Raw genomic sequence first — 132,646 nt, forward strand, 5'->3', positions numbered from 1 at the left:
TTGGCTCTTATGTGGATGATTTGAATACAAGTTTTTGCATGAATATGTGTTTTCAGTTCACTTGGGTACATACTTAGGAGTAAAATGCTAGATCATATGGTAACTATGTTTTGAGGGTTGCCAGACTCTTCTAAAGTGGCTGTACCATTTTACATTTCCATCAGCAGTGTATGATGGTTCCAATTTCTCCGCATACTTGACAACAATTTTTATATGTCTTTTTAAGTATAGTCATCCTAGTGGATTTGGTTTGCATTTCCCTGAGAGCTAAATTGATTGACTGAGAGAGAGTGTGTGTGAGAGAGACAGAGAGAGACAGAGAGAGAGAGAGTATGTAAGGGCATTTGAACACCAGCTGGTTACATTCATTCAGTTATTTCACTTTTCTTCTTTTTTTCTTAGTCAGATATAGCATTGTGGGGCACTCAGTTACTTCAATAAACATTCATTTGTAAATATTTATAATTGCAATCAGCAAGACAAAGATCTCTGCTCTTAAGGAGGTCACACAGTATAGTGGACATTTGTCCTTTGTAGGGGTTGCTGTCCAGCATATGAAGCCCTGTATTTGGGAGAGAGGGCTTAGGAATCTTGGTGGGAAGTAGGTCCCCCTTGCAGTCAGAACACAGGCACATGACCTTGGCTCACCCAATCCAAAGATCCATCCCTTGGACTGGGAGCCAGCGACCCAAAGCAGTGGAAAATCTCTGATTGAGACAGCTAGGAAAATGTGCCTTTCAGTTCTCCCAGCATGGGGAATGTAAATGACCTTGGCCCTAGCTGCTAGGTTCTAAATTCACCCCAATATTTGCAGCTTTTCTTTGAGGCCACATTGCTTCCAGCCAATGACTGAGCACAGCAGTGATACTAAGTCAGATCCATTTCTGGAAGACAGAACTATTCCAATAGGCAGCTTTGGCTACAGGACTCCCGTCAGCTAGGGCAAATTTTATTAGAACTGCTCTTCAGGCCAAGAGTCTTCCTTCCCAACCTTCTTCTTGCCTTCTCTTATCCATAAAGGTCAGATTTACATTGCAGTCTGACAGCTTTTCCAGCCTCTTCCAGTTCTTGCCCTTTCTGTCATGGGCATTTCCCCCAATCAATCTCTTGCATATCTAATTCCATCTTAGTATCTGCTCCTTGGAGAATCTGAGCTAACACTGATGGCAGTTAGAGTGGTGGTGGTAGGCACTCACTAGTGCTAGGGAGGTGATCTGGTAATGGCCCAAGATTCATGATCTTTCCTGTTGCTTTCTGTTCTTAGCTTGTCCATTGAGTCATCATGTAGTCTAGGGAGAGTCCCTTTCTCCTCTTGGTGGTAGTAGCAGTGGCAGCTGTGATGTTGGCTATATAGGCCTGAGTCTAGTTCTCCAGTCCAGCTGGTGATTTTGTGAGCTATTCAATATGCTTTCAATATATATGTTTTCTGCCTAAATTAGCCAGTCAATTTCTGTTGCTCACAACTGAAAACCCTCTGGATTATACAGGAAAGTGACAAAAACATTCAATCACAATACAGCATGATAAAGGTTGTGTATTAGTTCATTCTCACACTGCTATAAAGAAATACCCATGGCCAGGCATGGTGGCTCACACCTGTAATCCCAGCACTTTGGGAGGCTGAGGTGGGCGGATCACTTGAGGCCAGGAGTATGAGACTAGCCTGGCCAAAATGGTGAAACCCCATCTCTACTAAAAATACAAAAATTAGCCAGGCATGGTGGCACGCACCTGTGGTCCCAGCTACTTGGGAGGCTGAGGCAGGAGAATCAGTTGAACCCAGGAGGCAGAGGCTGCAGTGAACCGAGATCACGCCACTGCACTCCAGCCTGGGCAACAGTGTGAGACTCTGTCTCAAAAAAAAAAAAAAAAAAGAAAGAAAAAAAAAAAAGAAAAAGAAAAAGAAGGAAGGAAGGAAGGAAGGAAGGCCCAAGACGGAGTGATTTATAAAGGAAAGAGGTTTAATCGACTCACAGTTCCACATGGCTGGGGAGGCCTCAGGAAACTTACAGTCATGGCAGAAGGGGAAGCAGGCACCTTCATCATGAGGCAGCAGGAAAGAGTGAGTGCAGGAATGAGGAAGTGCCACACTTTAAAACCATCAGCTCTCATGAGAACTCACGATCACAAGAACAGCATGGGGAACTCACTATCACAAGAACACCCCCATGAACACCCCCATGATCCAATCCTCTCTCACCTGGTTCCCCCACCCCCTCCCAACACGTGGAAATTACAATTCAAGATAAGATTTGGGTGGAGACAAAGAGCCAAACCATGTCAGGTTGTAACAGAAGCACAGGGTCTGTGGGAGCACATGGGGCACCTAACACAGCCTTTTCCTTTTTTTTTTTTGAGACAGGGCCTCACTCTCTTGCCCAGAATGGAGTGCAGTGGCGAGATCTCTGCTCACCGCAGCCTCTGCCTTCCAGGGTCAAGCGATTCTCTGCCTCAGCCTCCTGAGCAGCTGGGATTACGGGCACGTGTCACCGTGTCCAGCTAATTTTCGTATTTTTAGTAGAGACGGGGTTTCACCATGTTGGCCAGGCTGGTCTCGAACTCCTGACCTCAAATGATCCACCAGCCTTGGCCTCCCAAAGTTCTGGGATTACAGGCATAAGCCACCGCGCCCAGCCACCTAACATAGTATTTACATCTCCCCAAATGACATTAACTGTACACAACCTGGAGTTGCTAGTCACCTCTTATCACTAATTTTATAAGCTGCTTCAAATTGAAAGACTCATCACCATCTCCCCAGTTTACCATTTCTTAGGCAGTAGTTTGCATAGTTCAATTCATATAAGAATCACTGGAGGGCAGAGAAGGGCTACTTGCAGACTCCAGGGTGCCAACTTTTGAACAATGCAGGTGGTCAGAGAACTGACTATACTTCGAGAAAAACTGTCCTAGGGATAGCTCTACAGTCTATTCCTAGTACAGTTTCATCCATCATCCTAGTGTTGATTTCAAAAAGGTTTGTAGCAGTTTACACCTCTGTGGCATGGGCCAGAGTTAAGCTTAACTTCAGAGTCATTCGCACACAAGGATCTGTCTGTGACACCAAGGCTCTTGATTTCCTTGGGCTGCAAACAAAGAATATTACTTCCCTAATATAATTCAGTAATAATGAAACTATGTGCACACATTTTCATATTCTTCCTTATTGGGTACATTAAGCACTTGTTGGACCTTAAGGTGCTCAATCTTATGGTCAAGAAGAGGAGATACTCCAGCAGTGCCAAGAGGAGAAAAGGATTCTCCCTAGACTACATCATGATGACTCAATGGACGAGTTAAGAGTAGAAAGCAATGGGAAAGATCATGAATCTGGGCCATTACCACATCACCTCCCTAGCAATCCTGCCTCACTGATTTGCCTTTACTACTAAAGAAAGGATCCCGAAACCATAAAGGACTTTGGTTTTAATTTTAAAAGAAAAAAGTAGTTATTATTAGAGCAGTTATTAGTAGTGTCTAGAGCAGCAGAGAAAGTAGGGAAAGTCAGGCTGACAGAGTCAGACCCTAGAAAGAGAAATCAGGTAGACCAGAAAGTGACATTGCAGTGGGCTGGAAAATGCACAGTCCTGCTTGTTGGGACAGAAATCAGGCCATGCCCTATCTCTCTCACAAACAGCAGTGTGGTATAATACAAAGAGCTACATTATGGACTGGAGTAAAACACTGTGGGATTGGCCGGGCGCGGTGGCTCATGCCTGTAATCCCAGCACTTTGGGAGGCTGAGGCGGGCGGATCACCTGAGGTCAGGAGTTGAGACCAGCCTGGCCAACATGGTGAAATCCCGTCTCTACTAAAAATGTAAAAATTAGCTGGGCGTGGTGGCATGCTCCTGCAATCCCAGTTACTCAGGAGGCCGAGGCAGGAGAATTGCTTGAACCCAGGAGGCAGAGGTTGCAGTGAGCTGAGATCATGCCACTGCACTCCAACCTGGGCAACAGAGCAAGACTCTGTCTCAAAAAGAAAAAAAAAAAAACAAACTGTGGGATTTAGTCTTGAATCTGCCTTTAACTCTTCATGTAATCTTGGGTTTCTCTGGAATCTCTAAGATCTCTTCTAGCTCTAACATCCTGTGACTCCCTATTTAAGCATGGCAAATTGATTCTACACACAGCACTGTGGTTATACAGCCACTTGAACAGGTCAATCGCCAAAGTGTCCTAACCAATTTCTCGTAAAGATATACTCTCACATGTGAAATATGTATACTCATGTTGATAATCACCAAAGTTGAGATGCAATGCAAATACCCATCAATAAAGAACTGCTAAAACACATTCTGGTACATCTGCAGTAATTATGAAATACTTAGATTCCACACAGTGCTGCCCTACAGCCATAAAGAAGCTCTGTATGTGCTGATATGAAATGGTCTCCAGTATGTATTAAAGGAAAAAAGCAAGGTGCAGGATATCATTTATGGTATGCTACTATTTGTATAAAACTTAAGGATATAAAGAAAAAAATATCAGGTTATACATATACATACATGTACAGAAGATCTCTGAAAGGATACACAAGAAACTGGTCACTGATTGCCTCCAGGGAAGAGAAATGGACAAGTAGGGAGATGGCAGGGAATATATGTATTAATCTTGTCAAAATATTAAAATAAGAATCTTAACCAACTGTGTCATAGACCTCTCTTTTTCAACTATCTAACAGAACTTAAGAGATCAAAGTTAGGAGTGACTTTGTTTCTGAAAGCAGAAAGAAGATTTTGAGGCAACGTGTTGGCTCAGCCTGGCTCAGAAGTGTGTAGATAGCTATCATGGGTCTTAGCTGTTTCCTTCCCTCCCCGCCCTTGACTTGCAGGTGCATCTTGAGAGTTGCTTCAGGCAGCTGACAATACAAAGGAAACTGGAGAGGCTAGAAGCCTCTTTGTCAGTGAGGCCTGGAAGAAGAGTGAAGCAGCAACCAGAAGTTCACATATTTCCAAGTAAGGCACCTGAAAAGGCTTTCTCACTCCTTCAGAAACCTGTTGCCACACCTCCAGGGTAAGTCACGGGACCAGCTGACACCAGGCCACATGCCCAGATAACAAATCAAATTTTATTTCCACTATCAGTCCCCCTGAAGAGCAAAAGAGTGTCTGTTCTTTTCTTCAGAAATAAATATGACAAATAGCATCCACTGAAAGCTAGTAGCAATCTAAAAAGGACAAAATTTAAAAAGATATATCATTCATAGCCAAGCACTAATCACAGATTAACACAATTAGTGGGAAAAACAATTCATCCTGTTTAGACTTATTTTATGAAGGATAATCATATATAAAATTAACTGAAGCATTATGCTTTGAAATACAACTCATTCAGCAAAAAGCCTAGAACTCAGTTTTAACATACCAAATGGACACATTTAACATGTTTTTGTGTGTGTGAAAGGTAATTGACTGGTTTTAACTATTATACAAACTGTAATGAACTAAAGGGCTCTTTAGTTTAAATAATATTAATACCAACATTTATCGAGTGCTTACTATGTGCCAAGTACTGTTGTGAGCCCTTTATGATCTAATTTAACACCTGCAATGCCCTTATGAGATAGGAGCTATAATCATCTCCAGTTTATAGAAAAGGAAGTTGAAACACAGAAAAGTTATGAAAACTTGTCTAAGCTAAAGTCACTTAAGTAGTAGAGCTTGGATTTGAACCAAGGAAGTCAGGCTTTGGGCCCTGGGCCCTAGTCATTTAAAACGCAAACAAATTGTGTTGAAAATTAAAATATGGCCTGCAGGGAAATTTTAGGGAGTCAGTTTGACAATTCCAGGGGTACCAGCCAGAAAGAAAATCTGAATTTGTGAAGTTCATATCTGAACTACTTTAACAGTCACCTAACTGGTTTCCTTACTCTAGATTCTACGTCCTACACTGTCCCACCCTATTGAGCTTCCTAAGATACCACTATTATCACATCACTCCCTTCACTTACTTAATAAGACTCTCTTCATCAAAAGCTCCCATGGGCTCCTTTCTGTTTATCTAATAGATCTCAAACTTGAATGTGCATCATCAACATCCGGGGAGCTTGCTCAAAATACTGATTTCTTAGGCTCCAACCCAGAAAATTTGATGTAGTAGGTCAAGGTGGGGACTGAGAATCTATGTTTTAAGCAAGCCTGGAAAAACATCGGCCTATGTAGACAGCCCAAACTCTGTGTGCTAGCATTCAAGACTGTCCATGACCTGGCCCAAACACGACTAACTCCCGATATGAGTGCTCTATTTTAGAATAGTCATTGTCCTCAAACTTCTCATGTAGGAGATATTTTTTAACTGCAAACATTTGCCCATACCCTCCAACCCATCAGAACAACCTCTTGCCTTCTTTCCTCCTAGCCACTGTACATCCCTCCAGCTTAAGCCCAAGTTTCACTTACTTTATAAGACTCTCTTTAAATTTTCCGGCCCAGTGGATATCATTTGTTTTCTGAATAATTAAGTCTCTACTGTCTGACCCTAATTATTTTGGTATTTAACTGGTCTCATGAGTATATGCCTTGCTCCCCTAATAACAATGATGGTTTTTTCAGGGCAGCTAGAGCTATCCATTAGGGTAGCCACAAGCTACATATGGCTGTTTAAACTTAAGCTAATTAAGATTAAATACAATTAAAATTTCAGGCCTGGCGTGGTGGCTCACGCCTGTAATCCTAACACTTTGGGAAGCCAAGGCGGGTGATCACCTGAGGTCAAGAGTTCGAGACCAGCCTGGCCAACATATAGTGAAACCCCATCTCTACTAAAAATACAAAAATTAGCTGGGCAGGGTGGTGCACGCCTATAATCCCAGCTACTTGGGAGGCTGAGGCAGGAGAATTGCTTGAACCCAGGAGGCAGAGGTTGCAGTGAGCCAAGATTGCGCCATTGCACTCCAGCCTGGGTGACAGAGCCAGACTCTGTCTCAAAAAAAAAAAAAAAAAATTAAAATTTCATTTCCTCAGTCACACTAGAGCACTAGCATATTTCAAGTGCTCAATAGCCACACGTGTATGGATAGCACAGATATAGAAGATGTCCACATCACAGAAAGTTTTAATGGACAAGCATAAAGAGTCTGTTGTGGCTGTTACAGCTGCAGCTACCTTCTTACATATTCTCCCAATAAACATTGCTTCCTGTGAACTTAACTAAGTATGTATCCTGAGAACAAAAAGTGATGGGATTTCTTTTTAAACTCTGATTCCCATTTCCAGTAAAAAATAAGGAGCTCAGAAGATATGTTTCAAATGTAAATATCATTCATCATTTCTTTTCTTTCTTTCTTTTTTTTTTTTTGAGACGTGGTCTTGGCTCACTGCAACCTCCGCCTCCTGGGTTCAAGCGATTCTCCTGCCTCAGCCTCCCGAGTAGCTGGGATTACAGGCACATGCCACCATGCCCGGCAAATTTTTGTATTTTTAGTAGAGATGGGGTTTCACTATGTTGGCCAGGCTGTTCTTGAACTCCTGACCTCAGGTGATCTACCCGCCTCGGCCTCCCAAAGTGCTGGGATTGCAGGCATTAGTCACTGCACCCGGCCTATCACTCAGCATTTCTAATCAAGCCTCAGAACCCTTGCCTTCTCTCAATTCTCATCCTTCCTGACGTCTCTGCTGCATTTGGCATTCTGTAGACCAGACTTCCCTCTCCTGCTCAAAATGCTCTCCTCCTTTGCTTCTCTGATACTGTAACAACAACAAGAAGAAAGATCATCACTAATTTATTAATTATTTACTTACCTTGTGCCAGGCACCATGCCAAGCACTTTACATACCTTAACAACCATATTAGGTAAATACTATTATTATCTCCATTTTACAGATGAGGTATATGAAGTTCAAAGAGGTTAATTGATCTGCTCAAGGTCACTGCAATAGAGGTATTAGGACTAGAACCCAAACATCTTCCGAGGCTCTCCTCATGAGTCATTACTAGATCAAATGCATAAAAAAAAGCCGGTCAGATCATCAAAGAACAGAAACAATCCATTCAAGAGAGTCTCCTCTTTTATTTTCCCCTTTTTGTCTGCCCTTCTAAAACTCTCTTTCTTACTCTATCTCACATACCCCTCTGGTAGATTTTTGAGGTCTTAACAGCCTGGGGAATTTAAAGGCAATTATTAGATAACTGACAAAAAAGTAACCACAGTCGATCCGGGACAGCAGGGGCCATATACTGCCTTTCATTTTCCAGAATTTTGTCTTATCCTATACCCTGTAGACCCTGTACATGAAAACCTATGTTGTTCAGAAGTTAGAATTTTGATCCAACTACCATGCCAATAGTCCATTTTAATCACACTGGAGGCCATTTATAGCTTTTTGGTTCTCTGGGTTTGCCTCTGTGTCCAGCAGCTTCTGCCAGAGCTAGTCAAACATGACTGAGAAGTGCTAGAGGAGTTCAGCTTTAGGCTGGAACAGTCACCAGCTTACTAGTGTTTCACATTATCTTGTTTACTGATACCCTTAATCAGGTCAAATTCAGCATTCCTGGCCAGTAGACAGGGGTTGAGAATGTGGAAAAAAAAAAAAAGTTTATAGCAACCTTGCCCCCTGCCTTCATGTAAAAGAGATACTAACTCCACTCCCCCAAAACTCACCAGGCTCCCATAACATGTTCTGAGCTATACAAAGCCTAGCTACAGGAGACAAGAAGCCAAGTTAATGACCATGCAGACCATTTAGATTTTGAAGCCTCTATTACTTAGGCTAAGGAAGAATAAGCAAAACTGGCTTCTCATCCTAGTTATGCAACTAACTGACTGTGTGTGTGTGTGTATGTGTGTGTATTTAGTAAGAGCTCTTTTCCTTTTACTCTCTATGCATATACCATAAACACTAAATCTATGCATGTACTAGAAACATAAATATTTTTCTTAACTTTCCTTTTACTATATATGCATGTACCACAAATAATATAACCTATAACATAATAGGATATTGTTTTATGTTTTTATACTTTACATTAATACTATTACACAGAATTTTCTATAACTTTTTAACCTTTTTTCCTCAACTGTATGTTTCTGTGTCTTTGTGTGTTTTGTTTTGTTTTGTTTTGTTTTGTTTGAGATGGAGTTTTGCTCTTGTCTCTCCAGGCTAGGAGTGCAATGGCACAATCTCGCCTACTAAGCAACTTCCTCTCAGCCTCCTGGGTCTGCTGGATCTCTGCCTCTCAGCTCCCTCCTGAGTAGCTGGAATACAGGTGCCTGCCACCATGCCCAGCTAATTTTGTATTTTTAGAGATAGGGTTTCACCATGTTGGCCAGGCTGGTCTCAACTCCTGACTCAGGTGGATCCTCCCACCTTGGCCTCCTAAAGTGCTGGGATTACAAGCTGAGCCACTGCTACTCTGGCCAACAGTACATGGTTTCTATATATCTTTGCTGTAGCCTTGTGTTGCTATTATATTATAATTCATTCATTTTAATTGGCTGTATGGAATCCCATCAGATGAATATATCAGTTGATGTGTTCCTTCTGTTGGATGATCATTTAGGTTACTTTTCATTTCTACTGTCTCAAACAAATCTTTCTAATGGACATCTACATATATACATGTATCTCATGTACATGTGAGATTTTCTCTTACAGTTATCTAGGAGTGGTATTACTTGGTCATTGGGGTATGCCTGGGTTCAGCTTGGTGGATACTGCCAAATAGCCTTCGGCAGAGAAGGTTAAAATTAATTTATATAATCACCACAGTGTACAAAAGTTCCAATAAATCTCATCTTCACAATACATGGTGGTAATGCTTCAGTCTTTTCATTTGAGCTCTTCTGAGTAGGTGTGCAGTAGTATCTTACTGTGGTTTTAGCTCTGAATTTCCCTCACACAGTGAGATACACTTTTCATAGATTTACCACTGATATGCTTCTTAAAGCAGATATCGGCCGGGCACGTGGCTCTGCCTGTAATCCCAGCACTTTGGGAGGCTTTCAGACGGGCGGATCACGAGGCCAGGAGATCGGAGACTAGCCTGGGCTAACACGGGTGAAACCCAGCCTCTACTAAAATACAAAAACAGCCGGCGAGGGTGGCGTGGGTTTCAGTCCCAGCCATTGGGGAGGCTGGAGGCAGGAGAATGGCTGTGAACCTGGGAGGCAGGATGCTTGCAGTGAGCTGAGATCCGCCACTGCACTCCAGCCTGGGTGAGCAGATGCAGACTCTGTCTCAAAAGCAGATATCAACACAGAACAAGAAAAGGTGGCATGATGGACATGGAGGAGAGGTAGTGACTATGAAATGAGGGTGTAAGTGAACACTATAGAAAGAGAGTCTGCTGACACTAACCAAACTTTTGTTTTAGTTTTGTTTTGTTTTTGAGACTGAGTTTCACTCTTGTCACCCAGGCTGGAGTATAATGGCGGCAATCCTCAGCTCACTGCACCTCTGCCTCCTGGGTCTGGCTGATTCTCCTCCTGCCTCAGCCTCCCAAGGGCTGGAATTACAGATCGCCACTACACCTAGCCACACCACATTTTTAGTCGAGATGGGGGTTCTACCTACATGTTGGCCAGGCTGGTCTCAACTTGACCTCAGGTGATCTGACCCCACTGCCTCCCAAAGTGCTGGGATTACAGGTGGCTTCACCATGCCCAGCCAACCAAACTTCTTTGAATGCACTCAGTTTTTCTGAGAACCAGCCAAGATACACTCTAATCTGGAGTTTCTAAGCACAGTAGTTAATGGTGCATCCTTGAACTCCAAACTACAAAAAATTCCTATAAGTGACCTTGAGGCTGTTCCTTTTCCACAACAGCAGCAGTTCATGCTGTCTCCTGCATGCCTCCTTCCTCACCAAGTTATTTTCCTGACTGAATCCCCAATGTCCTTTCTTTGTTCCCAAAAAACAAGTATACTATTTGCTTGGATTCCACAATTATATGATACCTGTAGGGTAAGTTAAAGTGAGCACAGAAGGTTAAATGCTCTTTGTACCTCTACATCAACCAATGCCAGAATTCTATAGCAGTCTGTATAGGCAGACTGTACAGCAAGTGGTTGCAGTACGGCTTCACTTTCGGTTTTCTTTTTTTTAAGACAAGGTCTTGCTCTGTCACCCAGACTGAGTTCAGTGGTGTGAATGGGGGCCTTACCGCAGCCCTTGACTGGGGCCTGTAGGTGATCCTCCCTGCCTCAGCCTCCCGAGTAGCTAGGGACTGCAGGTTATGCACCACGCCTGGGTGATAAATATATATAACATTAATATATTTATATATTTGTAGAGACAAGGTTTTGCCATTTTGCCCAGGCTGGTCTCCAAACTCCTTTAACTCAAGTGATCTGCTCTGCCTTGGCCTCCCAAGTGCTGGGATTACAGGCATGAGCTACTGCGCCCAGCCCTGCTTCTCAAATCCAGTAATATGAATGCGAATCACCTGGGATCTTCTAAAATGCAGATTCTAATTTAGTAGGTATGAGGCAAAGCCTGAGAGTTTACATTTCCTAAGAAGCTTCCAATGCTAATCTTGGAAGACGCATTTATCTTAGGCCATGAGCTTATGGAGTCAGGGCAGACCTGAATTTCAATCCCAGTTCCACTATTTTTAGCTATGAAATCTCGTAGGCTATTTAATCTCTCTCTGAGCCTTAGTTTCTCGCTGCCCATGAAGGAGATAAACTGGGAGGCTGAGGTGGAGAAGAACTGCTTGAACCTAGTAGGCAGAGGTTGCAGGAGCCAGACTGGCCACTGCACTCCAGCCTGGCAACAGAGCGAGATTCTGGTCTCAAAAAGAGAGAGAGAGAGAACAAAATTACCTACTTCTAGGCTGTTGTGAGATTAAGGAACATGCACATAAAAATATTCTAGCAGCCAGTACAGTGGCTCACGCCTGTAATCCCAGCACTTTGGGAGGCCGCCGAGGCAGATGAATCACCTGAGGTCAGGAGTTCAAGACCAGCCCGGGCCAACATGGTGCAAAACCCCACTCACTAAAAGTGCACATGTGAAAATTAGCTGGGCATGGTGGCGGGCTACTTCTATAATCCCAGCTACTGAGAGGCTGAGGCAGGAGACACCTGCTTGCAACCCGAGAGACAGAGGCTGCAGTGAGCTGGGCGCCCATGCACCTGCAGGCAGCCTGGCGCATGCAGTGAGACTCGGCCTAAAAGAAAAAAAAAGAAAAGTTTGTACATGGTGCATGGAAAAGAGTAAGTAATTAATAAATGCCAGTTATTATTAATAATATTCTGAAGGAACTGTCACTCCTCAAATACACATCTATACTTAAAGATTGCAGCGTTCAGAATAATTATCTGAAATCTCTGCAAGAGCCTACATTAACTTGAGAGAGAGCGCAGACAGATTGAATCATATTTAAATAAGTATTTTGTTGGGCCATTTATTTCATTGGATTCTAATTCTTTGATTAGAATTGAATCCCATCCAGCTCAGTTAGGTCCTAAAGCAGGAAACAGTAGGATGCACATCTAAATTAGCATAATTGGGTGGAAAAGTTTACAAAAGACTATCTACAAAGGTGTGGCAGGGTATAGGAAAAACTAACAGGAGTAGAGAGAGAATGATAACTTGGGCCATTACTACTTATGCATTAAGAGAGGATGTGAGGGAGAAACACATAGAAGAAAAAAAGAAGAATGTGATACAGAGAGTCTCATGTGAGAGAGCAGGACCTTTTAGTTAAGGGACAGTAGCTTACCTGAGGCAATCTCCCAAGGAGGAAGCCAGAAATACACACACCCTGACCCCACCCCTTCTCTTCCTGTGATGTCCCAAGCAGGATCTCCACTGCTCAAACTCCTACTAGAAGCTAAAATGGGAAAGGAACTCACTGATATAATCCATATAGTTTGTCCTCCAGGAGCACAGAGCAGGGTATAAAAAGGGTGAAGAGAGCAGATCAGGAGGGTTACAGAAAATACCACCTGGTACACCACCTGTGACACATATATTCAACTAAAAACATCCAAAACTAGAACATCATAGTATTCCTCTGATCACAAGCCAAGAGAGAAATAGGTCACTGTTTCCAGATACAAGGTTAAGTCTAACTAATTTATCAAGAAATGGGATCAATAATTTCCAGATTATCTCCCCATTACATGTCCTACATCATCTAAAACTCAAATCACAGCCAAACTGAATTCATCTTCCACTACCAACCTAATTTTAGTTTTCCCATTTCCCTACCATGGTAGCTTTGGATACACCAGTTTCCTCAGCCACAGCAACATCCTTCTTCTACTTTCCTCTGTGCATATTTACATCCTACTTGGATTCCTCTTTAAGGTCCAACTCAAATACTTCTCCTCCTCCAACAGTCTCTTCCCTCTGCACCATTGGAATTTACTGATTTTCCTCTGTGCATGAACTCCCGCGGTAATTTAGTCACTATTGTCAGCACTCTTATTTAACTGCTTTGGTGTATACATATCACTGCTAATTAAATAATATTACAATTCTCTGAAGGGCAGGAACTATGCATTAACTTTCTTTTTCTCCTCACTGTAAAGGAAAGCAACTAGACTCTATTGCATATAATGAAAGCAATAAACACCTGAAGAAGGAAGACAGGGAAATAGCAGGGAACCAAATTTCCACCCCTGCTTTCTTTATAATGATAAAGCTTTCTAGAAAAAAAAACCCTAGCTCCTCTGAGGGCCTGCCTGGCCTTTTATGTGGAATCTACAGGCACAAGGGCAGCTCTGCTTATCATCTATCCACTCTGGCATTTTAAAAACAGTCTTCTAAATAACCTTTAGTGAGCTAAATTTGTAGAGAGAATCAAAATATATTCATAAACTGCAAAAATAATCAGCAGGAAAAATCAGAACCTATCAAAACCTATACTTATGCAGCTAAAGTGGTAATTTATAAGAAAGTTGCAGCATTATAAATCACTGTTTGTCTCCACAGCATTCAAAATGTATTTCAACTGGATAATACATGAATTTTTTTTTTTTTTGAGACAGGGTCTGGCCTCTGCTGCCCAGGCTGGAGTGCAGTGGCATGATCTTGGCTCATTGCAACTCTCCACTCATGGGCTCAATCCATCCTCTTACCTCAGCCTCAAGTGAAGGCTGGGACTATAAGCATGTGCCACCATTTCAGCTTAATTTTATTTTTTTGAGGGACAGGGTTCTCACCATGCTGCCCAGGCTGGTCTCTTCAACTCCTGAACTCCGGGAGTGATCCACCCACTTCTGGCCTACCAAAGTGATGCTGGATCATGACGGAGCCACCATGACCGCCAATACATGAATTATTTTGATTGATAATAAAATGTACTAAATGAAATACCCTAAGAATACAGGGCAATAAAAGATACCTAAAGAAAGTAGAAAGAAAGAATTGAGCATTTCTTTTAAAAATCAAATGATCCATTTCTCTACTACTCCTCCTCTCTACAATAAAGGTTCCCGATGAAAAAACAATCAAGCAAGTTCTCTTTGAAAGCGCATGATGTGGATTGCCTAGAGACTTTAGGACTTAAAGAATACCTTTGTAGAGTAGCTGTCTCTGCCAAATCCCCAGATGGGGCACTGAGAGAAGCCTGTAACCTGAAACTGCCACAGGCCTAGGACTCCAAAAGAACCTCGTGAAAAGACCAAGCCCCTTTAGCGAAATGATTCAGGAGGCAAGGGTGGCCTAGCAAGAGGCACCCTTTGATAACATCCATCACTTCATAATCAAACATCAGCTGCAGAAATTCCCCCTTCCCCTGTGGTACTGGGGCTGTGCCAAAATGAGCCCATGTCTCGGCCTCCTTACATGTGGCAGCAGCTAGGCAGGGCAATCTTGCCCTGTGCCTCCTACAAGGGCGGTGGTACTCAGCAGGACCAACAGGAGTGAATCCCCCAATCTCTATCCTCCCCAGCAGCAAAGAGAGGCAGGTTCCAGGCTATAGAAGTGGTGCTAGATGGTCTTCCACTCCTCTGCACTGGGGTAGGTATCAGTGGGGCCATCCTCCGACAGCAATAAGTTGGTGCTAGTCATCCCTCCATTCCCATTCCCCCACCTGGAAGGCCCAAAAGGAGCTGAACTTCTAATTCCTCCCTAATAGTGCCAATAAGGTGTAGAACAAAACAGTGTGGCAGTATTCTGCTTCTCCTCAATCCCTGTGGCCAATAAGGTCTGATAGGAGCAGAACTTACAATCTCAAATTCCAGCAACAAAGGATATGAGAGCCGTCTCTATGCTTTGCCAGGAGTGCATCTGCAAGCATTGACTGGGAACTAAACTTACTCCTTCCATTTTCATATAAATAAGATGCTGCTGTAGGTGCCTCACTTTGCCAGCCATTGGGGTCCAGCAGAGAGTCAGGATAGCCACTCCAACACAGACCTGTACACTACATTTAACTGTGGTGACTGCCTGCAAAAGGAAAAGAAACAGGATGTTTTAGGTTTCTGTTTTATTTGTTTGTTTTGTTTTGTTTTGTTTTAGGAGACGGAGTCTCGCTTCTCTGCTGCCTCCAGGCTGAGATAGGAGGAAAGGATCCAGCTTACTGCAACCTCTGCCTCCTGGTTGTAAAGGATTCTCCTGCCCCAGCTCTGGGCAAGGCAGCCGAGGATCTGAGTAAGGCATGTGCCACCGCGTCCAACTAATTTTTGTATTTTGTAGGTAGAGACGGGTTTCATCTATATGCTTGGCTAGGCTGGTCTCAAACTCCTGATCTCAGGTGATCTCACCACTGCCTCCCCAAAGTGCTGGGATTACAGACGGAGCCACCACGCCCCAGCCAGGAACAGGGATGTTTAACCTCACAACATATAATACCTAAAAAATGTCAAAAAATACAATAATAGAAAATCACTTTATACCAAGAATCAGGAAACTTAAACATGAATGATGTAAATAAAAATCCATGACTCCAGTGCTGAGCTGACACAGATGCTGGAATTATCTGAAGGATTTTCAAGGAATCATTATAAAATGCTTCCATACAATTCTAGTGTTTGTTTAAAAAATGAAAAGAAGTCTTAGCAAAGAAACACAGAATATAAAAAAGAACTAATGAAAATTTTAGAATTAAAAAATAAAACAATAAAAATTTCCTAATACTCACTGGATGGGCTTATAGAAATGACATGACAGAAGAAAAAATCTCAACAGTGAACTTGAATATGGAATAAATAAAAATTACCTAACTGAGCAAGAGAGAAAATGACTAATGAATAGATTCCCAGGTCCTAAAGACAATGAAGAAAAACAGGAACATCCATATCACTGAGTTCCAGCAGAAAAAAAGAAAGACTAGGGGGCTGAAAAGTTCTGAAAAAATAATATTGAAAACTTCCTCAAAGGTTAAAATGCTTGACATCAGAAGACTGTGGTAAATTACTTATGTATAATGCAATAATTAGAATAACAACTAATTTAAATATTCATATAAAATATATATATTCATAACCTATATAAATAAATGAAAATGGAATTATATGCACCAAACAAATAGAGCTGCAAAATACATGAAGCAAAAACTAATAGGGAAAGTGCAAATACCTAAGTCCACAATTGTACTTAAAACTTGTAACATTTCTCTCTAACAAATAATGGATCAAAATAAAAAAGGAGACAGAAGGACTGAACAATTCACCATCAACCATCATAATCTAATTGGATATCGAATATTTCACTCCACCAACAGCAGATGAGCAGACATTCTTTTAAAGAGCATATGGAATCTTCTACCAAAATAAATCATATCCATTGGCAAAATAAAATCTAAACAAAAGGACTGAAACCATGTTAAAAAAAACTGAAACCATAGAGTATATTCTCCATACGTTAAATTAGAAATTAATAACTAAGGCCGGGCGTGGCTCAAGCCTGTAACCAGCACTTTGGGAGCTGAGAGACGGATGGACTGGCTGCTGGTCAGGAGATCGCAGGACCTCATCCTGGCTACACACGGTGAAACCCGCCTCTACTAAAATACAAAAACTAGCTATATGCAGGCAGGCTGGCACGGTGGTCCCAGCTACCTGGAGGCTGAGGCGTGGAGAATGGCGAAACCCGGGAGGCGGAGGCCAGTGAGCTGGAGGATCCGCCACTTGACCTGAGCCTGGGCTTACAGAGCCAGACTCCGCCCCAAAAAAAAAAAAAAAAAAAAGAAATTAATAACTAAAAGACAATGGGAAAATCTCCAAACATTTGAAAATTAAGCAACACACATAAATATACCATAGGTCAAAGAAGTCTTAAGGGATATTTTAAAAGTATATAAAACTGAATGAAAATAAAAATACAATATATCAAAATGTATGGAATGCAGCTAAAGCAGTGGTGATAACAAAATTTATAGGACTAAACACATGAGAAAAAAGAGGACAGGGCTGAGTGAGGGGGCTCACGCCTGTAATCCCATCACTTTGGGAGGCCGAGGCGGGCAGATCATCTGAGGTCAGAAGTTCGAGAGCAGCCTGACCAACATAGTGAAACCCTATCTCTACTAAATATACAAAAAATTAGCCAGGCGTGGTGGCGGGTGCCTGTAATCCCAGCTATTAGGGAGGCTAGGGCAGGAGAATCGCTTGAACTCGGGAGGTGGAGGTTGCAGTGAGCCGAGATCGCATCATTGCACTCCAGCTTGGGTGACAAGAGCGAGACTCCGTCTCAAAAAAAAAAAAAAAAAAAAAAGAAAAAAAAGAAAGAGAAAAGGAGGACAGAGGGAGGGAGGGGGACAAAGGTTGAAAAACTACCTATTAGGTACTACATTTGCCACTTGGGCAACAGAATCATTAGAAGCCCAAACCTCAGCATCATGCAATATACCCATGTAACAAATCTGTACATGAACCCCCGATTCTAAAATAAAAAATTAAATTAAATTAAAGAGAATCCCCCAGGGGAAAAAAAAGAAAAACAAAAGAAGGAAAACACTCAAACAAATAATCTGAGTACCCATCCCACCTGAAGAAACTAGAACAACAATAGCAAGGCAAATAGAAGAAAGGAAGTAACAATGTTCAGAGCATAAATCAAGAAAGTTGAAAACAGAAAAATCATACAGATGATGACTGAAACTAACAGGTGATTCTTTGAGGAAAAAATCAATGAAATTGATAAACCTCTAGAAAGACTGACAAAAAATAGAGAAGACACAATTCACCAATATCAGGAATAAAAGAGGATAATAAGAGAATACGATGAACAACTCTGCATGGATAGATTTGATAACTTAGATTAAATAGACCAATTTCTCAAAAAGCACAAACTACCACAACTCATCCAATGCAAAATAGATAATTTGTGAATAGCTTTATAACCATTAAAGAAGTTAAACTTAGAGTTTAAAAATTCTTAAAAGAAAAATATCCAGGCCCAGATGGTTTCACTAAGAATTATACCAAACATTTAAAGAATTAACACAAATTCTTCATAATTTTTGCCAGAAAAAGGGAGTGAATTCCAACTGATTTTATGAGGCCAGTATTACCCTGAGACCAAAATCAGACAAAGACAGTACAAATAATAATAATTAAAATTATACCTCACAACTAATTGTGGTTTATTCTAGGTATACAAGTCTGGTTCAATATTTGAAAATCAATGTAATCCACCTATCAACAGGCTTAAAAATAAAAACTACATGATCATATCAAACAATGTAGAAAAAGCATTTGACTAAATTCAACATCCATTCATGATAAATGCTCTTAGCAAACTAGGAATACAAGGTAACTTCATTAACCTAGTAAAGAATATCCACCGAAAAACTAGAGCTAACATCATACTTAAGGCTAGAGGTGGCAGTGGCAGTGGCATGGGGGCCGCTGTCCTCCACTTAAAAAAAAAAAAAAAAAAAGTTGAAGGACAATGCTTTCTCCTTAAGATCAGAAAAAAGGCAAGGGTGTGTGCTTCTCACCACTGTGATTCAACATAGTACTGGAAGTTCTAACTTGCTCAATAAGGCAAGAAAAATGACATAAAGGAATAAATATTGGAAAGGAAGAAATAAAATCGTCCCTATCCTCAGACGACATGACTGTTTATGTAGAAACTCTCAACGAATCAACACACATTAAAAAACAAAACAAAAAAAACCCCTACTGATACACACAACAAATTAGATGGATCTAAAGGGAATTATGTTGAGTGGAAAAGCCAATCTCAAAATACTCCATTTATATAACATCCTTAATGATGAAATTACAGAGATGGAGAACAGATTAATGGTTGCCAAGTTTAGGGACATGGGAGGAGAAGAGGTGAGTGTGACTACAGAGGTAGGAGGATCTTTGTGGTTACAAAAAGTCCTATATCTTTATTTTGTTGGTGGTTACACAAATCTATGCACATGTTAAAATTGCACAGAATTTCGGGACAACTGGATATCCACCTACAAAAGAATTAAGTTGGACTCCTACTTCACATCACATACAAAAATTAATTGAAAGTGGATGACAGGGCTGGGCACGGAGTCTCACACCTGTAATCTCAGCACTTTGGGAGGCCAAGGGGAGGATCACTTGAGGCCAGCTGGGCAACATCGTGAGATCCTGTCTCTACAAAGAGTGTTTTAAAAAGCAGCCGGGTATAGTGGCACATGCTTGTAGTCCCAGTTACTCTGGAGGCTGAGGTCAGGGGATCACTTGAGCCCAGGAGTTCAAGGCTGCAGTGAGCTATGACTGCACGCACTCCAGCCTGTGCGACAAAGTGGGACACTATCTAAAAAAACAAAAACAAAACAAAACAAACAAACAAACAAAAAACACTAAACTAAACTAAAATGGATGAAACACTCAAGTGTAAGAGATAAAATTTTAAGACTCTAAGAAGAAACAGGCATAAATCTTCATGAACTTGAATTAAGCAGTGGTTCCTTAGGTATGAGACCAAAGACAAGCAAAGAAAAAAAAAAAAAGATAAATTGGACTTTATCAAAATCAAAAACTTTTGTGCTGCAAATAATACTATCAAGAAAGTGAAAATACAACCCACATAATGGGAGAAAAGTTTTGCAAATCATGTATCTGATAAGGGACTTGAATAGAGAATAAATAAATACCTCTTAAGGCCAGGCGTGGTGGCTTATGCCTGTAATCCCAGCACTTTGGGAGGCCGAGGCAGGTGGATCACCTGAGGTCAGGAGTTCAAGAACAGCCTGGCCAACATGGCAAAGCCCTGTCTCACTAAAAATAGAAAAATTAGCTAGGCATGGTGGCATGCACCTGTAATCCCAGCTACTTGGGAGGCTGAGGCAGGAGAATCACTTGAACCCAGGAGGCGGAGGTTGCAGTGAGCCAAGATCGTGCCACTGCACTCCAGCCTGGGCAACAGAGTAAGACTCTGTCTTTAAAAAAAAAAAAAAAAAAACCTCTTAAAATTCAAAATTAAAAAGACAAATTACCAAATTTCAAATGAACAAAAGGCTGAAATAGACATTTCTCCAAAGAAGATATACAAATGGCCAATAAACACATGAAAAGATGTATAATATCATATTAAACATCAGAAACATGCAAATCAAAACCACAGTTAGATGCCACTTCATACCCATTAGGAGTGCTAAAATCAAAATGACAGATAGCTGGGTGCAGTGGCTCATGCCTGTAATCCCAGCACTTTGGGAAGTCAAGGTGGGTGGACCACCTGAGGTCAGGAGTTTGAGACCAGCCTGGCCAACATGGTGAAACCCCATCTCTACTAAAATTACAAAAATTAGCCAGGCGTGGTGGCAGGCGCCTGTAATCCCAGCTACTTGGGAGTCTGAGGCAGGAGAATCACTTGAACCTGGGAGGCAGAGGTTGCAGTGAGCCAAGATTGTGCACTGCACTCCAGCCTGGGCAACAGAGTGAGACTCTGTCTCAAAAAAAAAAAAAAAATTCAAAGATGTGGCAAAATTGGAACCTACATACATTGCTGGTGGGATTGTAAAATAATACAGCTGCTTTGAAACTGATCTGGCAATTCCTCAAAAGGTTAAGTATGGAGTTAACATATGACCTAGCAATTCCACTCCTAGGTATATAATAAAGAGAAATGAAAATATATGCCCACAAAAAACTTGTACATGGATATTTATCACAGCATTATTCATAATAGCCAAAAAATGGAAGCAGCCAAAATGTCCATCAACTAATAAATGAATAAACATAATGTGGTATATCTATACAATGGAACATTATTCAGCAGTAAAAAATAAACATGCCACAACATGGATGGATTTTCAAGACAGTTAAGTGAAAGGTGCCTATCACAAAAGATTACATATTGTATGATTCCACTTATATGATATGTCCAAAATAGGCAATCCATTGAAACAGAAAGTAGATTAGTGTTGTCTATGGCGAGGGTAGGGAAAAAAGGCTAGTGGCTGTTAAGTGATACAGAGTTTGTGGCAGTGGGGGAATGATAAAATGTTTTTAAATTAATGGCAGCGATAGAGGCAAAACTCTTTAATATACTAAAGAACATTGAACTGCACATTTTAAATGGAAGAATCGTATGATATGTGAATTATGTCTCAATAAAACTGTCATTTTAAAAAATATGGCCTGTGTCCTGGCTACTGGTGCGGGCATGGACAGGAAAAGAAAAAAATTGTTTTAAAATATGCTTAGGCCTATAGACACACAAATGAGTACATGTAAAACTGGTGAAATCTGAATACAGTTTGTACATTTTATCAATGCCAATTTCATAGTTCTGATATCATACTATAGTTACACAAGTGATTACCATTAGCTAAAACTGGGTGAAAGGTACATAGGACTTCCTTGTACTATTTTTACAACTTTCTGTGAATCTATAATTATTTGAAAATAAAGAGTGGCCGGGTTCAGTGGCTCATGCCTGTACTCCCAGCACTTTGGGAGGCTGAGGCAGGCGGATCATCTGAGGCCAGGAGTTCAAGACCATCCTGGCCAACATGGTGAAACCCTGTCTCTACTAAAAATATAAAAATTAGCCAGGCATGGTGGTGGGCACCTATAATCCCAGCTACTTAGAAGGCTGAGGCAGGAGAATAGCTTGAACCTGGGAGGCGGAGGTTGCAGGGAGCTGAGATCATGCCACTGCACGCCAGCCTGGGTGACAGAGCAAGACTCTGTCTCAAAAATTAATAAATAAAGAGTTTTTTTAAAAAAAGCAAAAACAAAAATCCTCGATATGAATGTTTATAGCAGCTCTATTTATAATTGTCGAACATTGGAAACAATCCAAATGCCCTTCAAAGAACAGAATAAACTGTGGGTATATCCATACAATGGAATACAGTTCAGCAATAAAAACAAACCAACTATTTATACACACAATAGCTTGGATGAATTTAAAGGCATTATGATGAATGAAAAAAAGCCAGCTTCAAAAGTGATTGCACCAAGTCATGGAATCAACCTAACTGCCCATCAATAATAGACTAGATAAAGAAAATGTGGTACATATACACCATGGAATACCATGCAGCCATAAAAAGGAATGAGATCATGTCCTTTGCAAGGACATGGATGGAGTTGGAAGGCATTATTCTCAGCAAACTAATGTAGGAACAGAAAACCAAATACCACATGTTCTCACTTATAAATGGGAACTAAATGATGAGAGATGGACTCATGGTAAGAACAACATACACTGGGCACATGTGAGGAGGTGGGGGGAGGAGTTGCATCAGGAAGAATAGCTAATGCATGCTGGGCTTAATACCTAGGTGATGGGATGATCTGTGCAGCAAATCACCACAGCACATGTTTACCTATATAACAAATCTGCACATCCTGCATGTATACCCCTGTACTTAACATAAAAGTTTTAGAAATTTGTAAAAAAATTTTTTTAAGTTATTGCACTACTACACTCCAGCCTGTGCAACAGAGTGAGACCCTGTCTCTAAAGCAAAAACCAAACCAAACCAAAACTAAACTAAAATGGATATTTCCATTTATATGACAGTTTTGAAATGACAATACTGTCATTAGAGAACAGATTATTGGTTGTCAGAAGTTAGAGGTGAGGGGAGTGGATAAGAGGGTTAGACTGGAGATAAGGGCACGCAGTATGAACTCTTTTTTAAGAAAGCAGACCTTATGGAATATAGACATGTGACCCTCTTCCACCCTTTTGGACCTCTCATGAAAGTGAAGAGCGAGATTATTGACATCATTAGATCAGTTATTAATATCATTACACCACTTGCTGAAAGAACTGAAGCATTTGTACAGTTTTTGCAGAACTTCAGGGAGGTTTGTATTCATCAAGACAAGATTCATCTCACAGTGGTGTATTTTGGTAATGAAGGACTGTCTAAAGTCAGGTCTAGCCTAGAATCTGTCACAAGTGAGTCTAATTTTCACAATTGATCTCATTGAATGAAGAATTTAATCGTGGATGAGGAGTAAATGTGGGTGCCCGAGCTTGGGACAAGGGAGAGGTCTTGATGTTTTTCTGTGATGTTGATATCTATTTCTCAGCCGAATTCCTTAACAGCTGCCAGTTAAATGCTGAGTCAGGTAAGAAGGTGTTTTACCCTGTGGTGTTCAGTCTTTACAATCCTGCCATTGTTTATGTCAAACAGGAAGTGCCACCACCTGTGGAGCAGCAGCTGGTTCACAAAAAGGATTCTGGCTTTTGGAGAGATTGGCTTTGGAATGACTTGTCAGTATCGATCAGATTTCCTGACCATTGGTGGATTTGACATGGAAGTGAAAGGTTGGGGTGGAGAAGATGTTCGTCTTTATCAAAAATTCTTACATGGTGACCTCATTGTGATTTGGACTCCGTTTCCTGGTCTTTTCCACCTGTGGCATGAAAAGCGCTGTGCTGATGGGCTGACCCCTGAGTAGTACCACATGTGCATCCAGTCTAAAGCCATGAATGAGGCCTCTCACTCCCACATGGGAATGCCGGTCTTCGGGGGGAAACAGAGACGCAGCTTCATAAACAGGCGTACAGGATAAACAGCAAAGCTGTTGGTTGAAATCATAATGCGTTACTGTGTGAACCGCAAACTAGCACTATTTATTTAGCCTTAATTCTACTTCCGGATGCAGTGCTTCTTTTGGAGAAGACATGTTTATTTTTCATGTTCTTTCTGACATTACTTTAGCAGTTCAACTTGATTGAGAAGAAAAAACAAATGTTTCAACATAAAGTCTCTGTTTTGTGAGAATACTGCACTGTGGAATAATTGACAAATTGAAATCTGGTATTTGTCCCAAAAGTTGTTTTGAGTTAGTTCTACCTGGTACCCATGTTCTGATTGCGTGTGGGATTGCATGGTGTCCTGATTGTATCTGGGTGAAGAGGATGGCATGTGCTGGGTTGCTGGTGGGTGGAGAGCAGCACATTCTTACAGAGGAGATGGAGTGTTATGGGCATAGTGTGTGGACAGGTATCTTCACCTGCCCACCCCTGAGTCAGCCTGCTTGATTTGATAGCTTGAAGAATCCTTTTCCACTGAAGTAGAGGATGATTATTTGACACATCTGAAATAATCAATCAATCAAGAGAAAGGCAGGAATAAAAACTCCTTAACTTACTGATGCTTAGCCTCCTGAAAGTCTGTTTTTAAGCAAATGGGTAATAGTAGAAAATAGGTTAGAATCTATGGCTTGATTAAAAATATAATGTTATGGCCGGGCGCGGTGGCTCACGCTTGTAATCCCAGCACTTTGGGAGGCCGAGGCTGGCGGATCACGAGGTCAGGAGATCGACATCATCCTGGCTAACATGGTGAAACCCCGTCTCTACCAAAAATACAAAAAATTAGCTGGGCGTGGTGGCGGGCGCCTGTAGTCCCAGCTACTCGGGAGGCTGAGGCAGGAGAATGGCGTGAACCCGGGAGGCAGAGCTTGCAGTGAGCCGAGATTGCATCACTGCACTCCAGCCTGGGCAACAGAGCGAGACTCCGTCTCAAAAAAAAATATATATATATATATAATATATTTTTTTTATATATATTATATATAAAATGTTATTATATTATCATCATGTTCAGGATTAGTAGTCAGAGTTGCTGTAGACTATTTTGCACAAACAGAAAAGAACACGGAAACGTTTTTAACAGAGCATTTAGTTATGTTGGAGTACAGGATCCTAGCTGTGTCTGGGAACATTAGTTTACGTGCGCCAGCTACATCAGGGTTTTCCCATGGTGGTTCAGAATAAATGAGCATAGCATGGTTTTGTTTTTGCTTTCGATTTTCTCATTTGGCATGGACCTATATGTATTAGCTATCCTTTTTTCTCATATATTAATAAATGTTACATTTGTATTTGCATTACTATAATACTTTGAGTTGAAAAAGAGTTTCATTGTGGGGAGAAAAAGCAAATGGTATACCACAAGATCACTCTGATTTGAGAAAAGGAAGGAGGAGAGGAAGATAGTCTGAATGGAAATCTGAAATATGGAATGTTTTAGAGAAATATATCACTTGCATATAGAATGTTTTAATTGAGGTATAAATTAATGAGACAAAGTGAAGAAGTAGTTATATTCAGATAGGACTGCACCACATTATTTGTCACTCATGGATCTGTTACCATCAGGTCAATTCTTAGCATGCATAAATTTTTTAACCTTCGGCTTTTAAAATAGACCTATGTTGAATTTTATCAGTACCTAAACCCCTGAAAATTGACTGAAGAAAAATCATTACTCTTTTTCTCAGTAAATCGTATCATCTGAAATATTACAAATTTCAAATTTCTAGGTGCTATATTAATTCAATATTATAATAACTCTTACAAGTTTTAAGTTGTGGTAGTGTTTAGGGATTTTTTTTTTAAAGATGTGTGAAATGTTCTCTGCAAAATCAGGCCACTTTCTCCTTTTATATATTAATACAATTATGTATTATGAAGACCAGTGAATTATAGTATTTAAAGTGAGATAACATAAGTATTTGCAAAGGTAAGTTACAGCTTGTTTTTTGAGAGAATCAAATGAGTTTACTTTTCCTCCTGTTGTTTTTAAACTAGCTTTTAAAGATGGAAGCTAACCAATGGAAATGTTACTATGTTTCTGACATTTATTAAATAGGACCAATAAAGTATTTTATTATCAGAAAAAATAATTTTTTTAAAATGGTATATATGTGTTTTTAAAAAGTCAATTTTAATATGTGATAATTTTTACAGAGAAAGAAAAAAGAGATAGAGAGGAAACCAGATTAAGAGAGATATTGAAATATCAAATTTTTTAAAAATGAGCAGTACTATAATATATAAGGGAATGACATCAGCAAAATGGCAGATTAGGTAGCTCTAAACTCCTATTCCTCCACAGAAACATAGAAAAACAAACAGAAACCGTCAAAGCCAACTTTTTCAGGACTTTGAAAAACAGTCAAAGGTTTACAGCAACCAAGTGAACACTGAAACAACAACAAAAAAAGAAACTAAAATGGCAGGAGAGCTTTGTGGCATTTTTACTCATCCTTGCCCCACTCCTCTGGCTTGATGGTGGTTTAGAAGATGGCAGCCTGCATTCCCAGTTTAAGACCCTGTTCTCTGGTTCCAGAGACAACAGAGCAAATCTTATTCACAAATTATTGTGTAAGTCTGTGTATTAGTCCATTCTCACACTGCTATTAATATAAAGAAATGACTGAGACTTGGTAATTTATAAAGGAAAGAGGTTTTTAGGCCAGGCACGGTGGCTCATGCTGGTAATCCCAGCACTTTGGGAGGCTTCTCTTGAGGTCAGATGGGCGGGCGGATCTCTTGAGGTCAGGAGTTCAAGACCAGCCTGGCCAATATGGTGAAACTCCGGCTCTACGAAAAATACAAAAATTAGCCAGGCATAGTGGCACAGTCCTATAATCCCAGCTACCTGAGAGGCTGAGGCAGGAGAATCACTTGAACCTGGGAGGCAGAGGTTGCAGTGAGCCGAGATCGTGCCAGTGCACTCCAGCCTGGGCGACAGAGCAAGACTCCATCTCAAAAAAATAAATAAATAAAAATAAAATAAGAATAAAAATAAAATAAACTGCTTCAAAAGAGGCTGAGCATAGTGGTGGACACCTGTAATCCCAGGCTGACGTGGGTGGATTGCTTGAGCTCAGGAGTTCAAAACCAGCCTGGGCAACATGGCAAAACCCTGTCTCTATTAAAAAATAAATACTAAAGTGATGAAAGAAAACAAAATATCAACAAAGGATTCTATATCCAACAAAACTGCCCTTCAAAAATGGAGTAATAAAACATTCCCAGGCAAACAAAAGTTAGGGGAGCTTGTTACCAGTAGACCTGCCCTGTGAGAAATGCTAAAGGGCAGCCTTCAAGTTGAAACAAAAGGACATTAGACAGTAATTTGAAGCCATATGAAGAAATGAAGATCTCCAGTAAAAGTAACTGTGTACAAATAAAAGCCAGTAATACTGCAAGTCTGGTTTGTAACTCCATTTTATTTCCCACATGATTCAAAAAGCAAATGTGTAAAAATAATTTTAAATTTATATTACTGGGCATACAATGTACAAAAATGTAAACTGTGACAACAAAGTGGGGTGGAGCTACAAAGGAACAGAATTTTTATATGCTATTAAAACTATGCTGGTATCAATTTAAACTAGAGGGTTATAAATTCAAGATGTTGACTGTAGTCCCCATAGTAACCACTAAGAAAATACATTTTTAAAAATCCTATACTGCCTAGAAAGGCATACATAGATGATAAAAACCATAAAGAAACACAAGGAAATAATTAGAAAAAAAAAAGTCAGAATCATGGCTACTTTTGCAGGGAAGGAGGGAGCTGTGATTTGAATGTGGCAAATGGAGGAGCCTCTGGGATGGCTCACAACATTCTATTTCTTGACCTGAGTGGTGGTTACAAGGGTGTTCACTTTAAAATAACTCCTTAACCTTTGTTTTGTGTAGTTGTCTCTAACTGTGCTTTATTTTATATTTAAAAACTTGTTTAAAATAGCAGAGATAAAAAGGGGAGATGGAAACAAGATGAGTCAGGGAAGGCTTTTTTGAGGAGGTAACATTTAAGCACTGAAAGATAAGAAAGGGCTACTAAAGTGAAGGGTGGGGCCAGGCACGGTGGCTCACACCTGTAATCCCAGCACTTTAGGAGGCTGAGGCAAGTGGATCACCTGAGGTCAGGAGTTCAAGACCAGCCTGGCCAACATGGTAAAGCCCTGTCTCTACTAATAATAAAAAAATTAACTGGGCATGGTGGCGCACGCCTATAATCCCAGCTACTCTGGAGGCTGAGGCAGGAGAATCCCTTGAACCCCGGAGATGGAGGTTGCAGTGAACCAAGATTGCACCATTGCACTCCAGCCTGAGCAATGAGAGTGAAACTCCGTCTCAAAAAAAAAAATTTTTTTTAAATAAAGGCGGGAAGATAGTATCAGAGGCAGAGAACAGGTGGCAGAATATAAGGGGTAGGATATAAGGAGGCCCTGAGGCAAGATTATGTAGTTGTTCCTACTCCAGTAGCTAACAGTTGGGGCTGGAGTCCAGTGGGCATGGGGAAAGCTGGAACAAAGAGGAGGAATTTGAGAGGTGGGTAGGTGTAGATTGCTCAGGGCATTTTAGCATGAGAAAGGAAGTTTGAAATGTATTCAAAGTATAAGGAAAGGCATTGAAGGTATTTATTTATTTATTTGAGACAAAGTCTCACTCAGTCACCCATCCTGGAGTGCAGTGGCAAAATCTCAGCTCACTGCAACCTCCACCTCCTGGGTTCAAGCAAGCACATCCAGCTAATTTTTGTATTTTTAGTAGAGACAGGGTTTCACCATGTTGGCCAGACTGGTCTCAAACTCCTGACCTCAAATGATCCACCTACTTCGGCCTCCCAAAGTGCTGGGATCACGGGCATGAGCCACCATACCCAGCCACTGAAGGTTTTTAACCAAGAGAGTGCCATGTTCTCATTTAGGTTTCCAAAGAATTATCTTGCCTATTAGATGGGAAACTACTTGGAAAAGGGCAAAAATAGAAATGCAATGAGGCTATCACAGAAGTGCAGGGAAGAGGTGATAGGAACTTGCAGGCAGATGGGAGTCATAGATCTGAGAGATATGGGTAGTTTCTAAATTCTCTTTTTTATAATATTACACAACAATCCACAGTTATCAACTCTTCAAAATAACCATTAGAACAAAACAAAGAAAATAATAATAATCTTCCTCACTATTCCACTTTGCTTTCCCACCTCTGCCCCTCCAAGGTAACAAATGTTGTTCTGATGTTGTTAAATCATTTCTCCACACTCATACAGACATAAACAAATATATATACATGTTCATAGATCGGAAGGGTTAATTATGTGTTTTGCAGAAATGTAACTATCCTATGAAAATAAAATAGCCGAGCTTGGTGGTGCATGCCTGTAGTCGCAGCTACTCAGGAGGCTGAGGTGGAAGGATCACTTTGAGCCCAGGAGTATGAGGCCAACCAGTGCAACATAGCAAGACCTCATTTCTAAATAAATAAATAAAAGAATATTACAAAAACAAAATAAATTATGAAATAGAAAATAAATTATCAAAAAATCCCAGCAGAATTGATCAATAAAACTAAAAGACCAATAAATCAGAGACCTAGAGATACTGTGACAGGCAGTGCTACTAGGTTGGTGGTAAATATAAGACAATAAAATAAAAACATTTGAAAAAAGTGCAAAAGAAAAATAGCTGGGCTGCGTGCGGTGGCTCACGTCTGTAATCCCAGCACTTTGGGAGGCCAAGGCGGGTGGATCACGAGGTCAAGAGATGGAGACCATCCTGGCTAACACGGTGAAACCCCGTCTCTACTAAAAATACAAACAAACAAAAAAAATTAGCCAGGCGTGGTGGCAGGCACCTGTAGTCCCAGCTACTCGGGAGGCTGAGGCAGGAGAATGGCGTGAATTCACGGGACGGAGCTTGCAGTGAGCTGAGATAGCGCCACTGCACTCCAGCCTGGATGACAGAGTAAGACTCTGTCTCAAAAAAAAAAAAAAAAAAAAAAAAAAAAAAAAAAAAAAAAAAAAAAAAAAGGAAAAGAAAAAAAAATAGCTTTGTTTTCCGAGTCACGAAAGAACCCTAATAGGCAACTCAGGTTGGGTTGAAAGGGAAGTGTCATACCAGGGTCACATCAGTAGAATCCCACAACCAACAAAACTAAACTATACCCACTGGGGGAACTGCCATGATATTTACTTATGCCTCTCTAATATTTCAGTTTAAAAGCTATAATTTATTCCTGATGACACATAACACTAGGCAATTCTGTTCACTCTTCACTGATTCTATCTCTACTAATTGTCAAGATAATATTAAATAATACCATATATGCTGGTCTTCTTAAATTCAATCTCATCATAAGCCTGCTCTTCACCAATCCTCATGCTAACCGATCTAATGTTAGTCAATTAGTAACCAGAAAATTATCCTGATCCTAGTTATTACTAATATTTTACCTTGCATGAGGTCTGATATGGTTTGGAAGTTATCCCCTCTAAATTGCATGTTGAAATATAATCGCCAATGTTGAAGGTGGGGCCTGGTATGAGGTGTTTGGGTCATAGGGGTGGATCCCTCATGGTTTGGTGCTGTCCTTGCAACAGTGAGTGAGTTCTCATGAGATATGGTTGTTTAAAAGTGTGTGGCATCTCCCTCCCTACTCTGTTTCTCACTCTCACCATGTGATGTGCAAGCTCCCATGAGCAAAAGCTCCCGGAGGCCTCTCCCAGAGCCAAACAGATGTTGGTGTCATGCCTCCTGTACAGCTGGTAGAACCATGAGCCAATTAAAACTCTTCTTTATACATTACCCAGTCTTGAGTATTCCTTTATAGCAACACGAGAATGGCCTAACACAAAAAATTGGTACCAGATGTGGGGCATTGCTATAAAGAAAACGTGGAAACAACTTTGAAACTGGGTAATGGGTAGAGTTTGGAAGAGTTCAGAGGGCTCAGAAAAAGACAGGAAAATGAAGGAAAGTTTGGAACTTCTTAGAGACCAGTTAAATTCTTGTGACTAAATTGTTGATAGTGATACGGACAGTGAAGTACAGGCTGCCAAGATTTCAGATGGAAATGAGGAACTTGTTGGGAACTGGACAAAGGTAACCCTTGTTATGCCTTAGCAAAGAACTTGGCTGTATTGTGTTCATGCCCTAGGGATCTGTGGAAGTTTGAACTTAAGAGTGATGACTTAGGGTATTTGGCAGAAGAAATTTTTCTAAGCAGCAAAACATTTAAGATGTGATCTGGCTGTTTCTAATAACTTATGCTCAGAGGCAGGAGCAAAGAAATAATTTACAGTTGGAATTTATAATTAAAAGGGAAGCAGAGTGTAAACATTTGAAAAATTTGCAGCCTGGCCACCTGCAAAGAAAGAAAAAGCTTTTTCTGAGGAAGGATCCAAGCAGGTGGCAGAGCAACCACTTGTTACAGAGCTCTGCATGACTAAAAATGAGCCAGGTGCTGATAGCCAAGACAATGGGAAAAAGACTTTGAAGGCATTTCAGAAATATTTGAGGCAGCCCTTCCCATCACAGGCCCAGAGGCCTAAGAGAAAATAATGGTTCCCTGGGCCAGCCCAGGGCCCTGCTGCCCTGCACAGTCTTGGGACACTGCTCCCTGCATCCAGGCTGCTCCAGCTCCAGCCTTGACTCAAAGGGCCCCAGATACAGTGTGAGCCACCACTCTGGAAGGTGCAAGCCATAAGCCTTGGTGGCTTTCATATGGTGTTAAGCCTGTGGGCACATAGAATGCAAGAGTGAAGGAGGCTTGGCAACCTCTGCCAAGATTTCAGAAGATATATGAGAAAGCCTGGGTGCCTAAGTAGAAGCCTGCTGGAGGGGTAGAGCCCTCAGACAACCTGTACTAGGGCAGTGCAGAGCGGAAATGTGGGGTGGGAGGGCCCATACAGAGTCCTCAATGGGGTACTGCCTAGTGGAGCTTTGGGAAGGTGGTCACCATCCTCCAGATCCTGGCATGGTAGATCCATCAGCAACTTGGACCCTGAGCCTGGAAAAGCTGCAGGTACTCAACTTCAACCTGTGAGAGCAGCCACAGAGGCTGTCCATGGGTATGGCTTGCCCAAGGCCTTGGGAGCCCACTCTTCATACCAGTGTGCCCTGGATGTGGGCCATGGAGTCAAAGGAGACTATTTTGGAGCTTTAATATTTAATGACTACCCTGCTGGGTTTTGGACTTGCTTAGGGCCTGTAGCCCCTTTCTTTTGGCTGATTTCTTCCTTTTGGAACAGGAATGTTTAGCCAATGCCTGTACCTCCACTGTATCTTGGAAGTAAATAACTTGTTTTAATTTTATAGGCTCATTGGTGGAAGAAACTTATCTCCAGATGAGGCTTTGGACTTGAAATTGAGACTTTTGAGTTAATACTGGGATGAGTTAAGACTTTGCAGGAATACTGAGTAGGAATGGTTGTATTTTGAAATGGGAGAAGAACGTAAGAATTGAGGGGGCAGGGCAGAATTATATGGTTTGGATATTTGTACCCTCAAATCTCATGTTGAAATGTAATCCCTGGCTGGGCGCGGTGGCTCATGCCTGTAATCCCAGCACTTTAGGAGGCCAAGGCGGGTGGATCACCTGAGGTCAGGAGTTTGAGACCAGCCTGGCCAACATGGTGAAACCCCATCTCTACTAAAAATACAAAAATTAGCTGGGCATGGTGGTGGGTGCCTGTAATCCCAGCTACTTGGGAGGCTGAGGAGGGAGAATTGCTTGAACCCAGGAGGTGGAGGTTTCAGTGAGCTAAGATTACGCCACTGCATTCCAGCCTGGGTGACAAGAGTGAAGCTCCTTCTAAAAAAAAAAAAAAAAAAAAAAAAAAAAAGAAATGTAATCCCTAATGTTGGAGGTGGGCCTGATGGGAGGCGTCTGGGTCATGGGGGTGGATCCCTCATGGTTTGTCCACATGATAGTGAGTGAATTCTCCTAAGATCTGGTTGTTTAAAATTGTGTGGCACCTCCCCCCAACTCTCTTGCTCTTGCTTTCACCATGTGATGTGCCTGCTCCAGCTTCATCTTCTGCCACGAGTAAAAGCTCCCTGAGGCCTCCCCAAAAGCTGAGCAGATGTTGGTGCCATGCTTCCTGTACAGCCACTAGAACTGACAGCCAATTAAAACTCTTTTCGGGTCTCAGGTATTCCTTTATAGCAGTGTGAGAATGGCCTAATACAAGGTCTAATCAGAATTCAGCTTGTCTCAGTCATGTTTCCTGTCTCAGTCACATTTCCATTCACCTTCTTCAGTCAAAACTTTTCCTCCATACTTCTAAGCAAGTACCAAAGAAAATAACATGAATTCACAGTCATCTATAAAATAAGAAAACAACTAAATCAAGATGGGAGAAAGGTACAGTAAATTATTCCTCTACCTAACACATTTCTGGGCATGATGGAAAAACAGTGGTATCAAGTGGGTTACTTCCCTTGAGGGTTAGCACAAGATCTCAGCTATAGACAGCTCCCCTTGGATGGCAAGTATGGAGAAAAGAGGGGAAAATGCAGCCTCCAGTTGGCCAAAAATCAATCTACATATTTAGAAAAGCCTTCGGCTGAGAACTTTCAAAGGGCTGTAAAGTGCCTCATTCAGATAAAGATAAGTGTTCATACAGAATATCATCCAAGCCTGGACACTTTTGTGAATGAAAGGAGGCACTATTAGTAATGATTCTGGGATGGAGGTTGGCAAATTTTTCCTAAAAATGGCCAGATAGTAAATATTTTAGGTTTTAGAGGCCACATACAGTCTCTGTCATATATTCTTTTTCTTTTTAACCCTTTAAGAATGTAAAAACCATTCTTAGCCCAGACACCATAAGAAAACAGGCCAGGAGGCCGGGCGCAGTGGCTCACGCCTGTAATCTCAGTACTTTGGGAGGCCAAGGGGGGAGCAGATCACCTGAGGTCAGGAGTTCAAGATCAGCCTGGTCAACATGGCGAAACTCCATTTCTACTAAAAAAAAAAAAAAAAAAAAAATTAGCCAGGCATGGTGGCACATGACTGTAATCCCAGCTAGTCAGAAGGCTGAAGCAGGAGGATCGCTTGAACCTGGGAGGCAGAGGTTGCAGTGAGCCGAGATCACACTATTGCACTTCAGCCTTGGTGACAAGAGCAAAACTTGATCTTAAAAAAAAAAAAAAAAGAAAAAAAAAAAAAGCAAGCAAGAAAGAAAACAGGTTAGGATACAAGTTTGGCCATGGGCTTGGGGGAAAACACACATCAAGTCTGTTCTGGTCAAATAGGTACATAAGTCACCCTAGCTGAAGGCCTGGTCTGTGATCCAATTCAAAATTTAGAATTAAGAGTAAGTATGTGGGTTGGGTGCGGTGGCTAACACCTGTAATCTGAGCACTTTGGGAGGCCAAGGCGGGTGGATCACCTGAGGTCAGGAGTTCGAGACCAGCCTGGCCATCACGGTGAAACCCTATCTCTACTAAAAATACAATAATTAGCCAGGCATGGTGGTGTGTGCCTGTAGTCCCAGCTACTCGGGAGGCTGAGACAGTAGAATTACCTGAACCCAGGAGGCGAAGGTTGCAGTGGTCTGAGATCGCGCCACTGCACTCCAGCCTGGGCGACAGAGTGAGACTCCGTCTCAAAAAAAATAATAAAAATTTTAAAAAACCTACAATGATGAAAGTATGTCACAGGGAGGAATCAACTGAAAGAGCTCCCCAGGCCAAAGTTGGAACAATTTGAACAAGAAAATAAAGTGGTATGGATTATAATCAGAGTATAAAATAAATATATGTGAGCCAATACTGTATAAACAAATGATTTAATAGACAAATGCATAAGAATAGACAGACCCCCTCCCCCATACAGAAGAATTCCAAGCAACTTTTGTAGATACTCCACCTCAAGGAGGTGGAGGATAAATCCCCATTCTATAAGTGTGGCCAATGCATACTGATTTCCTTCTAAAGAGTACAGGATAGAAAGTAGGGGGAGTATCTTTATAGTGGAGAAATCCGACAAACACTGCCTCGGCCAGGTGATCAAGGTTAACATCATCAGTGATAAGTCATGTTGACAGCATGTATCCTTGATATGATGTGATGAGGATGGCATGTTACCTCTGTGGCCTTGCTCCCAAGAACGCGTAACTTCAGTCTAATCATGAGAAAAACATCAGATAAACACTAAGTTAGGGATATTCTACAAAACACCTGATGAACACTCCTGTCAAGGTCATCAAAGACAAATACAGTGGCTGGATGTGGTATCTCATGCCTATAATTCCACCCCTTTGGGAGGCCACGGTGGGAGGGTCACTTGAGGCCAGGAGTTTGAGACCAGCCTGGGCAATATAGCAAGACCCTTCTCTAAAAAGAACAAAAAATAAATTAGCCAAGCATGGTGGTGTATGCCTGCAGTCCTAGGTACTTGGGCAGCTGAAGCAGGAGGATTGCTTGAGCCCAGGAGTTTGAGGCTGCAGTTAGCTATGATCACACTACTGCACTCTAGCCTGGGCCACAGAGCCACACCTTGTCTCTAAAAAACAAAACAAAACAAAATCTGAGAAGCTTAAGTTAAAAACTAAGGAAATCTGAACGAAGTATGGACTTTAGTCAATAACAATGTATTGATACTGGCTCATTAATTGTAACAAATGCAGTATCACAAGATGTTAACAATGAGGGAAACTGGGTATTGGGGATAGTTACTCACTGTACTGTCTTAGCAATTTTTCTGTATGCCTAAAACGATTCTGAAAAATAAAGTGTTTTATAAAAAGTTCACTAAGTATGATACAGTTTGGCTAGAAGAGATACCCAGAGCAGAGGCAGTTTCTCTGGTACCTGAGGTCTGCAAGACCTTTGACCTAATACAACTCTGAAGCCAGAATGCCTAGGTTTGAATTCTGGCTTTACTATTTATTAGCTAGGTAACCTTTGGCAAGTTATGTAACCCCTTTGTGAACAACTTCATCTCTGAAAAGTAGGAATGATAGCCCCTACTTTGCCATGTTGTAGTAAGGATTAAATGAATTAATGTGTATAAAGTGCTTTAATGAGCCCTGGCACACAGTAAATTCTATATAAATATTTTTTAAAATGAATAAAAACTATGATGACTAAAAGTTCCTTTAGTAATTATCTAAAATCATACAAGGTAAGGAGATATAAGTTTGGTTGCTATGAACCAGGTAGTTGTTGCCATAAACATGTCAGTACCTTGACAACCATTATTAGGACATTGCCATAGCTTTTATAAGTGGACAGCCTGAGCTGTGTTAATCTGACAAGAAGGCTAGAAAGCTCAATGCATCTTCCTATTACTCTGCATATCTTATGTCTTCCATCCAAAAAGAATCAACTTATCAGATAAATAACCACCTCATGGTAAGCAAAATATGTCACTATCTTCATTTTACAGATAAGAAAAGAAATTTGGAAATGATAGGTTTAGTTGAGGTGATTTCACTTCAGGTTACCCAGAAGAGGCACTAGAAATAAAGGATCAGACCAGTCATCCCTAATTCAATCATTTTCCCAGTTGGGTTATCCTACCTACCCTTCCTTATAAAGGAAGAACTTGTGTGATGCCAATTTGACACTTCTTAGTGGCACTGACAAACACAGAGAGCCTGACATCAAGTTAGAAGGCTCTGCCAATTATTAGGAAACAGACATGAAGCAGTTACTGGCCTCTTCTCCAAGGGAGATGGCTATCATAGAACCCAGACAATTAGGCTCTGATGTTTCAGGCTCCTGGTCATATCAGCTTCATGTGCAAAACTGGAGTAAGGCTGGTTTTGATCACAGGCCATATATAAGGTTTCTCTTTTGTCTGGCATAAGCCAGAGCCATTATCCAGGACGTCTTTATGGGAAACCTAATGATCTCCTAGGGCGTGAGCTGTGCTATAACAAATGCTATGAAATGTGAGTATTTTGGAATGGCAACTCTCCAGACCAGTAAATGACTGGATGACTCTGCAGAACCCTGATAAATTATCCCTTAATAAGCTAGCACATAAACTGTGCTCATCAGATAGCTAAGCAAGGCCCATCTAAGCATCAATTGAAGTACTTTGCTAACCCAGCCAGGGCTTCCTCCAATTCTGGGCTTCAACATATAGTTGTCCCTCAGTAAACTTGGGGGAAATGGGCTCCTGGACCCCCTCATATACCAAAATCTGTGCATTCTCAAATCCTGCAGTTGGCGCTATGAAACCCATATATATGAAAAGTTAGCCCTGCATATACATGGTTTCACATTCACAAATATCCTCATTCGGTCGAAAAAAAAAAAAAAGCCTGGTATAAGTAGACTCATGCAGTTCAAACCCATGTTGTTCAACGGTCAACTGTAATTAGTCACTAGGGAAATATAAATAAAAACCTACCTCACACCCACTAGGATAGCTGTAAACAAAAAAACAAGCATTACTGGTGGGAATGTAAGATGTTGTAGCCATTTTGCAAAACAGGCTGGCAGTTCCTCAAGAGGTTAAATATAGATTTATTACATAACCCAGCAGTAATACTCCTAGGTATATACCCAAGAGAAAACATATCCACACAAAAACTTATATACAAATGTTTATAGCAGCATTATTCATAAGAGCCAAAAAGTGGAAACAATCCGCTTTCCATGGATGAACCTTGAAGTGATTGCCTAAATTATCCTTTTTACTTAGGCATTCACTTCTAAATCCAGCTGTGCATTGACATCACCTGGGAAGCTTATGCAGCTCCCTGGCAATCTTTGAGGATGGGACACCTGGATTAATGTTTGAAATCTGACTGACTAAAGGCTCAGTGTTTATAATGGAACTTATTTCTTATTTTCTTTCTTCTCTTAATATTTAAGAACTAAGATGAATCATGTTCCGGCTTTTGACCTCCTGCTGCTCTTGGCTAAAGACAACAGAAGAGACACGAAGGTAATATTACAATTATTTCCCTAGGCCTATTCCACTATTTCCTCCCACAAATCTGCCCATAGTCCCTCAAGGTACAAATCTTCATAATATATATTGTTAGTTGAAGTGATTAAGCAGTTGTTTGTAAGATTGGGAGCAGGGTTGAGGAGGGATGGCCAATTGTACAAGGTTAAGCGAATCAGGGAAGAAAAGCATCCTTGGGGGCTTTGATGAGGGACTCCCATACCACCTTCTACTGCTTTGGCTGGGCCTTTTATGGTACATGCATTGAGATTACTGCAGGCAGAATCCCAAACACTAAGGAAGAGTATAACTCTCTGTTTAGCCTAAAACCTAACTGTTTTAAGACTTTGGCTCATTTTTCTTTTTCATTTCTAGGAATGTGACCATCCCTATCATTGGCTTGAACAACTCAGGCAAAACTGTTCTTGTGGAGGCATTCCAAAAATGTAAGGAACTGAGAGCATTAGATACTGGTGTGGGTCTCCCATGGACCCCAGAATCCAGTGAAATAATCATTCCTTCCTAGCATTACTTCATGGCCCTCAGTTTCCCTTTTTTTTTTTTTTTTCGCATAAACACCTTCCAACACACACTGTCTCTCTCCCTCCCTCCCTCCCTTCCCCACATTATATAAACAGCCTGTTTATGTAATGTCTATCACCTGCTCCCTTTATAAGCTATCCTAATTGAAAGTCCTTTCATAGGGTCAGTATGCATAAGTTCAAACTATGTAAATCATTGCAGTTAATTATGAAGGATAGCATGTTTGAAATGATGTCTAGTTTCAGGGCTCAATTAAAGTGGAATTTGGTCTAGATAAGAGAGACAAGTGTGGGATGATAAAGAAGTTTAATAACATGAAATTCTGTGACAGCTAATATAGAGAGTTGAAGCTTGAGAAATGTTGTCAGTTCCGATATGTGCAAGTTTAATACCAGGTCTCTAGTTCAGTATCTTGACATTTCAAGAAGCAGTGACACAGAATTTCAGAAAGGTACTATACTACTTATTAAGGACCAATCAAAGAAGCCAGCACTGTCTGTCACAGGATGCCCTCCATCCATGTTTACTGAATAAATGAAGTAGTATGATGACGTGGTTGAGTTTTATCTAACCTGGCATCCCTGATGCCAAAAAAGGCTAACCTGACTCCTCTGCCACTGACCTACCTGAAGTGCTCATCAATTTCCTTGAACTACAGCAGGAGCCTTCTGGCTGATCTTGTCATCTCCAGTTGTCCTCCCAGTATTCAATCCACATAGCTACCAGAAGGACTTAATACAAAAGTCTGATCATGGCACTTCCCTGCTCAAAACTGTTCAATGCCATTATCTTCAAGATAAAACTCAAGTTTCTTAGCAGCACACAAAGCCTTCTATGAGTTGGTCCCTGAGTCCTCCTCCAACTTCATTTCCCATGCTCTCTGCACATGCCCTCTGATACCGCCACAACAAATGACTTGCCATCCCCCTTTTCTAGTTCTGTACATGTTATCCCACTACCTAGCATTTTACCTCTGCCATTATCTACCTGCTAAATCAAAAGCCTCAAGTCACAGCCCAGCTTGACCTCAGGAAAGCCTTCCCTATCAGTGCCCTCCTGCCTCAGCTCCCACTCTTCCATGCATCGCTCTGGCATGCACTTATTACATCATCAGGCAATTGTAAGTCCATCCCCTAAATTGTGAGCCTCTTGAGAGAAATAATGGATTTTTTCCTCTCTGTATCTTTAGCCTGTGGTCTTTTAGCATTTTCAGGTAGGTATTCAATAAATATTCATGGAATGGATGTTCTCCCCCATTCCACCATTCACCTAAGACAACATGTTGCCATTTTCTTTTTTTTTTTTTTTCTCCGAGACGGAGTCTCACTCTGTTGCCCAGGCTGGAGCGCAGTGGTGCAATCTCAGTTCACTGCAACCTCCGCCTCCCAGGTTCAAGCGATTCACATGCCTCAACCTCCCGAGTAGCTGGGATTACAGGTATGCACCACCACACCTGGCTAATTTATTTTTGGATTTTAGTAGAGATAGGGTTTCACCATGTTGGCCAGGCTGGTCTGGAACTCCTGGCCTCAAGCAATCCTCCTGCCTCAGCCTCCCGAAGTGCTGGAATTATAGGTGTGAGCCACTGCGCCCGACGACATGTTGCCATTTTCTGTAACAACTTCCTCTGTCCCATTAGCAGCTCCAAGCCTCACATTTTAGCCAATGGGTTCAGCTTTGTATCCCCCCTTGTAGGAAACAAACTTAACTCCTTGCTTCTCCCAATTCTCTGATAGGCAGAAATGTTTAAGAAGGTAAATAGCAGCAGGAAAAATCCAGGAGCCAGCAAAAATCACAAGATTATTGAAAAAAGTGGGGATAATTTTCTAGAGCCCCAACTCAACCTCATCCCTGGATTCCCTTTTGTCTGGGTGGGCCCTAGGAATCCATATTTTAAGAACTCCTCAGGGGTTTCTGATGGCCAGCCAGCTTTTGGAAGCACTCACCTGCAATTACCGGTATGCTATTTTGCCTGTGAGAATACTGTCTGTTTCCCATTTTAATTCCTAGAGGACACTGCCTAAAATCTATTTATTTTGTTACTGCATAACTTGCCTTGTTCTCAGTGAATATCTGGGGGATTATTCATAAATCTATTGGTTGTGACTACATTCACAGATAATTTTTTAATGGGCACTGATATCACATTCTGAAGAATGTCTCAGGCCACCTCTGTCTATGCAGGACCATCAGAATCAATCTAGTAGGTTACTCTGTGCCCAAAATTGAATAATTTACCTCCCTTGTCCCTGCAAATGTTTTGTTGTTGTTGTTGTTTGTTTTTTGTGATGGAGTTTCACTCTTGTTGCCCAGGCTGGAGTGCAATGGAGCAATCTCGGCTCACTGCAACCTCAGCCTCCTGGATTCAAGGGATTCTCCTGCCTCAGCCTCCAAGTAGCTGGGATTACAGGCATGTGCCACCACGCCCAGCTAACTTTTTGTATTTAGTAGAGACAGGGTCTCACCATATTGGTCAGGCTGGTCTCAAACTCCTGACCTCAGGTGATCCACCCCCCTCGGCCTCCCAAAGTGGCGGGATTACAGGCTTAAACCACTGTGCCCAGCTGCTGCGAATGTTTTTAAGCTGATTGCCAAGAACAGATAATTGCCTAGGAAGGAAATGCCCGTCTGCAAGTAATACTGTGAACACTTGAAGACACCAGCTATAAAATATTTTGGCACACAAGACATTTTTAAAAATTTGTTAAATTTGTATGGGTACATTGTAGGTGTATATATTTATGAGATATGTGAGATACGTTGATATAGGCATACAATGTGTAATAATCAAATCAGGGTAAATGGGATATCCATCACCTCAAGCATTCACCATTTATTTGTGTTACAAACATTCCAGTTGTACTCCCTCAGTTATTCTAAATGTACAACAAATTATTGCTGACTATAGTCACTCTGTTGTGCTATCAAATACTAGATCTTAACTATATTTTTGTACCCATTAACCGTCCCATTCCCTCCCCTCACTACCCTTTCCACCCTCTAGTAACTATCCTACTCTCTCTCTCTTTTTTTTTTTTTTTTTGAGACAGAGTCTCGCTCTATTGCTCAGACTGGCGTGCAGTGGCACAATCTCAGCTCACTGCAACCTCCACCTCCTGAGTTCAAGCAATTCTCCTACCTCAGCCTCCCGAGTAGCCAGGGTTACAGGCATGTGCCACCACACCTGGCTTATTTTTGTATTTTTATTAGAGACGAGGTCTCACCATGTTGGCCAGGCTGGTCTGGAACTCCTGATCTCAGGTGATCTGCCTGCTTTGGCCTCCCGAAGTGCTAGGATTATAGGCATGAACCACCACACCCGGCTGTGTTCTTCTACTCTTTATCTCCATGAGTTCAATTATTTTACTCTAGGGCTTCCACAAATGAGTGAGAACATATGAAATTTATCTTTCTGTGCCTGGCTTATTTAAGTTAATATCATGTACTTGTTCTGTCCGTGTTGCTGCAAATGACAATATTTTATTCTTTTTTATGGCTGAATAGTACTCCATTGTGTATAAGTACCACATTTTCTTCATCCATTCATCTGTTGATGGACACTTAGGTTGCTTCCAAATCTGGGCTATTGTGAACAGTGCTGCAATAAACATGGGACACCAGATATCTCTTCGACATACTGATTTCCTTTCTTTTGGATATATACACAGCAGGTGGATTGCTGCATCACATGGTAGTTCTATGTTTAGTTTTTTGAGGAACTTTCATAGTGGAACATAATTTATGTTCTCACCAACAGTGTATGAGGGTCCCTCTTTCTCCACAGCCTTGCCAGAATGATCAATATGCTGAGGAGAAGAATGTATATCCTGCATTCATTGGATGAAATGTTCTGTAAATATCTATGAGGTCCATTTGCTCTATAGTGCAGATTAGGTACAGTGTTTCATTGTTGATCTGGATAATCTGTCCAATGCTGAAAGTGGGGTGCTGAAATCTCCAATTATTACTGTATTGGGGTCTATCTCTCTCTCTTTAGCTCTAATAATACTTGCTTTGTATATCTGGGTGCTCCAGTGTTCAGTGCACATATAATTGTTATATACACTTGCTGAATTGACCCCCTTATCATTATGACATTCTTGGTCTCTTTTTATAGCTTTTGTCTTGAAATCCGTTTTGTCTGAAGTATAGCTACTCCCGCTCTTTTGGGTTTCTATTTGTATAGAATATAATTTTCTATCCCTTTTAGTTTATATGTGTCTTTATAGATGAAGTGTGTTTCTTGTAGGAAACAGATCATGTTGTTGTTTTTTTTTAATCCACTCAGCCACCCTATGTCTTTTGATTGGAGAGTTTAGTCCATTTATATTCAATGTTATTATTAATAAGGACTTACTACTGACACTTTGTTATTTGCTTTCTGGTTATTTTGTGGTCTTTTCCTTCCTTCCTTCCTGTCTTCCTTTTTGTGAAAGTGATTTTCTCTCGTAGTATGTTTTGATGTATTGCTTTATATTTTTTGTCTATCTGTTATAGGTTTTTTGATTTGAAGTTACCATGGAGCTTGCAAATAACTTTTTTTTTTTTTTTTTTTGAGACGCTCACTGCAAGCTCCGCCTCCCAGGTTTACGCCATTTTCCTGCCTCAGCCTCCCGAGTAGCTGGGACTACAGGCTCCCGCCACCTCGCCCGGCTAGTTTGTTTTTTTTTTTTTTGTATTTTTTAGTAGAGACGGGGTTTCACCATGTTAGCCAGGATGGTCTCGATCTCCTGACCTCGTGATCCGCCCGTCTCGGCCTCCCAAAATGCTGGGATTACAGGCTTGAGCCACCGCGCTCGGCCGCAAATAACATCTTATAACCCATTTTTTAAAATATTCACCCACTGCCCCCTGGAGACCCCATTATTTTAAACTGATGAAAAATGTGATTGCAAAAACAAGCAAAGAGAAAACTAATATTAATTGTACACTTTAACTTCATCCCCTCTGCTTTGTAACTTTTTGTTGTTTCTATTTATATCTTATTATACTGTCTTTAAAAGTTGCTGTAGTTGTTACTTTTGATAGGTTCATCTTTTATTCTTTGTACTGAAGCTATGAGTAGTTTACACACCACAATTACAGTATTATAACAATACTCTGTATTTGTCTGTGTGAGTTGCTGTTACCAGTGGGTTTTATACCTTCAGGTGATTTCTTATTGCTCATCAACATCCTTTTCTTTCTGATTGAAGTACTCCCTTTAGCATTTCTTGGAGGAGAGGTCTGGTGTTGACAAAAATCCCTCAGCTTTTGTTTGTCTGGGAAATACTTTATTTCTCCTTCATGTTTGAAGGATAATTTTGCTGGATATAATATTCTAGGATAAAAGTTTTTTTCCTTGATATACTTTAAGTATATCATGCCACTCTCTCTTATTTCAATCTTTGTTAAACTTATCCGATAGATTCTGAGTTCCTTCTTTGTGTTATCTTGGATTTCATTGATCTTCCTCAAAACTATTTTGAATTATCTGTCTGAAAGGTCACTTATCTCTGTCACTCCATAATATGTTACTGGTGCCTTATTTAGCTCTTTTGGTGAGGTCATTTTTCCTGGATGGTCTTGATGTTTATTGATGTTCATCAAAGTCTGGGCATTGAAAAGTTAGGTATTTAATCTATGCAGACTGGGGTTGTTTTTACCCATCCTTCTTGAGAAGGACTCAAAGGGAATTGAGTGTTGTGATCAAATCTTTGGTCACTGAAGCTGTATATGCATTAGGGGACACCCTAAGCCTAGTAATGCTGTGACTCTTATAAAGCTGTAGAGGTACCATTTTGGTGGTCTTGGGTAAGATCTGAGAGAATTCCCTGGTTTACCAGGCAAAGTCTCTTGTTCTTTTCCCTTACCTTCTCCCAAGCAAATGGAGTCTCTCTCTCTCTCTGTGCTGAGCTGCCTGGAGTTGGGGAAGGGGTGATACAAACACTCCTGTGGCCACCACCACTGAGACTGTGCTGAGTCACACATGAAGCCAACAGTACTGGGTCTCACCCAAGGCCTGTGGCAACTATTTCCTGGTTATCCCTGATATTTATTCAAGGTCCAAGGGCACTTCAGTCAGTAGCTGATGAATCCTGCCAGGAAAGGGTATTTTCCTTCAGTGTAGCAGGTTCCTTTCTGGCCCAGGGTGGGTCTAGAAATGCCACCAGGAGCTAGGGCCTGGGGTCAGGGGCTTTAGAAATCTGCTTGGTGCTTTATTTTACTGGGGCTGAGCAAGTACCCAGGTTGCAAGACAAAGTCCTCTCTATATTCCTCTCTCCTTTCCTCAAGCAGAATTGGCCATCACAGCCCCGAGCCCATAGTGACTATAGCCTGGCTACCACCAATGTTTATTCAAGGCCTGAGCTCTTTAGTTAGCAGGCAGTGAGTCCTGCCAGGCCTGGGTCTCTCTCTTCAGGGCAGCGTTTTCCTTTCTGGCCCAAGGTGAGTCTAGAAATGCCCTCCAGGAGCCAAGGCCTGGAATCAGGGACTTTAGGAGTCTGCTTGGTGCTGTATTTCACTGTGGCTGAGTTAGTACTGAAGTTGCAAGACAAAGTCCTTTTTACTCTTCTCGCTCCTTTCCTCAAGCAGGAGTCTCTCCTGATGGCCACCACTGCTGAAAATGTGCTGGGTCACACCTGAAGCCAGCACAATACCAGGTCTTGCCCAAGGCCCATGGTGACTGCTGCCTGGCACTTGCTTGGGATGTTTACTCAGGCCTAAGGGCTCTTTAGTCAGGTGGTGGTGAATCCTGTCAAGACTGGGTCCTTCCCTTCTGGGCACTGGGTTCCCTTCTGGCCCAGGATGGGTCTAGAACTGTCATCGGGGAGCCATGGCCTGAAATGGGGGCCTCAGGACTCTGCTTGGTACTTTATTTTCCTGTGGCTGAGCTGGTATTCAAGTTGTAAGACAATGTTCTCTTTACTCTTCCCTCTCCTCCTGGAGCTGCAAGCTGTGCTGCCTGGCACTAGGGGGAGGGGTGACACAAGCACTTCCCTTAGTCACTCTGGCTGGTGACTCACTAGGTTGCATGCCCCCTAAGTCCTTGGCTCCAAGCCCATCACAGTACCAGGACTTGCCCAGGAACTGCAGTCCTTGTGGCCTGGACTGCCTTTCAAATTTATTTAGCACCCCAGAGCACTTCAGGCCATGGTGGCAGGGCTTGCTGGAACTCAGGTTCCAACTGTTGGAATGGGCAATTTCCCTCTGGCTAGGGCTGGTCTAAATGCTTCCTCCATAAGTGCTAGGCAAATTCTGCCCTATGTAGTTTTCTGCTGTGACAGGGCAGCACTGAGTTCCAATCCAAAGTCCTACAATCACTGCACTCTCTCTTCCAAGCACAGATTCTCTCTCTGTGCCATGTGGTGCTGCCAGGGGATGAGGAAAGGGTGGTACTGGTGATTCAAGACTGTCTTTCCTACCCTCTTCAGTGCCTCTTTCCTTGACATGATGTTATAACCAAGGTGGGGTGCGAGGGCTCATGCCTGTAATCCCAGCACTTTGGAAGGCCAGGGCAGGCAGATCGCTTGAGCCCAGGAGTTCAAGACCAGCCTGGGCAACATGCTAAAACTGTCTACAAAAAAAAAAAAATACAAAAATTAGCCAGGTATGGTGACACATGCCTATAATCCCAGTGACTCAGGAGGCTAAGGTGGGAGGATCACTTGAGTCTAGGATGTCAAGGCTGCAGTGAGCTGAGACTGAGCCACTGCACTCCAGCACGGGCAACAGAGTGAGACCCTGTCTCAAAAAAAGAAAAAAATACAGATGTTATAACCAGGTACTATGATCGCTCACCTGATTTTTGGTTCTTATGAAGGTGCTTTCATGTGGATAGTTGTTCAATTTGGTGTTCCTGCAGGGGTGACCATCACTGAAGGATTCTATTTAGCCATCTTATGCCACCTCCTCCAAGTCATTATTTTTGACACCATTCACTAAAACTCTTTTGTCTGGCATGGTCATGTAAGGCAAGAAGAAACCCAACCACTGGCACAAGCAGGTGCCCTAAATGAGGACATTTAGACTAGTGCCTTTCAAACCTGGCTATATATTTCAATCACCTGGGGAGCTTTTTAAAAAAGTCACGATGCTTCAGCCCCACCCCAGATCTATGGACTCAAACCCTAAGAGAACGAGGCCTGGGGATGGCTGGGTGTGGTGGCTTACGCCTGTAATCCCAGCACTTTGGGAGGCCGAGGTGGGCGAATCACCCAAGGTCAGGAGTTTGAGACCAGCCTGACCAACATGGTGAAACCCCGTCTCTACTAAAAATACAAAAATTGGCTGGGTGTGGTGGCGGGGGGCTGTAATCTCAGCTACACAGGAGGCTGAGGTAAGGGAATTGCTTGAACCTGGGAGGCAAAGGGTGTAGTGAGCCGAGATGGTGCCACTGCACTCCAGGCTTAAAAATAAATAAATAAATAAATAAATAAATAAATAAATAAATAAATACAATGCTCTACAGGTGATCATGGAGAACAGTGAATACTGAGAACCAGTAACCGTAACCAGAGTCACCTGGAGAGCTTTCAACCCTACTGACAGGGGACCTGGAGATTCAAAAACTTTGGTCTGGGAAGGGCCTATGGAATCTACAGTTTCCATTTTTTTTTCTTTTCTTTTTTTTTTTTGAGAGAGTCTCACTCTGTCACCCAGACTGGGGTGCAGTGGTACAGTGGTGTGATCATGGCTCACTACAGCCTTGATTGCCCAGGCTCAAGCGATCCTCCCACCTCAGTCTTCCAAGTAGCTGGGATTACAGGTGTGTAGCATGGAATCTGTATCTTAACAAGCTCGTCAGATGATGCTGAGACATAATCAGGCATGAGTTTCATGGCTCTCTAGGGTAGTGGTACTCAAGCTTTAAAGTGCAGAAGACTCACCTCAGGATTTTGTTAACCATAGGGAGTTCATTAAACATGCAAATACTTGTGTTCCAAGCCTAGAGGTTTTGATTCATTTGGTCTGGACTAGGCTTTAACAATCACCCCTGCATAATTCTCAATTATATGGTGCCCGGACCATGCTTTCTGAAACACTTCACTAGGGATACAGAGATGAATCAGACTCAGTACCTGTCCTTAGAGTGTTTATACTTTAATAGAGGAAATAAGATAAATGTAAATTGTCAGGGAACAACTGCTCACAGCATCTAGGGTTCACCAACAATAGAATGCACTAACTGAAGGAACTGGTAAGGTTTCAAGCAAAAAGAAAAAGAAAACTAAGGAAAAAAATTTTTTTCTCTGACAGGGCAAAAAAATATATAAAGCTTTTCTTGATGAAGGAAACTCTAATATTACCTTTAGAGTTTTAACCTAGTCACTTTTTTTTTTTTAATTTGAGACAGACATCTTGCTCTGTCGCCCAGGCTGAAGTGCAATGGTGAGATCTCAGCTCACTGCAACCTCTGCCTCCTGGGTTCAAGTGATTCTCCTGCTTCAGCCTCCCGAGTAGCTGGGATTACAGGTGCCCGCCACCACGCCTGGCTAATTTTTGTATTTTTAGTGGAGACAAGGTTTCACCATGTTGGCCAGGCTGGTCTTGAACTCCTGACCTCAGGTGATCTGCCTGCCTCGGCCTCCCAAAGTGCTGGGATTACAGGTGTGAGCCACCATCCCTGGCCCACTTACTATTTTTGAGTAGTCTAATACAGATATAGCAAATATCACATCAAAGTTGTGGCTGAAAATTATTTTATCTGAAAGCTATAATTTAAAAGTTCATTGCCTAACACGAAATCAGAAGAGATGTTATGAAAATCACATTTAAACATAATAATAATGTATACATACACATACATATATATGTATTCTCATTTCCAAAGACCCAAAAGCATATTACTAACTTTTCACATTAATGACTCATTTTGGCAGTCCTATGGAAAATGTCACATGCAGATCTAAGACTACAAATAAGAAGTTATGAATTCTAGTCTTAGTGCTCCCAGGTATGGGTATAGAGAATATATAAAGTCATTTTGCTACTAATGTGGGAAGAGAGCTAGGCTAGAATGGTCAGTTCAACAGACTGGAATGCATATAAATGCTGCCGTTTTCCATTTTCATTCTTTTTGTTTGTTGTTTGTTTGTTTTTTTGAGATGTAGTTTCACTCTTGTCCCCCATGCTGGAGTGCAGTGGTGTGATCTCAGCTCACCGCAACCTCTTTCTTCAGGGCTCAAGCGATTCTCCTGCCTCAGCCTCCCAAGTAGCTGGGATTACAGGTGTGTGCCACCACACCTGGCTGGGTTTTTTTTTTTTTTTTTTTTTGTATGTTAGTAGACATGTGGTTTTGCCAGGGTGGCCAGGCTGGTCTTGAACTCCTAACCTCAGGTGATCCGCCCACCTCAGCCTCCCAAAGTGCTGGGATTACAGGCGCGAGCCACCGTGCCCAGCCAAGACTGCCGTTTTCAACTCCATTTCTATGGGAGCTGAATGAGGTATGGAATTCCCTGTGAGATTTTATGTTCTGGCTATAGCTTTTCAAAGGAAAATGTGTCTAAGTCTAGCATGGTTTCTTGGAAGAGATATGTGGAAGACAACTTCATACCTTCATCTACAGTAACAATCACCATAAACATTTATTGAACACTTACTTTGTGTATGGTAATACAAACATCCTCCCTCATATAGCTTATGTTTTAGTTGGAGAGACAAAGTAAGCACAAAAAGAGGTGAAGGACCAGCTCAACAGACCATGTGCTCAACAAGAGAGAGAGAAGTGCGAAGTGGACAGGCCAGAGAAGTCTTCCTAAACAGTACTTGAGCTGGGTATTGAAGGGTGGGAGAGAAGGACCTTCTGTTCATTCATTCATTTATCAGATTAATTCAATAATGAATGTGCTTGGCATCATGGATATAATGGTGAATAAATTTCAATAAAATTGAAAGAGTTCCCGTCCTGTTGCAGTTTATAACCCAGATAAATAAACCATAGAATTTACAACACTGTAATATGTGCTATGACAATGGTAAACTCAGAAGAAAGGTACCTTATCCAGATGGCTGGTGGTGTGTGGGAAAACTCTAGAATAAACAAGATCAAAATTGACATTTTAAAAAATAGGCATTAACTGAGCAAAGAGTAGAAGTGTTCTAAGCAGAGAGAATGACATCTTGTAAAATCCCAGGGCAAGAGAAAGCATGACATTGATGTAGAGTGGGAGAAGTAGGGGCAAAGGAGCCAAGGGAAGAACAGATTTGGTATGTACCAGGGACAGTGTGGACACCCGTCAGGTTATAGCACTAGGAGATAGGTCTGGCAGGTTAGGAGGTGAAGGAGTCTGTATTATATCTGGAAGCAGTGGACACGCACTAAAGGTTACTGAGCCAGGAGAGGATAGTATGGGTAAAGCGATTATTTAGGAAGATAGTACCCAAGTATGGGCAGGGTGGCAGGATGCTTCAGTGGGATTTCTCAGAGCAGGCTCTAGTCAGGGTTCAACAAATTATTTGATCTAACTATATTTCCCTACTTTGTGATTGCTTTTCCTCTCTTCCCCTCTGCATAGTACTTCCCAGTAGGATAGACAACTGTATGAAATCGGAACTGACTCTACTGCTGTTAGATGAGTATGGAGTTTCCATCTAAGTGATTGCTTCTCCTCTTTTCCCCTATGCATAGTACTTCCCAGTAAGACAGACCATTGTATGAAATCGGAACTGACTACACTTTTGTTAGATGAGTATGAACTTTCCATCTACGACCTGAATGGAGATCTGAAGGGCCGGGAAGCATGGCCAAACTACTATGCACAGGCCCATGGGCTTGTTTTCGTCCTGGATTCCAGTGACATAAGACGCATGCAGGAAGTGAAGATCATCTTAACACATCTGCTGTCTGATAAAAGAGTGGCAGGGAAACCCATCTTACTGTAAGATTCTGCCTTTATGTCCTATTTCCGCTTCCCAATTTGTACCCTTAAAAGTATAGAAATGGGGCCGGGCGCGGTGGCTCAAGCCTGTAATCCCAGCACTTTGGGAGGCCGAGACGGGCGGATCACGAGGTCAGGAGATCGAGACCATCCTGGCTAACACGGTGAAACCCCGTCTCTACTAAAAAATACAAAAAACTAGCCGGGCGAGGTGGCGGGCGCCTGTAGTCCCAGCTACTCGGGAGGCTGAGGCAGGAGAATGGCGTAAACCCGGGAGGCGGAGCTTGCAGTGAGCTGAGGTCCGGCCACTGCACTCCAGCCTGGGTGATAGAGCGAGACTCCGTCTCAAAAAAAAAAAAAAAAAAAAAAGAAAAGTATAGAAATGAAGGGTTGGGTGGTCCCTTTGTCACACCCAGCTAGGCCTTCTGTTCCCTTAGGCTCAGGGAGGTAAAGCGGCCCAATTCTCTGGGGTCTGTTCTCAAGAGCTACTTTCTACCACACACTGCCATGGGGGACATGTTACCTAACTGTACAAAGGTAATTTTGAAGGGAAGCATCAAAAGGAAATGAAAAGCGGAATCCACCACCTCCACCCCTTGACTCTTCCTGAATACTACCTTCCTGGATTTGCTTATTATCTTTTCTGGTTTCGGTCTCTGATCCTGAAACCTCATGATAGCAGAGAACCCCTATCTTGTACAATCGATGCCAATGACCTCCTCTCTGATCAGATTGCTCAAAAGTTACATAACTAGCACTTATTCCAGGGTGACAATGCAGGTGGCCAGTCAATTCTCATCCCCGCCCCCAACTCCCTTTATGCCTCTTTCATTCCTCATTAGCAACCCCAACTAGAGCATGAACAGAGTTTGGGAAAGGATGTAAAAACTCCAAATCTGTTCATAGCCCAGTTAGCAATTCTAATTAAAGCTTGATAGCATAATGTAGGGGAAGTGAGAAATGAGCCCTGGGGGGACTATCGTGGATTCAAATGATTTGTGCTATACTTTCCTTCATTGGGAGTTGGCTAGAAAAATGTCTAGCTCATCTCATTAGGTATGTCTTTAAACCTAATTCCTGGATATGTAGCAGTTATAGTAGAATTTGTTCTCCTCCTCTTTCCCTTCTTTTCTCGCCTTTTGCTTCTATTTTGGTTTCACTCTTGCACTCTTTTTTCCTCCCTCTCTCATATGCTCTGTTTTAGCTTAGCAAACAAACAAGACAAGAAGAAAGCCCTCATGCCTTGTGATATTATTGACTATCTACTTCTAAAGAAGCTAGTGAAAGAGAATAAGTGCCCATGCCGAGTGGTAAGTGTCAACCCCTTCCTTCCCTCTTCCTCTGGAGCCCAGCAGATGCAGCCCTTGGCCCATTCTATAATCAGCCCCATATGTTGGGTTTGCAACAAAGTCTCTCGCTGTCAGGCAACACCCATAGTGATTCCTGACTTGATGGTGGTAACAAATATTGCATTCTGCCTTCAAAATAGTTCTGTAAAGTGGACACATGAATATCCCCATTTTATGGATAAAAAAGCCAAGGCTCAGAGACTCTATGTGACTTGCTCAAGGTCACACACCCCAGACACCACAACCACTTTATTAAAGGACCTCAGCTTTATTATGCTTTCTCAGATGTGAATGCTGAGTGTCTCCTAGAAGTCTCAGAGCCTCTCTAGGCATAGCAGAGCTTATGTGTTCCTCCACTGTTTGAATGAGAGTGACTGGTTCTGTGGGCCCCAGGGGTCCCAGGCTCCAGGTCTGCATCCTTCTCTTCTGTCACAGGAGCCATGTTCAGCCATCAGAAACCTTGAAAGAAGAAACCATCAGCCCATAGTTGAAGGACTGCGCTGGCTATTAGCTGTCATTAATACCTGCCAACTACCACCTACCTCGAGCATCTCAATCTCCAAGAATAACACAGGCTCTGGAGAAAGATGCTCATCACACAGGTACTGAGATGCCTCCATGAGATTTACTGATAAGAAAAGCAACAGGGATCAGTCTTTCTCACAAGCGAGGAGTTCTGGGAGGTGCTTGGATTCTGGGTGGCACTGAGCAAGTCTCTTGATATCATTGGCTCAAATGGGGCTACGGCAGTGCCCACCAACACTCCAACATTGTTAGGTACACCCCACCCCTGGCATAACTTGAGTGGTCATGTGAGGGGAATGATTTTCATAAAGGTAAGCCAACCTATCAGCATTACGGCCTCCCCAAAACAGGGTTTCTAATCTCTGATTTGCCATGTGGAAGAGAAAATGAACATAAGCCTCTTAAAGAGCCTACTGGCATTATTCTACGGATGAATGCCATGAACCTACTCCAGATTCTCAGTGTCTAGTTCTACAATCCTCCCAATAATGAGGAATGATGGGAGAGGACAGAAATGTTGAAAAGAGGAAAAAGAAGAAGAAAATAGGAGGTGATCAGAGTTTTGAGGAGCAAAAGGCCTAAACATCCTCCTGCTCTGTTGTCACATTGCCCAAAGGCATATGGCAGGGATGGGGTAGTAGCTGCACTAGATAAAGAAGCTTGAAGTGTGTCTGTTTCTACTACTCTTATCCTTTCTATCTTCCCCCAGCTTATCCACCAGAACAGGAATGTCAAAGGAGAAAAGACAGCATCTAGAACAATGCCCAACAGAAGCTAAGCCTCTAAAGTCAATCCTACAGGTAAATGGCCCTTTAAATGTTAATACTCAGTGACCAATCCCTGAACACGTGGACACCAACTAACTTCCCCATCCCCTCCCCCATCTTCTTGCTGTACAGAAAGAAGGTACAAGATTACGCCCTAAAAAGAATATGTCAGTAACATTTGCTTTAGATGAACCCATGAAAGAAGGTGAATGTTCTAGGAGAACTAGAGTTCAGAACACTACGAAGTTTCACTACAATTGAAGGAGTGACTTATAGACTCCAGCTCCATACGTTGATGACAATATTTTTGAAGGTAATGCTGGATCAGTGGTTAGAGAAGAAAATTTACATAGGCCTTCCTTAACAATTTCTACAATAGTATTCCAATTTTGAGCCTGAAATTCTTTCCTCACTCTATGGTTGGTGATTAGGAGAAGAGAAATAGAAGAAGTACAGGAAGGGTGCTTGGGTACCATCTTCTGGTAGTCCAGCATGATGCCCCAGCACTGGCTGACACAAGATCTTTAGATGGCTATAGGGTTATCTTAAAGTTTATGATTCCAGTGGTGGAAGTACAAGAACTTTATATATATATATCTCATATATATATATATATATATATATCTCAAGAACTTTAAAAACATGAATACACTATGAACTAGTAATCTCAATTCTTGAGCTGTCTCCAAGGATAGTTACACAAGTACCCAAAAAACGACCCTCAAGGATGTTTAATCACAGCACTGTGTACAATAACTAAAAGTGGGAAACAGCCTATATGTCCAACAATGGAGAATGGCTAAATAAATTAGGATGCATCTATGCTGTGGAATACTATGCATACATTAAAAAGGCTAATGTGGACTTCTATTTATTGACATGGAAAGTTTTCCACAACCTGGCATTTTTGTTAGGGAAAATAGCAAGTTAGAGTACAGCACGTATAGCAGGATACATATACAGATATAGAAATACCTGGAGGAATATCACTGAAAGATACTAGGTGATTGTGAGATGTAAAAGGCCTAAATGCCTTTCCTTTGGATTTTTTATTATAAATTTTCTTTTTTTGGCCGGGCGTAGTGGCTCATGCCTGTAATCCCAGCACTTTGGGAGGCTGAGGCAGGCAGATCACGAGGTCAAGAGATCAAGACCATCCTGGCCAACATGGTGAAACCCCGTCTCTACTAAAAATACAAAAATTAGCCGGGCGTGGTGGCAAGCACCTGTAGTCCCAGCTACTGGGGAGGCTGAGGCAGAAGAATCGCTTGAACCTGGGAGGCGGAGTTTACAGTGAGCTGAGATAGCGCCACTGCACTCCAACCTGGCGACAGAGCGGGACTCCGTCTCAAAAAAAAAAAAAAAAGAAAAGAAATTTTCTTTTTTTATAATAAGCAGATATCATTTCTCCCAATACAAAAAAAAAGCTATGAGGGCTTAAAGGCTGTAGTTACTGGCCACTCATTCTCAGTATTCCTTAGGACCCCAGTCTCCAAGATTGTTAACTGTCAATATTATAATGTCATCTCAGCTCTGAAAGGGACATGACCTTTTATATCCCTGGCTACCTTGGAGCTTTGGGTTGTTACACCTACATGGAGGGGCTTGGACTTGGCCTGGGCCACTAACAAGGAGACAGACACTGCTCTGGGGACAAGGGGTGAGGATGAGAGTAGAGAGTAGAGTGGAAGGAAGTGGTAGAAGAGGAAGTGTTTTTTTTAAGATATCAGTAACTACCCCTAAATCTTTGTTGAAAATTTAAATCCATTTTCCTTTCTATAACTCCAGAACTTAGGGCAAAAAAAAAAAAAAAAAAGAATGGACATTTGGGACACAGAAAAGATGTTACTGGAAAATTCCTGTGAAGAAGCCTTGGTTCTTATAGTTAATACTACTTAAATGAAGGGCAGAGGGGAGAGAGCAAGAGTGAGAGAAAGTACGACGCCAGGGCAGAGGATGGGCGCCTCGTGGGGTGCAGTTTATACCCTGTTGGAAACTGGCCAATACCCTCCTACCCTGAAATGGTCTGGGAAGGACAGGAAACCTGGCACTTGGCTTCACTTACAATAACTGACCTTTTTCTCTTTTTACTTTCAACAGACTACTAAAGAGAAAAACAGGGAAACCAAAAGAAACAGCTGATATCCCTCCCTCAGCAAACAGGTTCATCTCCAGAACTATCAGGACTACCCGGTTTTTAAATTTCCATTTGATAATATCTCTACACTCCCCATACAACTCCACCTACCCTAATATCACATCCCTGAGAACCCGTTGTTCCTGTATATCTATATTCTAGCCATCAAACCAGTCCTATACTCACTGAGAGGCTCAAGAAGAGTGAGATGGCATCCACTGAGAATGAAGACCACCTTGGTAAAAAAGAACAGAGACTTTACATCTTTGTACCCAGATGCTGCTGACAAAGCTTGTGGACAATAAGTCATGGGTGATCAACCAAAATTGAGCCTTAGAAATACATATTTTTTTCTTTAAGGTTCTTGGGCAGAAAAGGATTGGCAAAAATAAACAGAACTCCTTTGCTGAGAATTATGCGCTACTGAATCATTTTCAGTCATACCTCCATAAACAACTTTGTTTTAAAGCCCCAGACATTGTCTGTGAAGCCCAGAACAATTGCCTTGCTGTCCCTTCAGGAACAGCAACTGCTGCCTCTACCAACACTTTGGTTAGCTATGCAAAAAAATGTAGGCACTTGAATGCATTGATCCCTCTATCCCAAGGGTAGCAGTGGTAGTGGTGGTAGTTATTTACCATTACTACTACTATAGGTTGAGTATCCCTTATCTGAAATGCTTCGGACCAGAATGAAATGCTTCTGGTCCGAAGCATTTCAGATTTCAGATTTATTTTAATTTGGGAATATTATATGTACTTACTGGTTGAGCATCCCTAATCCAAAAATCTGAAACATTCCAATGAGCATGTCCTTTGAGTGTCATGTCAGGACTCCAAAAGTTTCTAATTTTAGAAGATTTTGGATTTTGGATTTTCAGATTAGGGATGTTCAATCTATATTACCTTCACCATGAGCAGCACAGCCACCATTTATTGAGTGCCTTCTGGATGCCAGGCACAGTGCTAAGTTCTTTATTTCCATTATCTTATTCATAACAACTCTTGGGGGTAAGCACTATACCTGACTGCATTTCACAGATGAGGAAACTAAGGGGCAGAAAAGTCAAATAAACTTGCCCAAGATCCCACGCCCTACAAAAAGCAGAGCAGGATGTTCTCACTCATATGTGGGAGCTTAAAAAAAAAAAAGTGGATCTCATGAAGATAGAGAATAGACTGGCAGTTTCCAGAGGACAGGAAAGTGCGGGGTGGTGGGGGATGGGGCGGGAGATGAAGAGAGGTTGATTAATGGATACATAGAAACAGTTTGACAGATTGGTAGGGTGATTATAGTTTATAATCATCTATTGTATATTTCAAAATAGCTAGAAGAGAGTAACTCAAATGTTCTAGCATAAAGACAAATATTAAAGGTGATGGATATCCCAATTACACTGACTTGATCTTCATAAATTATATGTATTAAATTATCATATGTACCCATGAAATGTGTACATCTATTATATATCAATTTAGAAATTAAATTGAATTTGAAAATTTGGGGTTGAGGAAAATAAAAAGCAGGGCAGAGAATTCAATCCCGATCTTTCTGACTCTAGAGCTACTTAAAGCCAGAAAGAAAGAGAAAGCTTTATCTAAGAAAAAATGCTGGCCGGGTGTGGTGGCTCATGTCTAGCACCTTGGAAGGCCGAGGCAGGTGGATCACTTGAGGTCAGGAGTTCAAGACTAGCCTGGCCAATATGGTGAAATCCCACCTTTACTAAAAATACAAAAATTAGCCAGGCATGGTGGCACAAGCCTGTAATACCAGCTACTCGGGAAGCTGGGGCCAGAGAATCACTTGAACCCCAGAGATGGAGGTTGCAGTGAGCTGAGATCGCGCCACTGCACTCCAGCCTGGGCAACAGAGTAAGATTCTGTCTGAAAAAAAAAAAAGAAAAAAAGAAAAAATGCTGAAGTATATCCATGCCCGTGTCAGGAGAATTATGTTAATATCAATAAGCACACCAATAGTGGTAGCACACATTGTTGATCCAGCACTTCCATTTTGCCAGTTGCTGGGCTAAGTGCTTTATATATATAACTGCCTTTCATCTTCCAAAGCCTCTGAAGTTGATTCTACCACCACCATCTTACAGAGGCAGAAGATGATGTTCAGAGAGGTTAAATAATTTTTCCCTGGGGACCTTGGGACAGGAGGTGGCAGAAATGGTTTTCAAACTAAGGTCCTACTCCACAACCCTTGCTCTTAGCTGTCTACCCTATACCATCTCACCAAGAGGTATAAATGAACTAACTCATAACTGCTTCTCAGGGATGGAAACTTTGTACAGAAGGATCCCCTTACAACCCTATCTGGAAGGTCTGACACTGTAGATGGCTGCATCATTTGCTCTTATCTTCAAGGGAACCATCCCAAGCACCTTACAGGTCTTTGATAGAATTCTGACTGAGGCACACCTTAGAATTATGAAGCTGAAAGGAACCTTACAGAGCCTCTGGTCCAACCTCTGTTGTTATAAAAATGAGGAACTTGAGGTACAGAGAGGTTAAGTGGCTTGCCCAAGATGGTACAGCTGATGGCTGGCAGAGCTGCTCCTCAAAATCCAGATCTCATGTGCCCAAGCCAGTGCCTTACTCTGTTCAAAAATACTGCATCCTCCCTGGGTCTTCTTTGGCCTCTCAGCCCATCTACCTTCCTCCAATTTGCCTGATAAATATCGATGGAGAATTCTGCTGACGATCATTCTCACCTAGGGATGCAACAAATATCTCTACTGAATAAGAGTTGTATCAGGCAGGAGACTACGATTCAACAAACTGTAAGAAAATTGGATCATGCACATTTCTCTTTCTAACGTGTGTTTATGAGGCAGGCATACTTTCTCAGTCAACAGAGAAGGGGAAGTGGATGGGAAAAAGGGATGGGATTATACCCTATGAAGGTGAGCTAGGTGAAGAATCTAAGTTGAACAACATCTAACACAACTGAATTTCAGTATATTGGCACACTTCCTTTTGTGCAATGTAGGTGTTCCTGGGTGTCAACCAAATTTTCCTACATAGAATCTATCAATCACAAAAAGTTATTTAAATAACCTCCTCCCAATACAATCAGTGTACCCTTAATCATTTAAGAAAAAAAAAAAATCTCTTTTTGAGTGAATCTTAATTGTGTTGCTACAGGCTGTTAATATACTTTCCAAACCCCTTATCAAGCTGAGTGACCAGGCAATTTCCCCCAGTGAAGGCATGAATAACAGTGCCTACCTCAAAGGCCTGCTGTAAAGTTTAAAAGGGATGATACATACAAAAATGTTTAGAATAGTGCCTGGCACATCCTAAGTAGGATATTAAATGTTAGCTACTATTATGTTGATTGATTGATTGATTGATTTAGAGACGGAGTCTCGCTCCATCGCCCAGGCTGGAGTGCAGTGGCGCAATCTCAGCTCACTGCAAGCTCCGCCTCCCAGGTTCACGCCATTCTCCTGCCTCAGCCTCCCGAGTAGCTGGGACTACAGGCGCCCGCCACTGTGCCCGACTAATTTTTTGTATTTTTAGTAGAGATGGCGTTTCACCATGTTAGCCAGAATGGTCTCGATCTCCTGACCTCGTGATCCGCTCGTCTGGGCCTCCCAAAGTGCTGGGATTACAGGCGTGAGCCACCGCGCCCGGCCTTATGTTGATTTAGGGAAGGAGCTCAGTGAGATCATTAGAAAGCTATAGTCCCCCTTCTGGGATAGGTATCCACTTTTCTGTAGAGAACAGCCCAAAGAAAGATGTCTTAGACTCTCAAGTACAAAGTGCATAGAGAATCTAGGGTAATTACAACCAATGCCTTCCATATTTTTGTCTTTGAGAATCCTAAATCTGCCAAAGAGGTTTTACAAATCTCTTTCTCAGTGGGGCAGCCCAGGAACCAAGAAATGGATACTCTCTTGAACCTGGAGGGCAAATTTTCTTAAAGGCAAGTGGTTGCCTTGGGGTTTTGTTTTTGTTTTTGCTTTTTTCTGTTACACCATCATATTTTACTCTTTCAAATGATGTATCACGAATATACATGATATGATTTGACTGTGTTCCCATCCAAATCTTATCCTGAATCGTAGCTCCCATAATCCTCATGTCGTGGGAGGGACCTGGTGGGAGGTAATTGAATCATGGGGTGGGTTTTTCCCGTGCTGTTCTCATGATAGTAAATAAGTCTCAAAAGATCTGATGGTTTTATAAAGGGCAGTTCCGCAGCACACACTCTCTTGCCTGCAGTCATGTAAGATGTGCCTTTGCTCCTCCTTCACCTTCTGCCATGATTGTGAGGCCTCCCCAGACATGTGGAACTATGAGTCCATTAAACCTCTTTTTTTTTTTTTTTTTTTTTTTTTTTTGAGATGGAGTCTCGTTCTGTCACCCAGGCTGGAGTACAGTGGCACGATCACAGCTCACTGCAACCTCTGCCTCCCGGGTTCAAGTGATTCTCCTGCCTCAGCCTCCCAAGTAGCTGGGACTACAAGTGTGTGCCACTACACCTGGCTAATTTTTGTATTTTTAGTAGAGACATGGTTTCACCATGTTGGCCAGGCTGGTCTTGAACTCCTGACCTCAGGTGATCCACCTGCCTCGGCCTCCCAAAGTGCTGGGATTACAGGTGTGAGCCACCGCACCAGGCCCTAAACCTCTTTTTCTTTATAAGTTACCCAGTGTTGGGTATTTCTTCATAGCAGTATGAAAATGGACTAATATAATACATTTACTCATAGGAGTCTTAGGAGCACATTTGGCTTTTTTTTTTCCCCTTAAAATGGTTATAAATGAATTGCTCTCAGTATCTAAAATATTAAATGCTGCTTTTTAAAAATTGTATAAGTTTATTGCTGTCTCTTAACTCGTCACAGAAAAAAGATAGTTTATACAGATAAGCTCTTTCGTAATTAAAAAAAGGACAATAATGGAAGGTAGTAGAAGATAATAAAAACTAAAATAGATACAAAATTCCATTTTTAAAATTGAAATGGAATAAGTTTATAAGGAAATATATTGTTATTAGCCTTTCAGCAAAATGGGCTAATGGAAAATAATTTTTCATTTTTGTCAGGATGAATTATTATATTGTTTTGACCTGTCAGTTCAAGTAAGGCTGCATTTTAGAGCTGGCATTTGGTTTATGAAGGTTCAAGTCTTCTGGGTTGCCTGACTAAAAGTTTTAGGAGAATAGATGTCACAGAAATAGACTTCTCAATGTTCAACATATAAAAAAGGTGATCTTTTCCTCTTTGTTTTATGGATGAGTAAACTAACATCCCCTCCCATTTCTTCCTCTCCCTCTCAATGGCTCAGACTGAATTCAATTTATTTCTTTCGTTGTTTTTTTTTTTTTAATTAAGCAAAATGAAATGCATACAGGGAGTTATAATGCAATAACACAGCCATTACCAAGCTTTGTAAAATGTTAACATTTTGATGTAATTTCTTTTTCTTATTTTTTATTTATTTTTTATTATACTTTAAGTTCTAGGGTACATGTGTACAACGTGCAGGTTTGTTACATATGTATACATGTGCCATGTTGGTGTGCTGCACCCATTAACTCGTCATTTACATTAGGTATATCTCCTAATGCTATCCCTACCTGCTCCTCCCTCCCCACAATAGGCCCCAGTGTGTGATGTTCCCCTTTCTATGTCCAAGTGATCTCATTCAATTCCCACCTATGAGTGGGTTTTTTTTTCTTTAGTTGTCAATGTATTGGTCGCTCTCCAGGACGTTTAGAATGTAGCTACCATCAGAGGCACTTGCAGCTTATGAATGACCCCGGCCTATCACTCACTCATACGGCTCTGGGTATGTTTCTATCTTATCTTTCAGGGACAGACCTGGGCTTTCTGACTAGAGAATTCACTATGGATAAGTAGACAGGTCCTTCTGCTCTGAATGGTTTTCAACTCCTGCACTCCAGTCCTCACTCGCCATTCATGTGTTGTCTACCTGCCAGTAGCGCTCTGTCAGCAGGGTTGTTAAGCAATCTATGACCTCTGTAGGAAATGGGTCATATAGTTAGCATGCAGCAAAGGTTAAGAAAGAACAGTGGTAATTCAGGGTTGGAGTATGGAAACCAGTAGTAGCTAAATTAGTTATAAATCCCCCAGAGATTCAAGTGTTGGGTGTTTGGGCCATACCAGTTGTGTTTTTATTTTTGTTTTAGTGGCAGGGTCTTGCTCTGTCACCCAGACTGTAGCGCAGTGCCACAATCATAGCTCGCTGCAACCTCGAACTCCTGGGCTTAAGCAATCCTCCGACCCTGGCATCCCAAAGTATTGAGATTACAGGTGTGAGCCACCGTGCCCAGCCCCAGCTGTGTTTTGAATATCGCTCTTCCCTCTCAATAATGTCTTCAAATCACTCATTTTCAAAGCAGTTGCTACTGGCAAGATGTAATAAGTGCACTTAACACAAGATCACTCTTCTCAGGAGAATCCTGCCAACTAGTATTCTTAACCATAAGATGGCCATGGCTGAGTTACGGGTCAAGCCTGGACTCGCTGCTTTTTTACTCAACCCTGTAAACCCTTTATTGGAGGACCAAACCTTAAATTTCTGACACGAAGGAGTACAGAGAATGAGAACTGTCACCCAACTTTCTAAGACTGAAACCATCCCCTCATCACACTGTATTTTCATAGCTGCAACTAAAAGAACTATAGCCATGGCACCCCGGATCTGTGCCTTATTCCTTCAGCTGTAATAAAACATTCTCCCACTCCCCTTGCCTTTTTTCTCATGTCAAACTCTAGGGGAAACAAGGTGGCATTATTATCTGAGGCAGGAGAAGGTGGCAGATGCTTTCTGCTATTGGCACATAGATAATATCAGCTCAGGAGGAATGTACTTCCACCCCTGTGCCCAGTAAGTGCCAGGCTCCGGTCCAGGGAGCTGAGGTGGCTCTGCTGTTGGGTGATGGGAAAGCAATGTTAACAAAGCACTCAGGCTGTGCTGTGCACTGATGACTCAGGAATCCCACGCGATCCCACGCTCATGCTAGTCGCCACATCCAGGCACTAAAATAGACCTCTGGTGCTATGAGACAGCAGGCCTTTAGATCTGCTCAGAAAAATAAGCCCAGTCCTAACAACTGGCATGCTATTCAATACAATGGAATGTTACACAGTCATTAAAGATGGCAATTACGTGCACTGTGCGGGTGGAAACCAGAATGTGAAATAATGTTAAGTGAAAACAGCAGAATAGGAAAGAGCAGATACACATGCTGATCCTAACTATGTAAAGCATACATATAAGAGCACTTCTCTAAAGATCTTAAAATAATGAAGAGTTCTACAGTTCTTTTACATTCCATAGCCCCTACTCCAACACATTCTTAATATACATTTTTTTAAAGAAAATTGTCATGCTGATTACACTAGGTTACAAAGACACCTGCCTTCTAGCTAACACAGGAGTTAGCTCCACTGATAATGTGGTTCAGGGACTAAAGGAGAACTGAATACTAAGGGGGCTGGTGCCCTGTCATTTGGAGCAATGTGGATGGAACTAGAGGCCATTATGTTAAATGAAATAAGCCAGACACACAAAGACAAATATCATATGTTCTCTCTCACATGTGGGCGCTAACAAAGTTATCTCACAGAGGTAGAGAATAAAATGATAAATACCAGAGGCTGGGAAGGGTGGAGGGGAGAGCGGAGAAAGAGAGGTTGGTTAATCAATACAAACAAACAGTTATAATAGAAGGAATAAGTTCTAATGTCCAATAGCACAGTAGGGTGACTACAGTTAACAATAACTTATTGTATATTTAAAAACAGCTAGAAGAGTTTAAACATTCCCAACAAAGAAAAAATATTTGAGGCAACAAATATCTCAGTTACCCTGATCTGATCATTACACATTGTATGCATATATTGAAACATCATATGTATCCAAAAAAATATGTGCAACTATTATGTATCAACAAAAATGGCCTGGATTGTTCCTCTTCCTCCCCTCGCCCCCTTATGTTCAGGGAACTCGCTCAAACACAATTACCATTTCAGGTTTGGCACTACAGTGAGAAATTCCTTCCTAACTCCAAGCCGACCAAATAAGTCTAAGATGGGAGATTAAGAAAATTTACTTTTCCAGCCTGGGCAACATAGTGAGACCTCATCTCTACTAAAAATCAAAAATTAGCCAGGCATATTGACACGTGCCTGTAGTCCCGGCTACTCAGGAGGCTGAAACAAAAGGGTCACTTGAGCCCAGGAGGCTGAGGCTGCAGTGAGCTATAATCACAACGCTGCACCCAGCCTGGGCAACAGAGTGAGATGCTACTCAAAAAACAAACAAACAAAAAACCAAAAAATAACTTATATTTGAACCTCTTTTAGTCGGGCCACTGTGTTTTGAACTAGCCTTGCTTATATGGAAAGAAAGGAACTAGATTTTTTTTTTTTTTTGATAGGCTTCTAGAAGTTCCATATTTGTAAAAGAATTGTTACACGCTACCCCTCTTGTCACCTTGGCAGGGGTGGTACTTACAGTCAGTCAAACATCTAGCACATATCTGGGTATCTGAATGAGTAAAATTCTCTCCCTCGAGATGTAGTCTTAATACCTGCCCAGACCTGGTTTTTCTAGAATTAGCTCTCAATTAGTATATTTAGTTTTCCAAAGACTATAGTTAGTTTCTTTTAACTTTGCATTTTGAAATAATTTTAGATTTACTCACGAGTTATAACTATAGTTCAGAAAGTTCATGTACACCCTTCACCCAGCTTCCCCTAATGGTAGCATCTCATCTTCCGGTACACTGATCAAAACTATCACACTAACATTAACATTAGCATCATACTAGTTACTAGACAATAGACTTTATTTAGACTTCAGTTTTTTTCACTAATGTTCTTTTTGTTGTTGTTCAAGATTTAATTCAGGATCCCATACAACATTTATAGATTGATTAGTTTAAAAAAAAAAAAATCCTACAAACAGGTTTCCTCTTAAGGAGCTGAAAGGGCAAGCTACTAGGTGTTCCAAACAATTTATGATCCTGAGCCACCCCACCCAGAAGGGAACTCCATCACTTCTGTACCAAAGTCCTTAATCCATGACACCTCATCACAGTTATTTTCAGAAAATATGTCTTACATTAGCACTTCTCACAGTAGTACAAAACGATTTGACAAGTAGGTTATTTTTAGCAACCAACATTATGAAGGTGACAAAATGAGAGATAGCCTTCCTAGTCTGCTTTCTATGCTTCGTTTTTCTTCAAATCGTATATAAACTTTTCACTAGAAGCTGTAATATTTGACTAAAACATAAATGCTGAGAAACACCCACACCAACAGGGAAGGGACTCTGCAACGTGTTTGGTTTGATTTGCCTAAAATTAATTATTGAAAACACAGAAAATTGGCTTGGTGCAGTGGCTCACACCTGTAGTCCCAGCACTTTGGGAAGCTGAAGCGGGGGGGATCACTTGAGGTCAGGAGTTTGAGATCAGTCAGCCAACATGGTGAAACCCCATCTCTACTAAAAATACAAAAATTAGCCGGGCGTGGTGGTGCATGCCTGTAATCCCAGCTACTGAGGAGGCTGAGGCAGGAGAATCTCTTGAACCCGGGAGGCAGAGATTGCAGTGAGCCAGATCATGCAACTGCACTCTAGCCTGGGTGACAGAGTGAGATTCCATCTCAAAAAAAAAAAAGAAAAGAAAAGAAAAGAAAGAAAACTTACAGGAAACAAATTATTTTTGCCAGTTAATCTCAGTAATGGGAAGGGAAAGCAGGCCATGACATCCATGTATTTGTCAACAAATAATTGGATGATTAAGAATGACACCCATTACAAAATTAGCCGGGTGTGGTGGCACATGCCTGTAATCCCAGCTACTCGGGAGGCTAAGGCAGGAGAATCGCTTGAACCCAGGAGGCGGAGGTTGCAGTGAGCCGAGATGGTGCCACCGCACTCCAGCCTGGGTGACAGAGCGAGATTCCATCTCAAAAAGAAAAGAAAAAAGAATGACACCCATTTCACACATGCTATGTGCCAAGCAATTTGCAAAGTGTTTTATATATACATAGACTGTTTCACTAAATTGGTCACAGCAATATCCATGAGATAAGTGCTATTATTATCCTTATTTTACACGGAGAGGGGTGTAAAAAGAGCGTTTGAGAGGTCAAGTAACTTGTTCTAGATCACAGAGCATGTAAGTGATAGAGTCAGGATTCAGGCCAGGTCAGCCTGACTCCAAAACTGCTCTGCTTGGCCAGTATGCTATATCGCCTATGTAAGCACCTGCCATATTTCAGACACTGTGCTAGGTGTTACATATACAACAGTGACCAAGATATAGCACCTGTCCTCTTAAACCTTACAGTCTAGTTGGAGGAGACAGACTACTAAACAGCTTAGTATAGCCTTCTCTTCTTTGATATTCCTTGGCTTGGTTATGTATAAAGGTAATCAGTAAAGGCAAATGGTAAATACCAATATCCTGAAATACTTCAATTCCTTTTGTAGGTCCTCAGAGCAAAGGCCTCTCCCCTCCATGTATCATGAATGTCCCTAACAGTTACAAATGGACATGAGGATATTTACATGTTCCTTCATTGTGTGGCTCTGGGTCACATGTGGGCACTGCCACCCTGCTTAGTCTCCTTTGAAGAGAGACAATGAGAAACATAATGTGGAAATACATGTATTAATGAAATAGAATCATCTGATGGAAAATTTTTAAGTGTCAGACATAATAGCTGTATTTCATTTCAATTGTCCTTTTGCACTTACATTAATTGGCAAGTACTAAGGGAGCTTCATGACTGCACTTCATGGGCATGCCATTTTGAAATATATTCCTTAGGAAAGTGACAATGATTCCCCTGTAAGCTATAAATTTCCAATATGATTGTGAAGATAAAGGGTTGGGAGACTTACATCTCAACAAATGACAATCATTTTCTCCCTTCCAGCCCAAAAACAATCAAAGGGCATTATCTAATACCATCATACTGTGCTTCTCAATGCTGGCTGCATATGGGAATCACCGGGGAAATTTTACGATTACCAACGCGTATGTCCCACCTCCAGCAATTGTGATGATTCAGTTGGTCTGGGCATGGTCCGCACTTGGAAGTTTGGAAAGATCCCTGGGAGATTTTAATACACATACAAGTTTGGGAACCACAGCCCTAATCAGAGGATCATAACCCTGATTGACTGCAAATTAGAATCACCTTGGGGATCTTTTAAAAATTCAGATACTTCGGCCACACCCCAGACCAATTAAATCAGAATCTCTGGAGGATCAAACCCCAGGAACTAGGAAGTGTTTTAAAAAGCTCCCTCAGGTGATTCCAATGATGTGCAGCCAAGGCTGGAAACCACCATAGTAGGTGAAACTCCAAATCTGAAAGGGCAATGACAAAATTTGCACTCATTGGTTCAGCAACTCTAAGATGAGCCTAATGGAAAGAAGCCCATTCTAGAAGGGCAGTGGGAAGCAGACTGAGGATAACTGTCCTACTTTAATATTAAAATGAGCTCACTTTTCTCTCACATGTATGAGAGTTAATTTTTTTTTTTTTTAAGACGAAGTTTCGCTCTTGTTGCCCAGGCTAGAGTGCAATAGCACGATCTCGGCTCACTGCAACCTCCACCTCCTGGGTTCAAGTGATTCTCCTGCATCAGCCTCCTGAGTAGCTGGGATTACAGGTGCCCACCACCGTGCCCAGCTAATTTTTTGTATTTTTAGTAGAGATGGGGTTTCACCATGTTGGCCAGGCTGGTCTGGAACTTCTGACCTCAGGTGATCCACCTGCCTTGGCCTCCCAAAGTGCTGGGATTATAGGCGTGAGCCACCGCACCCAGCCTGAGAGTTAATTTTATTAACTTAGGCTAGGAATTATAATCTTTCGCTAGGATTACTAGTAACTGATGATACCTAAGCCCTACTTTCTACCATACCCCCCAAAATAATGGCAGAAGGAATGAGAAAGGAGTGCTTTAAAGAAATAAAAGCCTTTGCAAAGGACTGCAAACCAGTGCTCAGAACAGCTGGGTAGGTCTAGAAGAGTAGCAAGCAGAAAGACAAACTATCTGGCCTATGTATTACCCGACTACTGTAGTTACATTTTATCTGCAACCTGGTGTGCACTTTTACTCATCACACCAAACACTGGACTTAGAGACCAAAAATTCAAAGTGATTTTCATCCTTGGCGACACACGAGTCATCTGGAGAGCTTTTAAAATAACAATGCTAGGGCTACTCCCAAAATGAATTAAATCAGAATGTGAAGGGATGACACCCAGGAACTTGTTTTTGAAGGTCTCCAGGTAATATGCAACCAAGGCTGAGAATAGTTGCTCTGAGTCAGTCGTTCCTAAACTTGAATGCACACTAGAATCACCTGAAAGACATATTAAATTAGATTGCCCTAGCCCCAGCGTTTCTGATTCAGTTGGTGGAGAGCCCAAATGTGTGCATTTCTAACAAGTTTCCAGGTGATGCCAAAGCTGCTGGTCCAGGGATCACACTTAGACAGGTAAAACTCGACTACTGGTTCACAACCTTGACTGCATACTAGAATCACCGGGCAGGGTGGACAGTAATTTTTAAAAGACTTATGACTAAGACCCTCCCCAAACCAATTAAATTGGAATCTCTGGGGCCCAGTCATCAATATTTTTTGTATATTTTTGAGACTGGGCCACACACTGTTACCTAGGATGGAGTGCAGTGGTACAATCGTGGCTTACTGGAGCCCCAACCTCCCAGGCCCAAGTAATCCTCCCGCCTCAGCCTCCTGAGTAGCTGGGACTACAGGCACACACCACCATGCCCGGAATTTTTTTTTTGTAGAGATGGAGGTCTCACTATGTTGCCCAGGCTGGTCTCAAACTCCTGAATGCAAGCCGTCCTCCCACCTCAGCCTCCCAAAGTGCTGGGATTACAGGTGTGAGTCACTGTACCCAGCCCAGATCTTGGTTTCTAAACACCATTCTACACTGAAAGGAACCAGGGCTCATTGGAAATGGCTGGTTCCAGGACTGGGGCAAGGAAAATGTAAAGTGACCCTGGGAATCTTGTGCCAGAATCTAAGGAAGTGCTCAAATACTAATGGAGGCATGTTAAGTGACATGAGAGCCAGCTGAAGGGACTCCCACTGGCCAAACTGTAGAAAATTTGAGCATTAAAAGGAAGATAATTGAACTGAACTTAAAACACGGAATTCAAATAAGAAAATCACTGAATCAAGTGATGTTAAAAAAAAAAAAAAAAAAGTGGGGGAAAACAACTTTGCCACTATTGTGCCGGACCACTGTCAACTCCAATTTGGACAGAACCGGGTTCAAGAGGCCGAAGAACAGATCCAGAGACAGCAAACAAGACATGGTGCTTTTTTGTTTGTTTGTTTTTGTTTTAACTGGGGACTTACATTCAGGGAAGAGTCCAGTGGTGATGGGCTGGACGGAACTGCAACCATGTGCAAAAGCATGGGGTTTATATAGCATTTTCACTTAACCCTCCCCCTAACAACCTGCACCTGGCAACCCTCATTTAAACCAAAACAAAGGGCCTCAATTCCTCATATGGCCTGCATTTCATGGGACAGGCCAGGACCTCAGATGTTCCTCACAGATAAGAAATGGATCTCTGGGTTCCCTAGCTGGAAACTCCCTATCGCATTCAAGTGCATCTGCCATACAGGGCCATTCTCAGGATATGCTTCAGTTATTGCTATCAGGTGCATTTACCATATAGTCACCATAGTAATTATTAGGAAGCAATTATTATACTAATTTCTTGCTCTACAAATTGGTATTAAAGGGGAAAGACTTAGGTCTTTACCTGGCTTTTTTGGAGGAACTCTAGTTCATACCCTTGAGATAGGGAAAAGCTCATTTTTATAAAAGAGTGACAGCTGGCTGGGTGCGGTGGCTCACGCCTGTAATCCCAGAAATTTGGGAGGCCGAGGTAGGTGGATAACCTGTGGTCAGGAGTTCAACACCAGCATGGCCAACATGGTGAAATCCCGTCTCTACTAAAAATACAAAATTAGCTGGGCCTGGTGGCAGGTGCATGTAATCTCAGCTACTTGGGAGGCTGAGGCAGGAGAATTGCTTGAACCTGAGAGGCAGAGGTTGCAGTGAGCCGAGATCGTGCCATTGCACTCCAGCCTGGGCAATAAGAGCAAAACTCCGTCTCCAAAAAAAAAAAAAAAAAAAAAAAAAAAAAGTGACAGTTAATAAACACAGATTGATTGACAGAATTAGGAAATCATGGCTTTTCAATCCCCAATTAAACTATTAATTTGCCATCAGTGGGTACACAAAAATAAAATAAAATAAAGAGAAAGTAATTATGTTGTTGAGACAGGGTCTTGCTCTGCCACCCAGGCTGGAGTGCAGTGACACGATCTGATCATGGCTTACTGCAGCCTCTACCTCTCAGGCTCAAGCTAATCTCCTACCTCAGACCCCCACGTAGCTAAAAATACAAGTGTATGCCACCATGCCAAGTTTTCTTTTTTTTTTTTTTTTGATAGAGACCTGGTCTCACCATGTTCCCCGGGCTGTTCTCAAACTCCTATACTCAAGAAATCCTCCCGCTTCAGCCTCCCAAAGTGCTGGGATTACACAGGTGTGAGCTACCGCATCTGACCAAAATAAATTAAAAAATTAAAAAATATTAAATGACTGAGTCAGGAAACAATAATCAATGGATGCTAAAATCTTTAGGGAAGAGGTTGTTGGGAAACAGGATAGTCACATGGCATTAGAGTGACATCCAGTAGCTTTTTTTTTTTTTTTGAAATGGAGTTTCGCTTTTGTTGCCCAGGCTGGAGTGCAATAGCACAATCTCAATCTCAGCTCACTGCAACTGCCACCTCCTGGGTTCAAGCGATTCTCCTGCCTCAGCCTCCCGAGTAGCTGGGATTACAGGCGTGCACCACCACACCCAGCTAATTTCTGTATTTTTAGTAGAGATGAGGTTTCACCATGTTGGCCAGGCTGGTCTTGAACTTCTGACATCAGGTGATCCACCTGCCTCAGCCTCCCAGAGTGCTGGGATTACAGGCGTGAGCCACTGCACCCGGCCAACTCCCACAGATTTCTTATTAATTACAAAGAAGAAAATTACATGGAGAGTTCTGAGGGCCATCAACTTAACCATCACCTTTACTACAAGTGAGCAACTGAAATAATGTACCTCCTAATGGGATGCAACATGACGTACATACCAACACTTTAAGTTTTTGGGCTTTTTTTTTGTTGTTGTTGTTGTTGTTGTTGAGACAGGATCTTGCTGTGTCACCCAGGCTGGAGTGCAGTGGCACCATCATGGTTCACTGCAGCCTCAACCTCCTGGGCTCAAGCAATCCTCCCACCTCAGCCTCCTAAATACCTGGGGCTACAGACATGCACCAGCACGTCCAGCTAGCTGTTAAATTTTGGATTTCTTTGAGACAGGGTCTTGCTCTGTCATGCAGGCTGGAGTACAGTGGTAAAACCATGGCTCACTGCAGCCTCCAACTCCCAGGCTCAAGCAATCCTCCTGCCTCAACCTCCAAAAGTAGCTGGAACTACATGTGTGCACCACTGTGCCTGGCTAATTTTTTTTTGTTTCTTTGTGGAGATAGGGTTTTGCCATATTGCCTAGGTTGGAGAAAAAGATTTTAAAACTTTCCTTCATGACACTGTTTCTGAAAAAAAAAAAAAAAAAAGAAAAGAAAAACTTTAAAAACTGATATAAAACCCTTTCACACAGAAAAAAACATATTTTGGTTCTCAAGATTTGGTTCTCTATGTTACCAAGGCTGAGGATGGTCTTGAACTCCTGAGCCTAAGTGATCCCCCTGCCTCCACCTGAGCCACTGCCCACAGATCACTTAAGTATTCTTGTCAAAAATGTGTTTTTGTTTCTTTGTTTTTTTGAGACAGAGTTTCGCTCTTGTTGCCCAGGCTACAGTGCAATGGCACAACCTCCGCCTCCCGGGTTCAAGTGATTCTCCTGCCTCAGCCTCCCGAATAGCTGGGATTACAGGCATGTGCTACCACGCCCAGCTAATTTTGTATTTTTAGTAGAGATGGGGTTTCTCCATGTTGGTCAGGCTGATCTCAAACTCCTGATCTCAGGTGATCCACCTGCCACAGCCTCCCAAAGTGCTGGGATTACAGACGTGAGCCACCATGCCCGGCCATCAAAAATGTTTTAATGTGAGTCTAATCAAGCCACTAGACCTAACTTCAAGTTTACAAGAAATTTAGGTCAAGAAAAAGTTAAACATGAACACAAGTAAACAAAACATCCTGGTTTATCCAGGACTGAGGAGTTTCTCAGGATGTAAGATCAGTGTTCGACCTAGGAGAGTCCTAGACAAACCAGGACAGTTGGTCACCTTAAAATCAGACAAACACATAATGTGGAACAGACCTGGTCTCTAAAAAGTCAGTGCCTTGGGTAAAAAAAAAAAAAAAGTGAGGAGATCATTCTACATTGAGAGAGACTAAAGAGGCCAGACATGGAGGCTCATGCCTGTAATCCCAGTACTCTGGGAGGCCGAGGTAGGTGCATCACTTGAGGTCACGAGTTCAAGACCAGCCTAGCCAACATGGTGAAACCCCATCTCTACTAAAAATACAAAAATTAGCCAGGTGTGGTGGCACATACCTGTAATCCCAGCTACTTGGAAGGCTGAGGCAGGAGAATCACTTGAACTCAGGAGGTAGAGGTTGCAGTGAGCTGAGATTGTGCCACTGCACTCCAGCCTGGGCTATGACAGAGCAAGACCATCTCCCAAAAAAAAGAAAGATACTAAAGAGACACAGACACAACCACCAAATGTAACATGTGAATTGGCCATAAAAAACATTTTGGGGACAGTTGGGGCAATTGAATGTAAAGCAGTTGTACCTTGCCAGACCACAGATGTAAATGAACAATGTCACTAAGTCAATACACTGTTTAATTCAGGTGCCTTATTTTTTTTTTTTTTTTTTAAGACTTTTTTGATAAAGAATGTGATACTCTGGCACTTTGGGAGGCCGAGACAGGCAGATAACTTTAGGTCAGTAGTTTAAGACCAGCCTGGCCAACATAGTGAAACCCCATCTCTACTAAAAATACAAAAAAAAATCAGCCAGGCATGATGGCGCATGCCTATAATCCCAGCTACATGGGAGGCTGAGGCATGAGAATTTCTTGAGCCCAGGAGGTAGAGGTTGCAGTGAACCGAGATTGCACCACTGCACTCCAGCCTGGGTGACAGAGCAAGACTCTCACTCAAAAAAAAAAAAGAAAGAAAAGAAAAAGAAAAAAAGAAAAAGAAAAAGAAGAAAGAAAGGAAGGAAAGGAAAGGAAAGGAAAGGAAAGGAAAGGAAAGGAAAAAGGAAAAAGGAAAAGGAAAAAGGAAAAGGAAAAGGAAAGGAAAAGGAAAAGGAAAAGGAAAAGGAAAGAAAAAGAAAAAGAATGCAGGCCAGGTGCAGTGGCTCACGCCTGTAATCCCAGCACTTTAGGAGGCCGAGGTGGGTGGATCACCTGAGGTCAGGAGTTCAAGACCAGCCTGGCCAACATGGTGAAACCCCATCTCTACTAAAAATACAAAAATCAGCCCGGTGTGATAGCACGCACCTGTAATCCCAGCTTCTCAGGAGGCTGAGGCAGGAGAAACGACTTGAACCCAGGAGGCGGAGGTTGCAGTGAGCTGAGATTGTGCTGCTGCACTCCAGCCTGGGTGACAGAGTAAGACTCCATCTCAAAAAAAAAAAAAAAAGAAAAAGAAAAAGAATGTGGTACTATGATATATACTTTGGTATAAACTCCTTATCTCCCTGTGAAACATCAGGCAGTCTCCAGACCACACCTCAAGAAGCACTGGACTACATTAGATGACATTAGTGAAGATTAGTGAGGTACTGCTAATTTTCTTAGTTGAACTCATAATATTATGGTTATGTAGAAAAATGTCCTTATGCTTAGAAGATAGATGTATAAGGTATACACGTATCTGTATACCTTATACAGATAGATGAGGTATCTTCATCTAAAGATGAAGAGTTGGCCGGGCGCGGTGGCTCATGCCTGTAATCCCAGCACTTTGGGAGGCCAGGCTGGGAGGATTGCTTGAGCCCAAGAGTTTCAGACCAGCCGGAGCAAGATGGTGAGATCTCATCACTATAGAAAAATTTAAAAATAGACAGGCATGGTGGCAAACACGTGTAGTCCCAGCTACTTGGGAGGCTGAGATAGGAGGATCCCTTGAGCCCAGGAGTTCAAGGTGGCAGTGAGCCATGATAGTGCTACTGCACTACAGCCTGGGTAACAAAGCAAGACCCTGTATTAACAACAACAACAAAAATATGACTCACTGAAGACTTAGATGATTTTTAGCATTTTTAAAGCAATAAAGTACATTTTAATTGAGGTACATACACTGGTTTTTTAGATGTAATGATATTGTACACTTAATAGACTATAGTATAAGCAATGTTTATATGCACTGGGAAACCATAAAATTCATGTTACTTGCTTTATTGAGATATTCACTATGTTGTGGCAATCTGGAACCAAACCCGCAATATCTCTGAGGGTATAACCATAAACAAGTAACAAAATTATGAGGAAGTTGATTTTCCATAGCCAATCCTATATTTATTCATTAAATATTCCTTCAGGGAGGAATATTTAAGTTAAAAACAGAAAGGTGAGTAGAGTTAAGTCAGAAGAGTTAGGGAAAAGAATACTCCAAGCTGAGGAAATAGAATGTGAAAAGGACCAGAATGAAAGAACTTTCTACTTTTCAGGGAAAGGAATCCAATATATCTAGAGAAATGGAGTTCTTCGGATTATGAAGTGGCCTTTGAGCTTCATCAATAATGTTGGACTTTATTTTAAAAGCAATAGGAAGTTGGCTGGGTGCAGTGGCTCACGCCTGTAATCCCAGCATTTTGGGAGGCCGAGGCGGGTGGATCATTTGAGGTCAGCAGTTCGAGACCAGCCTGGTCAACAAGGTGAAACCCTGTCTCTACTAAAAATACAAAAAAAAAAAAAAAAAGACCCAGGCATGATGGCACGCATCTGTTATCCCAGCTACTTGGGAGGCTGGGGCACAAGAATTGCTTGAACCCTGGAGGCGGAGGTTGCAGTGAGCTGAGATTGCACCACTGCACTCTAGCCTGGGTGACAGACTGAGACCCTGTCTCAAAATAACTAACTAAATAAAATAAAAGCAACAGGAAGCCAATGACAGATTTTAAGTAATGGAGAAACATGAGATTTGCATTTTTTCTTAAGAGATAGGATCTTGCTATATTGTCCAGGCTGGTCTTGAACTCCTGGGTTCAAGAAATCCTCCAGCCTCAGCCTCCACAGTAGCTGGTATTTCAGGTGTGTGCCATGGTGCTAGAATGAACTGGGGCAAGAGTGAATACAAGCAGCAACAGTTGGGAAGATGACTATTGCAGCAATAATCTGGAGAGAGATGATGGAAGCCTGCAGGGATGGCGACTTTGTGAAAAATTGGATGGGTCCAATAGTACAGGAGAAGGACTCAGAAGTCATTCCCAGGCTCTGGCTTGGGTGACTGAGTAAATTGTTATATTCATAAAGACTGAGAATAGAGGAGGAAGAACATGTTTAGGGGAAAGATGGAAAGCATTCGACATTAGATTATCGAGTTTGAAGAATCTAGAAGATATCCAAGAGGAAGTTACCTTATAGGTAGTTGGATACAGGAATGAAAAGGAACTCTGTTTTCTGGCTTAAGTGATTGATAGAGATGGTATTGCCATTTGCTGATACAGGGAATAAATGGGAAAAAATGCTTTTTTGAAAATTTCAGTTATAAAAATAATATAACTCATTGCATAAAATTAAAAAATAAGGAAATGAAAAAATTTATGCGACTACCATAAACCAACACTTTGGGAGGCCGAGGCAGGTGGATCACCTGAGGTCAAGAGTTCGAGACCAGTCTGACCAACATGGTGAAACCCCGTCTCTACTAAAAATACAAAAATTAGCTGGGCATGGCGGCGGGCACCTGTAATCCCAGCTACTCAGGAGGCTGAGGCAGGGGAATCGCTTGAACTGGGAGGCGGAGGTTGCAGTGAGCTGAGATCACGCCACTGCACTCCATCCTGTGTGACAGAGTGAGGCTCCATCTCAAAAAATAAAAATAAAATAAATCTTTCTGGCTGCTCCTCCTTGGGCTAGATAATTCTTAGAGATAGCAAGGGTTCAGCTGGAAGAGTTCTTTGATATACAAACTAACCAATTCAGAGCTATATTGCCTCTATCTGGCACGGACACCTCAAGAGACAACATTCCAGTGTCCTAATCACCCCATGGCCAGGTACCAGACAACTAGGGAGCACCCCTATACCTTATTCAAAGTAGCCAATCCTAAACTGTTCACTCTGCCCTGCATTGCCTTTCCCAAGGAAACTCAAGTAACAGCAGTGGCCTAAACCTTCCCCTCTTCTGTCTTCTGCCTCCTGCCTACTCTGGTGTATTTCCCATGTAGCCCTATGTGGCATAATATGTCTCCTGTCTCTAGGACCTGTGAGCATAATAGACTTTGTTTTCCTGAGCCTCTCCTGTGTCTCCTCTTCTGGCTATACCTGACCCACCATCTAAAAAAAGAATAGAAAACATTATATAGTAAGTTTAACAGCCATATTTTTCTAAGAAGGAGGCTTCTCTAGAATGTTTGATTGAGAAGAATTAAAAATACCAGTTAACCAGATATCACTTTGTGAATCAGACAACGCTTACTAAGTTACACATCCTTAGGCCTTTAGATTATCAAAACATAATCTAAATTGTTGGGCAAGTACCTAAGAACAATTCCAGAGTTGATGAAATCATGGACTAGAGAATGTTAAATATAGTCAGTTTTCAATATCCAGTTTATTATGCTATATTAGATTTTGGAGCTTTTGCCTCCACACTACACAGCACAGTTATAGGTATTCAGTCTCTTTGAAAATCTCCTTTCCCTTAGGGTCTCTCCAATAACCAATTCTTCCTCCATTGGTGAGAGTTAATTGGTGCTATTGCTCCTAGGGACAACTACATTTTCTTTTCTTTTTTTTGAGATGGTGTCTTGCTCTGTCACCCAGGCTGGAGTGCAGTGGTGTGATTTCGGCTCACTGCAACCCCCACCTCCCAGGTTCAAGCAATTATCCTGCCTCAGCCTCCCAAATAGCTGGGATTACAGGTGCCCACCACCAGTGATAACTACATTTTCAAGGGGCATTCGAGATGTCTTAAAACCAAGAAAACCCGAAAGAATTAATCTCATCTAATGATCAGTCACCCGGTATTCACTTCATGGCTTACTCTCCTTTAAAAAACTTCGATTGTGTCTGGTTTTAATCCTTAACTACCTCATGAATCCAGAAGTCTTAGAAATATCTAAAAATTGTAGCATCTCTGAGCAAATGCACAGGCTCCAGTCAATGTAAAATTATTACCAGCTGCTAAAAAAAAGGTCATTTGTCCACACCATAAGCAGAATCAAATGGAGGAGACAAGACTATAAACTAAAACCAAGGCTGACAGCAATAGGAAGAAACAGTACAGAACCAGGAGTGGGGGGTGGTCAAACCCAAGCAAACGGGCATGATTGAAAGGGAATCTGAAAACTAAGGTTAAGTCTGCCTTGAGAGGGTGCGGTGGCTCACGCTTATAATCCCAGTACTTTGGGAGGCCAAGGCGGGTGGATCACTTGAGGTCAGGAGTTTGGGACCAGCCTGGCCAACATGGTAAAACCCCGTCTCTACTAAAAATACAAAAATTAGCCAGGCGTGGTGGCACGCACCTGTAATCCTAGCTACTGGGGAAGCTGAGGCACGAGAATCACTTGAACCCGGGAGGCGGAGGTTGCAGTGAGCCAAGATCATGCCACAACACTCAGCCTGGGCAAGAATGAGACTCCATCTCAAAAAAAAAAAAAAAAAGTCTGCCTCAGACCAGAGGCCTACTACATTCTTCCTATTCACAAACCAAAGGTTGGTTTCCACTGTAATGCTCCCGGGGTCTGCAATGTAGCAATATGCCAAACCTGAAAGTTTCTGAAACTTCAGCCTTAACAAATAGCCTGCAGTCTTCTAGGAGGCTGCTTATCGAGTGAAGAGGAGCACCAGCTCACAGTGTGGGGTGTGGGGGAACAAATCCACAGGGACAGCTTGCTGTAGGACAAAGGGCTCGCCTAAGAGCTTCTTAGCAGGGTCTGGAGGACAGCACAGCCTGTAGAAACAGAACATAGCATCAGTTCCCAGGAATAAAAGGAAGAACCCACAGGAATACAATTGCTTAAAATAGAGGCCCTTCCACTGTGTTCCCACAGGCCCCCTGTGTTTCTCTTATACAGCATTTATCTTATTTAATATAACTGTTTTTCTTCACCATCTTCCTTACTGAAGTATAATCTTTTTAAGGGTAGAAATGAAGTAAACACTGCTTAATATTCATTTCTGTGTTCCCAGTATGTGACACAGAATAAGGGTTCAATAAGGGTTAGAGCTGAAAAGCCTGTATGTTTATAAGGCCTTAAGATACATAATCACCAAACTGTTCTAAAAAGGGTTGTAACCACTTTACATCCAAACCAGCAAAGTAGAAGAGTATTTGTTTGCCTGGATAACATTCAATACAGTCATGCATCACTTAACAATGGGGGTACATTCTGAAAATTGCATTGTTAGGCAATTTCTTCATTGTGTGAACATAATAGAGCATACTTACACATACCTAGATGACAGAGCCTACTACACATCTAGGCTATACGCTATAGCCTATTTCTCCTCAGCTACAAATCTGTACAGCATGTTACTGTACTGAATACTGTAGACAACTGTAACACAGTGGTAAGTATTTATGTATCTAAACATTAAAAAGTACTGTAAAAATATAGTAGAAAAACTGGTCAACCTGGACAGCATCGTGAGACTCCATCTCTACAAAATTTTAATTTTAACTGATTTTAAAATTAGTTGGGTGTGGTAGTACATGCCTGTATTTCTAGCTACTCTGGGGGCTGAGGCCAGAGGATCACTTGAAACCAGGAATTCAATACCAGCCTGGGCAGCATAGCGAGACTCTGTCTTTACCAAAAAATAAAAAATAAATAAACTAAGGTCCAGACATGCTGGCTCATGCCTGAAATCCCAGCACTTTGGAAGGCTGAGGTGAGAGGATTGCTTGAGCTCAGGAGTTCGAGACCAGCTGGGGCCACATGACAAAACCCTGTCTCTACAAAAAACACAAAAACTAGCTGGGCATGGTGGCTCACACCTGTAGTGCCAGCTACTCAGGAGGCTGAGGCGGGAAGATGGCTTAAGCCCAGGAGATAGAGGTTGCAGTGAGCTGAGATCACACCACTGTACTCTAGCCTGGGACAGGATCATCAATATCACTGTTTTGTACCTCCACATCTCGTCCCACTAGAAGGTCTTCAGGGGCAATAACATACATGGAGCTGTTATCTCCTGTGATAACAATGCCTTCTTCTGGAATACCTCCTGAAGGATCTGCCTGAGGCTGTTTTACAGTTAACTTTAAAAAAATAAGTAGAAGGACTATCTGCTAAAATAATAAAAGTACAGTATAGTAAGTATATAAACCAGTAACACAGTCATTTATTATCAAGTATTATGTACTATAGATAACTACACGTACTTAATTTTATAAGTGCTGATGCTGGTGTAAACAAACCTACTGACAGCACAATAAATTTGTTTACACCAGCATGACCACAAACATGTAAGGAACCCATGTGCTAAAACGTTACAACAGCTATGATGTCACTAGGCCATAGGAATTTTTCAGCTCCATTATAATTTTTTTTTTTTTTTTTGAGACGGAGTCTTGCTCTATCACCCAGGCTGGAGTGCAGTGGCACAATCTTGTCTCATTGCAACCTCCACCTCCTGGATTCAAGCGATTCTCCTGCCTCAGTCTCCCAAATAGCTGGGATTACAGGCACGCATGACCACCACACCCGGCTAATTTTTGTATTTTAGTAGAGATGGGGTTTCACTATGTTGGCCAGGCTGGTCTTAAACTCCTGACCTCAAGTGACCCTCCCGCCTCAGCCTTCTGAAGTGCTGGGATTACAGGCGTGAGCCATCGTGCCCGGTCAGCTCCATTATAATCTTATGGGACCAACATCATATATGCAGTCCATTGTTGACTGAAATGTTATTATGTGACACAAGACTGTAGTTTAGATAGCATTGTCCCATTATAATCAAAAACACAACAAAAATATTCCCTATCACATCTACAATGGAACATTTTCTTATCCAATATAATAAGCAAAAGGAAATGAGTATTAGAAGGAGAGGGACAGAATTATTTTTATACATGGTGATCATATGGTCAGCTGCCACAACAATGTGAGAACCAACTAAAAAATGAATAAAACTAATAATAGAGTAAGGTAGCTGTACACCAGATTGGCAATAACTAATTGGAAAATGTCATGAAGGCTGAGCATGGTGGCTCACACCTGTAATCCTAACACTCCCGGGTTCAAGCGATTCTCCTGTCTCAACCTCCCAAGTAGCTGGGATTACAGGCACACAAACCATGCCTGGCTAATTTTCTGTATTTTTATAGTAGACATGGGGTTTCACTGCGTTGCCCAGGCTAGTCTTGAACTCCTGAGCTCAAGCAATCCACCCATCTCGGCCTCCTAAAGTGCTAGGATTACAGGCGTGAGCCACCACACCCGGCTGACACATTCTTAAATTTTGCACCCAAACTAAGTACTTGACTTGCCTCATTCCTGACCCAGCACTGTAATTGAGTCTTGAAGGTGGTATTTTTTTTTTTTGGTTTCTGTTTCTTTACACTTCTCATGACTTGAAAGCTCAAATCACTTTCCAACTGTGTGCACGATAAGCATGAATGACTTTGATAATCAGAACAAAAAATTTTAAACAGAAGTCAAGACTTACTCAATGACATTCCTAGTGGATTCACCATGGAGCTTGCAGGAAACAAAAACTAGCGTGCGGATGGCCCTGCAGTTTCGAATGGCTTGAATCACCTTGTAATCTGAAGGAAGAAATACCTTGCTATTAGTATAATTAACTACTATGGTCTCTGTTATCACAAACCTCCAACTGACCAGAACTCAGGATTGATTAGAAATAGAGGGGAAACAGGTTCAGAGCCAGCCCACTGAAAGTACCCATAGCATGGTGTGGAAAAGAAGAACCAAAGTGGTGGATAATACTGGGAACATCAAAATAGCTGTTCATCCTTACGCAGTCCGGCACGGGCTGGGTTCACCACAGCAACAACTGACTGTCCATCTTCCTTTGACTTTAGTAGCCCTGGCAAAATCTTCTCTGCTCGACCAGTGTGAAATTCAGAGTTGGTGATGCCTATGGAAGACAGGCCCACATGACATAACTCAAGCCCAGCAGTGGGGGAAAGCTTCAGCTTCACAGAAATGCACAGGAGCCAAGGGCTCTGCCATCTTCCCTTTGGATCTAGCATCACTCCAAGTAACAAGGAAAGAAGTGCTTTTGGACAGACCCGCTTCATTTTTTCCAAAGTACTTTCCCTTAGAATATCTCAGTAAGCCTTTCAGCTTGAGCAACTAGTGTTTACACTTTTTTTGTCTCTTGCGATGGAGTCTCGCTCTGTTGCCCAGACTGGAGTGCAGTGGCGCGATCTCGGCACACTACAACCTCCACCTCCAAGGTTCAAGCAATTCTCTGCCTCACCCTCCCGAGTAGCTTGGATTATAGGCACCTGCCACCACGACCGGCTAATTTTTGTATTTTTAGTAGAGACAGGGTTTTACCATCTTGGCCAGGCTGGTCTTGAACTCCTGACCTTGTGATCCACCCGCCTCAGCCTCCCAAAGTGCTGGAATTACAGGTGTGAGCCACCATGCCTGCTATTTTACAACTTTACAACTCACATAGCGTGCAAGGACCTATACCAAGACGAGAATCTTGACTTTTGCTCAAGTGCTCTTCCTGCCATATCAGACATTTTCACCAAATGCCTCAGGAGCATTCTGGAGGTGAAGTAGTGGGAGCAAGATGATCTATTTTCTATATTGCAGTTTGACAGAAGACTGTGTTTGAAGAAAAGATTTTGTTGCTTAAAATATAGGTTTGAAACCTATTGTATTATGCTATAAGGCCTCATGAGTCTAATGTCAAGGAGATTCTTCTATTCTGTCCAAAGTTTTGCAACTTTTCTTCCTATCAGCTAGACATGTACCTTCCTTTAGGCTCCTCTTCTGGATAGGAAAAGCGTTAGATATTGGTACTTATTCCAGAAAACCATGAGGATCTATTCCAGAAAACCATTCTGACCACTCCAGAATTCCCTCCCTTCCTCCCTGTGGGTCAGGGATACAGTAGTTGTCCTTTCCCACACAATTCTTTCCATAGCACGGAAACAACTGCATCCCTTAATTTCTACACAGACTGTAAACTGTGTACCATTGAAGGCTGCAGTCCATCTTGCATCCTCCACTGCCTGCTCCACCAATTCAATCCCGAGGACCTGAGATGTATGCTGAGCCAGAGAGAGGCCAATCACACCTGAAGAAGTAAAAGAGAAGAAGGAGGCAGCATTTTAGGGTTTGGGTGTGGTAGTTTGTTTGTTTTTTGTTTTGTCTTTTTTTGTTTGTTTGTTTGTTTGTTTGTTTTAAACAGGGTCTCACTCTGTAGCCAAGGCTGGAGTGCAATGGCACACAGTTCACTGCAGCCTCGACTTCCCGGGCTAAAGCAATCCTCCTGTCTCAGCCCCCCGAGTAGCTAAGACTACAGGCTCATGCCACTATGCCCAGCTAATTTTTAATTTTTTTGTAGAGATGGGGTCTCACTATGTTGCCCAGGCTGGTCTCTAACTCCTGGGCTCAACCAATCCTCCTGCCTTGCCTCACAAAGTGTTGGGATAACAGGCATGAGCAACCACACTTGGCTGCAATTTTAGGGTTTTAGACCAATAAGATTACGCCTGCACCACTACCACTACCTCTCCCTGACCACCTCTGCAAGCTACAAGGGCCCTGGGAGCTGAGCAGCATGCAGATTCTGCCCTGGGCTTCCACTTGCCAGTTCCACAGCAGATGTCAAGAAGGATGGTGTCAGAGTTCACTCCAGTCAGCTCCCCCACAGTCCGATACAGCATCTCTGCACCAGCAGTGTTAATCTGGAAAAAGGCATCTGGAGAGATGCGGATCTTCAAGCTCAGAAGTTCTTCAAAGATGTAGGGTTCCCCAAACAGAAGCTGATAGGGAGACTGCTGATGGCTACAACGGGTCATGGTACTGGAAAAGAATAAAAGAAGAAAGCATCTTGAGCTGCACGTGGTGGCTCACACCTGTAATCCCAGCACTTTGGGAGGCCGAGGCGGGGGGATCACCTAAGGTCAGAAGTTTGAGACCAGCCTGGCCAACATGGTGAAACCCCATCTCTACTGAAAATCCAAAAATTAGCCAGGTGTGGTGGTACATGCCTTTAATCCCAGCTACTCAGGAGGCTGCAGTAGAAGAATCACTTGAACTCAGGAGGTGGAGGTTGCAGTGAGCCAAGATTGCACTACTGTCCTCCAGCCTGGGTAACAGAGCGAGACTCAGTCTCAGAAAAAAAAAGAAAAAAAATAAAAAGAAAGCATCTTGAAATGGCAGACCATCACATCACTAGTGGTTGGGTAGACAGGGAGGCCCCAGCATCTCAGCTAGGAGACACAGTCCCTGCCATGGCCCTGAGAGCTCTGCAAGGGTTTCCCCGTCAGGGGATGAAAGTCCATGTGGACACTCTCACATCTACATTCTGGCCTGTGTTCCCAGACCCGGCTGGTGTACAAGGGCCAGAACCATTTAGCCAATATCCTCCACCATCAATCAGCAACCCTGCATTGGCAATCCATAAACCAAGGGTCTGGCAAGCCATCAGCCTATTTGGCTGTCCCAGGTTTACCTTTCCTGGAAGTAAAGTGAGGTCAAGTCACAGGCTGCTCCAGGACCTCTGATGAAAAATTCCTTTACAGTCTCCTTCTGAACATGGAGCTCCTCCTGCCCAGACCACAAAATTGGTAGTTAAGCAAAGACTCATCTCTAACAAATTTTCTCTCTAAGCTCTATAGTAATCAGCCCTGCAGTAATCAGACACGAAGACATTTCACAAATCTTATTATAAATAACACTTAACATAAAGCAGGTCAGACATGATGGTTCTTGCCTATAATCCCAGCACTTTGAGAGGCTGAGGTAGGAGGACTGCTTGAGCCCAGGAGTGTAAGACAAGCGTAGGTAACATAGCAAGATCCTGTCTCTACAAGCAATCAAAAAGGCTAGGAGTGGTGGTTCACACCTGTAATCCCAGCACTTTGGAAGGCCAAGGCAGGCAGATCAGTTGAGGTCAGGAGTTCGACACCAGCCTGGCCAACATGGTGAAACTCCGTCTCTACTAAAAATACAAAAATTAGCCAGGTGTGCTGGCACGTGCCTGTAATCCCAGCTACTTGGGAGACTGAGTCAGGAGAACTGCTTGAACCAGGGAGGCGGAGGTTGCAGTGAACTGAGATCATGCCATTGCACTCCAACCTGGGCGAAGAAGCGAGACTGTCTCAAAAAAAAAAAAAAAAAAAAAATTAGCCAGGTGTGGTGATGTATGCCTGTAGTCCCAGTTACTTAAGAGGCTGAGGTAGGAAGACTGCTTGAGCCCAGGAGTTTGAGGCCACAGTGAGCTATGATTGCACCATTGCACTCCAATCTGGGCAACAGAGCAAGACACTGTCTCAAAAAATAAAAATAAAAAACAAAATTCTTACATAACTACAGAGAGCCTAAGTATTAGCTTGATACCAGGATATACTGCCAATAAACCGTGTAGGAACAATAGGGTTAAAAACACCAGGCGTCAAAGGGCCTGGGTTCAAATCCTAGCTTTGCTATTTACTGATTCTTTAACCTTGGGTATTTCTATGCCTCCATTTCCTCAGGTGTAAAATGAGGGTGACAATCTCTCTCCTCCTGCCTACCTTACAAGTTTGTTGAGATGATCATATAAGTATAGGAATGTTTTAACACAGGTATGTTTGAAAGCACCAAGTGCATGACAAATGTAAAGTACTATTTGGGTTATGAAATTCTCTGACATTGCAGTCTCTATTGTGAACTGGCATTTGGATTTGGAAGAGCAACTACTACCATGGGCAAAGTTCTTGTGAAATTACTTGGGAGTTCTCACATAGCCTAGCTACAGTCTCTGTGGTTTGATTATGCGAGCAGTATGGTTAAATAGTATCCTTGCCATCTTCTCCTCATCTCTAACTCCTCTCCCCAATCAACACAAATACTCTGTGGATGTACAGTTTCTGCTATATGCCCTGAAACTTCAAAAAAAACAATTACAGTAATAGTAGTAGTAAAAGTGATGGTTGCTTAACATCTTGTGAGGCTCACCTGACTTAATTTCTGGGGATGGAAAGTGATGATAGCCATTGTGTGCCCTTGGCTATTGGTGCGGACTATGAGCTCACGCCAGTATCCACCTTCATGAAATACAAGGCAGGGCTCCAATGGAGACTGTCGAAGGAATACTTCATAGTACTAGGAAGAGAACCAAATTATTACACAAGCAAAACTAGCAAGTTTCACAGCTGATTATTCATGCTAGGTGATGGTTTGCGGCTACACTGTGTCCCCCAAAAACTCCTATGTTGAAGCCTTAACCACCAGTACTCAAAATGTGTCTATATTTTGAGACAGGGCCTTTAAATAGGTGATTTAGTTAAAATGAGGCCGTTAAGGCAGGACTTAATCCAATCTCACTGATGTCTTTTTTTTTTTTTGAGACGGAGTCTCACTCTGTTGCTCAGACTGGAGTGCAGTCGCATGGTCTCGGCTCACTGCAACCTCTGCCTCCCGGGTTCAAGCAATTCTCCTGCCTCAGCCTCCTGAGTAGCTGGGATCACAGATGCCCATCACCTAGCCTTGCTAATTTTTGTATTTTTAGTAGACACAAGGTTTCATCATGTTGGCCAGGCTGGTTGCGAACTCCTGACTTCAGGTGATCCTCCCGCCTTGGCCTCCCAAAGTGCTGGGATTACAGGTGTGAGCCACCGCACCATGCCTGCTGTCTTTGTAAGAGAAAATGTGGACACACAGAGACACCAAGGTTGGGTACACAAAGAAAAAGACCATGTGACATAGCAAGAAGGTGTCTATACAAGCCGAGGAGAGAGGCCTCAGCAGAAACCAAACCAGCAGAGACTCTGATCTTAGACTTTTAGCTTTCAGACAAGGAGGAAATAAATTTCTTTAAGCCACTCAGTCTGCCGTATTTTGTAATGGCAGCCCTTGCAGACAAATACAGTGATATAAGAAACATGATTAGGACGGGCGCGGTGGCTCAAGCCTGTAATCCCAGCACTTTGGGAGGCCGAGAGGGGCAGATCACGAGGTCAGGAGATCGAGACCATCCTGGCTAACATGGTGAAACACCATCTCTACTAAAATACAAAAAAAAATTAGCCGGGTGTGGTGGCGGGCGCCTGTAGTCCCAGCTACTCGGGAGGCTGAGGCAGGAGAATGGCGTGAACCCGGGAGGCGGAGCTTGCAGTGAGCTGAGATCCGGCCACTGCACTCCAGCCTGGGTGACAGAGCGAGACTCGGTCTCAAAAAAAAAAAAAAAAAAAGAAACATGACTGACCGGGCACAGTGGCTCAAACCTGTAATCCTAGCACTTTGAGAGGCCAACGTGGGAGGACTGCTTATGTCCAGGAGTTCAAGACCACCTGGACAACATGGCCTGTCTACAAAAAATTAAAATAATAGGCTGGGTGCAGTGGCTCAAGCCTATAATCCCAGCACTTTGGGAGTCCAAGGCGGGTGGATCACTTTGAGGTCAGGAGTTGAGACCAACTGGGCCAACATGGCAAAACCACTTCTCTACTAAAAATACAAAATTTAGCCAGGCATCAGGGTGGGCGCCTGTAATCTCAGCTACTCGGAAGGCTGAGGCAGGAGAACTGCTTGAACCCAGGAGGCGGTTGCAGTGAGCCAAGATCATGCCACTGCACTCCAGCCTAGGCAACAGAGACTCCATCTCAAAACAACAACAACAACAACAACAACAACAATTAGCCAGGCATGGTGACACACGCCTGTAGCCCCAGCTACTTGGGAAGCTGGGGTGGGAGGATGGCCTGAGCCCAGGTGGTCAAGGCTGCAGTGAGCCAAGATCTTACCACTGCACTCCAACCTGGGCAACAAAGTGAGACTCTGTCTCAGAAAAACAAAAAAGAAAGATTCATGATTCTTGCCCTGTGACTTTACAGAGGATGCTATCAATTACATTCCGAACTGTAGGCTCCATGAAGCGAGTTGTTTCCTTAGTCTGACATATGTGTTCAATAAATATTATTGAAAAATTGTATGAATGACTGAACAGGAAAGGTATTCTTACTTAGAACTCCAATTTATTTACGGAAAATAATCTTCCCTTTCTGTGAATTCCTAATGTATTACTAAGCTGCTATGATTCCACTCTTACTTTTAATGTCCTGATATAAGCACATCATTTCTATATTTCTTCATATAACCGAGTACCAACTATATTATAGCTTAGTCAGATCCTCCATTTCCTCCTGGTATATACAAGTCAAATGCAATCCTGATTTAGTTGTTATGATCTCAAAAATCCTAAAAGCCAATTGCTGCCATAACAGGAAACACCATCTGATTTACTAGGTCCTTTTGTTCTCACAATGCATGTGTTCTGGGTCCAGTGTATTTACAAACAAACCACAAATTATGTAGTAAAGGGGGAATTATACCACAAAACAGCGCTACCTGAGAGGTAAGATCAATTAAGGTTGTACCTGATCACTTTTGCTATAATTTCACATAAGATATCCTTGATTTTTACTCAACATAGTTTTCAAATTTTAAGGTTGGTGATTTAAAGAAAGCCTAGTTCCACTGGGCGTGATGCCTCCTGCCTGTAATCCCAGCACTTTGAGAGGCCGAGGTGGGCAGATCATTTGAGGTCAGGGGTTCAAGACCAGCCTGACCAACATGGCAAAACCCCGTCTCTACTAAAAATACAAAATTTAGCCAGGTGTGGTGGCGGGCACCTGTAATCCCAGCTACTTGGGAGGCTGAGGAGGAAGAATCGCTTGAACCTGGGAGGTGGAGGTTGCAGTGAGCTGAGATTGTGCCACTGCACTCCAGCCTAGGCAAGAGTGAGACTCAATCAAAAGAAAAATAAAAGAAAAGAAAAGAGGAGAGGAGAAGAGAGGAAAGGAGGAGGAAGAAAGGGAGGGAGGGAAAGAAAGAGAGACAGAGAGAGAGAGAGAGAGAAGAAAGGGAGGGAGGAAAGCAAGGAAAGAAAGAAGAGATGGAGAGGAAAGAAGAAAGACTAGTTCAACTGTTGTTTACTGGCTGGTTAGAAAGGAATGCTTTTTGGAAGCAAAAAATATCATATAAAGCCTGGTGCAGTGGCTTTCGCCTATAATCCCAGCATTCTAGGAGGCCAAGGTGGGTGGGTGGATCACTTGAGGTCAGGAGTTCGAGACCAGCCTGGGCAACATGGTGAAACTCCTTCTTTACTAAAAATACAAAAATCAGCCAGGCATGGTGCCGCACACCTGTAATCTCAGCTACTCAGGAGGCTGAGCAGGAGAATCGCTGGAACCCAGGAGGTGAAAGTTGCAAGGAGCCGAGATCACACCATAGCACTCCAGCCTGGGTGATAGAACAAAACTCTGTCTCCAAAAAAAAAAAAAAAAATTCATATAGGCTCTGGAAGGATGGCAATTGAAAAACTGAGCTTGACCTAAAGGATAATGGGTAAATATGAAGTACAGCTTCTCCCCTGTATGACCTAGGGCCTTGGTTTCTTCATTGTAAGATGGAAACTGAAACTCCTATTCTTATATGGGAATGCTTAAGTAAGTATTAAGATTAAAGGGAACTTCTGGTTAAAATAACAGAATATTCCACCTAAAACGCCTACTAAATGAAAGTCCTACTAAATCCTACTAAAATGAAACAAAGGGATTAAAAAGGCATAAGCTTATTTAGGTTCATTGTTTCCAACAATTCTCCCTTCTCTCTCCTGCACCATCATTGCCTTCGCTCTGTACTGGATCATTCCCATCAATATACTATCAGATTGCTTTTACTCTCCCATTTTAAGCAGAAAAAAAGAGGAATCTTCTTGACCCTATATTCCCCAACTCTGCTCCTCTTTGTCATAAAACTCATCACAAGAACTGAGCCTATTCACTGCCTCCCATTCTTCTACTCACCCAGCTGAATCAGGTCACTACTACTCTGCGAGAACAGTTCACATTAACCTGGTCACATAACATGACCTCCTTGTTATGAAGTCCAATGGTTAACTTTAAGTCCTCACTTCCTTGACCTATCAGCAAGCATTGGGCACAGGTGAAAAGCCACTCCTTCTCTGTTTACTTTCTTCCTCTGGCTCCCAGGGAAACCTTACTCCTGTTTCTTTCTTTTTTTTTTTTTTTTGAGAAGGAGTCTCACTCTGTTGCCAGGCTGCAGTGCAGTGGTACAATCTCGGCTCACTGCAACCTCTGCCTCCCAGGTTCAAGCGATTCTCCCGCCTCAACCTCCTGAGTAGCTGGTACTACAGGCAAGCGCAAACAAGCCCAGCTAATTTTCGTGCTTTTTTTTGTTTTTTGTCTTTTTTTAGTAGAGACAGGGTTTAACCATATTGGTCAGGCTGGTCTTGATCTTCTGACCTTGTGATCGGCCCACCTTGGCCTCCCAAAGTGCTGGGATTACAGGCGTGAGCCGACTCCTGTTTCTTACAACCTCACTGACTGTCCCTTCTCAGTCTCCTTTACTGGTTCTTCCTCTTCTTCCAAACCTCTTAAAATGGGAGTGCCCCAGGGATTGGTCCCTGTTCCTCTTCACTTTTCTATCTACTCTCACTCCCTTGGTGATCTCTTGCCAGCCTCATAATTTTAAATGACATCTACATGCTAACAATTCCTGGATTTCTCTCTCTTGAACTTCAGTCTAATATAGCCAACTAACTACTTAACATATCCATTCAGATGTTTAATAGGCACCTCAAATACAACATGACCAAAACTGAACTACTCATCTCCTCCAACCCAAATCTGCTCTACCAGTCTTTCCAGTCTCAGTTGACAGTAACTTCATTCTTCCGCTTGCTCTACACAAAACACCGGGGGCCATTTTTTTCATTTTTTTATATTAAGGTATAATTGATACATAAAATTTGCACCTGTTTTTATGTATATATTTTGATGAGCCTGGACATATACATATACTTGGGCATATACATATACCAACCCCCACCAGCCAAGGTACTAAACACATTCATTACCTCCAAAAAATGTCCTTGTTGGAGCCATTTTTTACTTCTCTTTATTTTTTTGAGACAGAGTCTTGCTCTTGTCACCCAGGCTGGAGTGCAATGGCATGGTCTAGGCTCACTGCAACCTCCGCCTCCTGGATTCAAGCGATTCTCCTGCCTCAGCCTCCCCAGTAGCTGGGATTACAGGTGCCCACTACCACATCCAGCTAATTTTTGTATTTTTAGTAGAGATGGGGCTTCACTATGTTACTATGTTGGCCAGGCTGGTCTCGAACTCCTGACCTCAGGTGATCTGCCCAACTCAGCCTCCCAAAGTGCTGGGATTACAGGTGTGAGCCACCGCACCCAGTCACTTCTCTCTGTCTCTTATACCTCTCATTCAATCCATCAGGAAATCCTGTTGTTCTAGCCTCAATGTATATCCATCTCCACTGTTACTACTGATTGATCTACATCATCTCTCACCTGGATTACTGCTGCACAGCTTCCCTCAATTGGTCTCCCTGCTTCTATCCAACCATGCCACCACCAATAATCCATTCCCTACACAACAACCAGAGTGATCATTAAACCATATCATGACATTCCTCCTTCACCCCATCAAAATCTCTGACGGTTCTCCATTTCATTCAGAATGATGTGGTTTGGCTCTATGTCCTCACCCAAATCTTATCTCGAACTGTAATCCCCACACATTGGGGGAGTGGCCTGGTGGAAGGTGATTGAGTTATGGGGGCGGACTTCCCCTTGCTGTTCTGGTGATGGAGTTCTCACAGGATATGGTTGTTTGTTAAGTGTGTGGCACTTCCCCCTTCTTCTGTCTCCTGCTTCACCATAGTAAAATGTGCTTGCTTCCCCCTCCACCATGATAGTGTGTTCTGAGGCTTCCCCAGGCATGTGGAATTGTGGGTCAATTAAACCTCTTTTCTTCATAAATTACCCAGTCTCAGGAAGTTCTTTACACCAATGTGAGAAGAGACTAATACACAGAATAAAAGCCAAAGTCACTACCATTAACTCTCACCTCATCTTCTACTATTCTTCCTCTCATTTGCCTGGGTCTACTGTCAGTTCCTCCAAAAAGCCAGCCACACTCTCGTCTTGAGGTCTTTGCAATAGCTCTTTCTTTTGCCTAAAATGCTTTTCCCTCAGACCTTTGCATGGCTAACACCCTCACTTCCTTTAAGTCCTTATTCCAGGGTTTCTCAACATCAGCACTACTGACATTTGGGGGCAGAAAATGCTTTATTGGCCAGGTGCAGTGGTTCATGCCTATAATCCCAGCACTTTGGGAGGCTGAGGTGGGCAGATCACACGGTCAGGAAATCAAGACCATCCTGGTTAACACGGTGAAACCCTGTCTCTACTAAAAATACAAAAAATTAGCTGGGCATGGTGGCGGGCGCCTGTAGTCCCAGCTACTCAGGAGGCTGAGGCAGGAGAATGGTGTGAATCTGGAAGGCAGAGCCTGCAGTGAGCCGAGATCGCACCACTGCACTCCAGCCTGGGCGACAGAGCAAGACTCCGTCTCAAAAAAAAAAAAAAAAAAAAAAAGAAAAGAAAAGAAAAGAAAATGCTTTATTGTAGGGGGCTGATCCATACACTGTAGGATCTTTCATTTTTTAGAGACAGAGGTCTTGCTATGTTGCCTAGGCTGGAGTACGGTAGCTATTCACAGATACAATCATAGTGTACTACATCCTCAAATTCCTGGGCTCAAGCAATCCTCTACCACCTCAGCCTTGTGAGTAGCTGGAACTACATGTGCGTGCCACTGTGTCCAGCCATTGTAGGATGTTCAACAGCATTGCTAGCCCCTACCCAGTAGATGCAAACACCACCGCCCAGCCATGCCCCAGTGATGACAACCAAATATGTCTCCAGACATCACTGCCAAATGTTTCCTGCAGGACAAAACTGCCCTCGGTTGAGAATCATTGCTTTATTCAGATATCATTTTCTCAATGGGGCCTACCTTGACCCTATTTAAAATTACAATCCAGGCCGGGTGTGGTGGCTCATGCCTGTAAACCCAACACTTGGGGAGACAGAGGTGGGTAGATCACGTGAGGTCAGCAGCTCGAGACCAACCTGGCCAACATAATGAAACCCCCGTCTCTATCAGAAATATAAAAAATTAGCTGGTCACACCTGTAATCCCAGCCCTTTGGGAGGCCGAGGCAGGCAGTTCACAAGGTCAGGAGATCGAGACCATCCCGGCTAACATAGTGAAACCCCGTCTCTACTAAAAATACAAAAAAATTAGCCAGGTGCGGTGGCATACACCTGTAGTCCCAGCTACTCTGGAGGCTGAGGCAGGAGAATTGTTTAAACTCGGGAGGCAGAGGTTGTAGTGAGCCAAGATCATGCCACTGCATTCCAGCCTAGGTGACAGAGTGAGACCCCATTTCAAAAAAAAAAAAAAAATTAGCAGATGTGGTGACACGCACCTGTAATCTCAGTTATTTGGGAGGCTGAGGCAGGAGGATCACTTGAACCCGGGAGGCAGAGGTTGCAGTGAGCCAAGATTATGCCACTGCACTTCAGCCTGGGCAACAGAGCGAGACTCCATCTGAAAATAAATAAACAAATAAGGGCCAGGTGCAGTGGCTCACGCCTGTAATCCCAGCACTCTGGGAGGCCGAGGCAGGCAGATCACGAGGTTAAGAAAGAGATCGAGACCATCCTGGCTAACATGATGAAACCTCATATCTACGAAAAATACAAAAATTAGCTGGGTATGGTGGCACGCGCCTGTAGTCCCAGCTACTCGGGAAGCTGTGGCAGGAGAACCACTTGAACCTGGGAGGCAGAGGTTGCAGTGAGCTGAGATCATGCCACTGCACTCCAGCCTGCCGACAGGGCAAGATTCTTTCTAATAAATAAATAAATAAATAAATAAATAAATAAATAAAATTATAACCCATACTTCCTCCAGCCCCCAAAACTTCTTATCCTCCTTACTCTATTTTTTCCCATGGCACTTATCAACTTTCAACATATCATACGATTTACTTACTGTTTTTTAAAAAAAACTGTCTCCCCCACAACTAAAATTTAAATTACACAAGGGAGGGGAACTTATTTTCTTCATTACTGTATCCTAAGCATCTAGAATAGTGCCTTGCACTTATAGGGGTGCAAAACTACTTGTTGAATAAATAAATGAAAGAACAAAGATAATGGGAGAGAAGACAACAGAAAAGCAAACTCAGTAAAATCTCAGAAGATGGACAGCAGAGTGAAGTGACAAGTGACTTAGCAAGGTGAAGGAAGCTATATCTGGAGTGACCACAGAGGTGGATCTGGTAAGTCAAAAGGCTTATCTGCTCTACACAATCCTGGTAAGGCTCACACTTAAAGGTGCAAAATACTGCAGGAAGCTGAGATGGGGTAAGATGCATGACTAAACTCAGGGTTTGGCTAAAAAGTCTGGACACAAAACTGGGAAATGTTGGCCAGATGCAGTGGCTCACACCAGTAATCCCATCACTCTGGGAGGCTGAGGCTGGTGGATCATTTGAGGTCAGGAGTTTGAGACCAGCCTGGCCAACTAAGGATGGTGAAACCCCGTCCCTACTAAAAATACAAAAGTTAGCTGGGCATAGTGGCACGTGCCTATAGTCCCAGCTACTTGGGAGGCTGAGGCACGAGAACCACTTGAACCCAGGAAGTGGAGGTTGCGGTAAGCCAAGATCACACCACTACACTCCATCCAGCCTGGGCGACAGATTGAGACTCTGTCTCAAACAAACAAAAACTGGCAAATGTCTTCATCCTATCAAAAACTTCCATCTTCCTCTACCAGGAGACTGAAGATGTTTTTCTCAGGAGAAACTGAACCCATCAAAGTTCAGAACTTGGAGATACCAGGCACACTGACGGTGGTAGAGAGATGGAAGCAGGAAAAGTCTATATAAATCTGCATTTTTTTTTTTTTTTTGAGATGGAGTCTCCCTCTGTTGCCCAGGCTGGAGTGCAGTGGCGTGAACTCGGCTCACTGCAACCTCCGCCTCCCGGGTTCAAGCGATTCTCCTGCCTCAGCCTCCTGAGAATCTGGGACTACAGGCACCTGCCTCTGCGCCTGGCTAATTTTTGTGGTTTTAGTAGAGATAGGGTTTCACCATGTTGGTCAGGCTAGTCTCAAACTCCTGACCTTGTGATCTGCCCGCCTCGGCCCACCAAAGTGCTGAGATTATAGGTGTGAGCCACAGTGCCCAGCATAAATCTGCATTCTTAATGGTGTGAGATCTGGGCCCCTTTCTATACCTTATTCCAGAAGGCCAGTAGCCAGGCAGATTTGAATATAATTCTTTGTAGGGACTGAATAACCCCAGAGAAAATAACTCAAGAGACAGAGACATGGAAGACTTGTCCACAATTACCAGCAGTAAATCCAAGAATCAGTAAACCCACTCAAGATGAACTATTAACTGGTCAAAGCCTCACTATTTTTTTTTTTTTTTTTTGACACAGTGTCTTGCTCTATCGCCCAGTTTGGAGTGCAGTGGCACCATCTCAGCTCACTGCAGCCTCAACCTGCTGGGTTCAAGCAATCCCCCTGTCTCAGCCCTGCAAGGAGCTGGGACTACAGGTGAGTGCCACCACCCCCATCTAATTTTTTTGTATTTTTAGTAAAGACAGAGTTTTGCCACGTTGCCCAGGCTGGTCTTGAACTCTTAAACTCAAGTGATCCACCCACCTCACACTCCCAAACTGCTAGGATCACAGGCATGAGCCACCACACTGGTCCTAAGGCCTCACTCTTAAATATGAACAGCCAGCCAAGTATTACCAGCTATTTGGTTAACACCTCCATTATAAAAGACAATGCCCAAAGCAAATACACAAGAAAAAAATCCAGGAGAGAACAGACACTTCTAACAGGAAAAAAAGCAAACAGAGGCCAGGCACGGTGGCTTACGCCTATAATGCTAGCACTTTGGGAGGCCAAGGTGGGCAGATAACCTGAGGTCAGCAGTTCAAGACCAGCCTGGCCAACATGGCAAAACCCCATCTCTATTAAAAACACAAAAATTAGCCAGGCGTGGTGGCACATGCCTGTAATCTCAGCTACTTGGGAGGCTGAGGCAGGAGAATTGCTTGAACTCAGGAGGCGGAAGTTGCAGTGAGCCAAGATCGCGCCATTGCCCATTGCCTGGGCAACAGGAGCAAAACTGTCACAGAAAAAAAAAAAAAAAAGCAAATAGAAAGATACGTTAATGTTACATTACTAAAAAAGAACAGAATGCTATACGAAAGGAGCAATTAGAGAACAAGAAAAACCTTTTGAAAATTAAAGACACAATGATAGAGACAAATTCAATAAAGCTGTTAGTACGTAGGTCAATAAAATTTTACAAAAAGAACAAAAAGGCAAAGAGATGAAAAACAGGAGAGAGAAATGAGCAGAAGATGACAGAAGCAATCCATAAGTTCCCCAAATCTAATAGGAAGAATAGCGAGCACATAGAAAATGAAGGAGAGGGGGCTGGGGGCACCTATAATCCCAGCACTTTGGGAGGCCAAGGTAGGTAGATCGTTTGAGGTTAGGAGTTCAAGACCAGTCATGCCAACCTGGTGAAACCCCATCTCTACTAAAAATACAAAAATTAGCCAGGTGTGGTGGCAGGCGCCTGTAATCTGAGCTACTCGGGAGGCTGAGGCAGGAGAATCACTTGAACACAGGAGGCAGAGGTTGCAGTGAGCTGAGATCACACCATTGCACTCCAGCCTGGGCAACAGAGTGAGACCCCTCTCAAAAAAAAAAAAAAATCAGGGAGAGGGGCTGGGCGCAGTGGTTCACACCTGTAATCCCAGCATTTTGGGAGGCCAAGGTGGGTGGATCACGAGGTCGGGAGATCGAGACCATCCTGGCTAACACGGTGAAACCCCTCTACCAAAAATACAAAAAATCAGCTGGGCGTGGTGGCACATGCCTGTAATTCCAGCTACTCAGGAGGCTGAGGCAGGAGAATTGCTTGAGCCCGGGAGGTAGAGGTAGTAGTGAGCTGAGATTGCACCACTGCACTCCAGCCTGGGCAACAGAGTGAGACTCCATCTCAAAAAAATAAATAAATAAAAAAAATAAAATTATTTTTGTGAAAAAAAATTAGCTGGGCGTCGTGGCTGGTGCCTGTAATCCCAGCTACTCAAGAGGCTGAGGCAGGAGAATCGCTTGAACCCGGGAGGTGGAGGTTGCAGTGAGCCAAGATTGCACCATTACACTCCAGCTTGGGCAAAAAGACTGAAACTCCGTCTTGAAAAAAAGAAAAAAAAAGACTAGAGACTAGCAAAAGAAGCCCCAGGATAACAGCCATGCAGAAGACAGGTTGAGCCTAGGATGGCAGACTTCAGGAAAAAGGTCTTCAGGGAAAAACTTCAACTGAAGCTTTTGAGCATATGGAAAATATTGATGAATATCTGACAGATCTTATAACGCATTTGGAAAGAAATTGGAGGCCAGGCACGGTGGCTCACACCTGTAATCCCAACACTTTGGGAGGACGAGGTGGATGAATCATCTGAGGTCAGTAGTTCAAGACCAGCCTGGCCAACATGGTGAAACCCCATCTCTACTAAAATTACAAAAATTAGCTGGGAGTGGTGGTGGGCCCCTATAATCCCAGCTACTTGGGAGGCTGAGGCAGGAGAATTACTTGAACCCAGGAGGCAGAGATTGCAGTGAGCCAAGGCCACGCCACTGTAATCCAGCCTGGGCAACAAGAGCAAAACTCCATCTCAAAAAAAAAAAGAAAGAAATTAGCAATCGGCTTATAGAAAATGAAGCAGGCTGGGTGCGGTGGCTCATACCTGTAATCCCAGCACTTTGGGAGGGCAAGGTGGGTGGATCACCTGAGGTCAGAAGTTCGAGACCAGCCTGGCTAACATGGTGAAACCTCGTCTCTACTAAAAATACAAAAATGGGCCGGGCATGGTGGCATGTGCCTGTAATCCCAGCTACCCAGGAGGCTGAGGCAGGAGAATCACTGGAACTGGAAACTGGGAGGTGGAGGCTGCAGTGCTCCAAGATCTCGCTACTGCACTACTGCACCACAGCTGGGGAAACAGAGCGAGACTTCGTATACAAGAAAGAAAGAAAGAAAAGAAAGAAAAGAAAGAAAAGAAAAGAAAAGAAAAGAAAAGAAAGAAAGAAAGAAAGAAAGAAAGAAAGAAAGAAAGAAAGAAAGAAAAGAAAAGAAAAGAAAGAAAGAAAGAGAAGAAATAAAACAAAGCAAATGGAAAAATGAGGTAATTATTCATGCCAATAAAAACAAAAAGATATAAAATGGACTATGCAACTATAAAAAAGTCAAGTATATTATTCTGTGAAAAAAAGTCAAGATATAGAACAATGTCTATAGTAAGCTGCCTTTTAACTATGAAAGGGGGAAGATACAAATATCTATTAACATTTTCTTTCTTTTTTCTTTTTTTTTTTTTTTTGAGACAGTTTCACTCTTGTTGCCCAGGCTGGAGTACAATGGCATGATCTTGGCTCACCACAACCTCTGCCTCCCGGGTTCAAGCAATTCTCCTGCCTCAAGCTCCCAAGTAGCTGGGATTACAGGCATGCGCCACCACGTCCAGCTAATTTTGTATTTTTAGTACAGACAGGATTTCTCCATGTTGGTCAGGTTGGTCTCGAACTCCCGACCTCAGGTGATCTGCCCGCCTCAGTCTCCCAAAGTGCTGAGATTAAAGGCGTGAGCCACCGTGTCTGGCCTACATTTATTTTTCTTTCTTTCTTTCTTTCTTTCTTTTTTTGAGACATGGTCTCGCTCTGTCACCCAGGCTGGAGTGCAGTGGTGCGATCTTGGCTCACTGCAATCTCTGCCTCCCAGGTTCAAGCAATTCTCATACCTCAGCCTCCTGAGTAGCTAGGACTATAGGCGTGCGTCACTATGCTCGGCTAATTTTTGTACTTTTAGTAGAGATGGGGTTTAGCCATGTTGGCCAGGCTGGTCTCGAACTCCTGACCTCAAGTGATTCACCTGCCTTAACCTCCCAAAATGCTGGGATTACAGGCATGAGCCATCATGCCCGGCCTACATTTTCTGAAATCAGCAAAAATAAAAAAAAAATTGTTACCCATGGGAGGGAGGGAACTGGGTAGAGGGGTCAGAGATGAAAGCTAGACCTCTCTGAATATACCTTTATTTTGTAGACTTGAGTTTGGAACCATGTAAATATTTTTTTAAAGTATAAAACAAAATTTAAATGTAAAAAGATCTGTAAAATTTGAAAGCAAAATGGAAAAAAAAGAACCTGTGTATCAAGTATCCAGTTAGTGGCTTAACTACAAAGAGTGGAATTATTTCAAGGGACACAGTAATTTGACATAAAGAACTAGAAAAAAGCCAGGCACGGTGGCTCACACCTGTAATCCCAGCACTTTGGGAGGCCGAGGCGGGTGGATTACTTGAGGTCAGGAGTTCAAGACCAGACTGGCCAACATGGTAAAAACCCATTTCTACTAAAAATACAAAAATTAGCTGGGTGTGGTGGCATGGGCCTGTAGTCCCAGCTACTTGGGAGGCTGAGGCATGAGAATTGCTTGAACCCGGGAGGTAGAGGTTGCAGTGAGCCGAGATCATGCCTCTGCACTCCAGCCTGGGCGACAGAATGAGACTGTCTCAAAAAAAAAAAAAAAAAAAAAAAAGTGTCTCAGAGGTCAGGCACGGTAGCTCATGCCTATAATCCCAGTACACTCTGGGATACAGAAGGTGGCAGAATTGCTTGAGGCCAGGAGTTCGAGACCAGCCTGCACAACATGGCAAGACCTCATCTAAGAACGAAAGAAAGAACAAACAAAAGAACGAACAAAAGAACGAATGAAAGAATGAAAAAACGAAAGAAAGAAAGAAGTAAAGAAATGTCTCAGAGGCCAAGCTCATGATGTACTAGCTTATCACCACTTCACCTCATATTCCTCAATTCTGTTCTGCTGAAAACACTAGCCTTCCAAATACTTCAGACACCTGACACTTGCTATAGTGCCCTCATCAGCACTTCTTCCTAATACATCCCTACTATGAAAATGTCCTTGGATGCCTGACATTTACAATAATGGACACAGTTCTCTCTTCCCCCTCCACTCTCCCTGAAATGAAAACCTAGCAATGTTCTCTCCACAGTTACAAGGTATGCTTTCAGTACAGAGCCCCTCCTTCCCTCTAGCACTAGAATTGGCTCTATTATCAAAATGTCAAGGATGTTGCTGTTGTAGACCACAACGCCCCAGGTCATCCTCAACCAGCTCTTGTTCCATTTTACCTGTGCCACTTGACTGTGTTTCTCAGGGATGTTTTTCAGATTATTAGACCGCACGCAGACAATGTTCCCATCTATGGAAAGAAAAAGAATTTACATGGTTTTATTCTCAAAGATTATTTAAAAGAAAATGCCTGGCAACTCAAATTTCCATCGTCAAAGTGGCATATGTAGATATGAAAAAGCAAATACAATCTCATTGCCACTTTTCAGAGAAAACCTAATTATTTCCTGGTCTAGCCATTAAGCAGCTAATTCTTTATGAAGCTACTCCTCAATATTTTCTCTCATGCCACACATGCGCTATATGACAACGTCTGTTTTCTGTTCAGATTTTAAGAGGGAAATAAAATGTAATGGGTTTCATTTTTCTATTACTGAATAATAGAACACTGACATCACATAGTCATGTAATTCAGCACACAGGATGGAAAAAAGTCAAGTCCATGCCCTAACGAACAGCAGTTTAAGACATATGGATATTAAACAGTGTGACTAACATCAAATGATGGTATTTCAAGTGGATTTATTGAAAATGGGCAAACAGAAAGCTTGGGAACGGGCCAAGCATAGTGGCTCATGCCTGTAATCCCAGCACTTGAGGAGGGTGAGGCAGGTGGATCACCTGAGGTCAGGAGTTCGAGACCAGCCTGGCCAACATAGCGAAACTAAACCGTCTCTACTAAAAATATAAAAATTAGCTGGGTGTGGTGGTGCATGCCTGTAATCCCAGCTACTTGGAGGCTGAGACAGGAGAATCACTTGAACCTGGGATGTGGAGGTTGCAGTGAGCCGAGATCATGCCACTGCACTCCAGCCTGGGTGACAGTGCGAGACTCCATCTCAAAAAAAAAAAAAAGAAAAAAAGAAAAGAAAAGAAAAGAAAAGAAAGCTCAGGAATGGAATCTGGGAATGGATAACTGAAATTAAGTATCGGAAATATGCCACTGTGATTCCCCTCACCGACACACAGCTCCCCTACCAATTCTTTTAAGGTAGATTTACCACAGAAATAATTTTCAGAGATATGGGGACGTGAAATAGGAAGACAACTCTAACAAAGACATTGCTCTCACTGCAGAAAGCAGCATAAAATGATGATGACAACAATGATGATGAGACAGCAGCAGCAACAATGCCAGCATTTACTAAGTGTTTACTAGGTATCAGGCATATGGCTTTTAGAGGAAGAAAGGGCGAGGGTTGCGTTTTCTATCACTGTGTTACGATGACTACCCATCAGAAGTATCCACAATCAACCTCATGATCACGTTCTGCATCAAAGACTTCCAATTTAATCTTCTTCTTTAAGGCCACCGTATTTTCCACTTCTACTGACACTTCTCTGCGCCCTTTCATTCCTCTTCAGTCTTTGGTTTGTACAACCTTCAACTGACCTCTCCAAGTTCCCAGGTAGTACCCCACAGTCTTTGGATTGCCATCTGGACCTCGGTTCACAGAGAAGGTGGACTTATTTCGGTAACCATTGATGACAGGCTGGAGAGGAGGGTGACAAGAGGTCAAATGAAACCAAGGAGGATAACAATAAAGGGAAAGCGGGAATGTTCTCTGGATGAGGACAAACAAAGTTTGCTTGGAAGGTATGGCATATGTGAAAGTCTGTGGCTAAGAAGATCAAGACAGTCAAGAAGGGGAGTTTCAATCTTGCCAAAAAGCAGGAGTCAACAAACTACTTATGACAAGAGCCAAAGAGTAAATAATCTAGGCTTTGCAGGCCATATGGTCCCTGTTGCAACTACTCAACTCTGCCATCACAGTGCAAAAACAGCCATAGACAATACATAAACAAGTGAGCTTGGCTGTGTTCCAATAAAACTTTATTTACAAAATCAGGCAGCAAGACAAAATTGGCCTAAGAGCTGTAGTCTGCTGACCCCTACCATAAATGAAATTCCACTCCTCTGAGGCCACATTAGAAAGGTTTCCAATGTTACATGGGCAAATTGCGTGGGGGTGGCAGGGAGAAAGGTTTCCAAAGTTTGGAACCTTTCTAGGGAGGTAATAGTGGAGTGGTTGATACAATGGGCTCTCTATCAGATAGACCTGAGTGTGAATCTCAGCTCTGGCCCTTTCTAGATGTGTGTCCTGGGAAAATTACTCAATCTCTCTGGGCCTCAAGGTCTTCATCTATAAAATGGTAGTATCTATCCCTCTAGGTTATTATAAACAGTAAAATGTGACAGTGATACATGATAATCATTTAGCATAGGGCCTGGTCCCCAGCAAGTACCCAGTAAATATTAGTTGATGTTATTAGCATTAAGGGGATTTAATAGATAAGGAATAGGGAGGTGGGGGCTTACAGAGGGTATAATAGGATGGAGAAGACAAGGGAGGCTCTCAGATTTGGGTACAGCCGTTGTCACATTGACTCCATTGAGCATTTGGATGTAAGACTCTAGTCTTTGTAAAATTTTCTTCTGAGCTTCAAATTTCACCTGCAAAAGAATATAAGCAATGAAACGAAATACTGGCTGGGCATGGTGGCTCACGCCTGTAATCCCAGCACTTTGGATGGCTGAGGCGGGCGGATCACCTGAGGTTAGGAGTTCGAGACCAGCCTGACCAACATAGAGAAACCCCGTCTCTACTAAAAATACAAAAATTAGAGGGGCATGGTGGCACATGCCTGTAATCCCAGCTACTCGGGAGGCTGAGGCAGGAGATTCGCTTGAACCCAGGAGGCGGAGGTTGTGGTGAGCCGAGATCGCACCATTGCACTGCTCCAGCCTGGCCAACAAGAGCGAAACTCCGTCTCAAAAAAAAAAAAAAAAAAAAAAAAAAGAAATGAAATACTTCTGTGGCTTCACCGCAAAGAATGGAAAACAAACAGTACAAAAGAAGAGTGTTCCACAGATTCTTGACTCATGGTCTCAACAGATGAGGAATCCAGAATGAAGGAACAAAAACAGACCTAAAAAGATAATGAGGAAAGGTCAAGAATGAGCTCTTGTGTAAGCTCATCAATTTATCTGCCCTTTCAGACTGAACACTCAAGGTATATGTCAGTTCTGTCCAGTAGAGCTTTCCACAGTGGAAATGTTCTGTTTGCACTGTGTTCTACATATACAGTAGCCACTAGCCATATGTGGTTATTGAACACTTGAAATGTGGTCAGTAGCAATGAAGAACTAAATTTTTTTTTAATTTTTTTTTTAAAGAGAGGGTCTCACTCCCATCACCCAATCTGGAGTGCAGTAATGAGATCTTGGCTCACTGCAGCCTTGATTTCCCAAGCTCAGGTGATCCTCCCACTTCAGCCTCCCAAGTAGCTGAGACTACAGGCACATGCCACCATACCTGACTAATTTTTTGTATTTTTAGTAGAGATGGGGTTTCGTTATGTTGCCCAGGCTGGTCTCAAACTCCTGGGCTTAAGTGATCTGCCTGCCTCAGCCCCCCAAAGTGCTAGGATTACAGGGGTGAGCCACCATGCCCAGCCTAAATTTTTTTTTCTTTTTTTCTTTTTTTCTTTTTTTTACTGTGAGATGGAGTCTCACTCTGTCGCCCAGGCTGGAGTGCAGTGGTGTGATCTCCGCTTACCTGCAACCTCTGCCTCCCGGGTTCAAGTGATTCTCCTGCCTCAGCCCCGAGTAGCTGGGATTACAGGAGTGTGCCACCACGCCTGGCTAATTTTTCTTGTATTTTTAGTAGAGACGGGTTTCACCGTGTTAACCAGGATGGTCTCAGATCTCCTGACCTGGTGATCTGTCCGCCTCAGCCTTCCAAAGTGCTGGGATTACAGGCGCGAGCCACTGTACCTGGACCTAAATTTTTAATCTTAATTTTAATTAACTTAAGAGTCAGCCCTGCTATAATATGACATAAGTGTTCCTATACCACACTATGCAAAATCACGCACAAAAAGATCTCAAGGCTCATGGGAAAAACAGGATTAGGCATACAACATTCCAAAACTTTATCAGTAACACCCACAGAAAAGATTAAGAACCTAATAAAAACAGCAACACTGTTTTGTACATGGCAAGTGGTTAAGAAATATGAATAGTCGGCCGGGCGCGGTGGCTCAAGCCTGTAATCCCTGCACTTTGGGAGGCCGAGACGGGCGGATCACGAGGTCAGGAGATCGAGACCATCCTGGCTAACATGGTGAAACCCCGTCTCTACTAAAAAATACAAAAAACTAGTCAGGCGCGGTGGCGGGCGCCTGTAGTCCCGGCTACTCGGCTACTCGGGAGGCTGAGGCAGGAGAATGGCGTAAACCCGGGAGGCGGAGCTTGCAATGAGCTGAGATCTGGCCACTGCACTCCAGCCTGGGCGACAGAGCGAGACTCCGTCTCAAAAAAAAAAAAAAAAAAAAAAAGAAATATGAATAGTAACCTAGGCACCGTGGCTCATGCCTATAATCCCAACATTTTGGGAGTCTGAAGCAGGTGGATCGCTTGCATCCGGGAGTTCGAGACCAGCCTGTGCAACATGGCAAAACCCTGTCTCTACAAAAAATACAAAAAATTAACCAGGTATGGTGGTACACGCCTATAGTCCCAGCTACTAGGGAGGCTGAGGTGAGAGGATCCCTTGAGCCCTGGAGGCAGAGGTTGCAGTGAGCTGTAATCACACCTCTGCATTCCAGCCAGGCAACAGAGTGAGACACTATCTCAAAAAAAAAAAAGAAAAGAAAGAAACATGAATACTACAATAAGGATAACACTTTACCCTGACAATGACCAAGTTTGCTTATGGAAGTGGGTATCAGAAGAACTGCAGCTTGGGCCAGGCACAGTGACTTACGACTGTAATCCCAGCACTTGGGGAGGCCGAGGCAGACAGATCACCTGAGGTCGGGAGTTCAAGACCATCCTGACCAACATGGTGAAACCTTGTCTCTACTAAAAATATAAAAATTAGCCTGGCATGGTGGCATGTGCCTGTAGTCCCAGCTACTGGGGAGGCTGAGGCAGGGGAATCACTTGAACCCGGGAGGCAGAGGTTGCAGTGAGCTGAGATCACGCCACTGTACTCCAGCCTGGGCAACAGAGCCAGACTCTACCTCAAAAAGAAAAAAAAAAAAAAAAAGAATTGCAACTTGGAGTTATCACGAAGTCATAAAAAGAGGGCTATGTGAGTCAGATGGAAAGTTCTAACACCGGATGTGGATGGGTATGGCTTATAACAAACACACTGGGGGAACTGAGGGAGCCGGTAGATGTTTGAGGTATGTGCATGCATTCATTTTATATGTTCTTAAATAGCTCGGTTCAGCTGAGTATGGTCTCCTTTCATCTAGCGTTTCTCATGGACAAAATTACTTCTAAGTAAACACGAAATTTGCATTATTCTCAAATTTTCCCTAATATGTCAATTAGTTAGAATAAATTTCTCTTTTCTAAATAAGCAGTAGAGCTTATTTAGAATTAAGCAGTAGAACTGACTGTATTCAAATTTAAATTGCCACATATGGCTACTGGCTACCATGTTGGAAAGCACAGCTACATGTGAAACAGCAAGAGCACTACTACTCACATACACAGAGCTATAAGTATAACAAAAACGCAAGAAAGAGAGGAAACACACATTTGGATCTATGGGTCTAGAGTGAGGAAGATATAATTGGCCTAAAGTTCCAATTTTGGAGTCAATAGCATAATGAGTTTAAGGAGCTGCTTGGGCTTCTGCATAGAACTGCCCAGTCAAGGCCCGGCGCGGTGGCTCACGCCTGTAATCCCAGCACTTTGGGAGGCTGAGGCAGGCAGATCACCTGAGGTCAGGAATTCAAGACCAGCCTGGCCAACATGTTGAAACTCCATCTCTACTAAAAATACAGAAATTAGCTGGGCATAGTGGCACATGCTTGTAATCTCAGCTACTCAGAAGGCCAAGGCAGGAGAATTGCTTGAACCCGGGGGGGTGGAGGTTGTAGTGAGCCGAGATTGCACCACTGAACTCCAGCCTGGGTGACAGCGCGAGGCTCCATCTCAAAAAAACTTAAAATTAAAAATAAATAAATAAATAACTGCCCAGTCAAGCCTCCTACGAGTCTGGCACCATTCTTACACATACAGAGGTTGGGAAATGGAAGTACCAGACTTAGGCTGGTCACCTACCTTGAGCTGTTCTTCATAGCTCAACCTCCAGAGTGGTGTAACAACATCAGCCAGCCTGGAATAAAATAATTCAGGCAATTCTTTAATTATATAAATATGTACTGAGCACCTACTATTCATAAGTACTTTCAGAAGACCTAACTCTCATGCCCTCTAGGGAGATGGAGTCTGGGAGAACAGCCCATTTTGATGTTGTCTACTTAACAAAGCAGAACAGATGGAGCAAACCTAATATAAGAAAAATCCAGATTTATCAGGAGGTAATTAATCATATTACAAAAGGCTTCTCTGTTGGGTTTCTTTAAATAGCTTATCTTCCTAATGCTTTTAAAATATAATTTGATTTAGAAAATACATTTGTTGCATAAATGAGGTATATTTGTGCTTATATGGCTGCAATGGGACTACTCATCTCTAATCCATCTAGTATCATTCTGGGTTCCTGGTTTTCAGCAAACCTGTCCTGGACTTATTAAAGACAAGGTCCCAGATTAGTATCTTCTTTCTGATAAAAACACACTCAAAGACAAAGAGAATGGTTTCTGCAACCCCAAAGCATTTCCACCAATATTCTTCAGACGTCCTCAAATTTGCCCTGGGTATCCTACCTCAGGTGGCCCCACAAATCCTTGTAATGCTACATTAGTTACATTAGGAATACAGAATTTCAGTAGATGCACAGATTGAGACTTGCTAAGGAGAGAGGACATCAGCCTGGCCTTTACCTTTCCTGCCAGGAACCATCTAGTGGTCCAAGATGACTTGGTTTCTTCTGACTTTTTTGTCCTTTCTGACACTTCGTGGCTATCACATGGGTGAAATCTCCCTTACATACTGTGCCCAGAAAGAGCTGTGACCATCCTGGTGGATTTCTGGCATACCAGGGAAGCAGTCCTGATTTGGAGAAGAGACCCACCATGGAGATGAAGTATCTGAGGCTGTGCATTGGGACTCTTCTCTTAAGGCCCGCCATCCAAAGAACACACTGAAATCCACCTGCATGAAAGGTACACATACAGAGGTTGGGAAATGGAAGCACAACTACCAAACCCATTCATCCATTTATAAACCCTTATGGATCTCAAGCGCCTAGCAGAATGCTGGCACACAGCAGACAGTAAAAGCAAGCCTGTTGAGCAGAACTGAATTACTGCATGCAAGGTATGTTTTGGTTCCCAAAATAAAGAGATGGGGAAAATATAGTCTCTGTCCTCCAGGAAAGAGTTCAAATCTCTGGATATATTTCTATGACAAATCTCTTTCCCTATTCCAACTTCCTAACCAACAGCCAATGAAGCAGCTAATATTTAGTAAGTGCTTACTATGTGCAAGACATCATGCCACACTAGACACCAGAGGGGTTACAAAGGTTACAATCTAATTAAGGAGATTAAATGCTGACACAGGAAAAGACATTAGGAAATAACACAGTATGCTTGGTTTCTGATGAGTGCTCAGAAAAGGCTTCCCAGAGCAGGGAGGCATGGTGCTGAGTCTTTTTTTTTTTTTTTTTTGTTAAGACAGTCTCATTCTGTCGCCCAGGCTGGGGTGCAGTGGCATGATCATGGCTCACTGCAGCCTTGACTTTCTAGGCCCAAGCAATCCTTTCACCTGAGCCACGCAAGTAGCTGAGACTACAGGTGTGCACTACCACACCATTCTTTTAATTTATAGTAGAGACAGCCAGGAGCAGTGGCTCATGCCTGTAATCCCAGCAGTTAGGGCGGCCGAGGCAGGTGGATCACCTGAGGTCAGAAGTTCAAGACGAGCCTGGCTAACATGGCAAAACCCTGTCTCCACTAAAAATACAAAATTAGCTGGGTGTGGTGGTGCATGCCTGTGATCCTAGCTACTTGGGAGGCTGAGGCAGAAGAACTGCCTGAACCTGGGAGGCAGAGGATGCAGTGAGCCAAGATTGCACCATTGCACTCCAGCCTAGGCAACAAAAGCAGAAACTCTGTCTCAAAAAAATAAATAAATAAGGCCGGGCACAGTGGCTCACTCCTGTAATCCCGACACTTTGGGAGGCCAGGGCGGGCAGATCACTAGTTCAGGAGTTCGAGACCAGCCTGGCCAACATGGTAAAACCCCGCCTCTACTAAAAATACAAAAATTAGCCGGGAATGGTGGCGCACGCCTGTAGTCCCAGGTACTCAGGAGGCTGAGGCAGGAGAATCACTTGAACCCAGGAGGCAGAGGTTGCAGTGAGCCAAAATCATGCCACTGCACTCCAGCCTGGGCGTCAGAGTGAAACTCCGCCTCAAATAAATAACAAACAAACAACAAACAAACAAACATAGTAGAGACAAGGTCTTGCTATGTTGCCCAGACTGGCCTCAAACTCCTGGGCTTAAGTGATCCTCCCACCTAGGCCTCCTAAAGTGCTGGGATTGCAGGTGTGAGCTGCCACGTCCAGCCAGAAACTGAGTCTTAAAGGATGGCAGAGAGATGAATTACATGTTTGAAGGACAGCAGGGAGACCAGTCTGACTAAAATAGTAGTTCATTTTAAGGAATAGAGGCAACAGGCTGAAAAGTTAAGTCAAAGTGAGATTTGAAAGAATGTTCATGCCTGAATAAAACATCGACTTTATTGTGAAGGTAATAGTGAGATGATGGAGGCCTTGTGTAGAGAATTAAAGATGAAATAAGGAGGCTAATAAAAAGCAAGTTCGGCCGGGTGCAGTAGCTCACGCCTGTAATCCCAACACTTTGGGAGGCCGAGACGGGCAGATCACAAAGTCAGGAGTTCGAGACCAGCCTGGCCAATATGGTGAAACCCTGTCTCTACTAAAAATACAATAATTAGCCGGGCATGGAAGCAGGCACCTATTGTCCCAGCTACTCAGGAGGCTGAGGCAGGAGAGTCGCTTGAACCTAGGAGGCGGAGGTTCCAGTGAGCCAAGATCGTGCCACTGCACTCCAGCCTGGGTGACAGAGCAAGACTCCATCTCAAAAACAAAAACAAAAACCAAAAAAAAAAAGGAAATTCACGTTTGAGACATATTGTGTTTAGAATGGTAGGGAAATATCCAAATGGAAATGTCTAACAAGTAAGTAGAGAAGCAGTAGGACAAGTAGAGAGATCGAGAGAGATGGCAAGGCTACAGATTTCATTGAGTGTCTATAATACAAGCTGTAAGATGAAAAAGGGCTTTGAGGCCAAACACAGTGGCTCATGCCTATATTCCCAACACTTTGGGAGGCCAGGACGGGCAGATCACAAGGTCAGGAGTTCCAGACCAGCCTAGCCAACATGGTGAAACTCCATCTCCACTAAAAATACAAAAATTAGGACTGAGTGCAGTGGCTCATGCCTGTAATCCCAACACTTTGGGAGGCCAAGGCAGGTGGATCACGAGGTCAGGAGTTCGAGGCCAGCCTGGCCAATATGGTGAAATCCCGTCTCCACCAAAAATACAAAACTTAGCTGGGCATGGTGGCGTGTACCTGTAGTCCCAGCTACTCGGGAGGCTGAGGCACAAGAATCGCTTCAACCCGGGAGGCGGAGGTTGCAGTGAGCTGAGATCATACCACTGCAGTCCAGCCTAGGCAATATAGAGAGACTCAGTCTCAAAAAAATAAATAAATAAATAAATAAACCAAAATAAAAAAATTTTTAAAAAGTGCTTTGTGTAAAGGCAAGAGCAAAAGGCCAATGACTATATCTGGGAGAAAGGTAATATTTGGAGAGCAAGAAGAGATGCTGGTGTCAGAATGAGAGTCAAGAGAGCCTGGAGGCCTGGAGGCCAAGGCAGATACCTCTGAGGAAGGCAGTATCACATCCATTATGTCTGGGACAAAAGAAAGAAGGGAAAGAAGGCAATGGGAAGTGGCAGGCAGTGGGCACAAATGAAGGCTTTGACATTTTAGGAGTGCAGATCCTAGAGTCAGACAGCCAGACCTGTCCTGGGTGGTCCACCGGCCCCACCACTCACTACCTAGGTGGCAGTTGCCAAGTTAATCATTCTCTCTGACATTCCTTTTTTTCACTTGTAAAATGGAGACAATGGTATCTACCTTATATAGTGGTTGTAGGAGTTACAAGAAGATAATTAATAAAAAGTACCTAGGCTGCTGGGCACAGTGGCTCACACCTATAATCCCAGCACTTTGGGAGGCCAAGGCAGGTGGATCACCTGAGGTCAGGAGTTCGAGACCAGCCTGACCAACATGGAGAAACCCTGTCTCTACTAAAAATTCAAAATTAGCCAGATGTGGTGGCGCCTGTCTGTAATCCCAGCTACTCAGGAGGCTGAGGCAGGAGAATCGCTTGAACCCGGGAGGCAGAGGTTGCGGTGAGCCGAGATCAAGCCACTGCACTCCAGCCTGGACAACAAGAGTGAAACTCCATCTCAAAAAAAAAAAAAAAAGTACTTAGGCCAGGTACAGTGTTGCTCACGCCTATAATCCCAGCACTTTGGGAGGCCAAGACAAGAGGACTACTTGAGCCCAGGAGTTTGAGACCAGCCTGGACAACACAGGGAGACCCCATCTCTACAAAAATTAAAATATTAGCCAGGCATGGTGGCATGCGCCTGTAGTCCCAGCTACTCGGGAGGCTGAGGTGGTAGGACCACTTGTGCCCAGGCAGCCACGATCATGCATGCTCCAGCCTGGGCGACAAAGCAAGACCCTGTCTCGCGAAAAAAAAAAAGTACTTAGCAGAAGATCAGATAGGTATGTTTGTGAAACTCTGAGCAGAGTCCAACACCTGGCAAAATCTCTTCAGTAAGCATTAATAGTAACTGTCATGATGTGTTTAAAGACAGTATTTAACTGAGTAGAGGTGGCAACACTGAAAGAGGGGAGTGGGAGAAGGAACAATGGGAGTAACTATGAGACAAAAGCTGGAAGAGTTAACATGGGTGACACTGAGAACACAAGTAGGGGGCTTCCCTTTGCAACACAGGACTCTACGGTATATCTGCATTGCTGTGAAAGCACCTGGTTTTTGTTTGTTTTAAAAATGAGATGGGGTTGGCCGGGCATGGTGGCTCACACCTGTAATCCCAGCACTTTGGGAGGCCAAGGTAGGCGGATCACCTGAGGTCAGGAGTTCGAGACCAGACTAGCCAACATGGCGAAACCCCATCTCTACTAAAAATACTAAAACTAGCCAGGCATGGTAGCAGGCACCTGTAATCCCAGCTACTCAGGAGGCTGAGGCAAGAGAATTGCTTGAACCTGGGAGGCAGAGATTGCAATGGGCCAAGACTGCAACAGAGCAAAACTGGGCGACAGAGCGAGACTCCATCTTAAAAAAAAAAAATGAGATGGGGTCTCGTTATGTTTTCCAGGCTGGTCTCAAACTCCTGGACTCAACCAATCCTCCTGTCTCGGCCTCCCAAAGTGCTGGAATTATAGGCGTGAGCCACCATGCCCAGCCATAAACACCTATTTTAAGTACTTAGGACACTTGAATGGACTTAGCCTGACATCCTATTAACCTGCTGTGAAATTTGTATTTTGCCTTTAAGCTCTACCTTGGATTTCATCCCAATGTTAAGTCATAGCCTAATTCAGAATTTTATATTTATACATACATGCATACACACACACACACACACACAAATTATTGCTAAATTAACATTCCATGATCAGTAAGTAACCTAGAGGATGATGACATAGGTGCTGCAATATTTAGCCTATACACCATTTTGTATGATTACAAAGTACTAAAGAAAGTGACTGTCATAGCATGTGACATTCGGGGGGATTTCAAACTTTTTACAGAATATATTTAAGCTGGCCCAGAGTTCACGTGTTAATGATAGCACCCTCCACTCAACACCCCCCCATCAAGAGGCAACAAGACAGTACAGTTAAGAACACAGGCTTTGGAGCCATGTTCTTTCTTTCAAAAAAAAAAAAAAAAAGGAAGAGTCTTACTTTGTCGCCCGGCTGGAGTGCAGTGGCACATTCTTGGCTCACTGCAACCTCCACTTCCTATGTCAAGCCATTCTCCTGCCTCAGCCTCCCAAGCAGCTGGGATTATAGGCACCCCCCACTGCACCCAGCTAATTTTTGTATTTTTAGTAGAGACGAGGTTTCATCACGTTGGCCACCCTGGTCTCAAACTCCTGACCTCAAGTGACCCATCTGCCTCGGCCTCCCAAAGTGCTGGCATTACAGGCATGAGCCACCGCATTCAGCTGAAGCCACGTTCCAATCCCAGCTCTACTTCTCACTGGCTACGCGGTTTTACGCAAGATATTACTACTTAAGCACTATGAATCTCAGTGTCACTGTCTATACAAATAGGACTAAGAACACCTATCTTTACGGTTTTGGTGAGAATTAAAAGCGTTCATATATATGACATGTTCAGGACTGTGATTAAGACAGCCAGTGCTCCAAGACAGGGATGCCCTCTCTCACCGCTCCTATTCAACATAGTGTTGGAAGTTCTGGCTAGGGCAATCAGGCAAGAGAAAGAAATCAAGGTATTCAGTTAGGAAAAGAAGAAGTAAAATTGTCCCTCTTTGCAGATGGCATGATTGTATATTTAGAAAACCCCATTGTCTCAGCCCAAAATCTCCTTAAGCTGATAAGCAACTTCAGCAAAGTCTCAGGATACAAAATTAATGTGTAAAAATCACAAGCATTCTTATACACCAATAATAGACAAACAGAGAGCCAAATCATGAAAGAACTTCCATTCACAATTGCTTCAAAGAGAATAAAATACCTAGGAATCCAACTTACAAGGGATGTAAAGGACCTCTTCAAGGAGAACTACAAACCACTGCTCAGTGAAATAAAAGAGGACACAAACAAATGGAAGAACATACCATGCTCATGGATAGGAAGAATCAATATCGTGAAAATGGCCATACTGCCCAAGGTTATTTATAGATTCAATGCCATCCCCATCAAGCTACCAATGACTTTCTTCACAGAATTGGAAAAAACTGCTTTAAAGTTCCTATGGAACCAAAAAAGAGCCCGCATCTCCAAGACAATCCTAAGTCAAAAGAACAAAGCTGGAGGCATCACGCTACCTGACTTCAAACTATACTACAAGGCTACAGTAACCAAAACAGCATGGTACTGGTACCAAAACAGAGATATAGACCAATGGAACAGAACGGAGTCCTCAGAAATAATACCACACATCTACAGCCATCTGATCTTTGACAAACCTGAGAGAAACAAGAAATGGGGAAAGGATTCCCTATTTAATAAATGGTGCTGGGAAAAGTGGCTAGCCATAAGTAGAAAGCTGAAACTGGATCCTTTCCTTACTCCTTATACGAAAATTAATTCAAGATGGATTAGAGACTTAAATGTTAGACCTAATACCATAAAAATCCTAGAGGAAAACCTAGGTAGTACCATTCAGGACATAGGCATGGGCAAAGACTTCATGTCTAAAACACCAAAAGCAACGGCAGCAAAAGCCAAAATTGACAAATGGGATCTCATTAAACTAAAGAGCTTCTGCACAGCAAAAGAAACTACCATCAGAGTGAACAGGCAACCTACAGAATGGGAGAAAATTTTTGCAATCTACTCATCTGACAAAGGGCTAATATCCAGAACCTACAAAGAACTCAAACAAATTTACAAGAAAAGAACAAACAACCCCATCAAAAAGTGGGCAAAGGATATGAACAGACATTTCTCAAAAGAAGACATTCATACAGCCAACAGACACATGAAAAAATGCTCAGCATCACTGGCCATCAGAGAAATGCAAATTAAAACCACAATGAGATACCATCTCACACCAGTTAGAATGGCGATCATTCAAAAGTCAGGAAACAACAGGTGCTGGAGAGGATGTGGAGAAATAGGAACACTTTTACACTGTTGGTGGGATTGTAAACTAGTTCAACCATTATGGAAAACAGTATGGCGATTCCTCAAGGATCTAGAACTAGATGTACCATATGACCCAGCCATCCCATTACTGGGTATATACCCAAAGGATTATAAATCATGCTGCTATAAAGACACATGCACACGTATGTTGATTGCGGCACTATTCACAATAGCAAAGACTTCGAATCAACCCAAATGTCCATCAGTGACAGACTGGATCAAGAAAATGTGGCACATATACACCATGGAATACTATGCAGCCATAAAAAAGGATGAGTTTGTGTCCTTTGTAGGGACATGGATGCAGCTGGAAACCATCATTCTTAGCAAACTATCACAAGAACAGAAAACCAAACACCGCATGTTCTCACTCATAGGTGGGAACTGAACAATGAGATCACTTGGTCTCGGGAAGGGGAACATCACACACCGGGGCCTATCATGGGGAGGGGGGAGGGGTGAGGGATTGCATTGGGAGTTATACCTGATGTAAATGACGAGTTGATGGGTGCAGCACAGCAACATGGCACAAGTATACATATGTAACAAACCTGCACATTATGCACATGTACCCTAGAACTTAAAGTATAATAATAATAAATAAATTTAAAAAAAAAAAAAAAAGACAGCCAGTGCTCAACATGTGTCACTGCCCTTCCTTAGGCTCTGATTCAAAGCATATTACTTGGTTTCTTCATGCCTCAACATCTCCAACCTGCAAAACTGACAAGATGTAATAATGCATGCAAGTGCTATGAGGATGAGTACAGTTATGTGGGAAATTTAAAAAACACCACACACACATACACACATAAGTTTTCTGACCCTCTACATGAGTGCCTGCTGGAGTGTAGTGAGGTTATGGCCTATGCTGGACTACCTGTTAATACAATCAAAAGTGTGTGACAGCCGGGCGCAGTGGCTTACAACCATAACTCCCAGTACTTTGGGAGACCAAGGCAGGAGGATTGCTTAAGGCCAGGAGTTTGAGATCAGTCTGGGCAACACAGCGAGATCCGGTCTCTACAAAAAAATTTAAAAATTAGCCAGGTGTGGTGGCACACACCTGTGGTCCTAGCTACTTAGGAGGCTGAGGCAGAAGGATCACTTAAGTCCAGCAGTTTAAGGCTGCAGTGAGCTATGACTGTGCCACTGCATTCCAGCCTGGGAGGGAGACCTTGTCTAAAAAAAAAGCCAGGGTGGCTCACGCCTGTAATCCCAGCACTTTGGGAGGCCGAGATGGGCAGATCACTTGAGATTAAGAGTTTGAGACCAGCCTGGCCAACATGGTGAAACCTCGTCTCCACCAAAAATATACAAAATTAGCTGAGTGTGGTGGCACATGCCTGTAATCCGAGCTACTCAGATGGCTGAGGCAGGAGAATTGCTTGAACCCGGGAGGCAGAGGTTCAAGTGAACCAAGATCATGCCACTGCACTCCAGCCTGAGCAACAGAGACTCCTTCTCAAAAAAAAAAAAAGTGTGTGGCCTATAAGAGAATGTATGTGTTTGATATGGAGAATGGCAAAAGCCAGACAAAGGAAATGAATGAAGAGGCAAGAGATATAAGGAATGACTTGGTGGGTCTGAGGAGGCCAGGGTCCTTGAAGCCCAGACTACAGGGGAAGGGAGTAGAGCTGATCCAGGAGAGGGGTCCTGTCCCTCCAGTCAGCAGGAAAGTCAGGAGGAAGGAAACTGCAGGCCCATTTGAGGATTTGCAGAGGAGGGACAAGGGAGCTGAGGAATTTGAAGACAGTTATTCCCACCCCAACGACATTTAGACTTTTTTTGTGAATGTGTGGGTCCTCTGACTGGTGACTCCGCCATGACTGTAGTTCATTTGCTCTATACCCCAGCAGGAGGGTCCTTGTCCATCTAGGTCTCTTCCAAATTATCAAGTATGGTCTAAAACAGGACCTTATTATTTCAAGGTGCCAACTAGCCATCATTCTAGGTAAAAGCCTGTCATATTTAGTAACTTCTGTGGTGAAATTTCTTTTTCAAGGCAGCACACTCATACCAGTCAAGGTGAGTTCTGTTTCTTTGTTTCTTAATGTCAGGCGAGGCATTTGTTCACAGAAGATACTATTTCCTTTTTATATCTTGTCCTGTTTTAAATAAATGCTTGGGGCCGGGTGCGGTGGCTCACGCCTGTAGTCCCAGCACTTTGGGAGGCCGAAGAGGACGGATCACCTGAGCTCAGGAGTTCGAGACCAGACCGACCAACATGGAGAAACCCTGTCTCTACTAAAAATACAAAATTAGCCAGGTGTGGTGGCGCACGCCTGTAATCCCAGCTACTCGGGAGGCTGAGGCAGGAGAATTGCTTGAACCTGGGAGGCAGAGGTTGCAGTGAGGCGAGATCCCACCATTGCACTCCAGCCTGGGCAACAAGAGTGAAACTCCATCTCAAAAAAATAAAAAACACAATAAATAAACGCTTGGGGGCCAGGTGCAGTGGCTCAGGCTTGTAATCCCAGCACTTCGGGAGGCCGAGGCGGTGGATCACGAGGTCAAGAGTTCGAGACCAGCCTGACCAACACAGTGAAACCCAGTCTCTACTAAAAATACAAAAATTAGCTGGGCGTGGTGGCGGGCGCCGTAATCCCAGCAACTCCGGAGGCTGAGGCAGGAGAATCACTTGAACCTGGGAGGCGGAGGTTGCAGTGAGCTGAGATCGCGCCACTGCACTCCAGCCTGGGCGACAGAGCTAGACTCCGTCTCAAAAAATAAAAATAAAAATAAAAACAATAAATGCTTGGGCGTTTTTTTCCTTAGCAAAAGAAAAAAAAAGGTGTGTGAGCGGTTGTGCTCGACTGTTCTATACCTGCCTCAGGAATTGATCAGGAAGAGCCATGGAGTCCAGAGTAGCCCAGATAGGAAGGCAGGCTAACTCACCTGTGCTCAGAGAGGTTCAAATCAAAGAGACTATGTGGTAGGTCTGACCGCGCAGGGCCAAGGATCCCTTTTGGAGCAAAATGTTCACCCACCGACAAGGGTCCTGCTTGCACTCTCTGCTCACCCTTCCTTCAGTTGGACCGGCCCCAAACACTATTCCTTGCTAAACCAAACGAGCAAATGGGTTCTCTGCTGTATCCCAACTGCAGTCCACAGGCAGTTAGGTCCTTGTCTCCCCAACAAGACTCCACTAGCCCTTCCATTCCTTTCTTCTTTAGGCAAGTTCTGCCCACTGTGTCTGTAGGAAGGGTTAACAAAGAGGAGACGCTAGGAAAGGATACCACTAAATTTGGCCGGACTGCAGGGCCCCGGAAGGACGGAAAGTAAGGGAGTGGGAGGAGTTAGGGCACAGGCCCACGCTAGGCTGGACACGACCTTGCGCAGTCACCGTCGGGTCCCGTCCCCAGCCCCGCCTGCCGCCTCCATTCCCCGCCCCGCGGACAGTTTGGCATAGTAGGGAGTTTTCTGTAACGCAAGGGTTAAATCAGGTTTTCCGGGCTATTTATTCACCTTACCTTCCTTCGTAACCAGTAAATCCTCTTACAAACCCGAGGCGGCAAACTAAAAGGCCAGCGGATGGCCTGGTTTGCTGCGGCGGGGAAACAGTCACTTCCTGGTGCGCAAGGCGCCTCTACTCCCGCCGCAAGCGCAGCCAACCCTTGGCAAGCGCGGCGGGACGCGGGGCTCCTCCCAGCGTCGGCGAGGCAGCAGGCCCCGGCACCTCGACTTCTCTCGGGGAGTGCCCCTCCCTACTTTGCTGGGGGAACCTTCTATGGAGACCTTCCTTAAAAGCACTCATAGCCCTGATACCCGCCGCCTTCCTTCTCTAAGTTCTCCTCCCCTCCCCGCGGCCCCGCCCACCACCTGCTCTTTTCTCACCGTCCCATTGGTGGATCTACATAAGAGACTCACGAAGAAACTCAGACTACAGTGTTAACTGCGTTACCCATCCCAGGGGTGCTTGCAGTTTAAGTCTTCCAACTCAAGGAATAGTTTTCTGGTAGACTTGCAGACATCAGATCCATAATAGGTTGGAAGATTGGGAAATGAGGAGCAGGGTGGTTTCCTGAAATGGCATCCTTTGGTAAAAGTCAGACCTATTTTGAGCCGTGGGGTTTTTCAGGCATTCATTCTCTATTTTACACTGCATCAGAAAAATACTTTATAGTTTTTTCACTGGATCCCACTCAAGACTATTAAATCCTAAGCCCTCAGAAATAATTTTTTTCTTCAACTACAGAACTCAAAAAGAAGACAGATGTCTCTTTTTGGTTGATTCACTACCTCCTGGACTACATTCAGTAGCCCAGCCACATAAGTAAGAAAACTTGAGGTATACACACATCTGTGTGCTGTAAAATATTGTTGCTTTAACAGAGTAAAATTTACAGCAAAGTGGACGTACCAGGCTGGGCATAGTGGCTCACACCTGTAATCCCAGCACTTTGGGAGGCTGAGGAGGAAGGATCAGCTGAGGTCAGGAGTTCGAGACCAGCCTGACTAACATGGTGAAACCCCGTCTCTACTAAAAATACAAAAATTAGCTGGGCATGGTGGCGCACACCTGTAATCCCAGCTACTTGGGAGGCTGAGACAGGAGAGTCACTTGAACCCAGGAGGTGGAGGTTGCAGTGAGCGATCACACCACTGCACTCCAGCATGGGCAAAAAGAGCGAAACTCCGTTTCAAAAAAAAAAAAAAGTGAACGTACATTTAATGATACTTTATGCTTAATAATCGTGCTTAAGTGGAAAACACTTTGTAGTCAACATTTCATTTATTAATATTTATTCAAAGCATAACATGCCTATTATGTGTAAGGCAATGCGTTAGCCTTAGTGAGTACAGTAGTAAATTAAACAAGGCCCAATACTTCAAATAGTAGCAAACATTGAGTCAGTCAGAATAGAATTAAAAGCCCAGATCTGCCACTTATTTTTTATTTTTCTGTTTTTTTGAGACGGAGCTTTGCTCTTGTTGCCAAGGCTAGAGTGCAATGGTGCGATCTCGGCTCACCGCAACCTCCATCTCCCGGGTTCAAGCGATTCTCCTGCCTCAGCCTCTCGAGTAGCTGGGATTACAGGAGTGTACCACCAAGCCCAGCTAATTTTTGTATTTTTAGTAGAAACGGGGTTTCACCATGTTGGTCAGGCTGGTCTCGATCTCCTGACCTCAGGTGATCCGCCTGCCTCAGCCTCCCAAAGTGCTAGGATTACAGCCATAAGCCACTGTCCCCAGCAGCTCTGCCACTTATAAGCTGTGTCCACTTGAGCAAGTTATTTAATTGCTCAGTGCCTCAGTTTCATCATCTGAAAAAAATGTCCAAATAATTGTACCTATTTCACAGGGTTGTGACAACGATTAAATTAGTTAATACGCACAAAGTGCTTAGAATACAGTAAGTACACAAAAAAGTTAGCTATTATCATTCAAAATAAGTTGATACACTGTGTGTTCATACATTCTGAAGGAAATCAAAATATTTTACCCCAAAATAAATGTATTTGCCATATTTTTGAAATGGCTGCCTCAGGACCAGAGGACTGAGATGGGGGAAATTTGCGTCTGTAGAGAACCTCCTTGAATGCAGCCAAGCTTCCCATTTCTATGCCTTACCTGGATCCAGGAGAGATTGAGTCTGACATCTTTAAAAGTTTGGAAAGAAGCATTTACCACCTATTCTTTCTGAAGGAGGCTTCCTCTACATAACAAGGCCACCTTCACAAACCAAGTCCCTTCCTTTCTTCCATAACCTATCTTGCTACTAAAACCTGTTTTTGTATATACTCTGAGTCCATCCACATTCTTTCTGTAATTTCTTACTTTTTTATTTTTTATTTTTTTGAGACGGAGTCTAGCTCTGTCACCCAGGCTGGAGTGCAGTGGCGCGATCTCAGCTCACTGCAACCTCTGCCTCCCTACTAGCTGTACTACAGGCATGCACCACCACACCCAGCTAATTTTTGTATTTTTAGTAGAGACGGAGTTTCACCATGTTGGCCAGGATGGTCTCGATCTCTTGACCTCGTGATCTGCCCACCTCGGCCTCCCAAAGTGCTGGGATTACAGGCATGAGCAACTGCCCAGCCTCTTTCTGTAATTTCAAGATGATATATAAGCTTCTGTTAATTATTGGGAAGTTGGGTCTCCATGATGAAGGCTCCCATGTGTACATGTTAAATGAATTTGTATGCCTTTTCTCCTATAAATCAACCTCGTATCAGTGATATTTTAGTGAACCTTCAGGGGGCCAATGGCTGTGGCCCCCACAACACACACACACGCCCGTGCACGTATATATTTCTTGTTTTTTAAAGAGAGATTTCACTTCCATCCTAAACCCTTGAGGATGTAAATGTTTGACTCAAATTGCTACTATCCTAACTGCTCTCATGGCTCATAAACAAAATTTGAGCTCAAACCACTGCTTCAGCTTTCTAGGCCCATACAGGGCTACAAAGTGAGACCAGGCCAGAGAATTTACCTTTGGCTCTATTTTCCCTTTCTCGTCTATTATCCCCTCTTATATGGATAGATAGCTCCACACCTTTTATCACCTCCTCTTCCCCTTTCTTTGCCTTCCCAAGCCCTTCTGCTCCTTTATCACTTCTCATTTTGGCCTTCTGTGTTGTGCCTAGCACAGAGTCAGGTGTCCAATACGAGCTCAATAAATATTAATATTTGATTAATTAAACTGAATTCCATCTTGTCTGCTGAAAGAGAGAAGGCATTTCCTCCCTCACCCCCACCTATTTTGAGCATCCAGGCAAATTCATTTAAAGCAGGCCTGTCATTCAAGGAGGCAAAACCCTGATGGGTAGAGAGAGAAAAGAGATTAAAGAAGCTAAAATGTAATTATTTAGCCATTAACCCCTTTATATTTATTTAATCTGGCAAAGCATGTTCTTCTATAAAAGTGAAATCATTACATTTGTAAGAGGGGAAATAAATACCCCATATTATAGGAAAGGTTAGACCCTTCAGCCAGAAAGTCAGTAAGTGGATATGTGATAGATGATAAGGAATATTGTTAACTCAAATAAGAGCTGGAACCAAGATAACCTTTTACTTAATTTTGTTATTAGCCAACCAAATCACAGCAAAGTGAAATCTCTAGGAATTTGTCAAACATTCTCATTTTGGTGCAAGGAAAAGATAGCTGAGAGGTTACAGCATTCGCTCTCAGAAATAACATGTATTAAAATTGACCGAGCAGGAGCATCACCTTCTTGGACAAGCACCGCCATTCTAAAGTTCCCCTTGATCAAAAACTTCCTGAGGCTGGGCGAGGTGGCTCACGCCTGTAATCCAAGCACTTTGGGAGGCCGAGGCGGGTGGATCACCTGAGGTCAGGAGTTCAAGACTAAACTGGCTAACATGGGGAAACCCCGTCTCTACTAAAAATACAAAAATTAAGTGGGTATAGTGGCAGGTGCCTGTAATCCCAGCTGCTTGGGAGGCTGAGGCAGGAGAATCACTTGAATCCAGCAAGCGGAGGTTGCAGTGAGCCAAGATCATGCCACTGTACTCCAGTCTGGGTGACAGAGCAAAACTCCATTTCGAATTAAAAAAAAAAAAAAGTGTAATTGATGAGAGCTCAGCCACAACATGTGGGAGATGGAGTTATTACTCATCAATCTCCCTGAAAATTTGGAGGCTAGAATTTTTCAAAGATAGTTTGGTAGGCAGTTATAGTTATATGTATAGACAACTCTATACCTTTCATCACCTCCTCTTCCCCTTTGGTTGAGGACGCAATCATAGGGGTATGGAAAATGGTCCTCTTGGACAGAGTCTGCTCCTGGGTCGGAACCACAGTAGGTGTGGGGTGGAACAATTCAGTAAGTGTGGAGTGGGGCTCAGAATCCATATGTGTTACAATCATCCAAGCGGATTATGTTGCAGATGTGCCCCTGACCATATTTTGAGAAACATTTGCAGTATGCAGTATAGCTTGCCTTAGCACAGAACCTTATGACCTCCCATCTGAATGTATGCAGCAGTCTCCCTCAGCTTCCAGGTCACTGAAACTGCCTTTGCAAAATGATGACATTAAGAGAAATCTGACATTGTTGACTCCATCTTGCCTTTAACTTCCAAGCTGTCCTTGGCCGTTCATGGGCATGGGCCACGCTAACTTTGGGAGAAAGTTAGTTTATAGTTTAAATAACAGCCTTTCCGAAAAACTAAACCACCCTTGTAAAACTAATGAAAGGGCACCAACCAGGTTAGGAGGATGAGAGGGGCCTGCATTCTACTAAGATGTAGGCGTAGTTAAATGATTGCCAGCCACTATTCCAGAGGTCACAAAATATGCAACTATTCCAATTACTCCTGCAGGTAACATGACTATTGTAGAACCTAAGATTGGCCTTTTGAGATGTCTCCAGGTCTTTTGGGTGTCTGACACCCATGGCTCCACCTGTACCCACCAACCACTCCTGTGGTCCCACCCAGAAGTGACTCAGTGCAAGAGGCGAGCTTCCAATCCCTATGATTTCGTTTTCAACCCAAGCAATCAGCACCCATTGCTTAGCCACCCCTGTCCCTTCCCCCAAACTACCTTCGAAAAACCCCTAACCTTTGATACTTTGATACTTTGATACTTTGAGGAGATGGTTTGGCCGGCCTTGTGTCAATTAAACTCTTTCTCTACTGCAATGCCATGGTCTATTTTGTTTGTGCAGTGGGCAGGAAGAACCCATGGGGCAGTTATAGGGCTCAGGAATATCTAGGTTTGTAACAAGCATACCAGGTGATGTCCATTAAAATCTGAGCTCCGACTACCACACACCAACTGAAATTTCAAATGAATTAGTTGGAGATCAAAAAAATCAAACCATAGGCCAGGTGCAATGGCTCACGCCTGTAATCCCAGCACTCTGGGAGGCCGAGGCAGGCAGATCATCTGAGGTCAGGAGTTCAAGACCAGCCAGGAGTGGTGGCACGTGCCTGTAATCCCAGCTACTCAGGAGGTTGAGGCACGAGAATCGCTTAAACCTAGGAGGCAGAGGTTGCAGTGAGCCAAGATGGCACCACTGTGCTCCAGCCTGGGCAACCATCAAATCAAACCCTAAAAGCCCTAGAATAAGACGCAGATGATTATGCATCTGAACTGTGGATAGGAGAGGACATCATAAACTTAAAAGCAGCAGAAAAAAAAAACACTAAGTAGGTAGATTTTACTACTTAACCTTAAGAACTTGACATGACAAAAATATAATTAACAAAATGAAATCATAAAAAAGAAGCAGAAAAATATATACAAGTATAGCAAAGAGTCATTATCTTTCTTGATAAAAAGCTTACATAAACTTACAAGAAGAACACGATGTCCTCAATAAAGACTTTGACAAAGGCATGGAGAGAGAATTTCCAGGAAAAGAAATCTGATTGCTCAGTAGGGTGTTTTGTTCTAACTCACTAGTAATCACAGAACATGCAAAGTATACAAACTAGATAATACTATTTTACCTGTGAAGTTAATGAAGATTTACAAAGAACTGTGCCAGGCACAATGGCTCACGCCTGTAATCCCAGCACTTTGGGAGGCCGAGGCAAGAGGATCACTTGAGCCCAGGAGTTTGGGACCAGCTTAGAGACCACAACTCTACAAAAAGTTAAAAAATTAGCCAGGCATGGTGGTGTACGCATGTGGTCCCAGCTAGCAGGAGACTGAGGTGGGAGGATTGCTTGAGCCCAGGAGGTCAAGGCTACAGTGAGCCGTGACAGTGCTAGTGCACTCTAGCCTGGGTGACAGACAGCGAGACTCTGTCACCCAAAAAAAAAAAAAAAAGGAACACATATTTCTCAAAGTAGACCATGAGCAGTGAGGCAGAAACCTTCATACACTGCCAGTGGGATTGTAAATTGATGCTTCCTAGAAAGCAAATAGAATCACGAGTCTTAAAAAATTCCATAGCATTTGCCCCCGAAATTCTCCCTCTAGGAATCTGTTCTACGAAAATAGAGATATGGGCCAGGTGCAGTGGCTCACGCCTGTAATCCTTACACTTTGGGAGGCTGAGGAGGGTGGATCACTCAAGGTCAGTAGTTCCACACCAGCTTGGCCAAGATGGCGAAATCTCTTCTCTACTAAAAATTTTTTTAAAAATTAGCCGGGGGTGACGGCACACACCTGTAATCCCAGCTACTCGGGAGACTGAGGTGGGAGAATTGCTTGAACCCCGAAAGTGGAGGTTACAATGAGCCGAGATCACACCACTGCACTCCAGCCTGGGTGACAGAGTGACTCCATCTGAATAAAAAAAATAATAATAAAAGGCCCAGGCACAGTGGCTCACGCCTATAATCCCAGCACTTTGGGAGGCCAAGGCAGGTGGATCACCTGAAGTTGGGAGTTCAAGACCAGCCTGACCAACATGGTGAAACCCTGTCTCTACCAAAAATACAAAGTTAGCTGGGCTTGGTGGCACATGCCTGTAATCCCAGCTACTCGGGAGGCTGAGACAGGAGAATCAGTTGAACCTAGGAGGCAGAGGTTGTGGTGAGCCGAGATAGCACCATTGCACTCCAGCCTGGGCAACAAGAGTGAAACTCTGTCTCAAAATAATAATAATAATAATAATAATGATGATGATAATAAAAATAAGATATTGGCTTACAAGTCAAATAAATGCCAGTGACAAATATAGTTTCCAGTGACAGGAATTGTCTTCTCTATTATTTAGGGTCATACCTACCAGCTATTAATATACCTGAGAAACCAAACTAGTAATCAGATGGTCACTTGTAACTTGAACAAATGGAGCTGAAGGTTTTTTTTTTTTTTTTTTTTTTTTTTTGGTTTCACTCTTGTTGCCTAGGCTATAGTGCAATGGTGCAATCTAGTCTCACTGCAACCTCCACCTCCTGGGTTCAAGCGAGTCTTCTGCCTCAGCCTCCCAAGTAGCTGGGATTACAGGCTAGTGCCACCATGCCTGGCTAATTTTTGTATTTTTAGTAGAGATGGGGTTTTGCCATGTTGGCCAAGCTGGCCTCTAACTCCTGACCTCATGTAATCCACCCATCTCCGCCTCCCAAAGTGCTGGGATTATAGGCGTGAGCCACGGTGCCTGGCCGGCCGAATGGTTTTAAGGGAGGTCTTTGACTGGGTTATTTATAACATGTGTACCAGACCAGTGTTCCTGTCACTTGAATAGTAGTGCATAAACACTTACTCTCCAATGTTCTTTATTTCACCATCTGTAATTAGTTATCAGAATCTTCTGTCATTACAATATTACCTGCCTCCTGTTCTCATTACATGTCACAGTTTCCAAGGTAACAGCTGTCTTACATGAATTACACTCTAGGTTGGTAGCTCCCAGGTGAGATATTGGGAAGCATCTTAATCTTATTTGCATATATCTACAAATTATATTTACCAGAAGTCACTTCTGGGAAGAGTCACAACTGGCTAGTTTCATCCACTGTGAGCCTTTTTTTTCTTTTTTAATTTTTTCAGTTGAAGAGTTTATCATTTCCCAAATTATGTGTCTGATTTTTCTCTAAACTGTGTCTCTTAAGTTTGGAGATACACATTACTTTGGGGTCCCTTCAGTTCACTGATAAACATCTAGGGTTTCTGACAACAGTATTTAGGAGAATGGCACTGCCACTAACAAAAACAGGGAAATCAGAGAGGGAGTCTTTTGGGAGAGGGAGGAAATAGTGGAATTGAGTGAAGGTCCAGTGGGCATGCAGAGAAAAAGTTAACATAACAGGAAAGCTCTTATGTTGTATGTGGCAGGAATTACCCTGGAAACTGTCACCAAACTACCTAGCTACCTTTATACTTCTGGTTTCTAGGGTAACACAGATATTTACTACCTTACATTTAAATGGCTGGTGCTGATGTTCATTTTCTCACTTTTTACAGTCCCAACCCTTTGATTTTTATAGTGTTGAAATTTGCAATTCAATGTTAATAACATTCCAGTACTGGTGGCTTATTCCTCAAAGCTAGATGTAGGGAACTATCCTGGGTCCTGCTCCACACTGGAATGTCATCAGTACATGAACCTGGGTTTCATGCCTGGGACTCAACACCAAGGGCACAAATTCTACAACTACCCAGAGGCTATAATTTCCATCCTCTCCAAATCATCATCAGTAAACTCTTAATAAAGACACTACTTTCTACTTTTCTTCCTTGTTTTCTCCCTCCTTAGACAAGTCAAGCGAAGAAGTGGGAGTAGAGAAGTATACTTACTTTCTTTTTTTTGAAACAGGATCTCCTTCTGTCACCCAGGCTGGAGTGCAGTGGTGTGATCACAGTTCATTGTAGCCTCGACCTCATGAACTCAAGTGGTCCTCTCACCTCAGCCTCCCAAGTAGCTGAGACCACAGGCACATACCACCACACCCAGCTAATTTTTTTTTTTTTTTTTTTTTTTTTTTTTGAGACGGAGTCTCTCTCTGTCACCTAGGCTGGAGTACAGTGGCATGATCTCGGCTCACTGCAACCTCCATCTCCAAGGATCAAGCAATTCTTCCTGGCTCAGCCTCCCGAGTAGCTGGGTTTATAGGCATGCACCACCATGCCTGGCTAATTTTTGTATTTTTAGTAGAGGTGGGGTTTCACCATGTTGGCCAAGCTGGTCTTGAACTCCTGATCTCAGGTGATCCACCCACCTCGGCCCCACAAAGTGCTGGGATTACAGGCGTGAGCCACTGCACCCGGCCCCAGCTAATTTTTAAAAAAATTTTGGTAGAGACACCAAATTTGCTATGTTGCCCAGACTGGTCTCAAACTCCAGGGCTCGAGTGGTTCTCCCAGCTCGGCCTCCCAAAGTACTGGGATTACAGGCATGAACCACTTCACCTGGCCTTTTTACATTTTTTTTTAACATTTATTTTAGGTTCAGGGGTACATGTGCAGGTTTGTTATATAGATAAATTGCATGTCTCAGGGGTTTGGCGTACAGATTATTTCATCCCCCAGGTAGTAAGCATAGTCCCTGATAGGTAGTTTTCCTTTTTTCTTTTCTTTTTTTTTTTTTGAGACGGAGTCTCGCTCTGTTGCCCAGGCTGGAATGCAGTGGCCGGATCTCAGTTCACTGCAAGCTCCGCCTCCTGGGTTTATGCCATTCTCCTGCCTCAGCCTCCTGAGTAGCTGGGACTACAGACGCTCGCCACCTCGCCTGGCTAGTTTTTGTATTTTTTAGTAGAGACGGGGTTTCACCGTGTTAGCCAGGATGGTCTCGATCTCCTGACCTCGTGATCCGCCCGTCTCGGCCTCCCAAAGTGCTGGGATTACAGGCTTGAGCCACTGCACCCGGCCCTCTTTTTTCTTTTTTAAAATAGGATCTCCCTCTGTTGCCCAAACTGGAGTGCAATCACACAATCTCGGCTCACTACAGCCTCTGCCTCCCAAGTTCAAGAGATTCTCCTGCCTCAGCCTCCTGAGTAGCTGGGACTACAGGCACATGCTACCACGCCCGGATAATTTTTCTATTTTTGGTGGAGATGGGGTTTTACTATGTTGGCCAGGCTGGTCTCGAACTCCTGACCTCAAGTGATCTGCCTGCCTCAGCCTCCCAGAGTGCTGGGATTACAGGCATGAGCCATCGTGCCCAGCCCCACTAGGTAGTTTTTCAATCCTCCTCCCACCCTCCACCCTCTACCACCAGACCCTGGTGTTTATTGTTCCCCTCTTTGTGTCCATGTGTACTCAATGTTTAGCTCCCACTTGTAAGTAAGAACATGTGGTATTTGGTTTCCTGCATTAATTCGCTTAGGACATGATCTCGTTCTTTTTTATGGCTGCATAGAATATCATGGTGTATATGTACCACATTTTCTTGATCCAGTCTATCGTTGATGGGTATTTAGGTTTACTCTATATCTTTGCTATTATCCTCACTTTTATGTTCCATGATTCTGTAAAGAAACTGGTAGATGAGGCCGGGCTCAATGGCTCACGCTTGTAATCCCAACACTTTGGGAGGCCGAGGTGGACGGTTCACCTGAGGTCGGGAGTTCTAGATCAGCCTGACCAACATGGAGAAATCCCGTCTCTACTAAAAATACAAAATTACCTGGGCGTGGTGGCACATGCCTGTAATCCCAGCTATTCAGGAGGCTGAGGCAGGAGAATTGCTTGAACCCAGGAGGTGGCGGTTGCGGTGAGCCGAGACCATGCCATTGCACTCCAGCCTAGGCAACAAGAGCGAAACTCCGTCTGAAAAAAAAAAAAAAGAAAAGAAAGAAAGAAAGAAGGAAACTGGTAGATGAAATACTTTCTGCCCCATCCCCATTGTATTATTAAGATGTGTTATTTGGTTTCTGAACTTTTTTTTTTTCTTTGATACAGAGTCTCATTGTGTTGCCAGGCTGGAGTGCAGTGGTGTGATCTCAGCTCACTGCAACCTCCAACTCCTGAGTTCAAGCGATTCTCCTGCCTCAGCCTCCCGAGTAGCTGAGATTACAGGCATGTGCTAGCATGCCCAGCTAATTTTTCTGTTTTTAGAAGAGCCAGGGTTTTGCCATGTTGGCCCGGTTGGTCTTGAACCCCTGACCTCAAGTGACCCACCCCTCTCGACCTCCTAAAGTGCTAGATTAAAGGCGTGAGCCACTGCGTCTGGCTGGTTTCTGAACTTATAATTAGGACATTTGCCAAAGAAAAACAATTATGTTGGAAATGAAAATGATTATCCAGAACTACACTTGTAATAATAACGAATATTCAGTATGTATTGAATCCTTACTCTGTGCTTCACACCGTGCTAAGTGCAAAACGTGCATTATCTCATGTGGGTCCTTATTTTACACGTGAGAAAAGTTTTACCTGTATTTTACAGAGGAGGTAGCTGAGACTTAGAGAGGGATAACTAACTTGTTCAAGGCCACACAGTAAGTGGTGGAACCAAAACTTGAATTCAGCTATCTGATGTCCATATCTCCACTTTTTTTTTTTTTTTTCTTCAAGACAGAGTATTGCTCTGTCGCCCAGGCTGGAGTGCAGTGGTACAATCTCAGCTCACTGCAACCTCCGCCTCCCAGGTTCAAGTGATTCTCCTGCCTCAGCCTCCCGAGTAGCTGGGATTACAGGCACACACCACCAGGCCTGGCTAATTTTTGTATTCTTGGTAGAGATGGGGTTTCACCATGTTAGCCAAGCTGGTCTCGAACACTTAACCTTGTGATCTGCCCGCTTCGGCCTCCCAAAGTGCTGGGATTACAGGCGTGAGCCACCATGCCCAGCCCCATGTCTCCACTTTTTATCTTTCAACTTTTAACCAGTGATTCTCAAGCATCAGCGTGCATCAGAATTCTCTGGAGGGATAGTTAAAACACAGATTGCTGGGTCCCATCTCCAGAGTTTCCTGATTCAGTAGACCTGAGAATATGCATTTCTAAAAAATTCCCAAGTGATGCTGATATTGCTGCACTGGAGAGTACACTCAGAGGACCTCTGCTTTGTACTCCAGTGCCTCCCATCACGGACAGAAGAGCCTACCACTGTAATGAAGCTAAGAAGGAACTTGTGTGCAATAGGGAGCTTGCGCTTTTCTTAGGGCTCCATGTTCAGGGATCCTGGGGGATGTTCAGGTTTGTCTCTATCTCTCCAGGAAGACCAGACAATAGGCGAGAGATTCCACTCTGGAGGAGAACACAATACAAAGGCTGTGCTCACAGAACACAGTATTTCTGCAAAAAGCTGGGCATATCCCGGGTTTGGCTCAGTTTCTTAGTCTTGACTGCTACCAAAAGCTGATGCATGTACAATGTGATCTTAGTTCTCTTTTGGAAGAAACTCAAAGAGTTAAAATCGAAGAGCAGTATTTGCCAAGTATAGCTACCTGTCAGTTGAGGTTTTTGATATATCTGACACATTCAGCCTGATCCTGTGGAGGGTCTCGATTAGCACTATCTTGTGAAGCTGAGGAAAGAGCCATTACCGTGCAAGCTCTCCTGAGAGCTGCTGTTCACACCTACCTTATAAAGAACATATATTGCCTACAGTAGACAGAGAGAGGCACATGTTGATGATAATACTCACACTACCATAACCTTGTTTCTCTTTTTATTTCAATTTTTCCACCTTATGCCTTGTATTTCCCTGAGGTACAGCTAAGGTCACTGACTTTTTAGGCAATGAAGCAAAGATCAGTGTTCATTAGGGTGACTGCACATCAGGTCATTGGGAAGCTTTTTTTTTTTTTTTTTTTTTGAGACGGAGTTTCATTCTTGTTGCCCAGTATAGAGTGCAGTGGCACAATCTCAGCTCACTGCAACCTCTGCCTTCCGGGTTCAAGTGATTCTCCTACCTCAGGCCTCCCATGTAGCTGGGATTATAGGAACCTGCCACCACGCTGGGCTATTTTTTGTATTTTTAGAAGACATGGGGTTTCATCATGTTGACCAGGTTGGTCTCAAACTCCTGACCTCAGGTGATCCACCCGCCTCAGCCTCCCAAAGTACAGGGATTATAGAGCCACCACGCCCGGCCGGGAAGCTTTTTCAAAATACCTGTACCAGGGACCCTACCTTAGACCAATTAAACACAAATCTTTGTGGGCAGGCCTCAGATATATGCATTAAAAACAAATTTCCAGGTGATGCTAATGCCAGTAAAGGTTAAGAACCTATAGTGGTCAAGAAAATAGGCTCTGCTCCATAAAAAAGGATGAGTTCATGTCCTTTGCAGGGACATGGATGCAGCTGGAAACCATCATTTTCAGCAAATTATCACAAGGACAGAAAACCAAACACCGCATGTTCTGACTCATAGGTGGGAATTGAACAATGAGATCACTTGGACAAAGGGCAGGGAACATCACACACCGGGGCCTGTCGTGGGGTGGGGGGTAGGGGGAGGGATAGCATTAGGAGAAATACCTAATGTAAATGACGAGTTAATAGGTGCAGCAAACCACCATGGCACATGTATACCTATGTAACAAACCTCCACATTGTGCACACGTACCCTAGAATTTAAAGTGTAATTTAAAAAAAATAGGCTCTGCTGTTGTGCAGATTTCATTTCTAGCTCTGCTACTTATGAGAAGATGACCTTGGGCAAATGGTCAAACCACCCTGAGCCCCAATTTTCCCATCTATACAAATTGGCATACTAATAGAACCCACTGGGCTTTGTTTCATGGGCTATCATGAAGGATTGAATGTACTGGCGTATGTAATGGACTGTAATTGTACAATGCCTAGCACAGAGTGATTACTCCCTAGATGATAGCTAGTGATAAAATTAAGGCATCCTGGCCAGGCACAGTGGCTCACACCTGTAATCCCAACACTTTGGGAGGCCGAGGCAGGTGGATCACCTGAGATCAGGAGTTCAAAACTACCCTGGCCAACATGGTGAAACCCTGTCTCTACTAAAAATACAAAAACTAAACAGGCATGGTGGCATGCACCTGTAAACCCAGCTACTTGGGAGGCTGAGGCAGGAGAATTGCTTGAACACGGGAGGCAGAGGTTGCAGTGAGCCGAGATGGCGCCACTGCACTCCAGCCTGGGCAACAGAGAGAGACTCCACCTCAAAAAGGAGAAAAAAAAAAAAATTAAGGCATCCCCTTTCATCATGCAGAGCAAGTCATGAAGTGACCCTATGGGAGATGTGGGTATGTTATTCTGCTATGGATCACATGGTCTTTCAATAGGGACCACCTGTGAGAAGGTAAAAGGCTATGCAGACCATCTACCTGGTACATGTCATAGGAAACCTATTTCATAACAAAAGGGGAAGACTGGGCACGATGGCTCACACCTGTAATCGCAGCACTTTGGGAGGCCAAGGCGGGTAGATCACCTGAGGTCGGGAGTTTGAGACCAGCCTGACAAACATGGAGAAACTCCATCTCTACTAAAAATACAAAATTAGCCGGGCATGGTGGTTAATCCCAGCCTGTAATCCCAGCTACTCGGGAAGGCTGAGGCAGGAGAATCGCTTGAACCTGGGAGGCTGAGGTTGCGGTGAGCTGAGATTGTGCCATTGCACTCCAGCCTGGGCAACAAGAGCAAAACTCCGTCTCAAAAAAATAAAGATTGGGGGGAATGATGCTTCTTTGGATAAAACACCAAGTAAAAGCAAAACAGAAATAAAGTAACACTAATATTCTTAGAGACCAGCCTATTAATTACCTTGAGGAAATAATAGACCACTTGGGGTTCTCAGACCGCATTCTGAGAACGACTGAAGAGTACAGGATGGTCTGCACTATAACCGGTGGCCTAATTAGTGGTCAACCCAGAATTTCCAGAGTATTCAGGAGTCACAATCCAAAAAACTTAATATCTATTGCCCAATGTCTCACCAGATTTATGCATTTATTCCTCACCCCTTGTAGGCATGTGAATTGGTGACCCCTGGTGCACTCACCACCCAGAGACCTTTACAGTTCAAGCAAAAAACTACAAGAATCTACGCATTAAGATGTAAGGAATGAGACAGAACATAGCAGAATTTCTTAGGCCTTAACAGGCAACAAAGAAGGCCGCCCCTTTGTGGGAACCAAGTATTGGATCTCACTTCAGTTCCAAGATAAAGTAAAAACTCCAGTTCCGGCAGGGCATGGTGGCTCATGCCTGTAATCCCAGCACTTTGGGAGGCCAAGGTGGGTGGATCACCTGAGGTCAGGAGTTCAAGACCAGCCTGGCCAACATGGTGAAACCCCATCTCTACTAAAAATACAAAAATTAGCCAGATATGGTGGTGGGTGCCTGTAATCCCAGCTATTTGGGAGGCTGAGGCAGGAGAATTGGTTGAACCAGGGAGGTGGAGGTTGCAGTGGGCCAAGATTGTGCCACTGCATTGCAGCCTGGGCAACAGAGCAAGACTCCATCTCAAAAAAAAAAATCCAGTATTCTACACTTGATCTTAACCAAAAGGCCGAGAAGTGATAAAAAAAAAAAAAAAAAAATCTGGTATTCTATTTTGCCTCTAGAGCCAAGTAAAGATAAAGCATATCCATCTCAAACCAATAACCAACATTACGATAAATGAGAAAAAGTAAGTTAGGAAAAATGTGGTAGTTAATAAAATGGGCTTTTGGTTTCAGAGGAACCTGGGTTTAAAATCTCAGTTTATGTGTGTGTGAGGTGGCTCACACCTGTAATCCCAGCACTTTGGGAGACCCAGGTGGGAGGATCCTCCGAGCCCAGGAGTTCAAGACAAGCCTGGGCAACATGGTGAGACCCTGTCTCTATTTTTATTTAAAAAAATAAAAATCCCAGCTCAGGAATACATAGGCATGTGACTTTGAGCAAGTTACATAATAAATCAAAACCTAATAATAATAGTTCCTACTTTTGGGGGTTGCTGTATTGAATGAATGAGATTATGTAGGCAAAACACTTAGCACTTGATACATGATAAACTCTCAATAATGCTTTTTTTTTTTTTTTTTTTTTTTTTGAGACAGGGCCTCCCTCTGTTGCCTAGGCTGGAGTATGGTGGCGTGATCTCGGCTCACTGCAACCTCTGCCTCCCAGGTTCGAGCGATTCTTCTGCCTCAGCCTCCCATGTAGTTATGATTACAGATGCCCACCACCATGCCCAGTTAATTTTTTTTTTTTTTTTTTTTTGTAGTTTTAGTAGAGATGGAGTTTTACCGTGTTGGAAAGTGTGGTCTCAAACTCCTGACCTCAGGTGATCCGCCTGCCTCGGCCTCCCAAAGTGCTGGAATTAAAGGCGTGAGCCACCGCACCTGGCCAAACCCTCTGTAAATTATAGCTTCCTTCTAACTAAAAGCATTCTCACTGGAGTCAAGGACGAAGCTAGGCTGCTGCCATTTACAAGTGCTTAATAGTGTTTTGAATAACCAGTATCATCCTTAGACCTGGACAAAAGGGGCTTCTGCCCTGGGGCTCATGCTTTAAAGGATATCTCATATTGTAAATACTCAAATTTATTTAAAAAGACACAGGCACTTGTGTCACTTGGGATCTAGTACTTAGTGTTGGTACAGCTCACCACATAATCCTAAACCTCCACTCTCATGATTAACATCATCCAAACTCAAGGGGAATACTTCCTATCTCTCAATCTATATACTTGAAACAAAAGGCAAATCCATCCATAAGCCATGAAGTTTTGTGAGTTATGCTGCTGCTGATATCAGACACTGCTTAGAAGTACAAGGAAGATCTTTTTTTATTATTATTATACTTTAAGTTCTGGGGTACATGTGCACAGCATGCAGGTTTGTTACATATGTATACATGTGCCATGTTGGTGT

The 132,646-nt window shown here is 43.0% G+C and overlaps 2 protein-coding genes and 1 pseudogene across 15 annotated transcripts; 2 read left to right on the forward strand and 1 right to left on the reverse strand.

The window, feature by feature from the left end:
• The first annotated feature begins 23,296 nt into the window (after positions 1-23,296).
• Positions 23,297-23,886, forward strand: LOC116272848 (annotated as a pseudogene).
• A 10,771-nt stretch (positions 23,887-34,657) lies between these two features.
• Positions 34,658-116,289, reverse strand: LOC116268528 (tRNA (uracil(54)-C(5))-methyltransferase homolog). 14 transcript variants are annotated; one of them, XR_004181400.1, is made up of 17 exons: positions 115,958-116,285; positions 105,384-105,654; positions 104,659-104,713; positions 101,430-101,507; positions 100,897-101,031; positions 99,970-100,069; positions 98,576-98,646; positions 89,765-89,842; positions 84,385-84,531; positions 82,898-82,992; positions 82,031-82,245; positions 81,413-81,514; positions 80,216-80,335; positions 79,904-80,003; positions 77,005-77,189; positions 49,310-49,343; positions 34,658-35,009 (listed from the first exon to the last, which is right to left on the reverse strand). XR_004181400.1 is itself a non-coding variant. In XM_031661678.1 (15 exons), exons 2-15 carry the CDS (start codon positions 105,629-105,631, stop codon positions 77,063-77,065), a joined length of 1,671 nt encoding a protein of 556 aa, XP_031517538.1. In that variant the 5' UTR covers positions 105,632-105,654; positions 115,958-116,285; the 3' UTR covers positions 75,825-77,062. The 14 variants fall into 14 exon arrangements, 12 of the variants coding, with proteins under 12 accessions (XP_031517538.1, XP_031517542.1, XP_031517540.1 ...); XR_004181399.1 differs by lacking the exon at positions 49,310-49,343; XM_031661678.1 differs by lacking the exons at positions 34,658-35,009; positions 49,310-49,343 and having other exon boundaries at positions 75,825-77,189.
• LOC116272847 (ADP-ribosylation factor-like protein 13A) lies at positions 36,140-54,958 on the forward strand. Its single transcript, XM_031661690.1, has 9 exons — positions 36,140-36,241; positions 37,715-37,787; positions 38,166-38,236; positions 49,942-50,191; positions 51,396-51,501; positions 51,976-52,142; positions 52,775-52,865; positions 52,965-53,145; positions 54,933-54,958. The coding sequence occupies exons 2-8, from the start codon at positions 37,729-37,731 to the stop codon at positions 53,091-53,093; spliced, it is 873 nt and encodes a 290-aa protein (XP_031517550.1). The 5' UTR covers positions 36,140-36,241; positions 37,715-37,728; the 3' UTR covers positions 53,094-53,145; positions 54,933-54,958.
• Positions 116,290-132,646: the final 16,357 nt, after the last annotated feature.

The sequence above is a fragment of the Papio anubis genome, unplaced genomic scaffold (assembly GCF_008728515.1).
Source record: "Papio anubis isolate 15944 unplaced genomic scaffold, Panubis1.0 scaffold226, whole genome shotgun sequence".
Taxonomy (NCBI): Eukaryota; Metazoa; Chordata; class Mammalia; order Primates; family Cercopithecidae; genus Papio; species Papio anubis.

What these genes read in the sequence shown, in the direction of transcription:
- LOC116272847 (XM_031661690.1), top strand. Translation starts at nt 37,729, where the DNA reads ATGTTCCGGCTTTTGACCTCCTGCTGCTCTTGGCTAAAGACAACAGAA. An exon ending in ACAACAGAAGAGACACGAAG is followed by an intron (nt 37,788 to 38,165) that starts GTAATATTACAA and finishes TTTCATTTCTAG; the next exon opens with GAATGTGACCATCCCTATCA. An exon ending in CTCTAAAGTCAATCCTACAG is followed by an intron (nt 52,866 to 52,964) that starts GTAAATGGCCCT and finishes CTTGCTGTACAG; the next exon opens with AAAGAAGGTACAAGATTACG.
- LOC116268528 (XM_031661678.1), bottom strand. Translation starts at nt 105,631, where the DNA reads ATGGCGGGCCTTAAGAGAAGAGTCCCAATGCACAGCCTCAGATACTTC. An exon ending in ATCCCCAGAAATTAAGTCAG is followed by an intron (nt 82,993 to 84,384) that starts GTGAGCCTCACA and finishes TGGTCTGGGCAG; the next exon opens with GAGGAGCTCCATGTTCAGAA. An exon ending in TCACTTTACTTCCAGGAAAG is followed by an intron (nt 82,246 to 82,897) that starts GTAAACCTGGGA and finishes ATTCTTTTCCAG; the next exon opens with TACCATGACCCGTTGTAGCC.